The following is a 144,179-nucleotide window of genomic DNA, read 5'->3' as shown; positions in this document are numbered from 1 at the left end:
ACTTCCGAGTTTGAAATCCTCCAGAGATTCCTGATTCCAAGTAAGTAATTTTGTTATCACTTATTTCTCATGCAAATTTTTTATTGAATATTTTCTGACAGGCATGATTTTAGGCACTTTAGAAAAAGAACATTAATGCAAAACCTTACGCTGCTATCAAATATCTAATAAGCCTAATGGAAAGTCTGAATTTTAGTGACCTTGATATTTTTTCTTCCATCCATCTAGTTGAACTTACTCCAAACCTCCTATTTCAATCCTATTTGGTCTTATCTCAATGATTCTTAGATACTCAGTATTCTATTGTTGAGGCTTTAGCCCATGTTATTCTGTCACCTTAAATAACCTCACACTCTGTGGTCACCTCTTAGGTTTATCCCACTCCCACCTGTTTTTTGAAGTCCCTACATTTCAGAAGACATTCCAAGAATGTGGGATCCCTAGTAAGTATCTCTTGTTTATAGTGCTGACTATACAAGTTATCCCTTTTTGCATAAGAAATTACATGAACTTAATCACTTAAAACAAAATACATTTATTATATCACAATCTCTGTGGATCAGAAATGCAGGCACAGTTTGTAATCAAAGCGTCAGCTAAGCTTGCATTCTCTTCTAATGGTTTGACTGGGGAGGACCAGCTTCCAAGCTCACTGTCATAGTTACTGGTAGAATTTGCTTCCTTATAGGCTTTTGGTCACCTTGCCACCTAGGTCTCTTTACAGGGCATCTTAAAGCATGGTAACATTTTTCTTCAGAGCAAGTAAGTGGGAGGGAAGAAAGTAGCAGCAACACAGAGAGAATGTTAGCAAGATAGAAGTCATGGTCTTGTGTATCCCATCATATTCCATCATTTTTTCTGTTTTCTATTCATTAGAAGCAAGCCACTAGATAGAGTCAATACTCAAGAGGAGGAAATTATACAAAGACATGAATACCAAGACATGGGAATCATTAGAAGCCATGTCACAAGCTGCCTACCACAGGGATAATGATAATAATGACAAAACAGCTGCAACAACAATTACAATTGTATTTCTATCCTTATTGAGCACTAATTATTTGCCAGCATGGTGTCATATGCTTTATATATTATTCAGTTAACCCTTGAGCAATTTTATAAGATAGATGTTCTCTTGTTTCTCATTTCATTGATGGGAAAACTGAAAAACAGAAGATTATGTAACATATCAAAGTCACTACTTATAAGAACATGTAAGAGCTTGTTTCTAATGGATTATTAAATGTATTAGTAGTTATAGAAAACATGTTATAAGCCACCAGTTCGGTCATTAATTATATACGACACCATCATATTTTTATTTTTCATGCAAACTAGTTATGTTTTCCTGAATGTACTGTAATCTTTTGGAAAGAAACAAATTGTATATATTTATTCTATATCAATTGCATATAGGCACTGTCCTGAGTTAATGAGGTCGCTTTTGTTTGCCAGTAACAAAAATTCAATTCAAAATGGCTGAAGTAACAAGGAACTTAATGACTCATATAACATACTCTTTTCTTCAATATTTGCCTTATTCTTAGACACAATCTCTCTCCACATTGGGCCCTTTGGAATTTTTAAACTTTTGTTTTCCTAATTCAGAACTCTAGAGGAAAGAGAGCTCAGTTCAAAAAACCATCTTGGAATTGAGTCATCTTTGAATGTCTTGGATACTGTGCCAATCTCTGATACAATCACTGTCATTTGGAGGGCAGGATAATCTGATTGATCATATATCCATCCGTACCATGTCCACCTCTGTGGCCAGGAGATGGAAATGAATTTTGTTTTGTACTTACTCAAATCAGATATACTTGGGATGATTTGTTTTTTCCTTTTTTCCTAAATACCAACAAGATGCCATTGCTGAAATTTGGAGGAAGATTTTTCTAGGCATGCAAAAAATAAATGTCCATTGAGGAATGATTATGGTCTTTGACCAAAAAGGTAGTTTTTCAATTTGAAGTAAAATATATCTCTCAGGTGCACTTACAAACTCTGAAACCCATACAGAGTTCTGGAGATCTCACCAATATTTAAAAACTATTTAATATTTGTTAATGCCTCATATTCTCCTGGCTAAAGAGTTAGATTTCCTTTAATGGGTCCTCTAACGGTGGATTTTAGCTTCCATGGCATTCTACTTGTTCTTTTCTGAATGTTCTCTCATGTATCTGTATCCCAATAAAAACAAATTCTACAGTATCAGGAATGGAATCTGTGATGAGATGTGAGACAGATGAAGAATATAACAGAATTATCACCTCTGTGAGTCTGGGTGTGCTACTTCTCATTTTGGTGGAAGGACATTACATAAATAGATGTGGCATGTCAGGAGTTCTTCTTTTGGGGTACTAAGAATGCAGAAAAATCTGGGATTATTGGTGACACATTCATGTACTGACTCAACTGAAGATTTTTCAGAATAACTTGTGACTGTAAATTCAATTTTATGTTGTCCAATAGACAAGAATCTATGTGACATTTTTCCAGTTTATGTTGGTGGGGGAATAGTGTAGTAGAGTCATAACAATTTCCATTCTTAAATCTAGGCAAGATGTTGGTTTCTGATGGACCTTGAAGTTTAGATAAGAATCCCAAACATTGGCTGATAGAAGGCTGGGGGCATGTGGGTGGCTTAGTTTGTTAAACATTCAACTCTTGGTTTTAGCTCAAGTCATGATCTCATGGGTCATGAGATTAAGCTCCCTGTCCAGCTCCATGTTCAGCAGGGAGTCTGCTTGAGTTTCCCTCTGCCCTTCCCCCCCCACTAGTGCCGTCACTGTCTGTGTCTCTCTCTTTCTCTCAAATAAGCAAATAAATCTGAAGGAGGAGGAGGGGTGGGGGAGAGGAAACAGGAGGCTGGAATCAGCACCGTAGGGGCTACAGAGAGTTAATAGTAACTAAGTAGTTTGAAGGTTCTCATTACTGACAAATCTTAATTCTACCATTTTTATCTGCATTACTACAACATTTCTCCACTAGTTATCTTGCTTTTATTTCTGTCCGTTTGTCCTAGAATTCATTCTCTACAATGCAAGCCAAATCATCTTTTAAAATGTAAATAAGATCATGCAAGTATCATGCAAATGTTTAAAATTCCATAGCACTTATTTATTGTAGTTAGAAATCTTAATCTTGGCTCTAAGGCCCTCCAGAACCTGGCCCCCATCTAGTTTTCCAATCTCATCCCCTCTTTTGTCCATTTCAGGCTCTTTGACTTCCTTTTGTTCTTTGATCATGACAAACTCATGTCCAAATAAGAAAATTTTCACTTATCATACACTCTATTTAAAATGTTCTTCCTTTGTATTTTGGTATGACTGGGTGTTTACCACCTTGAAGTATCAACTAAAATGTTGCTTCATCAGAGAACTGGACCACTTTCTTACAACATACACAAAAATAAATTCAAATTGGATGAAAGTCCTAAACATGAGACAGTAAACCATCCAAATACTAGAGGAAAACACAAGCAATAACCTCTCTGACATTGGCTGTAACAACTTCTTTCTAGATATGACTCTTGAGTCAAGGGAAACAATAAAAAATAAACTATTGGAACTACATCAAGATGAAAAGCTCTGCACAGTGATGGAAACAATCAACAAAAGTAGAAGGCAAACTATATAATGGGAGAAGATATTTGCAAATGACATAACCAATAAAGGGTTAGTATATAAAATATATAAAGAACTTATACAACTCAACACCTAAAAAACATATAATCCAATAAAAGTAAATGGGCAGAAGACATGAGCAGACATTTCTCCAAAAAAACACATACAGTTGGTCAACAGACACATGAAGATACTCAACATCACTTATCATCAGGGAAATACAAATCAAAACTACAATGAGATATCATCTTATACCTATCAAAAGGGAAAATCAACAATACAGGAAACAACAAGTATTGGCATGGATGTGAAGAAAAAAGAACACTTGTGCATTATTGGTGGGAATATAAACTGTTGCAGCCCCTCTGGAAAACAGTATGGAATTTCCTCAGAAAGTTAAGAATAGAACTACCTTATGATCCAGGATTCACACTACTGGGTATTTACCCAAAGAGTACAAGAACACTAATTCAAAGGGACACATGTACCCATAGGTTTATAGCTGCATTATCTATGATAGCCAAAATATGGAAGCAGCCTAAGAGTCCATCAATTGATACATATTTGATATATATATCATTTTTATATATAATTCCATTATATATAATGGAATACTATTCAGCCATAAAAAAGAATGAAATCTTGCCATTTGCAATGACATGGATAGAGCTTGAGAGTATAATGTTCAATGAAATAAGAGAAAGAAAGATACATACCATATAATTTCATATGTGAAGTTTAAGAAACAAAACATAAAAGAGAGAGATGGAGAGGAAGAGGGAGAGAGAGAAAAATCAAGAAGCAGACTCTTAACTATAGAGAACGAACTGTTGATTACAGGATGAAGGGGGAATGGATTAAATATATGTGGGGATAAAGAAATGCACTTCTCTGATTGAGCTCAGGGCAATGTATGGAACTGCTGAATTACTATATTGTACATTTGAAACTAATATAACACCTCATGTTAGCTTACTGGAATGAAAGTAAAAACTTAGAAAATTAAAAAAAAATAATTCTAAAAAGAACTTCAAGACCAAAAACATTTTTTATTTTTTAATTGTCTTCCTGCCCTTGGTAATAAGACTGTGAGTGTTTGAATCATATCTCTGTATTTTGTTGTTGTTTATACCTGCATATTTGTCCCACAGCAGTATCTGGAATAGCAGAGGGTTAACATGTATTTTGTAAATGAATAAGCAATAATTTTAAGTGCAAATAGTAAATTCTAATCATACTAAAACTTAGTAAATCTATAGTAATTCTTAGGAGTTCAGTGAATAACAAACGAACTATTTTTCTTTACTTCAGTTGACATAACTGTGAAACAGAGGTAATTATTGGATCTGCCTCATAGAGCTTTTGTGAGAGTTAACTAACTTAATATATTTAAGATTTAACAATAGCTATTATGTAACCTCCCTAAGAATATTAGAACCTATAAAGATGCTATAACTATTCATAACTATTCGTGAATTCATATAATACATGGAACACTCTCTTTTTTTTTTTTGGTATCTTTCTAAATCATTATTTGTAAATGAATTAGTTGAGATGATAGTTTGTGCTCTAATTTTATGAATGCTGGGTTAGTAATTAACAGCTTGTGTTTATAAGTACCGTTTTGGACCTGTGATATAATCATGCAACAGAAAGATCACATAAATAGACACTAAGGGGAGAAGCTAGGTCACATTTTAAACTTTGAACCAAATTAACAAAGATGAGTAAGTCAAGCCTTAACTCTATTATGATTGAACACTATTATTGTCACTTAGGTCAATGTCTTAACAGTAGTCATACAACTGATTTCCTGGTATTAATCTTAACCTTTCACATTGGGTATTTGTATTCACTTTTATTAGGTTGTGTTGATTGGATATAGTTGGAGACACTGCACTTGTTGCATCATTTGGAATGTGAGACAATATAAATTTAAGGGCTGCACCTGCTATGAAATATTTAGTCATCACTGACTGCTAATTTGGTTTCTGTTTCACAGCTAAATTTCTATTTGTGAGTATGCAAATACTAAAATTCATTTTGGCTCTTGAGAAGGCTTACATAAGATGAACCATGTAAGACTTTTAATTTACTACCTGGAATATTAGATTTCTCTGATCTTAGTGTCCTAATCTGTAAAATAATTAGGTATGACTTGACTCTTAGATCTTTCCCATCTGAAATTCTCTGATCTATTAAGAGATGGGTGAAGGCATTAGTTATAGGCATAAATGACAGATTGGTGACAGTATATAAAGTTTATATTCAAATTTTCTTTTCTTTTTTAAACTAGATAAATTTATATATTGCAAAATTATTACCACAGTAGGCTTAGTTAACACCTTCATCACCTCACATAATTGTCATTTCCTTTTGTGGTGAAACAGTTCAGTTTACTCTCTTAACAACTTTTAAGTATTAAGAGTATTGTTAACTTAGACACATAGATCAATGGAACAGAATAGAGAGCCCAGAAATAGACCCTCAACTCTATGGTCAACTAATCTTCAACAAAGCAGGAAAGAATGTCCAATGGAAAAAAGACAGCCTCTTCAACAAATGGTGCTGGGGAAATTGGACAGCCACATGTAGAAAAATGAAATTGGACCATTTCCTTACACCACACATGAAAATATACTCAAAATGGATGAAGGACCTCAATGTGAGAAAGGAATCCATCAAAATCCTTGAGGAGAACACAGGCAGTAACCTCTTCGACCTCAGCCGCATCAACTTCTTCCTAGGAACATCGCCAAAGGCAAGGGAAGCAAGGGCAAAAATGAACTATTGAGAATTCATCAAGATCAAAAGCTTTTGCACAGCAAAGGAAACAGTCAACAAAACCAAAAGACAACTGACAGAATGGGAGAAGATATTTGCAAATGACATATCAGATAAAGGGCTAGTGTCCAAAATCTATAAAGAGCTTATTGAACTCAACACCCAAAGAACAAATAATCCAATCAAGAAATGGGCAGAGGACATGAACAGATATTTCTGCAAAGAAGACATCCAGATGGCCAGCAGACACATGAAAAAATGCTCCACATCACTCAGCATCAGGGAAATACAAATCAAAACCACAATGAGATACCACCTCACACCAGTCAGAATGGCTAAAATTTATAAGTCAGGAAATGACAGATGCTGGAGAGGATGAGGAGAAAGGGGAACCCTCCTACGCTGTTGGTGGGAATGCAAGCTGGTGCAGCCACTCTGGAAAATAGCATGGAGGTTCCTCAAAAAGTTGAAAATAGAGCTACCCTATGACCCAGCAATTGCACTACTGGGTATTTACCCTAAAGATACAAACGTAGTGATCCGAAGGGGCATGTGCACCCGAATGTTTATAGCAGCAGTGTCCACAATAGCCAAACTACGGAAAGAACCTAGATGTCCATCAACAGATGAATGGATAAAGAAGATGTGGTATATATACAATGGAATACTATGCAGTCATCAAAAGAAATGAAATCTTGCCATTTGCAATGACGTGGATAGAACTAGAAGGTATTATGCTTAGCAAAATAAGTCAATTGGAGAAAGATAACTATCATATGATCTCCCTGATATGAGGAAGTGGAGATGCAACGTGGGGGATTTGGGGGTTAAGGAAAGAATAAATGAAACAAGATGGGATCGGAAGGGAGAAAAACCATAAAAGACTCTCAATCTCACAGAACAAACTAAGGGTTGCTGGGAGGAGGGGGTTTGGGAGAGGGTGGTAGGGTTATGGACATTGGGGAGGGTGTGTGCTGTGGTGAGTGCTGTGAAGTGTGTAAACCCGGCGATTCAGAGACCTGTACCCCTGGGGCTAAAAATACATTATATGTTTATAAAATAATTTAAAAAAAAAGAGTATTGTGAACTCTAATTATCATGCTGTACATTAGAATCCCAAAACTTACTCATCTTATAACTGGAAATTTGTACCCTTGAATAACATCTCCGTGTATTCCCACACTTCCAGTACCTGGTAATCACCAATCTATCCCATTTCTATAAATTTTTCTAGATCCCATTTATAAACTGTGTCATACAGTATTTGCTTTTCTCCATTGACTTATCATTTACCAGAATGCCCTCAAGTTTCATTTATGTTGTTGTAAAAGATAGGATTCCTTCTTTCTCATGGCTGAATAATAATATTCCATTGTCTGTATATACCACATCTTCTTTATCCATTCACCTTGTCACCATGAAACTAAGGTTGTTTCTACGTTTTGGCTATAATGAATAATGCTGCAATGAACATGGGAGAGCAGATATCTCTTTGAGATCCTGATTTCATTGCCTTTGGCTAGGTACCCAGAAGCTGGATCATAAGATAGTTCTATTTTTAATTTTTTGAGAGACTTCCGTACTGTTTCCCACAATAACTTCACCAACTGACATTCCTATCAACAGTGTGCAATATTTCCCTTTTCTCCACATCCAGGCCAGTTTTTAATCTCTTGTTTATGTGATGGTAGACATTCTAGCAGGTGTGAGGTGATATATCATTTTGGTTTTTATATGCATTTGTCTGATGATTAGTGATATTGAATACCTTTTCATGTCTCAGTTGGTGATTTGTAAATCTTGGGGGAAATGTCCAATTGGTTCCTCTATTCTTCTATTTTATAGTCAGTTTTTGTTTTTGTTTTGCAAGTGACTTGTATAAGCTCCTTATATATTTTGGATATTAACCTCTTATCAGATATCCGGTTTGCAAATATTTCCTCCCATTCTACAGTTGCCTTTTTATTTTGTTGATTGTTTCTTTTCCTGTGCAGAAGCTTTTAGCTTAATGCAATCTCACTTACTAATTTTTACTTTTGTTGCCTGTGCTTATGTTATAGCCAAAACACTGTTGCTAAGGCAAGGTCAAGGAGCTTTTTCCTTGCTTTCTTTTAGTTTTATAGTTTCAGGTCTTAAGATTAAGTATTTAAACCATTTCAAGATAACTTTTGTGGTGGTATAATATAAGGGTCCAATTTCATTCTTCTGCAAATGATTGTCCATTTTTCCCAGACCCATTTATTGAGGAAATTATTTTTTCCACACTGGATATTCTTAACTCCTTTGTTAAATATTAGTTGACCATATATATGAGAGTTTATTTCTGGGCTCTTGATATTAGTATATGTATGTATGTATATCTATATTTAAATGCCAGTGCCATAATGTTTTGGTTATTATAGCTTTGTAATATAGTTTGAAGAGTGATGCTTTTATACTTTGTTCTTTTTAAGGATTACCTTGGATATTCAGAGTTTTTTTTTTTCAGTTTCATACAAATTTTAGGATTGTTTGTTCCTATTTCTGTGAAAAATGCTATTGGAATTTTGATGGGGATTACATTAAATCTATAGATGGCTTTGGGTAGTGTGGACATTTTAACAATATTAATTTTCCAGTCCATGAGCACAGGATATCTTTCCATTCACTGTGTCTTCAATTTCTTTTATCAAAATCTGTGAATTTTCAGTGTTCAAATCTTTCACTGCTTTGGTTTAATTTATTCCTGTGCATTTTATTACTTTTGATGCTGTTGTGAATGGGATTTTCCTTATCTATTTTTCTGATATTTTGCTGTTAGTGCATAGAAATGCAGCTCTATTCTGTATGTTGACTTTGTATCCTGCAACTTTGTTTAATTTGTTGATGAGTTCTATCTAACAGTTTTTTTGGAGAAATTGTTAAGATTTTCTACATATAAGACCATATCATCTCTAAACACAGTTTTACTTCTTCCTTTGTGATTGAGATGCTCTTTCTTTCTTTCTTTTTTTTTTTTCCTCCTTTCTTTTTATTTCTCCTTCTCCTTTTCTCCCCCCCTCCCCTTCTCCTGGGCATGATTTTCCTGACTGGGACTTCCCGTACTGTGTTGAATAGGAGTGATGAGAGTGGACACCACTCTCTGCTTCCTAATCTTCAAGGAAAAGTTTCAACCTTTCACTGTTGAGTATGATGTTAGCTGTGGGGATTGTCTTATTTGGCCTTTATTATGTGGAGGTATGGCCCTTCTATACCCAATTTGTTTAGAGTTTTTATGATAGATATAAATAGATACAGATATATTTAATTTTATCAAATGCCATTTCTGCACCTATTGAGATGGTCATATAATTTTTATCTTTCATTCTATTAATGTGGTATATAACATTTATTTGTGTTTGTTGAACCATTTCTGCATCCTGGGAATAAATCTTACTTGATTTGGTATATGATCCTTTAAGGGTACCGTTGAACTTAGCTTGCTAATATATATGGTTTAATAATTTTTGCATTTCTATTTATCAGGAATATTGACCTATAGTTTGCTTTGCTTATAGTGTCATTATCTGTCTTTAGTATCAGGGTAATGTTGACCTTATAAAATGAGTTAAGAAATGTTTTCTCCCTCCTAATTTTTTTTTTTTTTTTGAAACTTTAAAAAAGATTAGTATTAGTTCTTCTTTAAAAGTTTGGTAGAATTCACCAGTGAAACCATCTGGCTTCTCTATGTTGGGAGGTTTTTTGGTTACTAATGCATTTTGTTAACTGTTTTGGTCTTTTTATATTTTCTAATTCTTCATAATTCAGTCTTAGTGGGTTGTGTTTTACAGGAATTTATCCATTTCTTCTAGGTTTCTCCATTTCTTGGTGTATAATTGTTCATAATAGACTCATGATCCTTTGTATTTCTGTGGTATCAGTTGTAGTATTTCCTTTTCCATTCCTGATTTTATTTAATTGAATCATCTTTTTTATACTTAGTCTAGCTAAAGGTTTGTCAATTTTGTTTATCTTAAAAAAAAAAACAACAGCTCTTAGTTTTGTTGATTTGTTCTCTACTTTTTCCCAGTCTCTATTTCATTTATTTCTGCTTTGTTCTTTGTTATTTCCTGACTTCTATTAATGTAGGGCTGAGTTTGTTCTTTTTCTAGTTTCTTGAGGTGTAGAATTAGGTTGTTTGTTTCAGATATTTTTTTTTTCTTATTCTGTTTGTCTTTATAAACTTCCCTCTTACATCTGCTCTTGTTGCATCTCCTAAATTTTGATATGTTCTGTTCCCATTTTCATTGGTTTCATTATGTTATTTTAAACTTTTTTTGTTTGTTTGTTTCTTCTTTGACCCACTAGTTGTTCAGGAGTATGTTGATTAATTTCCATGAAATTGTCAATTGTCCAATATTCCTCCTGTTATTAATTTCTAGTTTCATACCATTATTGTTTGGATATATCTTTTGTTTGGATATATCTTTTATTGTAAAAGGGGTATTGAAATCCCCTTCTATTATTGGAAAAAATACTTACTGTGATCTCAATCTTCTTAAATTTGCTAAAATTTGTTTTATGACTTAACATATGATCTGTTCTGGAGAATATTCCATGTAGGCTTGAGAAGAATGTGTGTTCTGCTGCTAATGGTTGGAATGTGTCCGTTAGATCCATTTGGTCTAAAGCTATTAAAAGTCTATTAAAAGAATGTATGTGTCCGTTAGATCCATTTGGTCTAAAGCTATTAAAAGTCTAACACTTTCTTCTTGATTTTCTGTTTGGATATATCTTTTATTGTAAAAGGGGTATTGAAATCCCCTTCTATTATTGTACTGCTGTCTATTTCTCACTTTAGATCTGTATTTGCTTAATATATTTAGATGTACCAAAGTTGGGTGTATATATATTTACTATTGTTTCTGTTGCTCGTGAACTGGTCCCTTTATCATCAGATAGTGACCTCGGCAAGGTCACTTTTGGGTTAAAGTATATTTTGTTTGAAAGAAGTACAGCTATTCCTGCTCTCTTTTGATTTGTACTTTTCACCCCCCCACCATCCCTTCACATTAAGCCTATGTATGTCCTTAGAGCTGAAAGGAATCACTGTAGGCAGCTTAGAGTTGGGTCTTGTTTTTCTTTATCCATCTAGTCATTCTATGCCTTTTGATTGGAGAATTCAATTCATTTGTGTTCAGAGTAATTATTGATAGGTAAGAATTTACCAATGCCATCTTATTAATCCCTTTCTGGTTGTTTTGTAGTTCCCTTCTTCCTTTCTTCCTCTCTTGTTGCATTCTTTTGTAAAGTAATGGTTTTCCATAAGGCAATGCTTTGATTACCTTCTGTCTTTTTGTGTATCTACTATAAGTTTTTGCTTTGTAGTTACTATGAGGCTTACATCAAACATCTTATAAATATTACAATCTATTTTATGCTAATAAACTAATTTTTATTACGTACAAAAACTACTCTTTTATTTCCTCTCCTTTAAAGTTTTTGATGTCACAATATGCCTATTTTAATTTTGGGTATTTGTTAACAAATTTTTGTTTTTATAGTTATTTTAATAGTTTGATTTTTAATCTTTATACTAGAGTTAAATGTTTCATATCCCACTATAGTGCAATATTATAGTATTCTGAATTTGACTTTATGCTTATGTTCACTAATGTGCTGTATATTTTAATGTTACTAATTAGTGTTTTTCTCCTTTCAGCTTGAAGAACTCATTTCACTGAACCAGGAATGATGAATTCCCTCAGGTTTTCTTTGTCTAGGGAAGACTTTCTCTCTCCTTCATTTCTAAAGGACAACATTTCTGGATAGAGTATTCTTGTTTGGCATATGTTTTATTTTGTTTTGTTTTCCTTTCAGTACTTGGAATATATCACCTCTCACCTGGGCTGTCAGGTTTCTGCTGAGGAATCTGTTTGAGCTTTTATTGGGGTTCCCTTGTAAGTTACGAACTTATTTTCTCTTGTTGCTTTTAAGATTCCCTCTTTGTCTTGATCTGCAACAATATTATTATAATGTATCTTGGAGAGGATCTCTTTAAATTGAGTTTGGTGACTTGTAAGCTTCATGAATTTGAATATTTAAATTCTTCCCCAGATTTAGGAACTTACTGGTCATTTCTTTTTAAGATATTACTTATTTATTTGAGATAAAGAGAGAGAGTGAGATAAAGAGAGAGAGCATGAGCAGGGGAGGGGGCAGAGGGTGAGGGATAAGCAGGTTTTCCACTGAGAAGGAAGTTTGATATGGGGTTTGTTCCTAGTGATGAAGTTCTAGAACCTAGGTGAGGTTTGGTGGGCTGAGGTCCGGAGCCGATGACCAAGAAAGAATTTTTGAGACATCTTTGGTGCAAAATGGTGGTTTATTAAAGCACGGGGAGAGGACCCGTGGGCAGAAAGAGCTGCTGCCTGGGGTTGTGTGGGATGGCAGGTTATGTACCCTTGGAGGAAGGTGAGGGAAAAGGGAGGTTTCAATGGAGCTTTCATATGCTAAAGAGGGCCTACAAGGTGCAGGGATACTGGAGGTCCTGCGGCTTGATCAATGTTGTCTTTTGGCAAGCCTGCTATCAAGCGTCTTTGTTAGTGAGATTTAGGTTCAGAAGAGTTTTAACTTTATTTACATTTCCTTCTACCTCAGCCTCCTTCAGTTTTATGGAGGGGAGGGTGATGTTAGGGCTTGAGGAACTGAGTTGTTTGCCTCTGGAAATTGTGCTATTGATAAGGTAACTTCTTTGTTTGTAGATCTCTAGGACATTTGTAAACCAAGGGAGACTCGTGTCTTGCAGGATTATGATTTCTGCAAGTTAACTATTTGCTTTTCCTTTAGGGCAGCCAGGGGTGGCTGAGGAATGTCACACATTACAGAGGGAAGCGGGTGGAGACGGGGTGTAAGGTGCCAGCTTTTGCTTTGTCCTCAGCCAGCCTCCTGCTCCCTCATCACTAGGACCCCAGAATCATGACCTGGGCTGGGGACAGACGCTTACCCAATTGAGCCACCTGGTTGTCCTGGTCATATGTTTTTTAAAGGAGATTTCTTCCTTCTTTCCCTCTCTTCTTCTGGGACCTCAATAATTTGCAGGTTAGTTTCTTTTGATGATATTCCATAGATCATTTAGTGTGCCTTTGCTCTTTTCTTTTCTTTCTTTTTTTTTTTCCCCCTGAGTGGGTAATTTCAAAGGTCCTGTCTTCTGATTCACAGATTCTTTCTTCTGCTTGATCCATTCTATTACTCATACTGTCTATTGAATTTTCACTTCGTTTATTTTCTGCTTCAGCTCCATAATTAGCATTTGATTCTCTTTTATGATTTTTACCTCCTTTAAAACTCATTTGTGTGTGTGTGTGTGTGTGTGTGTGTGAGTGTGTGTGTGTGTGTAAGTATTGTTTTTCTGGTTTCAATGAATTGTCTTTCTGCATTTTCTTGTAGTTCATAGAAATTCCTTAAAATCACTATTTTGAATTTTTATTGGATAAATCACAGATCTCCATGTCTTTGGGGTTGATTACTGAATAATTATTGTAATCCCATAGTGGTGGTGTTTTTTTCTAGATTTTTTCATGTTTCTTCAAGTCTTGCATTGCTGTCTTCACAGCTCAAGTAGCAGTCACCTCTTCCAGTCTTCACTGGCTTTGGGAGAGATATGCCTTCCATCAGCCCTGTCAAGGGTTCTGAGGCTTTCTCAGACTGCCTATGATTATTCCTGCTCCATGCTGCTTGCTCCCTCTTGTGGTCAAAGTCCTAAGCTTGTATGCCTTTTTTCAATCCTGCAACATATCAGTGAGGGTGCTGACAGCCTCCTTTATGTTTTCCAAAGGTGCAGTAGGGGCCTCTGGGTGACTCAGTCAGTTAAGCATCCAATTCTTGATTTGGGCTCAGGTCATGACCTCAGGGCCTTAAAATCAAGCCCTGTAATTGGGCATTGTGCTCAGCAGGGGGGTCAGCTTGAGATTCTCTCTTCCTCTCCCTTTGCCCATTCCTCCACTCTCACTCTCACTCCTTCTCTCAAATGAATAAATATATCTTAAAACACACACACACACACACACACACACACACACACACACAAAACAGTGGGGTAATGTTCAAGTGTGGTCTTTCACTGACCCACAGATTCAGGCTAGCTCTCTATGTGTTCTTACTAGTTGTCTGTCAAAACTCACCCTAACCACCATTGGGAAGGCACAAAGAGAGTCAGTCACAACATGGACAGGGTGTATGGGTCAGTTGTGCAAAGCACTGGGAGTGCCTGTGGGCCAGTTGGTGAATCTGTATGCAGTACATTCCTAGTGGTTCCTGAGTGGGCTTTTTTAAATTATTAAAGTGTAGGTGACATACAATGTTACATTAATTTCAGGTCTACAATATAGTAGTTGAATAAGTCTATTTGTTATGCTATGCTCACCACAAGTGTAGCTACCATCTGTCACCATATAATCTTCTTATAAGATCATTGACTATATTTTTATCTCTATGACTTATTTACTTAATAACTAAAGAAGTATATCTGCCACTGCCCTTCACCCATTTTGCCTAGCCCTCCATTCTGTTCCCCTCTGACAATCATCAGATTGTTATCTGTTTTTATGGATCTGTTTCTGCTTTTTGTTTATTTGTTTTGTTTATTAGATTTCACACATAAATGAAATCATTTGGTATTTTTTTCTTTCTGTCTGACTTACTTATTTCAAGGACAGGCCTCTTGAATGTGTCTGCAACATAGTTAGTAGGATCCTTTTCTCTTTCACCCTCCATGAGTCCTATCTGCCACTCATTTAGCCTCTCTCTTCTGCTCGTCATACACACAGCTCATGACTCAGTAGTCTGGAGAGGGTGAGATAAAAATGGACCTCTTTGACAATATCCCAAATAGCAGGGGAAGCCAGGCACTCACTCACACACTCTTACTTTCCCCCTTGGGAGAAATCATGGGCTGAGACGTTCTCATGACCCTGAGCTCATGGGAGGGGTGATATGAATAAAGCCAAACTATTCCTCTTCCCTCTTCAGTGCATCCAAATTCATCTTTTATCCCTCTAACATTGTGTCAGAACCTCTCTACTAGAAATCTGGATTACCGCAATGGCTTTCTCATATGTGGCTGATTGTCTAAGATTGTATTTTCCAAGGGCTCTCATATTGTGGCCAGGAGGGGATGGACCTGGTTCATAGGCTACTGCAGCAGTAGTCAAGATTGAGATCTGTATGCATATTACCTGATGTGTGAGTAGGAGAGGCTCCTCCCAAGTCTGTAGGCATGCAGTGCTGGCGCCCACAACTCCCACATAGTCACTTTTGTCTATGGATGGATGCCAAATTGCTGTCGTTGCAAGGCGGATACAAGCAAGAACATCTTATTTGGTCACATTGTGATGTCACCTCAAATTTTCAACACATTACTAATGACTTAGTTGATCCATCACTAAATGACATAAATTAACTCACACAAGGGGTTGCCTGGGTGGCTCAGTCAGTTAAGCCTTTGATTCTTGATTTCAGCTCAGGTCATGATCTCAGGGTTGTGAGATCAAGCCCCACCTTAGGCTCCACACTCAATAAGGAGACTGCTTGATATTCTCTTTCCCTCTCCCTCTGTCTCTCCCCCCTGCTCTCTCTTTCCTTCTCTAAATTAAGTAAATAAATCTTAAAAAAAAAAACTAAGCCATGGAAAATAACTAGAATTCACATACACTAAAAACAGTAATATGGTATCATTTTCTAAATTGGCAAAATTTATAAAATTAATAACAAATTATAGTATCAAAAATTAGCATACTTATCAATTTCTGAGTGAAGTGTAGGAACTAGATCTCTGTTGGAAAAAAATATCAGGGATTTCAGAATTCTTTCAATTTTAGGAAAAAAGAAAACCAGCTCCAGCCAGGATAAGGAAAAAAGAGGAAAGGTTACTAGAGTCATCATGCTGCTCATCATATTTATGTTGGATTATTGCTCAAGTTGACCTCTTCATGGATCTCATTGTTTTGATTGTATTATTTTTCCTGTAGTGTCACAGATTTACTCTGAAATGTATCACTCATTCGGTATAGGTCTCATGGCCATTCCTGAAGAATTCACTCTAGCCAGGAGATACAATATTCTGATCAGATAAACCTGGGTCATGAACCTACATTTGTATCTGGCTGATGGGACCATTTATTCATTCTTTCTCCCTTTAGGAATTTATTTAGTAAATATTTATTGTACAACAACAATGTGTCAGATTCTGTCCTGCTGCTGAAATATAGCAATGCACAAATCAATCTTTCTTGTCAAGTAACTCACACATCCCAGATAGATTAAGTGAATTATGCAATCTATACTTACTTTTGCTATTTGTTGAAATTTAACTGGTTTTCTGTAATCTTCTGATACCTACATAGCTTACTTGTTCCAGAGTTTATGAGGTTATTCCCCAGAGCTATATTATTTTGGAGGAGTCCATGCAGATTGGACTGCACTAAATACATTTTGTCTGTTTAAAGTCATTTCCTATCTTCCTTTGGGAGTGCTTCCTCCACTTTCATATAGTTTTAGTTGTGATTTTAATCAAAGCACTATAGCATAATCTTCCAACCCCCTCACTTCTTCCACTGAATGGATATTTATATTATTTGAACTGGGTCACACAGAATACCTGGATTTTTTAAGAGATTTGCATATGCCCAAGGGAGGCTTTCTGTCCTCCAACTACTTTTGGAACTGGAAAAGATCAACTTCTGGAGTTAAAGTTTATAAAATAATGCCTTGGAATTATTACTGTGCAGAAGTCCATTTTTTGTAGCAGGGGATCAGATAATTGGGCCAACATGTAAAGGATGCAGAACTGAGAAATTATGGAGAAAAAGAGAGAGTAGGCAACATGATTATATCACTGATGCTTTAGTTAACCTTGAATCTGAAGATGATATTTCCTTCAGCTGTTGGTAATTTGAGGCAACACATTTCCTTTCTTAAGGTTTAACTTGTCTGAGATTTGGATTTTTCACTTTTAATGGAAAAAAGTCTTGACTAAAACAGGACAACAGAAAACAAACTGAATAATTTATTGGAGATAATTTCCAAAGCTGGAGAGGAATATATCAGTTTTTACTAAAAGAAGGAAGCAATGAGTAAAGGTGTATTTCTCAACCAGGGTCTGTGTTTATCAGTTGTTGGAAAATAGTCAAAACTACACTCAGGCCACTTTAGAGGTTAACAAGCAAGACCCAGCAGATTCTTAGGAGTTGGGACAATACTCTTTGGGGATGTGATATGGGACTGATGGATTATTCCATTCAAGAGTGAGTGATCAAGGTCTGATGATGGCACTGAAGCAAGAAAATCAATAGTGACAATTGAAGGTGAAAGGAAAGTGACTGGCAATTGAACCATTGAGAAGAGAGTGGGAGGACCCATGAGCATCTCATCAATATTCTTCCAAACTTTACCAAGGAGTAATAGAATAGGACAGTCTCTTCTGTAGTTGAGTGTTTATAGGGTCTCAGACCAGAAATATGATTAATAACTAAAAGGAAAATGGGAGTGTAGTTTGATGGGAGAGAGAATGAGTGAGAGAAGGAGGCATACAAAAGAAAAGAGGATTTGAAGGGAGATTGTGTGATGGAAAATAATAATACCTATACACAAAAGAGTAATGAAACAACTAAAAGAAGAGAAGTGGTGGGGTACAAGGAGAAGAGAGAGAGAATGAGAATAAAACAAAAGTTGTTCTGACAAAGTCGCATTTGCACATCTTAAACAAATACTTGCACTCTGAACATTTGTGGAACTTGTAAAACTATTCTCTCTTCTTAGCTGTCATCTAGGTGTAATTATGTCTTGCTGTATACCAGCACTTAGAAAAAAGAAAATAACAACAAAAGATTTCAGATCAATAAACACTTTTTAAAATGAGTTTCCTTTTGCTTTAAACCTTGTCTCATAAACTAGAGGTTCCATGCAAATGTCTAGAGTCCTCTGCAAGTAGGAGTCTGGTATTAATTTAATAAATAAATTTTACATAATTATTTTTTCAATTCTGGATGTCTTATGATTTATTTTTTATTTATTTTTAAATTTTTAAAATTGGAGCATAGTTCACAAACAATGTTTTATTAGTTTCATGTGTTGATCTACCAAAGAGTATTTTCATATTAAAATTGCTTCTTAGAAATTTCAATTAGCTGTATATTGTTTCAAAAACAAGTTCTGACTTTTTATCATGGGAACTTCAACTCTGAAATCCTCAAAACCCTATACTTGTAGGAACAGGACCTATAATTGCCAATATTAAATTGCTTTAACATTCTATTGTAATGATTTATACCTGGTAGATTAATACAATTAATGCAGGAAGGGAAATCAGATTATAAATTCTGTGCATTTACTGTTTATGCATGTATCCCAGTTTCCTATACAAAAGGCTATAGAAGAGTTTCAAATTATTTTTCTTTTATAACTGGATGAATTTTGTCCCATATTTTATTATATATTTGTGGAAACTGAGGACCAGGAAGTAATTAACCTTACATAAGGTAACACTCCTTAGTGACAACGTAGTAATGATGTTTTAGATGTTTTGATTGTCAACCCAGTTCTCCCTTCAAAGCTGCCTCTTTTCACCTGGGTTAAGATTTGACTTGATTTTTAAAGATTTTATTTATTTATTAGATAAAGAGATCAGGAGCAGAGGGGAGGGGTAGAGGGAGAAGCAGACCCCCTGCTGAGTAGGGGACCCCCCCCCCCCCCCGCCACCAATGCAGGACTTGATCCCAGGACCCCGGGATAATAACCTGAGTTGAAAGCAGAGGCTTAGCTGACTGAGCCACCGAGACATCCCAATTCTCTTTTCTGATAAGATTTTGAGACTGAAGTAGTGGATACTTTGCCACAATTAATTTTTTTTTTCCCACCAGTCTTTTAAGTGACTTAGAAAGGGTCTGTCTTCATTGTCCATCCTAAACATTTAGAATCACTGCAGTGACCTTTGTACTGAATAAAAAGTCCCCATCATCATTTACACAACTCCACAAAATAAATTTTTAAATGGTCACATCCTTTTCATGACTGCTTTTCATACTTGGAAATGTTGAAGGCCCCATAAGCCTTGGTGACCAAGGCTGTTATTCTTAACACAGAGTTAGAATGTTGTAAACATGAAATTTTATACAATAATGGCGTTGACATTGGAACCAAGTGAAGGTGGAAGCTTACAGATTGGCTAGAAGTAAAACCTTACTTAAGCATGATGCAGAAGAAACAATCTCAAGAATTTATTAAGTAGGAAGCCAGGAAAATATATGTGAGAATAAAATAAACTGCCATAAAATAGAACCTACAAGGCAAGAAGTATCACATCAGAGTAGAGTCTGATTGGATTGGCAAGCTTACTATCTGCTTCAGTATTAAATGACATTCTTAGCTTGTGACCCAGTCCAACTCAGTGGCAAACTTTAGCTTGAACTTTCAAGATACTGGCTTGCTATGATTTATTCTTGAATCATAGACTTGTAGGCATAGAAGGACTTCACAAGAGAATCCAGTTCATTTCTCAGTTTCCCTGGAATACTGCATCTGAGGAAGCCCAGGAACAGAGGACATTGAGGCTGTTCTTCTTTTAGGAATTAAATATTTTTTCCCCAAATGCTCACATTCTAGAGAATGAGAATCATTTTCAAAAAAACTCCCATGTGCTTTTATCTAGATTTGTTTATAGACTTTGTTTCCTTGTTTTTGGTAGTTGGTTGAAACTAAAAACAGTTGATTACAGTGTTTCTCATAAGTGCTTTCTCAAAGGTAAAAAAAAAAAAAAACAAAAAAAAACAGTGGTTTTCAGAGTTTTTAATTCTAATACATCATTACAGACATATTAATTAGTTTTGATTGTGGCTGTAGCAAATGACCACAAACATAGTAGCTTAAAACACAAATTTATTATCTTAGAATCTTTAAGTGAGAAGTGACTTGGGTATTACCCTACTAAAATCTTGGTGTCAACAGGACTGCAGGACTCTCTGGAGCCTCAAACAGTAAATCCATTTCCTTGCCTTTTTCAGATTCTAAACACCATTCATATCCCTTGTCTTATGGTTCCCATCTTCTATCTTCAAAGTCATTACAGTCCAGTCTCACATTGTAGCATTCTGACACCATCTCCTGGACGTCTTCTCCACATTTAAGGACTTTTGTGAATATCTTGGGACCATCTGGAAAATCCAGGATGATCTTGCCCTTTGTAAGGTCATATGATTAACAACCTCAAATCCATAGACAAATTTCATTCCCCTTTACATAATGTATTCAGTTTCTAAGGTTTAGGATGTGGACCCCTTTTAGAGGAGCATTATTCTGCCTACCACAACAAATGACTTTGAAAATGTTTGTTCCTCTTTGATGATTTGCAACCTCCCTGGGAGTTTCCCTGGTATAATCTGGTAACTGGCCTCTATACACAAAGGGCTGGGAGGGACTGAAGAAAGAGGAAGACCATTCCAAATCAGTAGGTGTCAGGTTTAATGAGCAACAAAACTTATGTACAAGGCTTGTCTTGTATGGTCACAAATGAGTAGATCTCTGCACTCATCCCTAGAACCTTAGAAGTTTATATAAACACCTTAACTGGGCACACATACCATCCAGATGGTCTCAATACTGTATCACCATCCTAAGGCTATGTCCTTGCAGCAGCCTCTCCAAGGATCAGGGAAGACAAGTGGAAAACATATTCCAAGGTTGGGGGAGGGTAGTGAGGAACCTCTAATTGCTGGAGTCCAGTTCATGGGTGACCCAGTGATCATGTCCTCTCAATGACCTCCCCAACACTCTTTTTTATCTTTGAAGTTCTTCACGTAAACACACACATGTACACACTCACACAACCATAAGTGTAAGAAAAAATAAAAAGATAAAACAAGGACCCAGATATTCCCCCATGCTTTTATTTAGTTAATTTTAGGATGTCAGTGTTCCCACTTTAACAAGAGTTGATGAAGGTGAGGGACACAAGACCAAGAAGAGAAGGCAGTGAGAATACAGATGTGATGCTATACAGAGGTTCTCAATTAATGTCATCATCTCAAAACTTTTCAACAAGCAAGTTTTCACAAGATACTATGAGAATCAACCAAATATGTTTCCTCCTTCAGGCAAAATAATCCAAAGTAACAAGCAAGTTTAGTATTTAAAATTTATATCTCTTATGGCTTTTGTAACTTCCAAAACTCCCTATAGTTCTCATAAGTGTAGATGCTCCCAAATCAAGAAAAACAAACAAACAAAAAGAAACAAAAAGCAAAAAAAAAAAAAAAACAACCACACAAACTCTTGTTTGAAAAGCTTATCATTCTCTGGACAGAAAAATTATTTTTCAAAATTTGCTATTTTAAATGCACTAAAAAGTAACATTAACTTTAATAAAATGAATTCCACTAAAGTGCCCAAGAATTGCTGGCATGAGGTGGGTTTCCCTTGGCTGTATTTGTCACTTCCTGCCCTCCAGAAATAAGATACTCAAACATTACCCTCTGGGTTTCTCTTCATATCCCTCTGCCAACTGTAGTACCCTGTAAATCAGAAATGTTGGCTGCTATAGAATATTGACATAGTAAAGTGTAATGCTCACAAAAGTTCTGTTTATATGGGTAGCAGATTATTTTCTAAGAGAAAGATAGCTGCCAACACAATATTTGATGTATTAGCTCCCTGGTACCATCTTTTTATAGTCTAAATTATGGCATCGAGATGAGATCCCTATATTTGACTAGCTTGGTCATACTGTTCACCTTTGTTATTTAGTTTCGTCTCAGCTTCTAATAAGCTTTGGTGAATTAAATTTAAAAGCATGTCACAACACAAATACTTTTATGTTAGAATCTCCATGGAAAGAGCATGAAGCAAAAAGTGCTGTGTAAAGCTATATTTGCTGCAGTTTGTACTCCTATGCATCTGGGTAACTCTCTTAAGTAACTATCCTCTAACTAGAAATATACTGTTCCATGATCCTTCAAATCATGGTTCTACTATTGGAGTGTGAGTCTTCCTCCATGATTGTCATAGGAGAGGGATAGTGTGCTGGGGAATTCATGCCAGTAATTAAAAGCTTTAGTCCAGAGGTGACCCAGGTTACTTCTGCTCACCACTCCCGGGCTAGAACCAGTTGGACAGTGAAGCTTAGTGCAAAGACAACAAACACAAATCCTTCCAGAGACCTGAAAAAGGGAGAAATGCACATATGTGAACACTAGACATCTCTACCACAGCTATCAGAGGACAAATAAAAATAACTCATCTCTGTTTTAGTTTCTTTAAATTTTATCTTTTTTCACATATAATAGAATTGTGATGTTGAAGACAAACTTTCAGGAAGCCCGTTGAATATAATATTTTTCCTGGAATAGTCGTAAACCACTCTTATGCTTTGCAGAAGTGTAGCTCAATGTGATTTATAACCAATAAAAAATGCTTTTGATTTAGTGAGACAAAAATTGTCTAGTCAATTCCCATTTAATAGGTCAAAATAACAACTGGCAGTGATAAGGATATATATAAAATGATTCCTCCAAATTCATGAGTCTAGTAGCCAGTGGAGGCAACAAGCCTAACCTTTTGCTGAATACTGTCTTTGATAAGGACTATAAAGATTTTAAACTTCGCAGAGAAGGTTCATGTTAAAATCCAAACCTTTGTATGTGTCATGAAAATAATCCGCACGAAACATTTTGAATGAACATCTCTTATATTTAGGTTTAAAATTGCTCCTATAAAGAAAAGGAAACTGAGTGGAGGACCTCAAACTTCATCATTATTTTAAAATGTGAATAAATTATTTTCTACTATTAAACTTGGATATCTCATACAAGATTCATTTATTTAGCTTCCTTTCCAATTTTAGCATATGTGCTGCTGAAGCCAGCACATTTAGCTTCCTTTCAAGGGACAGTTGCAACCCATTGCTTTCAAGGGACAGTTGCAACCCATTGCTCTAAACTGCCACTCACAGAGGGAATATCCTGAAGGAGGTATTGCTCAGGTGCATGGGTCATCTACATCCTGAGTTCTGAGTTTAAAATATCCTAGGCAATTTCTTCTTCTTTATACTGAGATGTTTCCCCCAAAACTTTTTATTTTTAAGTTTATTTCCTGGATTCTTTGTGTGTGTGTTGGGGGGGGGTGCCATTATTCAGTTTCTAGAATATTGACTTCCATCCCTCTGTCTCTGCTTTAACCAACTGGAGGGGAGTTGATGGGCATCTGGGAGCATCTTCCTAGAGAACAGGAAGGGAAACCCCAGCTGTGTTCTAGAATTGTTTCAGTGTCCCTCCTTCCTGTGTCTATCCTAGCTCACCCTAGGCTCCATGTCTGTTGAGTAATAGGATTATACTCACACTCTCTAGGTAGTCTTCACTACTTTTCTCATCTCACTGATTATTAACTCTCTTGAGTTCTATTATATCACATTTTTCCTGACACCAGATAGAGATAGGAGCTTAGAATAACACTGTGAGTTCTGCCCTTACCTTGATTGTACTTTCCTATCTAGTTAAAACAGCCACAAAAACTAAGGTATACTTATTAGGGGACCCCTCCACAGAAGCCTTGGTCATGGTACCATGCGTGTCCTGTAAACATTTTCAGTCCTCACCATAAAAAAAAGAGGACTTATGGCAATGAAATACTTTTTCGTCTCCTGAAGTGCTTGTCTGTAATTTAGTTTAATGATGCTACACTTTCTTGTGGTCTCACTGGGCCTGGAGGTCCCTTTGTATTGATTTAGCCATTCTGTTTGTCTCAGTAACAAACAGCCACATAAAAAATACAGACTGGCGAAAGGAACTTTCTTGAAGTGAAAAATCACATATATCAGTGTAATAGAACTTTTGATTCTGAGGTACATCTAGGAAAGCATTTTGATTCTTTAAATACAAATCTTGAACATGTTAAAGAAAGGCAAGCAACTTTTAGGATTGTTAATTTTCCATGCTTTAAATCAATAAATAATAATAGTAAATTGATAACAAAGCCTGTTGAGTTATTTTCTGCTAAGAATCCAGATTTTTCCAAAGTATTATATTTATTTTGGGTGATAGGTAAAAAAGTAGATGAAAAGCTGAATCACGACCAAATAAAGCAAAGAAACGGACAAAAGGAAATGGGAAGTCCGCTGAAGGACTCATGGTTTCTGGCATAATAGTCTTGAAAAATAATTATTTTCAAAGTTTAAGTGAAACCACAGTGATGATTTTAGTTGGTGAGGCTGATTGTGAACTTTATTAAAATTTTATATTTTTCTTAATACACACCACCCCTAGCTTTGTTAACTATATAACTCAACTCCAGGACAGCTAGAGTCTGAAATCACAGAGAGCCTGTCACTTAAGGTGCTTAGACACTTCATTGCAACTTATTACCCGTGACAGGTTTTTCATTACATTTTTAAGGGGTTGAAATATTAAAGCATTCATTTGGATCCAGGTATCTAGTTGGAAAATGAATCCGACTATCAATCATGAATAATCCCTGTAAGACTATTACACGGCAAGGAGAGGATGGGGTCAGAGGATAGCATTCTGTCAAAATTTATAGTACATTATGCATATATATTATATATGGAAATAGCATGCACGTATGAGAAAAAAAAAAATCACCTCATGCTTATTTGCAAATGGCCAGAGAACCATTTTGGGTCACTTCAAATCATTAGGACCATTAACCATGATTTTAATTAAAAACATTGAGTTGAACAATCACTCATGGTATGCCTGCTATGTACCAAGAATGGTGCCAGGAACGCTGAAATTAATAAAATATGGTACCTTCACTTCATGAGCCAGAGTCCATGGAGAGAGACAGACACATAATGAGCACTCAATACTCTTGCCCGTGTGGTAATTGCCAGAGTTCACCTTTAATTTACCAAATCAGAGCTCTGTGTGTATCACCAATGCAGACAGCTGCTTTCACTTGCCATCATCAAGGCTCCTCAAAAGAGCATGTTGCAGATTCTGGACACCATCCCAAAAATATGTTCCGAAAGGTTTTTCACATTAGCAGCAAACTTGGATACACAGATAAGCAAGATTGCTTAAAACAAATATAGTTCATTTTGATGTATACATTCTATTAAGGTTTTTGTTTGTTTCTTGTTTTTTGTTTTTGAATTATCAGTCCTATTGCTAGAAGCAGTGTGCTTCCAAAAAAAAAAAAAGATTAATAATTCAGTAAGTAGATCTGGGTCATATCTTTAATAATGGCGTTCTATGTAATACTGAGAATACTTAATATTTTCCCTTTTTATAGCCAAGAAATAGTGCTTTATCTCTTTCTTATTTACATTAAGGTTAATGTAAATGTAATTAGTTCATTAAAATAAATTTTCTAAAAAATTAGCAATATTCTTCAAGTCAGACACCATAAAGAAATGCAGTGGAGTCTCATGTAACCCAAAGTTAGGTTTTAAAGACAGAGTATAAGGCAAACATGGAGTGTGGTCAAATCACTATTGAAAATTATTCAGGACTACTCTTTCTTTCAGACTGTCTTAAGATCTCTATAAGTTTGTAGTTCTTTTCTTTTCTTTTTTAATTTATTTAATGTATTTTTTAAAAGATTGTTTCAAATTTATTTTATTTGAAAAAGAGAGAGAAGAGAGAGTGCATGAGCAGAGGGTGTGGGCTGGTAGAGGCAAAAGTAGAAGCAGACTCCCTGCTGAGCAGGGAGCCCAAAATGGGGCTCAATCCCAAGACCCCGAAATCATTACCGGAGCGGAAGGCAGACGCTTAACCGACTGAGGTGCCCAGTTGCCCCCATTTCTTTCTTTCTTTCTTTTGTTTTTTTTTTCCTTAAATCCGGGAGTTTGGATAGATATATTAGATGAGAAGAGATTAAGTTGTTGGCTTGCAGTTCTGTATGTTGATTGTATAAAAATAGGTATCTTTAAGTATTCATATTGCACTCACAGTGGCAACTTTAATAATATCTTGTGCAAAACAAAACAAAACATTTCCACTAATTTGTATTTTCCCATGTTACTCTACTCTTCCCTGCCTACACACACGTAGGTTGTGCACCAGGCTAAATTTAGTGAGATTGAGCTGTTAATGTTAAATGTCTTTGTATTTTGCCTGGTTTATATTGAGCCAGGAAAACAATTCTGAAGGCATTCACAACACTACAAGTGTTGACCAGCTACTCTCCTCTTGCCTTTTCTTTTCCATACATTGGTTTCACACTGTCTTCCTTTAAATTCAAAGCTGCATGATAGAGGGCATTGTATTTTCTCTCATTCCCTGCCACATTTTCAATATTTTGCAATAGTTGGTGAAAAATAAATGTATGTCTTTTGAAACTGTTATCAATAAGTCTTCAGTATGAAATATAGTCTTTTGGAGGTTGAGACAGTGGTTAGAGAAAGCCCAACTTTAATTATTTTTAAGATACTGACCATGTATTACTGAACCTATTTTTTGTCCATGAACTCAGAAATTGTAGACCATTTTCAGGAGTTTAGCTCATATCTTGGGAGAAAACAAATACAGTGATACCAAACTAATCTGATTAAAGTAATGGGTTCAAGTTCATAGCTGACTGTGTTGGACATCATTTAGTTTACCAGTTTTCCAGACTCTGGCCACATAATGATTATAGTCTGTGTTTTGTAGGTTTTTATACCTGATGATTTATCTGACTATGCACTTAATAACAGATAGCTTGACAAGAACAAGAGCAAGGGAGAAAGCATCTTCTACCCAAAGAGACATAATATTGGAGGAATGTAAAAGCAAGTTGCCTTGGATATGTTATTGTTTTTTCTTAAAAAGTGCAACTAGGTACCTAAATAAGCCAAATGTGCACACACACATAAACCAAAACAGTAGAAAACAAAACCCAAAAAAGTAAGGATGAAATAACCTTATACTAACACACTGAAGTCATAGTTTGCAAATGATTTATTGCACCTGAGATCTCTATTTCAGAGATAAAACCCCACATTCTGTATAAAGTACCCATTCTTTGCAGACATACACTTCATTCTGTACCATGTAACATCTCTTACACCAAATATCTCTTACATCAAGTCAAAGGCAACCTACTTTTAAAAAATGTGGACAAAATATTTGATAGCACTATAACATACTTACAGAAAATATGATTGTTTATGAGGATTACCGTATTGTTTCCAGAAATTTAACATCATTGAATAAGGCATTCTACCAGACAGAAAATTATTCATAGAGAATAGAACTGCTCAAATTTTACCATAATCAAAAGTAAGAAAACCCAAATAAGAAAATATTACTTAAGAATAAAATATAGGGGTGTCTGGGTGACTCAGTCAGTTAAGTGCCTGACTCTGGATTTTGGCTCAGGTCATGACCTCAAGGTCATGGGATCCAAAACTGCATGGACCCCGATGCTCAGCACAGAGTCTAGTTGAAATTCTCTCCCCCTCTTTCTACCCCTCCCCATGTTCTCTTTCCAAAGTAAATAAATAAAATATTTTTAAAGAAGAATAAACTATTAGAATATAATTAAAATAACTAATATAAGTAAAATATTAAATTTCACTTTCTTGACACTGAAAGTGAACCACTTCTTTGCCACTTTTTCTCTTTCACATTATCAAACAAGCTGTGAAAGATGTGTGAAACAATGTTCAAATCCTATAAACCACAGGTAAATTCCTATACCTGGAAAATAAAGTAGATCATGTTAGGAAAAAATAAACAAACAAAACAAAACAAAACAAAAAAAACTATTGTGGGTCTTAATTTAACACAAAAAACAAATTTTTTAAGTTAAATAAATGATATTAGAATTCTGTTGTTAGAAATAGGTAAGTTTTGGGGTGTCTGAGTGGTTCAGTCAATTGAGCACTCAACTCTTGGTTTTGACTCAGGTCATGATCTCAGGGTATGTAATCAAGTCCTGCATTGAGGTCTGTGCTCAGTGTGGAGTCTTTTTGAGATTCTCTTTCTCCCTCTCCTTCTGTTCCTCCTCTCCCCCGCCCCAAATACAATAAATAAATAAAATCTTAAAAAAAAAAAAAAAAACAGAAAGAAATAGGTAAGTTTTTAGGGCTACTGAAAAATAGAAATGCCTTTTGTTCACATTCAAATCTCTCAAAAGCAAATCTTTTGTTTGGTCAACTGGACCTAAACTGGGAAAGTTACCTTCCTAGGACTTTATCATTAGATTTCAATGACCTTAGAAAGAGAGACAGGATCTTAGTTTTATTGTTGTTAAATTTTTCAAAATGTTTTTTGATAAAAATAAATATTCAGTATGCATTTATAGATTGAATTGAATTTTAAATACATTTTCTTCACTCATATGATTAATAGGAATTTTATTTGCATGACCTTGTAGGTTATTATATTTATGACTAACACAAGTATTAGTAGTAACTCTATGTTATATGGTAGTCCTCTCCAGTCTTTAACAAGTTACATAATAAGGGTGTTTATTTTTTTAAATGGGGTCATCAGCTTTCCTAAGAACATTCTCAGAATGGCACCAATAATTTAGAACCTCAGTGCTGGATTTCTTTCTCTTGACCTCATGGGCTGCAAAGACAGCAGATAATACCTTCCCATGAGATTAACAAATGACAATTTATGGAAGAATTTTATGAATGAATTTTATGGAGTATGTAATTAAAAATGCCAAAATCTGTACAATCAAGATGTTGTGATCTAATTTCAAGGTAATTTTGACTTTTGCTTCATGAATAGTTCATGTTCTCATATATAAACAATTCAACTACTTTAACTCACTTCACTGACAACAATTCCTTCTCCTGGAATTTTGCTTTGACTAGTTCAACTATTGAACTGAACAAACCTCTTCAGTCACTCCAACTGGTTGAACCATCTATGCATGTTAATCTAGACACGATTCTACAATTCTCTACTAAAACTTCCATCCATGATGATATAGCTTCTATGAAGGGTATAACTTAAAATGTGGAAGAACTATGCATTTAGTTTTTGTAAGTATCCACAATCATTTATTTGAAAACACAATCTCCATACATGATGGACCTTAGTAAGAATAGACATCAACTATGTTTTTTTTTCCCCCAAATAAAATTATACAGTAAATACCTCTTTCAGAATTATATGTAGAAATGTTGTGCCTAGTCATGTAGGTGAACTCCACCCAGAGATTGTGGCCTTGCTTGGAATCAGAGGTGGGGTTAGAAGCCTGCTGGAAGAAAAAAGGATCATTTGTTTGCCTGCATAAACATATATTCAGTTGGTGTATTTGTGTGTAGACTACCTCTGCTACCCCTACCCCCAAAGAGGAGATCAAACACAACAGATTGCATGTTATGCAAAAACCACACACATCCAAATCCATTTTTACTAGCGGGAGGTTAAATTTACTTTGCCTTAATGTGTAACGCATTATCTGATTCATTTCAGTGACTGATCCATTCAAACAGTCTCCGTATCAGATTTATAGGAATACAGAGGAAATACTTAGAATGAATCGATTTAAATGCAATGGTTAAGAAAAAGCAACCTTTGTGCAAAATCCAGGCTTTATGAATGTGCTTTGTTTTGTGGGAGCAGAAATACCAGTGATAAATATAACATTAGCATAAGGAGTCACACTGAACATTAAAAGCTTTAACAGGAAGAGCACTTGAAATAATTTAGTGCTGATAAACAGTACTGCAGGCAAGTTTTTGGCAATTTGTGATAAACCACAAATTTTCAAAGACCCACAGAAATCCTTCTAAGTGTGCATTATGCTGGAGTTGTGGTGAGTTCATGGGGGTTCTCAGAAGAATATTTTCAGAGCTGGACATTTTTCCATGGTTAACAAGAAAGTTGTTTCAGTAAACAGTGGGAAGTCTACACACTTTCGCAGTGTTCTGATTCTGGATGGTGGCAAACCAAGACAGGTATTGATGGCTTAGCCAAACAGTGTTCTGATTCTTGATCTCATGGCAAACTATCACAAGTAGCAATGCCATTTCAAAACAAAAAAGGGGAAGGTAAATTTTAGTTATAAATGAATAAATAAATAGATAGATAGATAAAGAATCTTAAATGCCAGATATAATTAATTGATTATTTTTTTCTTCACCATTCTTGTTCTCTTATCCTCTTTCTGTGCTCACCTTAAGACACATAAGACACATCTTGATTACATGTTAGTTGAGATGAAAAATCATTCTTTAAATAACTTAGTTCTCTAGAGAAATGAAAGGTATAGATAAATACCTTCAGATGCATTTATCTACTGGTGAAAACTTACATTTTTGTATAAGGAAGCTCCCATACAAAGTTGAATGTAATATCTCAGCCCATGGTTATTAGGTAAGTGGTCAAGAATAGCTTATTTACAATTCAATGATGTTGCAAAGCTTCCTAAGATATACAGACATTTAATTTTATCCAAGATAATACAGAAGAGAACCATTTGTGGCTCCTAGAAAGAATTAGTATAGGTATAATAATTTCAGATCTCTCTCTCTTTTTCTGCCTTTTTTTTTTCTTTTCATCTTTTCTTGTGGGGAAAATAAGATGAAATTAATTGCACTAGGATTTTAGTGCATTTGGAGCAGTGACTAAACTGACATTTTCTCTAGATACACATTGAACAATATAGAAAATATAAAATTTAGTGGAAATTCTAGAAAGGTTGGGGAAAGAGTCAGCCAGTTGGCACTGATCCCCAAAGGGGAGAAGAAGGCAGATCAAAGAGTCCAAATGACCACTGTATCTAGGGCAAAAGGATGAGGACCGCCCACTTCAAGTACAGATGTGAGTAGGGAGCTGAACATGAGCACAGACCTACAAAGCTAGCAAAAGCGTTCCAAAGAGACCTCTAGTTGTCAGAAGGACAAAGGTAAATCAAAATGTCCAATAGAGTTGTTGTTCAGTGCTTTGCTGATTTGGCTGCATATTCTTTGAGCATCTCTTCATATGACAGATTTGAAATATTTTCTATTAAAAATAGAAAAAATACAGTAATTCTTATGGATAGTCAACTTCTTTTTATATTTAATTGTTAAGGTCATGCAAGTATTTTTTCCTTAAGATTTTTTAAAAATGTATTTATTTGACAGAGACAGACAGACAGACGGGGAGCACAAGCAGGAGGAGCAGCAGAGGGAGAGGGAGAAGGAGGCTCTCCCTGAGCAAGGAGCCCCATGCATGGCTCGATGAGGGGCTCTAGCCCAGGATGCATGACCTGAGCCAAAGGCAGACATTTAACTACTGAGCCACCCAAGTGCCTGAGGTCATGCAAATTTTAAAATTGTTATCAGATTTAGGTGACCTCTTTCAAGTTCTTGTCCTAGCCGTAAAATTTCATGGATTTTCAAGTTTCCCTCTGTAGTGTCCCAAGTTAATTAGTCTTGTGCTTGTTACATTTTTGTTTATCCATACCAGCAATTTGTGTACAATCAACAAGAAGTTCAAGTCTTCTCTCAGTATTTATATATGACTCACCCTTCTTCATTAGTTAGGTTATCAAAAATTCCAAGAAACTGTTAACTAAGTCCATTAAATTTTATCTCTTCCTTTTAGTGAATTACTATTTTTTGAATAAGCTGTATATGTTTTGGCTATAATTTGATTCTCAATTTGTGAAATCGTTTCTATTGTATTGCTCATCTTTATCACTTTTAGTTCATATTTCCTTATTTCAACTCTTAATCGATAAATTTAAATTTGATAAAGAAGATACACATCATACATATTCAAGCTCTCTGTCTCTAATTTCTCCATAAAATTCTCTTAAACATCTTTTCAAGTTAGAAGTAAAGTGGTGTATTCAATTTTTATTAAATATTACATTTCCAAAATATATTATGAATTTATAACTCAATATGCTCCCTTACTAAGGATATTCCTGAAAGTAGAAAACTTTGCTCTCATCTAGACTTTGATGAGAAACAAAATCTCTACTTGGAATTTTACATTTCCAATTTTTGAATTATTTTCTGTGGATTAGCTTCCAGCTCCACCCATTCTAAAGCTATTTTTCCTCTTTCTCTTTTCACATATTTCCCGTGAGTTTCATTTATATTGCAGTGCAGCCTGGGATATACAGCTTTGTGTTACGTCAAATGTCGTGGGTGAACCTTTTCTGAACAGCAAGAGCATTCCTGGAAGCTGTTCCCAGCTAGTGCAGAAAAGTAACTGGGCACCTCACAAAAATGTCCCACTACACAGAAATTGAAAGTATCCCCAACTTCTTCTTAGATAGATCCCCAAAATACCATGATGAAATCAAAAACAGAGGGACTTTAGAGTGGATTAGACTTGCATCAATTTAATATGGGTAAAATATATTACCTTCACAAATAAAGAAAGAAAGAAACATACGACCATGTGAACACCCCGCTAGGACCTCCCCAAGAGACCTGGCAAAAACTTTTCGAATGAAGGACCCCTAAATTTATTCATTATTCATTTCACTATAAACTGATTGGTAGCAGAATTCTAAGATAGAACCTCCAAGAGTCCCAGATGCATCATGTACACACTTTTTACAGTTTATTAGTACACTCATCCAGGCACTACAGTTAAGGGATTTTACAAATCAGTAGAGCTTGAGACAGAGAGATTATTTGGGTGGGCCTGATCTCATTACATGCTTCCTTTAAAAGCAGAGAATTTTCTCTGGCATGTTGTAGAAGAGTAAGTCAGAGAGACATGTACTAGTTAGCCTGAAAGCAAGTGACATAAGTTGTAAACTATGGGAGTCATGCGGCAAGGAACTTTAGGCAGCCTCCAGTTGCTGAGAGCTATCTCTAGCCATCAGCTGGAAGGAAAATGGGACCTCCAACCTGCCACTTCAGTGAAATAAATTCTGTTTTGATCAATGTCAGTGATCCTGGAGTAGGACCATGAGCCCAGATGAGACTGTAGCCTCAAGTAACACCTTAATTTCATCCCAGTCAGACTCTGATTGAGGAATCCGGCCATGCCATGCTCACATTTACAGAAACAGTGAGATAACAAATTTGTGTTATTTTACAGTGCCAGATATGTGACTATTTATCATGCAGTAATAGAAAACGATTAAAATGCCTTTCTTGGCAGGAGTTGTATAGAAGGTAGATTATAAATTAGAAGTACCCATAGTCATACAAGTAAAACTAGGGAGTGAGAGAGAGAACACATAGCAATACAAGAGAGAGAGGGTTTTATTCACCACAAGGATATTTAATCTAGGGAACACAGACCTGATGGGTCTGAAGGGTGAACAGAAGACTGGACTCACCTTTCTGGGGATGTGGAAGCTGTCGAAGTGGGAGTTTGAGGATTGCATAAATAATGAACAAGTCAAAAGGTTCTATATGGTTTACACATAGACTCTCCAGCTGTTCCCCACAAAATCTTTGCTGCAATTTGTATTGCTTGTAGGTGAGTTTGCTGAAAGGGATGGTTCATGGTGACAGGGAAGAGGACTGAATCTGGTCGCCATGGTTGAGATGGGGCTAGTATAGAGAGAGGTAAGGAGCCAGCTTCACTGTCTTAGACAGGGATGCTCTAGGAGTCTGCTAACTTTAATCATGACCTCAAATTGAGAACTGTGTGTAAAATATTAATGCTAATCACATGTAACTGTAAATGTCTGAGAAAGGACATGCTGTGGGATCAGAAATGTCATCAGAGGAACAAAGTGCCATTGGCTTTGATGATTTCTCCAAGTTTCAGGGTCTGAAACTCTTTCATCTTGGAAGCTTAATTTGTTTAGCAAGTGAAGAGGGAATACATCTCTAGCAAGAAGCCAGGGAGGAATATGCCAGTAATTAAACTCTCCGGAAATGTATTTACACAGGAATACAAATTTTACAATGAGAAGAATAATGTCAAGAGCACTGGAGTATGTATGTCTGTTGACATGGCCAGCACACTTCTCCTGTAAGCATATCTACACTGCAAGTTGAATTGCAAAGTTGCCTTGATAAGCTTGGAATTAGTGCAAAGAAGGTCAAAGCTTAATAGCATCAAGCTCTGATGGCTATGTAGGACTATCTCACATCTGGGTTACACTTGGCCCTCCACCCAAAGTTACACATTTCTGTTTCATATAGTATTCATGCTATATTATATTTCCTGGTGAAACAGATAATGCACTGGCATTGATTGTCTAATATGGTATATTTCCTCATATGGGACCGTAGAAGCTCCACTCTAGCTTTCTTGAGGTCGTATTGAAGGGCTAGACATGTAATAGGTCTTGTTGTGTTGGCTTTATCGAAATGCCCCTGAATGCTTTGCTTTTGGCCCTGTGACCAAGTCACAGTAAAAAGTAGCCAGCTGAGCAAAATCCATGTTTGGATTTGTTGTAGAAATATTACTGAGAATGTCATCCATTATATCAGTCTGGTCTATGTAAAACTGCTCCCTAGTTATTTATTTCAGATTTAGAAAAGTTCTCTCCATCGAAGAACTGGCAGGTTTCATTGTTTCTAATAATGAGAACTTTGCCATTTATTATGTTCTTTTTTTTTTTAACCTGGATGCCAGGTTAAATTAATTAATTAAAAGAAAAATTAACGCACAACAATGTGGATAAATCTGAAGGGCATTATGTTGAGTCATAGAAACTGGTCTCAAAAGGTCACATTCTGTATGATTCCATTTATAGGACATTCTGGAAATGACAAAACTACAGAGACAAACAACGGATTTGTGATTATCAGGGATTAGGGTGGTTAAAGGAAATTAATGATTTTAACTAAAAAAGGGTAGCATGAGCTAAATCTTTGTGGTGATAGGATGAATCTGCATATGATAAAATGACAGAATTGTACACACACTTTATGCTGACATCACTTTCTTGGTCTTAGAATTAGGCTGTAATTCTGTAAGATGTAACTATTGAGGGACTCTGGGTGGAGAGTATATGGGACTCTGTACTCTTTTTGCAACTTCCTGTGTATCTATAATTATTTCAAAGTAAAAAAGTTCCAAAAGTCACCAACTTTCACATTTTACATGGGAATTTCATTGTACATAAACTATACCTCAAATACTGTTGACTACAAAAAGTAAGCACCATTGCCTTTAACTCCTAGGTAATGAATTGATTATGCTAATAAGCCTATTGGAGTGATCCCGGGTTTGAGTTCCTTAAGAAAATAACAGGCTCCTGGAGATAATGTGTAATTTGGTCTGTCAGAGAACCTCAGGAAAAGACCTAGGGATAGTTATACTCACTCAGCCCACTTCTATCAATGAATATAGTGCTGACAGTGGAGAGTGTAAGCAGCCAGCCTGAATCAGATGGGGTTTATCACTAGGGTGCAGATGATAGAAATGCAAATAAAGCAGAAAAGAAAGCTCTCAAAGGGAAAACAAATGTTTTATCTGCCCAGCCAGCAACACCATGGCCAAGAGCCAAGTAGAAATGTGGGTGGGTATAGGTCATGGGAGACCCACAGACCATAGACGTATGCACAGACACCTCTGAAATAAGAGAGGGACTATGGAAAATGCTGCCCCAGCTTTCACCTCTCCACATACTTACTGCTGTTCCAAAGGCATGAGATCATATCATGAGGTTTATGAGTTACCCAGGTCCCAGCGTGGGGGTGAGGGATGCTCATTATGAGCATTTCATCTACAGGGGAGCCATTAAACCAGCTGAATGAGGAGACAATGCTATCTGTAAACTATCTCTAACCACCGTCTTCAGATCACTACTTGTTAATTGGCTTTTAGGGAAATTGCCTGGAGTTTCTGAGGGCCAGGGTTATCCTAGGTGCTTGGATGGGATTGAACCACTCACTTCTGAGCAGCAGTGAAATGACTCTTGGAGAAAGAATTCCATTAGCATAGATGGAAATCTATTGGCTTGATTTGATTTTAAAAAGTCAGTCTTCCAACACAAAAACATGGAGTGCCATGTTTCTCAAAGTATAGCCCTCAGGGCCTAGGGATTCCCAACAAAAAATATGGATGGATCCCAGTCCTACCACTGCTGGACCTCAGGCACCAGGGTGCCGTTTATGCTATTGTCACCCACAGTGTGTAGCTGAAAGCAGTGGATTGGTCAAAAACCTTCATTTCACCATGAGGGTTTTATCACTCTCTGCATAAAGCTGTAGAGGTCTGGTGGAACAAATCAGAGATGTGCTCTTCCCCCACACCCACATGGCAGAATCCAGAACTCATGAACTAACCAGGAGGTCCATAGATGAGAAGAGGACTAGCAAAGATCTGATGCTTCCACCCACAGAGTGTAACATGGTATTACTAGTTTCTGAAAAATCTTTGAAGTGCACAGGGCTCAAAAGAAACTAATAATGTAATTCTAGAAGTCCACATTTGTTTCCTTAGATACATAACACCGCACAAACAATTTGGTTGCAATTTCCATGCAGTGGTTTCATAGTTACTTGATTAAACTATGGTGGCTTTTCATAAGAAGGAGATGGACTGATAGCCCTTCAAGGTTTTTGCAAGTGTGACAATTTAAAATTATAACAGCCTGCTTGTAATGATATTTTTAGCTGATTCCTTCTGCTTTTAAATACATTTCTTTATATTAGTCCTATTATATTTCCCTCATGAACACAGAGGCTACTTTTTCAACCGAGACAATACACAGCTCTTCTGAGACAAATAAATAAATAAAATAAACAAGTCTAATATTTAACTCTTGAGAGAAGACTGTTCTCCCTAAAGAGTGTGTCTCTAAATTATTGACAGGAAATCTATTTCCATAAACCAAGGGCTTTCCGAAAATTTAACCCTCCTTCTCAAACTCCTAGCAGCTACAATGAAGTTATCTAACCTTGGGGGCAAAAGGGAAGGGGGCAGACCTGTGAAAGTCACAGCAAGCAGGCAAGAAAGCTGGCAAATGCTGATGAATCACAGTGTATTCTGAAAGGGTGAGGTCATGCATTTTTTCCCATGAATAGTTAACTCCCTTTTTACTATGGGCTACATCATCCATTTTATTTGGGATTATTTTGTTTGGGTGTCAGGGATATTTGCTCCTATGACCACCCTCCCCCCCTTAGAAACCAACATTTAATCTATAAACACACGACACTGTATCCTTTGAAGCAGGTAGCCCCGGCACTGCTCAGCTGTTGCCCTTGACCTTAAGAGAACTGTATTTTTCTCTCCATGTCTCAGCCCAGATTCTATTTTCATGCCAACGTGACATTGTGGCCCTTCTTATAAAGAGTTTGCTAGTGGTGCTGAACTGGCCAAGTCATATCAAAATATTTGATACATATTTAATACATGTTATGTGGAACTGCAAGGAATTGTTTTGCCAAATACATTGCCCTCGATAGAGCCTGCAGTTTGATCCAAGCCAGATCATGTATAAACGGTGTGTGTTGATTAAGAAATGTTAACAGGAGCAAAGCAAAACAAAGCAATTTATTCATTAAAAATGAGCAGTTATTTGTATCATCACCAAGCGTATTACTTTCAAAATTTACAGAACACAGAGTTTTTCTTCATTTTAATTTGGGGATAAGCAAGGTACAAAGAAGAACAAAATAAGGAAAATAAACATAATCATAATGATCTGTTTTTGAAAAGAAATTAAGGCCATGTTTTCTGCTAATATTCATGAGATGTTAGTACTACTGAGGCTAATAATATCCCATGTACTACGGTTTGATTTGCTTTGGTCTTTTTTGGTATTACTTTATTATTATTGTGTAATACATTTAATATTATAGAAAGCAAACCACCTGTTTATTTCTATGATTTAAAATGAACCACCCTGGAAAACTTGTGATGACCCCTGTATGCGAATATACACTTTTTCTCCTTTCATGCTTTCTACTCAGTTTTAAAGTGCTTACTGTATGTCATGCTGCAGTGCCAAGACCAAGAAACACTTCCATAATTATTAAATAATTACAAAGGTGACATTTTTCACTAATATTTGAGAAAACACTATCTTCCCTGTGATATATAAATAACATCTGGAAAGATGAGTTCAGATATTTTCACAGTCTACTGAAATGAATGATTACAATAACAATTGGAATTTTGAAGAGTGCCTTCAAAATAAAATAGAAATTCATAAACTTATGTTATGGAAGTCATTTTTCAATGTTAAACTAAAAAGAGTACCAAGACATCATTTTAATAACTTCTAATGACCATATTGCTCTGGATGTCCTCCATATTCTTGTCCAGATCCCTACACCAGCTTGCTCCACATCACTCTATGGTGCAGAAGCTGGAGCTCTATGGCAAACATCAGTGAACCATCTTGCTCTCTGGCTTTCTGTGGGTTGGGCCAATGGGAAGCACTGGTAGTAGACTGAGTCGAAGGAGGAGAATATGGCTAGGGTGTCTCTTTTTGGCTGTTTCCCTTCCCAAGTGGCCACAGGTTGGCCGCATCACTCTCCTAAAGGCCCTAGTGTTCCCAGGCAGTCCTATCCATACACATTCTCCGTGTTCAAGGAACCTATCTCTCTACTCAGGAGAAGGGGTTGTAACAGCTCCTCAGAGCTATTTATCCCTTGTGTCATGACCCATCCTTTCTTTGTCCACACCACTTGTAAAGAAAAGAATATATTTCTTGAAAAGTCTTCAATTATATCATTTGAAAGAAGCATCTGCTTCTGTCAAAACCCTAACATGACACATGTATGGCCCATTAGAATTAAGTCCAAGAAGGCTTCTTACAGAGTTCTAAAAATAAATCATAAATGTTGTATCAGCTCCAATTTACTTTTTCTGTATTCTCAACAAGCTACCTGTATTTCTCAAACCTTAGCTGCATTTATAAGTGAACCATTTAATGTTTTAATGAAAATGTATTTCCTATTGTAAGCATCCTTGTAATGGTTTTAAAAAGCAGATTTTATTGCTTCGATGAAAGAAAAAAAGTTAAATGACTATGGATTAATGTTGTAGAAGCACTGGTGTCCAATTACTTCCAAAATACATGATTGGATTAGACCTGCTAGCCTTTAAGTCAGTCCAAGCAACTGCTTGAGGTGGTGGGCAGAGTGTTTCCTTCATCACTACATTCTAAGTACCTAGTGGGGGTTGGCTCATGGTAGATTTTCAATAAATTTTTATGAGTTGAATTTATGAAGAAATCAAAGCTTATTTCATTTTCTGATATTACAGAAAAGAAGCTAAAAGTTTAAAGTCTGACAACTACTTCAAATTCTTTAGTGTTTCTTTTAAAATTAAATTATATCTGAGATATAAATATGTATCTATAATTATTATTACATTAGTAACAGAGAAAAAATTTAATTGAGCTGTTATGATTAAGAGATTAGATTTCATACCCCTACTTTAATTTCCAGAATAGAATATAGAAGCTTACACCTGGAAGAGTTCTATGAGAATTCTAGCCTAATAGACATCATTAGAATTTGAAAACTGAGACCAAGGCAAATCTGAGTGAATCATTTACAACTGTTTTGAAATTTAAATACTTACCAGTTTTATAAGTAAAGGTATACTCCTGGATTTCAATATGAATCTCCCAGGAAATTCCAGCTGCCCCACAGACCAAGAACTCAGAATACACCCTGAAAAGTAGGTTCCACTTGGGTCAGAATAACTGAAACTACTAGCTTATCATCTTCTGCAGGGAAAGGGACAAGGGAGCGGGAGTTGGCTTGACATCCTCACCTCTAAGGACCTGCAGAGCACTGACTGATTGTTGGCTGGTCCCTAGCTGGATTCTCAACTTTAAAGGCTGGTCAAAACCAGGTGAACAGCTGTCAACTAAGTTGGGGTTTGAAGAAAAGATGGAGCTAAGACAGAAGATCCCAGAAATAATATTATTCAGGGGTTAAAGAAAGGCTTATCTTTATTGCTGCTCATTCTATTTGACCTTTTCTTGTTCCTCCTTTTTATTTATATTCCCTAATCTGTCTTTTCTACTAACTTCTCCTAGTCCCTCTCTTTCTTTCTTCTTACTGGTGTCTTACTTCCTTCTAGTAACTTATCAGAACTATCCCATTCTTCCTCCCAACAACAATGTTGACTGCATCAGTTTCTTTACTTGGTAAATTGACAAATATAATTCAATTTTTTCAACCAGCTTTTGTTGAAGATCAAGCAATTTTCTGAGGAGTAAGTTAGTTATTGACGTCAATGACCTTAAAATCTAGACAAAGGTTTGTGTTGGAGGAGATCATCAGGAGGACGTGAGTGCCAGTTGACTTGAGAGGTAGACTCTGGTCATGGAAGGCTCCTCACCACCGTCCCTGTCTTTGAAATGAACATCCCACCATCTATTCCCACACTAGGAACCATTTCAAGGATGTAGCCTTGAGAGAGAAAAGTGCTATTAGGGCCATCTGGACAGTACACGTGACTGAACCTTGTTAAGGCCTCTGTATAAACTTTTCAGATTCTGATGGGCAGATGCAGAGATTTCCCTGTCTTACAGCTGCCCAAGTCAAGCCTCAGATGTCAATTGCCTTGCCTATTGAAACTACCACCTACCAACCTGGAAGGGTCTGCTTGTTTCTTCCGTCTCTCCCCACCCTCACTGTCCAGGAGCAGGTTTCAGATTTCACCAGGAATTCTTGAGGTGATGAGCTAACAACTTAAGACAAGTAAGCAAACAATTATTCTTCAATTCAAGTGGGGATGGATTTGATCATGTCTACCTGAGTAAGCCAGAATAGGAATCATGAAGTAAGCAGTATTTGAGTTAAATAACAATTCACCACAATAGGTAAAGACAGGAAAAGATCTTGACTGTTTTGTAATTATTAGAGGAATAAAAGGCTGAAAAGGGTGATGGGACTAGCTTGGGGAGAGCCCAGCAAAAATTTATAGATAATCATGTAGTTTGTAATGATTTTGAAAATACTTTTAAATATGGAAGTGACGTATTGTATCTATAACTTAAATGATCCAAGCAGAGCAGAATCAACTGGAAAAAAATGTTAATTTTTATCAAAATGGAAAAGAAGCATATGGAACATGAAGCATGCTGGGATTATTATTATTTTTGGTTCTGCCAAAATGAGTAGTTATGCCAAATAATTTGAGAACCATACATTTTGCTAGCTTTATTGATGTCTGATTTGAACCCAAATCAAAATGATTGGCAAAAGTCATTCTAAACTCTTCTTTAGCTCTGCAAGGCCCAAAATAAAACAAACAAAACAAATTTAAGACTAGAAATTTAAGCCAAGTACGATGAAAATACACAAAGAAAGAAAACATTTCTTGGCAAGTAGTCAAGAAAATAATCAGATTGTGCTCACCTTTCATTAATTACTTTTTTTTTTCAATAAACAAATATTGATTGTCTGCTTTTCCCAGCCTATTTCAGGAACAGGAAGACTATACACTTCTCTCACATTAGAGATATCGAGCTTTTCTCGTAGAGGCTGAGCATATATAAATATACCCATGTGACTATGTTCTATTGCTACTTTGCTAAACTACTTTGAAATAGTTTGAATATCATCTGAAATGTAATATTATTTCTAAACCATTTTAGGTCATCTGTCTTTTCACATTTCCCTTATATACTAAATATTTTCATAGGATTTGAAAATATAATATATATTAATCTGTATAACATATGGTACTGAGAAAGCATTTTTACTAATAGGAATATTTGCAGGAGACATATTTCTGATTACCTATGTTCAAAAATCCTAATAAATAAACTCTATTGGCCTATTGCAAAAGTGTTTCCTATCTTCTCAAATTAAACTATTACTCTTGCTTCTGGTTGAACTTGTATAATCAGTGCTCCTAAACTAACATCACCATTATTTTTCGATAAGCCATATCCTAAAGACATATATTAATATGTTGTATTCCATGCCTTACGACTGGGATGTAGGTGGTATGAATTAGTTTTGAAGTAGGGAAAAAAAAAAAAAAAAAAAAACAAGCTGCTAAGATGGGCTGATGACCATCGTCTTAAATATCACTTTCCCAACATCAAGGGTTACACCTGGAAACTGTTCATCATAGCCAAAAAGGCAAGGCCTCCTTGGGATGTGGCTCATCAGAATGACTAATACAAAGTCATTTTTCTCATAAATCTGCCTATTCTCCCACCATCTGTTATTTGCATTTTTCCAGAAAATTAAAAAAAAAAAAAAGTACTGATGGAATGTTTTGACCCAACCGCAGTTAAATTCACATGGTTTACTGTTTTAGTTCCCAAGTGACATTTCCGCAAAGCCTACATTGGGATAGTGCATCAGAAGATCTACCATGAGAATTCTAGGTGGGACATCTAGAGGCAAAAGGGGGAATTGCTTAAGAATGCTACCATTATTAGTATTTGCTTCTTATCAATGTTGAGTTTTTAAAAAAATGGGTGAGTTAAAAACAAAACAAAACAAAACAAAAAAAAAACAAAAAATAAAACCCTAGCAGTCTGTGTGCCTACCATTGAATATTAACTCATAAACATTCACATACATTAATTTACAGCAAGCTAGATCTGTGAGGTTAACTGTTTTCTTTGATTTGCAATGATTTGTACAGTTGTGGTTTTTGTTGTTGTTGTTTTGTTTTGTTTTTTTCACTATCAACATCAAAGGAGATGTATATTTCTGATTTTGTAAAAATATATGTTTATATAAGACATGCTATGTATTATATCTGGACATGACACATTGATGACATTTAGCATAGACAAATATAAAATAATGCCTGTTCAAAGCTATTAATCTAAATAATGTTTTATTTAAGCCAAAAGATCCACATAACATTTATAAGAAAACAAATAATTACATGATTCCTTCTATGTATGAGGCACTCTTCTAGGCATGGGGTGTGCAGTGGTAAGAAGGCCAGAAATAGTCCCTGACCTCAACAACAAAAGGATGCATAATAACTACAAATTATAGTACATCCTATAAAGGAATAAAAAGTATGAACTCATTGCACCATAGAAACTCATTGGTGGAGGTAACTTTGGACATCATCTACTGATCAAACACAATATTTCAGAGTTAAAGAATAAAATGTCTAATGGATAAAGAAGTTTGTCCAAGGTCTTACAGCTAGTATGTGGGATATTTCATATTAGACATGGAGAAAATGTAAATTGGTTAATTTTACTAACCAAAATAACATGACAGCAAACGAAAATGATTTCCTTAGCTTTGTTGGAAGTCATGAAATTTTTAAAAAGCAGTAGAGAAGATTCTTGGTTTATAAAAACCGAAGGAGAAATGAAGTTGGTGATTGTTTTTAGGATGTTGTTTCAGTCAGGCTAAGTTATATGATGATGACAAGCAATCTTCAGTTTTAGTGTGTTACAGCAAGAAAGATGTATTTCTTTCTCATGTTCTGTGTACTTTGTGTTTGCCTGTGGCTCTGCTCCAATTCATCTTCACTTCTGGGAATGAGGCTAATGGAGAAGACTTTTTCTTTAAGGTTTTATTTATTCATTTGAGAGAAATATTCACAGAGGGAGAGAAAGAGAGAAAGAAAGAATGATCAGGAGTGTGGTGAGGGAGAAGGGAAAGCAGGCTACCTGCCGAGCAGAGAGCCAGACGTGGGGCTGGATCCCAGAACCCTGGGATCATGACCTGAGCTGAAGGCAGACACTTAACTGACTGAGCCACCCAGGTACCCCACGGAGAAGACTTCTAGCTGATTGGGATGGCAGAAGGAAGAGCAAATTTGTTGAAACATGTCCTGGCTCTTGAAGCTCCCACTCAGAAGTGTTGCATATTGTCTCTGCTCACAAGAAGAGTCCAGGTTTCTTCCGAGTACAGTCCTCCCATTAGGAGGAGCACCAAATGCAGGTTAGTAATAAATATAGCCTACCATGATTATGTATGTTTTTCATATAAAGACTCTAAGATATGAAATATTTTAGTGACAATCCTGACAATTTATCTGGATTAAGTTTTGATTTAACAGTTGCTTACTCCCTCAGCTTGTATCTACTTTCTCCTGGAAATATTTTCTTTTTTAGTGGGGCACCTTCCTCCTCTGCTCTCAGTCTGTGGCATCTGAGGCTCACCTCCATCTTTTTTTTTTTTTTTTTTTTTTTTTTTTTTTTTAAATTCAGTTTAGTTACTATATAATGTATTACTAGTTTCAGAGGTGGAATTTAGTGATTCATCAGTTGCATGTAACACCCAGTGCTCATTATATCACATACCCTCTTTAATGCCCATCACCCAGTTACCTGTTCCTTCCACCTTGTCCCCTCCAGCAACCCTGTTAATTATCTAGAGCTAAGAGTCTGTTATGGTTTGCCTCCCTCTCTGTTTTCATTTTATTTTATTTTTCCTTTCCATCCCCTATGTTCATCTGTTTTGTTTCTTAAATTCCACATAGGAGTGAAATCATATGATATTTGTCTTTCTCTGACTGACTTATTTCACTTAGCTTAATACCATCTAGTTCCATCCACATCATAGTGAATGGCAAGAATTCATTCTTTTTGATAGCTGAGTAACATTCCATTGCATATACACGCCTTCTTTATCCATTCTGTCAGTGGATATCTGGGCTCTTTCCGTATTTCGGCTACTGTGGATAATGTTGCTATAAACTTTGAGGGCATATGCTCCTTTGAATCACTATGTTTGTATCTTTTAGATAAATACCTAGTAGTGTAATTGCTGGGTCGTAGGTAGTTCTATTTTTATCTTTTCAGAGAACCTCCATACTGTTTTCCAGAGTAGTTACACCAGTTTGCTTTAAACACCACTCCATGTCAGATCTAAGCCAATTATTGCTTTATATCTTCCTGCCCACAAAGATTAGGTTACAAGTAAGGACTAATTCTCTAGATGGCCTAATTAAAGCAAAGCACCATGCTTTTGCGGAGGTCACAGGTTGGGGGTCATGTGGAAGGTAAGTTTATTTCCTGCTAAACTCAAACCTAAAAGGAGTGAAGCAGAACCTGCCATATCACTTTGTTCACACTTCAAGCTTGGAGTAAAGCCCACTTGGGGAGGAGACAATTGATCTGAGATTTGTTAGATGGTCAAATTCCTTGTGACAGTGTTTGAGCTCCTGAACAAAAGCTATTCATGAAGATGGCCCTCAGTTATTGAGATAGTTTTCTGTTATTGAGATCATCTTAATTGTCTTACAACTAATTTGTTCTGGGCTTTCAATACTTGGAAATATAGTAATAAATATTTCAAGTACCTTATTCCATCTGAATCAATGCTTCCTCCTCTTAAAAAGAAAGAAAGAAGGAAAGAAAGGAAGAAAGAAAGAAAGAAAGAAAAAGAAAGAAAGAAAGAAAGAAAGCAAAAAAGAAAGAAAGAAAAGGAGAGGGTTGATTAGATGGTATCCAGATTCACATTCTATGATTCATAATCTACCACACTGGGTGCCATATTTGAGTCCTTAGCAGAAGAGCAGTAAATTTGTATCTAATTGAGATTGTATATTCAGCACTTGTCTTAGTGTTTTAATCAGAACTGCTCTCATTTCATGGCACTGCAATTTTATTCTTTGGCATAGACAATCTACAGATACCCCTTTAGGACTCACAAAATACGTCTGCTGATGTAGCTTCCATATTCGAAGCACGATTCTAAAAGTTCCCCAGATCCAGGCCCTTCAAAGCTTGCCTCTTCTCCTAGTAGGGTCCATGCAGTTTTTGTCCCCCATCAAGACTGTTTCAGCTGTCCTTGGCTTATTCTTTAGTTTCTTACTTTGTGGTTTCAAGCAGCAAATGCTCAAAACTCTTTCTGATATTCTTAACATTGCCATTTTGCTTTGGGTACCTCAGGAGTGATCTCCTGGAATCTTCTACTTTCCAAAAAGTTCATTTTTGTTTTGTTTTTTTTTCAACTGTTTGGCCTAATTCTGGAAAACTTGATAACATGTGGTAAAAATAAAGAATCACTTACCAATTTTTCACTCCAAATTGGAAATCAGAATTGTTCCAGATACGTCGCACAGGTCAAGCTCAACCTTGTGAGTTGTTTTATTCTTTGTGAAGTCATGTCAAGACCCTCCAAATCCTTGAAAACAGTATCATGAACAGAGAAACAAAGCTTTTAGAGCCTTCACCATTCTAAGTATCAAATATATTACTGTGTTATCAGAGATTGGCCAAATAAAAGCATTTATGTTTGCTCAATAGAATGCCTAAAAAAATTACCCTGTGATGTCTCTCCAAGCATATTTTATCAAGAACTTATTTTCAACTTCATAACACAATCTGTAATTCATAGAAGAATGTTTTCAGTTTTCTAGGGGAAAAATTAGAGTTAGGCATTCTGAGATTCCTAAGGGGAAGCTTGGTCATCTTGATTCCAAAACAAAATCTAAGTCATAATGACACACTGATAGGTCCATAAACAATGTTATAAAGTGGTAATGAAAGACTTCAAATTTCAAGTAGTGGTTTTGCAACTACATGAGGAACCACTAAAGTTCCATAACAGATTATACACAAATCTGGTACCAGTTCAAATCCACAAACAATACTGAGCTCTTAATACATATAAAGTACCCTGCTAATATGATAGGGACACATAAATCGATGAAATCAAATCTTTATACTCGATGAGTTGGTGCTGTCTAGGATAAGGCAAACATAAGTACATATGGAAGGGCTTTTGGGTAGAATAGGTCTCACATGAAAAAGGGAAGAGATGAAAAAATATTTCCTGGAGGAAATAAAAATTGAAGCAGATTTTGTGTATTTTGAAGCCATAAAATTAAAATGATAACGATGAAGGTGATAAATAGAACAAAAGCAGAAACAAACCAAACAATACAAATGTTTAGTAAGGCATTACAGATTCCGTTAACAACCTTATAAAGGTCTTGCAGCTTCAACCTCAGTTGCATTAAAAGAAGGTATGCTCTCCTCAGTTTAAGGACAAACACAGCGACAGCTTCAACGATGTGTCTATGGCCATACAGCCGGTAGCAGAGGAGTCAGGATTCAGACCCAGATTTATCTTACTCCAGAACTTGAGCATTCACCGGTGTCCTGTCTCCATGTCTTGGTTTGATGCTTCTTCCTTCTCTCTGTGTCCCCCACTCACCCTGGTCTGCGTTTAGGATTGCCAAAGGAAGGAGCCCAGCCTGGCTTACGCTGCTCTAAGGATACCACTCCAACAGTCAAAAAAAGAGCTGTATTGTGCTGACCGTGCTGCTGATGAAGTGGTGGTGACCCAACAAGGACTAAGGTGTTACAGGGCCTAGAGTGGTCCCAGAGCCCCTGGAAGACCATTGCAGATAAGAAGTTTATTCCATGCATGACAGGTAACCTCTGCTTGTTGACCCTCTCACCTATAGCTGCTAAGCATATCTTTCACTCAAAACTGGTGAATTAAGAGTCAACTAGTGGTGAACATCCCACTGAATGATGCTGATTCCATCAGTTTCAATGCTTAAGTTAAAGGCAGGAATTAGAAAAAAAAGTCACCATATTCTCTGAGGTGATAAGACTTGGGTTAGAACATGACTTCCATTGAAAGTATGATGTCTTAAAGTTCTGCCCAGGGTTTTCATGTGCTAACAATAAAATCCTTAAAGAATAGAGATTACATATTGTGGCTATAATTTAGATTTTTTCTTTGGGGAAATTTTATTTTAAGGAATATCCTTGCAATAGTCTTGTTGCATTATAGCAGTCTGATTGGAATTTTAAGAAAACAATCGATTTTTTAGCTGAAGGATTTTGTCAAAATAAAATCTAGAGGATGCAATGAAGAATCACAGCATTTGATTTTGTTCCTTGAAGATATTAAAGGTAAATAAATCTCCATTTCTCCCTTGGTGGACACTTCCCCATGGGGACTCACCTTGTTTATTGATTGCTGAAACTTGAAGGTCTTTTGGTATTTGGTGTTATTTTTATGTGATTCTATTTCTTTATCATTTAATTGTTTCAGCTTAGAATTTGCCTGTGGGCCCTTTGAGTTGTGACAAAACAGCTGGTACATGACAAGTTGCCAGAGTTAACAGCCACCTGTCACACTTCTTTTCCAACTGCGACACCAATGATGAACACAACTCCAATTGTAAATGGACCCATTTCTTTTAGCCTCAGAAAATTGTCTTCATGCCTTTGAGCTGTTAAGAGCTGTTAAGAGGCAAGGAACATATCCACACTAAACTATACCTAATTCGTCATCTTGTTAATGCTTGTCTTGTGTTATCTATTTGCAATTACCAAAAGGTAATATAAATTAGCAATACAGGTCTGAGAAGTGTATGAAGAATAAAACATATTTGTGAGGAAGTGCATGAAAAATAAGACAGATTTTAAGGGTAAAAAGACAGACACCGCATCTAATAATTCCCAGGACAATGAAAGATTATAATAAATTGAGAAAAATATGTGTGCATTATAAAGGAGACAGTGTCTAAGAAGCTCTAGAAGAAGGTGGTAAAATGTGAATTTATATTATCATGCTCATTTTCATATTTATCAAAGATTGCCACACATGACTTCTTAAAAACAAACAAATGTAAAATGTACCTCATTCATCTTTAAATATTTAAGTTCAAAATTTCCAATACTACATTTTGTTTTTCTGGGAATGAAACAACATCTAAAGATATCCTTTTTTCTTTTTTTAAATATGAAGTAAAACTTCTCTAAGAATGCAAATTAGAAATAATGCATTTCATATAAAAATCATACTATTCACACTACATAAGGATAAAAAGATAGATTATATTTGAGCCAGCATGGTAATAAAGCAAAAGTTAGAAATTGAGTGATGCATGGGGCGCCTGGGTAGCTCAGTGGGTTAAGCCTCTGCCTTTGGCTCAGGTCATGATCCCAGGGTCTTGGGATCAAGCCCCATGTCAGGCTCTGCTCAGTGGGGAGCCTGCTTCCCTTCCTCTCTCTGCCTGCCTCTCTGCCTACTTGTGATCTCTGCCTGTCAAATGAATAAATAAAATCTTAAAAAAAAAAAAAAAGAAATTGAGTGATGCAGAAACAGAAAGAGAGGAAAGGATGATAAGTAAGTTACAAGAAAACAAAAGAAAAATTGAATGAGAAAAACAGATGATTAAGCTTATCAGTGATTTTAAAATATTGTAACTATTTGGCTTAAACATCATGTTAAAAATTTAGAACACACAAATTCAATCACAAAGCAAAACCCTCAATTACTATCTATTAAAAATATGGCTAGTCCAAAGTGGCCCCCCAAAAAACAAAGATAAAGTAAATAAGACACAACAGGATCAGAAAGGTAGGAAAAAATAAAAGGACCATGAGAGAAATTAGACAGAGAAAATGTTCAATCCTCAACTGTGTTTGCTATTACTCACAAAAAGCACATAGCCATGACCATTTATTGTCTGGTAATATAAAATCAAATAACAGGTTTATGTGACCTGTCCTAGATCACAGAATGTATAAATTATGGGACAAGAAATCAAACCACATTTCCTGTAGTTAAAACCTAGTGTTCTTGGGGCAGCTGGGTGGCTCAGTCAGTTGGGCATCTGCCTTCGGCTCAGGTCATGATCCCAGACTCCTGGGATCAAGCCCCATGTCAGGCTACCTGCTCAGTGGGAAGCCTGCTTCTCCCTCTCCTCCTCTTCTGCTCGTTCTCTCTCTCTCTCTCAAATTAATAAATAAAAATCTTAAAACCTAATATTCTTTCCATGCTAATCAGGTTTTCAAAATATGGCGAGTGTGACACTGGAAATGATATACATGCCATTCACGTCAATGCACGGATGCACCATCTTAAGGCTTTGTATGTAGTGAATCTGGTGACCTATGATAACTTTCAGATATTAAAAAGACTATCATCACTAGTAGGCTCCAGTGCAAGGTAGGAAAAATTATTCTTTGCGGTCCTTTCAGATTTCTTCCCCTGAGTCCTCCAGTGACCCCTCCAAATGGCCTCCCCTCCTCTCCCTGTCACCAGGCACTCCTTGGCTGTCTCAAGGTGCACCTTTAGCAACATCATTCTCCCCTTCGCCCTCACTCCATGAAGAAACTTTCTAATGTTTTGCTGTCTTCAGCACATGCAGTCCTGGTGAGACTGGTAGAGCTATGTTGGCCGATGGTACTGTACTGCTTTTGGATCTCTGGAGCTTCAAGGCTCCTTACCCACAAGAGAAGGTACAAAGGAAAACCTGAAGAGCTGAGAAGAGAGAAGACAACATCCGTGGTATAGCCCAGAGAGGGACCTCACCCTTCCTAGCTCAGTGTATTAGAAAACAAAAGAAAACAGAAACAAAATGCCCTTCCCTTCATCCACCAAATGTTCCAACAGGTAATGCTTTCAGTGTCTAAAATAGCAACCCCCACCATCCCAACCCCGCTAACTGTTTAAGTTCACATTACTTATTTCCAGTGTTATATATTTACTGTTTTCAATTGTCTTTCTCCTATCAAATACATACTATGTAAGGGCAGGGATTGTGTCTGTTTTGTTCACTATTCCCCCAGCACACTAGCACAGAGTAGAAGCTCAATAATTACTTGGAAAGAAGGAAGAGAGGGAGGGAGGGAGGAAGGAAAAGGAAATGAAACAAAATGAATGAATATGATAATTCTTATTTTTACATGTCTCCTTGGAACAAGAGAAAATGTCATGCTTCCACATAAAACAATCCCTATATTTCTATAGTATTTTATCATGCTTTTTTAAACAATTAAATTTGTTTTACAGTTGAATATCTTTCTGAATACTCACCTAAAAAGAAATCAAAACTAAATTACTTCTTTAGTTCAGGTATAGCTACCCTTACTAAGTAATCAGTTTCTTTTTATGTATTTCATATATAATGTCAAAGAACATTTCCAAAAGTAAATTAACTTGGAACACTATAATCACCTGTTTTTTCTGCCAGATGTTTAAGAAGGGGCTAAGACATCCTTTTTTAATGGATTCTCTTATCCTCATATATTCCAGGTTAGTTGTGTTCATGGCATATAAGTTTATATAAAAACACATTGCCTCCATATAAAGGATCAATGAAGCATGATATTAGGCAGGTAGCCTCCAATTTAGTTTTTTAGCTATCTATAAATTATGGTAAACATGAATTTTTATGTAGGGAGAGTTAAATTGTTGAGATTTATGCATCAGAATGTCTTCCAGATAATACTAAATATATTTAGCTAGTTCTTTTACCAAGAGAAATTCAAATACTTTATGAAATGACCCAGTTCATTGTTTCAATATCTTTATTGAATGCCTGATGTCAGTAAATAACAAATAATTCATTTCTACTGGAGTATGTCTTCATTAATGGATGCTATTTACTTTGCCTATGTAGGCTAAATAATATATCATCTATTATAATCAGATAAAGTCCTCCTAACTCATGCATCTGTCTAAACTGGCTCCTCAAAGTAATTTATAATGAAGAAAATAATATGTTAGAAATCTCTGGGGTAGTAATCATATATAAATTCAGGGGAGTTGGAGGAGAGCCCTGAGCTCCAGATCAGGAACTGAGGCCCCTTAATATATGGACGTCAGCCTGTGAGACTCTGAGCAGAGAACCCAGCTAGGTTGTTCCTTGATTTCTGACCTACAGAAATCCTGAGATCGTAAATGGGTGCCTAAGCCACTAATTGGTTGTAATTAATTATGCAACAACAAATAACTAATGTAGATGACCAATCATATTATTTAAAATACATTGTGTATATAGGTTGAACAATGTGAAATTTCTGGGATTTGACCATTTTTGATACATGAAATAAGGGCCATATCATGGAGTTCAATGAATCCTTATTTAGATTACTTAATTTTTTGTGGTTATAGGACTGAGACTCTCAGCCAGTAGGGGTCATCTGCAGTTGCCCGCCACATGATCTCTCACAGGTAGTTCATGTGGTAGTTTTGTTTCTAACAGGAGAATCTCTGACTTCTTCTATATCCAACCTCAAAATTCTTTTTTAAAGAATTGCCTGACTAGGTCAGGGATACCTAAGGTAATTTCCCTTTTGGTAAACTAAAAGTTAACTAACTAGGGGCCTTAATTAAATCTGCAAAATCTCTTCACTTTTGCCATGTTATGTTGGTTAAAAGCAAGTTACAGATCGACACTCAAGGAAAGGGAATTAAACAAGAGTGTGTATCGTAATTTTAAATTACTCTCATCTCACATATGAATTTGTGAATTTGTTAATAAGATGTGGCTAAGAAAATGGTTTGTAATTTATTATCTAGAAAGTCATAGTCTCTCTATCACTCTGTTTCTTTCTCTGTATCTTTTTTTTTTTTTTTCACTGTCTAGGTACTATTTATCTTATTTTGTAAATTCTGAGCAGCAGATTTTACCTTACACAATTTTATTAATTGTAGATCATTCTCATTCATTATTCATTATTGTAAAGTCTGTATCAATTTTATTGTTGAGATATGTTACTTTTGCCAGTATACTTCTGTTAAATACCTGGGACTACTTTCTTACATTCAGAGATATTTTGTATTACATGATTATGGGGCTTTGTATTTTATCCAAATTGCCTTGGTATTCTGGATTTCTTAATTCATTTATTTATTAAAAAATATTTCTTTCTTTCTTTCTTTCTTTCTTTTTTCTTTTCTTTTTTTTTTTTTTTTTAAGGAATCTCTATGTCCAACATGAAGCTCAAACTCATGACCCTGAGATTAAGGGTCACATACTCCACCAACTGAGCCAGTCAGGTGCCTCATATTTTAAGATCCTACTATGTGTCAAGGGAGGAGATGAATGAAGTATACAGATCCAACAGTGGTGCATACAGACCAGTAGGGAAGACAGATATTTGTCAAATAATTGCATGCAAATAAATAAGCTGTGTCTGTGACAATGGTTATCAGAAAAGAAAAAAGAACATCGTTTCACATGCGAATGAGCTGACCAACTCATGCAAGTCTGCCATGTTTCCCTGAGTTAGGGATGCTTGAAGTAGGTTTGGAAGATGAGAAGGAGGGATGAGGCTAAGCAGAGGGAAAAGAACAGTCTACATGAAGGGCACTGCATGTACTAAAGCTCTATGGTAGAAGGGAGCATGACAAAGATTAGGGCCTGAGAAAACCCCTATTTAGTGGAGTTGAAAGATCAGTATAGAATGAGACTGGCAGAGAAGTTAGGGACTGGATCATGCAAGGCATATTATATTCCACTATCTTTCTGGGAGCATTAGGAGACATTGAAGAATTATAAGCAGGAGAAGTAGTATGACTGGAAATAGTTTTGTGCTGGGCAGTGGACAAGCAGAGGACATTCAGGGTGACTCTACTTAGAACAGTTAGGAGGCAAGTGAGACATAGTAGAACATAGGTATAACTAGCATAGAAACAAAGAGATGGACAAAGGGGTATAGATTCAAGGGGCATTTACTGGGCAGTATTTATACATTTGGTGTTGAGTTGGATGTCTGATAACCAACCATCCCAGTTTGCCTAGAACTAATAGAGTCTGTTGATGCTAGATTAGATGAAGTGCTTTTGGTGCTAAAACCAAGAAAGTCCCTGCCAACCTGGGATGAGATGGTCACCATAAGAAGGAAAGTGAAGGATGATTATAGCAGGCTTCATACCAAGTCTATCCATTTTGGTAGAGGGAATAATCTCCAGGATCTGTCTCCCACTAGGGGAAATAATGGGCAGTTGGGTGATTTCCTGAGTTAAACTGATAAGTATCTTCCAAGACTATAACTTCTCAAGATTTTACTTTTAAACCATTTAGTATTCTCATATATGTGAAAAATCATTCATCCATTTATTCCATCAGTATTTTTCAGTTCATCTACTGAACCCATGGAGACGACATTCTAGTTTGGGTTGAGAGGATGGAGTAGGCATATAGATAAGTAGAGTCAGATTGCAGTAAGAATTATGGGAAACTATTTCCCATGATGAGGATTTCCAAGAGTGATAATGGTTGGAAGGTGCCTCGTAATTTCCATGTGTTCAAGAAGAGCCTAACTAGGAAGAGAACATTTGAGCAAAGATCTGAAACAGTTGAGGAATTATATTAGTCTACTCCATGGGGAAGGGAATTCAGTTAGAAAGAAGAAAACAATGCAAATTCCTGAAGAAAGAATCTACCTGGAAAGTTTGAAGGGCTGTGAGGAAGACCAAAAGTGTGGCCAGAGCAAGAGAGCAGAGAAAGATTCCCAGGACCTAGAAGGAGTGATGGAGGTGATGTGTGTTGAGACTGTATGTAATTCCTGATGAACTGTCTTGGTGGAGGGTAACAGCAGTACAAGTTAATCTAGGTAATTTTCTTTTAAGTAGTGCCATCACTGCTTCTCTAAATTTCTTCTACACCTGTTTCTTGAGGATATGGTGATTTATTTCTGCTTTTGCAGTTTTGTTCCAAAAACATATTTAACTTGTAAGATCATTCTTTTCTCCTCCCTCCCTCCCCTACCTCTTACTTCTCTCTCCTTCTGGGGTGGGTGAGTGTGTGTGTGTGTGTGTGTGTGTATGTGTATGTGTTTAAGATGACAGGAAGGGGACAAATATTTGCTGAGGACTTCTACATGCAAAACACTATACTAGGTATTTTTCACAAATTAGAATAGTTATTAGATCATCACAATGTTAGAGATTCATAACCTGAGAGAAAGACACATGAGCAGCATACAGATGTAAAGCAGAGTTGCAAATTCAGATCTGTTTCACTTTGAAATCCATGATGCTAAAATGCTTGAAGGAGGAATAACTGAATAAGGAAAGCTAACTTTATACATATAACTATATATTTACATTAGTACATATTTATGCCATATATAGACGTAACTATACATGCATTCATACAATGTCTGTAATGTAAGGTATAAACTAAAGACATTGTGAGATTAAAATGAGATTTGGTAGAAAAGTCTGGTGACTCTAGAACAATTAATAAGACAAATAATAAAGTTGATTACATAAAAAATAAACAAAAACTAGAAAGGATTCTTTTTTACATCAGCAGTTTGAAGTAAAGGAAGCTCCATAGATGAGAGAGACTCCGAGAATGGGAGTGGAGGATTTCTTAACTAGATTACCTCTGAAAGACAGAGTGTAGTTTCAGGAATCAGAGTAGTGGAGGGGCTTAAGGTGGGTGTGAAGGGAGGGCTGTGGGAAGGAAAGGGGAAAGAAAGAACAGAGATGTTAAATGCCACAAAACAAGTCACTGAAACGGACTACACACAGCTTCTAGAGGGTCTTGACCACAGAGTGAAAGCACGGAAGTCCGCTTGATCTGTGTTTGCTGGAATACTCTGCACATGATGACCTTTCCAAGTGAATGTCAGGTGCCAGTGGCATTTCTTCCAGCTGAGCACCGCATCTGGATTTGATCATTAACGTGCCCTTCTTTATCTGTCACCATTCTCAGGCAATGAGTCCTACCTGGTCTTTGTTACTTGTGAGGCTTTCGCTGGGATTCTAAAATACCAAAGGGGAAATGTTCCTCAGCTCTACATGTAGCATATCAGGACGTAGGGAACTTATTTATCATCTGTCTAGTCACGAAGAATCTGACAAGAAGCTTTTCAGAAAAACCAAAATGGAGAGCGCACAATATTGTGGTGGCAGGGAATGCATTCCCAGAGTGTAGTTTCCTGGTTTGTTTAAAGAAAATGAAACTGTCAGCCTCCAGTGAGCCTAAGATTGTGGTGATGATTGTGGCTTTGGAGAACAATGATCAGGGTGCCACGATTAACACAATGCAGGAACCAGCAAGCCTGAGAAGAAAGCACTACCTTTCTAGGAAGAAAAGAGGGGAAAAAAAAAAAAAAAAGGATCCTGGCAAGGAAGGTTGTTAACACTGGATACCAGATTTTAAATGATTATAATCTGTTCCAGTGGAGGTCTTTATAAACAAAAATGAAACAGAGCTTAATATACCCAGAAGACTAGAGGTGTGGCTCTGCATAAGTTAAACTATAAATTAGTTGACTATTATGGGTTTTTCCCATGGTCAATTTATATTTAATTATTGATAATGTAAAAACACAAATTAATGAGACACTTTGGCTCATTGTATTGATCTTGCTTATGGCTCTCAGTTGCTTACAATTTACCCTTACATTTCCTTAGCATGGACTCACATCCTAACCCATTTTTCCCAAGACCTGGCTATCCCTGTTCACTCTACACTAACATTCCTAGTTACCTACCATTAGTTCCTCATATTTATATACTCATATGTGAATCTTGGTGGCATTAGCTATTCACTTACACCTTCACAGTATTTTTTAAAAGATAGATTTATTTGTTTATTTAATGAGAAGGGGGAGAGAGAGAATGGGCAGGGGAAGGGGCAGTTGGAGAGGGAGAAAAGCAGATTCCCTGCTGAGTGGAGTGCTCGATGTGCAGCTGGATCCCAGAACCCTGAGATCATGACTCAAGCCAAAACTGAGAATCCAATGCTTAACCAACTGCCACCTACTACTTCACAATATTGTTTCATCTTCTATCCTCTCCTCTTTATACTTCAGATCCCAAATGCCAAATTACTTCCTTAGAGTAATTCCTAATTCCTAATTCCTAATTCCCCACTGTTTGTAGGTTTGTATAATCCTTCTTGACATCATTTATTTTCATTTCCTATTGTAGGTATCCATATACCACTCTTGACAGTGAATTGTACAAAAGCAAAGATTATATTTTACTCATCTTAAATCACTATATAATAACCACAATGCATATACAAAAGCATGTAAATAATGAGTATTTTAAAATTAGTAACTAATTATATATGTGTATTTAATACACTTCCTGTAGAATGCTTTCAAACCTACCCTGCATGGCCCACATCAATTGGCTAGTGAGTCATGGATTCCACTGTGTGTCTCATGACTCTAGTTTTTCTAATTTCTTTGTCTAAGCCAAGACTCCCATAATTTTTACCTACATTTTTGGAAGAGCCTTCTAACTAGTTTCCATGTCTTCAGAGCATTGCCTTTCCAACACATCCCTTGCAAAGTAACCACAAGTGTTTTTAATGATCTAGACATATCACATTCTTTCTCAATGACAACAAACAAGAGCAGCAACAGACAATTTTGATGTGCCCTAAGCAGTTATTCAATCAAGAATGAAGATGGTGAGAAGCTGGGGACACAATGAACTGAAAGTGAAAACCAGCCCTGCTGATAATCAGCAAGAATAAGGATAGGCCTCCCAAAGATCTGACTGCAACATTCTCATGAGAGCACAAACAATGCTCCAACTAAGACCAGACCATGCCAGTACTATAAACATGACCATACGTTCCCCTCCTCTGACCAGTGGTAGGGATCACTGCTTCTCTTTCATTAAAACTCTAACCCAGGTTCCATCTTCCCACCTCAGGGATCCTAAGTCACAAACTAGCCCCTGGTACTTACAGCATCCTGTTCAGAACAGACTATGGCTACCCTAACTCCTCCCTAAATTCACGAGACATAAGTCCAAGTGCCATAAAAAGTCTATCCTTAACCCCTTTCATGGTGACCCCCAAATTTGCTCTGAACATGCTCCCTGCTGTTGCAACACAATAAATCTGACCTTCTTGGGCTCCAGGAATGCTCCTAGGGGACTTTGTTCATTGAACCATGATACAACACACTTTGCAATTATGGGTTATAGTCCCCCACCCCCATCCCAGTAACTTCTCTTTTCCACAATGAAGATCAGTGTCAATAATGAGAGGCAAATAACACTGATGAGAGAATGTTACTCATGGGTTTTGTTTGGAGGAAAAAAGGTGGTAGATCAGTAGATCTACAGAAATAGTAAGCAAGCTGTTAAAAGACACTGCTTCTTCTACATAAAAGTCACCTTTCTATCCTCTGATCATAGTTCTTAATAGATCCTCACACCAAAGGCATGCCCTCCTCCAAACACATCATCTACTATGTTGTTATGTGCTACTGCTATGTCCATTTTCTAATTTACCAATTCCATTAGCCATTCTCTACATGATAAATCTCTATGAGCGTAAAGTCTAGCCCAACTCTCATTTTTTCTGGGAAATTGTCTCCAGGTCCAACATTCAGAATTAATCACCTTCTCTTCCAAACTCCCATAATTCTTGAACTTGTATTAAACGTATTTGCTTACATATTTATCTCTCTCTGTATCATGAGCCCTTTGGGTTTTATGAGTCCACATTTTTTTATTCGTCATGCCCTACACAGTTTCTTGAAAACAGGGCAGCTCAATATGCATATAATTGATTAGTTTTAGAAGTACTGACCCATGTAAACAAATTCTCAAGGAACTTGTAAATAATCCAGGATCCCAAGTTAACATTTCAACATAACAGTCACATCTGGTTTAAAAACCAGAGGTGGTAACTTCTCAAGCCATTTTTAAAGGGCAAGTCTCCTGAGGAGGCCAAATTATAGATCCAAATATTACCACTGAGCACCAAATTACAAAGAAGATGGAATTTTCTAGAACAGTTCCAAGAAGTTGTGTGGTATTCTAATGCATAGTCTTCTCCCATTTAGGAATATTGCTATAGAAATAACTGCTATAGTCAGCAAAACCCAGAGTATCAGCTTTCCTAAGAAAATTAGTTATAATGTTCTTATTCTTTGGTCCCCCACCACTCTTGAAGTTTGACTACATTAGATTGAACTACCCAAATTTTCCCTTTTTTCCATCAAAATTGTCAAATACTATCAATGCTACATGGTCCAAAAACAATTCGTACCTCCTAACTCCAAACTGGGCTGTGATGGGTGAATGGATTAGGTTGTACCTTCCTTTAGTTTCATTTTACTTTATATCACAGGCTGTCATCATAAAGATTGGACTTGGTTGTCCCCCATCTCCTTAACAACAGATATACACATCACTGTTTAAGGAGAATTCTTCCTGCAGATGGTGAATCCTAACCATTTGCTATTTATTTTTACTGGTTTCAAACTGAGAGCAATGTTTTCTTGACCTTGGCCTTCACCACATTAAGACTAAAACCATCAGACTGACTACTAGAGACTTATCATACAGCTTCTGATCTATGAATACATTGTTAAAGCTTAGAAATTGGATCTAACTATGGTGCACAATGCACTTTGTTGCAGTGAATCCATCTTCAATTACTGACAGCATAAAATAGTCTTCTAAAATATCACATCAGGGTTGTTCTGATTAACAATCATTTCACAAATATGGTGATCTCACAGCATGTATACTGAGAACAGAGTTGAAGATAGCTTTCATCGTACTTACTTATCTAACATGGTTGAAAATGCCAATATTTTAAAAATCTTTTTTTCTAATATATATTTAACAATAATCTGTAAAATTTTACTATTGTTGATTTTATCTTCAAATTTTAACACTTGGGAAATACTACTACCTTGGAAGTTGATTACCATCTAAAGAAACTGGTTACATTTTGATATCCTAAAATTTATAGATTTTTTTCTATTTCTCTTTATATTCCTCCTAGAAATTTTTGGCTCAGACATTTCAATTTACTTTTCCATTAGTTATAAATACAAGTTGAAGGTGACAACGTGGTTTGCATAAGCAAATGAGTTGGCTGAAAGGACAGGGAGCTCTAAGTCGCATGTTGATGGAAAAAATATGAATATACAATTCAAAGATAAAAAGTTCAATTCTTAATTATTGTACTGCCTACAAGAAAGCCTCATTTATTTAAGGTTTTTGGAAGAGAATTTTTTAAATACAATTTTTAAGCATTGTTTTAGATTTCTGTAAAACTTGCAAAGAGAATATAAAGTTTCCACATATTTACATCCAGTTTTCCCTCTTATTAACACATTACATTAGTGTTAGATGTTGGTCACAAATTATGAACCAATACTGATGCATTTTTACTCACTAAAGTCTACTCTTTATTCATATTTCCTTAGTATTTTACTTTATATCCTCTTCTGTTATATAATGTTCATCATGTTTGCTCATCATATGCTTTCCTTGTTTTTTAAATTTGACTTATTTTATTTTTAATATTTTTAACTTTAGGTATAGTTGATATACAATGTAACATTAATTTCAGGGACACAAATAGTGATTCAACTTCTCTATATGTCATGCTATGCTCCCCACAGGTGTAGCTACCATCGGTCCTCACACAATTCTAGGATTTTCCTTATTTTTTATGGCCTCGACAGTTTTGAGAAATACTGATTGGATATTTTGCAGAATGTCCCTCAATTAAGATTAGTCTGTTGTGTTCTCATGATTAGGCTGCAGTATTTGGGGGAATAAGACCACAAAGATAAAATGTCATCCGCATTATGAAATATCAAGGGTATGTAATATCGACTTGACTTACCCTTGTTGAGTTTATCTTGATCTCCTGACTGATGTATAGTTTATCAGATCTCTCTGTAGTAAAGTTACTCTTTTATTCCTTTCTATATTGTACTCTTTAGAAAAATAGTCACTATGTGAGGCCTACACTTAAGCTGTAGGGAGTAAGTGAGGGGGTCTCCTTGAGGGCAGAGTATCCACATAAATTATTCAGAATTCTTCTGCATAAGAGATTTATTTTCTCCCTTTATTTATTTTTCCAAATAATTAAATAATTGGTCTAAACTCACGGCTATTTATTTTTACATTGGCTATAATCCAACACTACATTATTTATTTTGTTTCTAAAATTGTTCTAGTTTTGGCCATTGGAAACTCTTTCCTTTAGCTCCTACATCCCTTTCACATATCGCCATTCAATTATTTTTTAAGCACCTCATTTTTGGGCACTGCAATATGAACAGGCTCACCCTGTAGATTCTCTGACTTAGCCCTAGAACCAGCTATTTCTCCAAATTCCCAGTTTGTTTTGTTGAGAATGGCATTAGAAACAACGATGCGGGCACCAGGTATGTTCATTGCTCCTGAGTTATAATTGCTATTAGGCCCTTTCAGCTGGAAGAGCAAGGGAATATATGTCTTCATACTACTTCATGTAATTTGCAAATCTATAAATATTTCTATATGTATATATCTTTATTTATATTAAGGTAAACTTTTTTTTTAAATTTCATTCCTTATTTGACAGACAGAGATCACAATTAGGCAGAGAGGCAGGCAGAGAGAGAGGAGGAAGCAGGCTCCCTGCTGAACGGAGAGCCCGATGTGAGGCTCGATCCCAGGACCCTGAGATCATGACCTGAGCCAAAGGCAGAGGCTTTAACCCACTGAACCACCCAGGCTCCCCTAAGCTAAACATATTAATGCTTTCTATCTCCAACTCTAACTCATTAACACATGGCTCATTCTAGCTTCCTCCCCCACGTCATCTGTAACTTCTACTCTAGTATGAGAAAATTGATTCCCACCATTCGACTTCCATTAAGTTAATTGTTCATTTCCAGTATATATATATATACACATATATATACACATACACACACACACACAATGTTTTCAAAAATGTTAACTGATAACCCCATGGGAAACACCTTTACGAAATTAAGTTCAGTGCTATATATATGTTTTCTTCAGTCTTTGTTTTAGTCTCCATTCATCTCCAAAATCACTTAGTATCTTTCCCCCTAACCTCTTCAGGGAAGTTATTTGATGCTTTTGTAATATAATTCCATATTTTTGTCACGTGACTTTCATTCTGGAATCTCCGGCTAAGTGGCATTTTAAATATGCATATATTAAAGTTCATTATTTTTGCTGTGAAGTTCTATAAGTTCTGACAAATGCCTAGGGTTGTGTGTCCTGTGGTATGTTACAATACAAAATAGCATTGCTAACTTAGAAAATTTCTTATGTCTCATCTCTTCAGCTCTCCTTCCTCCCCAAAGCCCTGGCAACCACCGATATGTTTATTGTTTCTATAGTTTTATTTCTCCCAGAATGTTACATAAATGAAATCATACAGTATACACAAGGTATTACATACTGTATATCCTATATTATATAAAGTATGTATTATAAGGCTTTCTGATTTCTTTAGTTTAGCAATATGCTTTCAGGTTTCATCTGTGTTTTTGAATGGCTTGGTAGCTTATTTCTTTTTATTACTAAAATGTATTCTAATACATCAATAAAATGTATTCTATCCTAGGTTGTCTACCCATTTAGTCACTGAAAACCATTTCGATTTTGTTTTGTTTTGTATTCTGAAAACCATGTTGAATAAAACTACTGTAAACAGTTATCTATAAGATTTTGGTATGAGCATAAATTTTCAGACCAATTAGGTAGAAACATAAGAGCACAACTTCTGATTTATAACCATGTTTCATCATGTAAGAAACTGTCAAACTGTTTTCCAAAGTGGTTGTCCTATTTTGCATTTTACCAGAAATGAGAGTTCCACCAGGAATGAAAATTCTCCTTGTTCTAGATCTTTGCCAGCAACTATTATTGCCAAGTGTGAGATTTAAGCCATTCCAATAAGCGTATTATGGTATCTCATTGTTCTTTCAAGTGTATTTCCCTAATGACAAATGATATTGAGCATTATTTTCAAATGCTTGGCATCTGCATATCATCTTTGGTGAAGTGTCTGTTCAGATATTTTGCCCATTTATTTATGTATAAATAATTTATTGAACTGGATTGCATGTTTTCTTCCTGTTGGGTTTAAGAGGTTGTTCTATATTTCAGTTACTGTTCTAAGTGTATATTTTGCTAATATTTTCTCCTAGGCTGTGACTTATCTTCTTATTCTAACAGTGTCTTAGAGGATATGAATTTTTAAATCCAATAAAGTCTAAATTAGCAATTCCTTATTTAATGAATAGTGATTTTTTATTCTAACAACTCACTACCACATCCAAATTCATCTAGATTTCAAGTTTTTTCTAAAATATTTAATTTTACATATTTTACATTTACATCTGTAATCCATTTTCAGTTAATTTTTGTAGAATGTGCCAAAGCTGTGTCTAAGTTCTTTTTCTTTTTCTTCTTGTTCTTTTTTCTTTTCTTTTCCTTTTTATTTTTTCTTTTTCTTTCTTTTTTTTTTTTTTTTGCTTGTGGTTTCTTGTTGTTTCCAGCACCATTTGAAAATGACTATCTTTTCTCCCCTGAATTGCCTTTGCTACCTGTGTAAAAAATCATTTGAATATATTTGTTTGGGTCTGTTTGATAGATTCCATTAATTTAAGTGTGTATTATTTCAACAGTACCACTCTATCTCGATTACTGTAGTGTTATAGTATGTCTTGACATTGGTTACTGTGAGTCCTCCAACTGTCGTCTTCTTTTCCAGCATTGTGCTTGCTATTCTGGGTTCTTTGCCTTTCCATATAAATTTCAGATTCAGTTTGTTTATATATAGAAAATATCTTGTAGGGATTTTTTTGAGATTTCACCTATTCTATGGACCAAAGTGGAAGAATTTTATCAATATTAACTCCTCCAATCCATGAATATGGAATATTTCTCCATTTACAGACATCATCTATGATAGCTTTATCAGTTTTGTAGTTTTATGCAAATGTAGCATATATAAATTTTGATATATTTATACCTAAGTATTTCAATTTTGACATTATTCTAAATGTTTTTTATTTCAAATTTCATTTGTTCAACACCTGTGTACAGGAAAACAATGGAATTTTGTATAATGTCCTTTATCCTGCAACTTTGTTATACTCACTGATTAATTCAAAGAGTACTTACATGAATTCATTGGAGTTTTCTACATACACATTTGTTTTCTTTGGCGAATAAAAGCAGTTTTATTTCTTCCCTTCAAATCTGTTTGTTTTCCTTTCAAATCAGTATAGATTTTTAGCCCATGGCTTCTGGTATGATATTGACTAGAATATTTCCTCAACTTGATGAATACTTCTCAAAAAATAGCTACAGGTCATACCATACTTAATTTCCAATTACTGAATGTTCTCCCCATGAAATCAGGAACCAGACAAGTATATCTGCTCTCACCACTTCTATTCACTATTGTACCAGTTCTGGCCAACAAATTAAAAGGCCAAAACAACAACAACAGAGCATGCAAAGCATGCAGTTAGGAAATTTATTGATTAATTATTAATTCTCTCTGTATATACAGATGATTTGATAGTTTATGTAGAACATCCTAAAGAATCTATAAATAATTCCAGGACTCAATGAGTTCAGAAAGTTCACAAGAAACAATATAAACAACAACAACAACAAATCAGCTACATTTCTATATCACAGCAACAAATATATAGAAACCCAAATTTAAAAAATACTACCATTTACAATAGTTCAAAAACGGAAATGCCCAGGTGTAAATCTAATAAAACATGTACAGGATTCTTATGCAGCAAGACAAAAACATACTGATGTAAAAAATCAATATAAAATCCAAATAAATGAGGGACATTTGATTTCCACAGCTTGGAAGGCTGACGATAGCCAATTCTCTCCAAATTGATACGCATGTTTGATGCAGTGCCTATCAAATCTCCATAAGGGTTTTTGTAAATATAAATGAGATTATTTTAAAATTGTATGGAAAGGCAATAACATGGAGGACAAGGGGAGATGGAGAGGAGAAGGGAGTTGAGGGAAATTCGAAGGGGAGGTGAACCATGAGAGACTATGGACTCTGAAAAACAATCTGAGGGTTTTGAAGGGGTGGGGGGGGTGGGAGGTTGGGGGAACCAGGCGGTGGGTATTAGGGAGGGCATGGATCGCATGGAGTACTGGGTGTGGTGCAAAAAACAATGAATACGGTTATGTTGAAAAGAAATAAAAAATTAAAAAAAATTGTATGGAAAGGCAAAATAACTAGAACAATTAAAATAATTCTGAAAAAGAAGAATAAAGTGGGAGGAATTATTCTAACTGAATTCAAGACTTACTGTATAGCTATAATTTCCAAACTATGTGCCATTTTTGAAGGGATGGACATATAGAATAATACAACAGAAGAGAGAATCCAGAAACAGATTCATACAAAAGTGCCCAATAAATTTTTCATGGTGGAACAAAGACAATTCATCAGAAAAGATGGATAGCCTTTCTAAGAAGTAGTGCTGGAAAAACTGAGCTTCTATAAATAAGCAAACAAAAAAGTGGACCTCACACCTATACAATGCCTAAATTCATATCTTATATAAAATTAATTTAAAATGTATTAACTTAAATGTAAAATATAAAATTATAAAACTTTAAGAACTTAAATAGGGAATTTTCAGGCCTTAAGGCATGATACAATGTTCTTAGACCTGTCACCAAAAGCTAAATCTGTAAAAGAAAAAAAAATCAATTAATTAGCTTATCATAACTGTGAAAAAGTCCTGTTATGTGAATTAATAGACAAACTGGGAAGAAAATATTTGTCAACCACATAGATGGGAAAGGACTCATATCTAAAATATGTAAGGATCTCCCCAAATCCAACAATTAGAAAGAAAACAAAAACCACCCAATTAGAAAATAGATAATTAACAAAATGACAAATAATTATATGAAAATATGTTCAACATCATTAATCATTAGGGAAAAGAGATATTATCACACAACTATTAAAAATATATAGATTCTGGTGGCAATGAACAATTTTCACCAAATACTGAGGACAATACAGGAAAACTGAATCTATATTCATTCATTGCCAGTAAGAATGAAAATAAAATAAACTCAGTCATTGGACTTCTGGACTTTTATCCAAAACCCAAAAACTTATGCCCACACAAAACTCTGTATTCTCACTTTCAAAATGACCTTTCTTTATTAATAGCTAAAACCAGAAACATCCAAAACATCCCCCAGTAGGCAAATGGTTAAACTATGGTACATCTGTATCCATGGATTATTACTTAGCAATAAAAAATAAATGAAATATTGATACACACAACAACTTGGATGACTCTTATGGACATTATGCTCAGTGAAAAAGACTAGTCTCAAAGGGTCACATGATTTATGATTTAATTTCCATAATATTCTCTATATTATAAAAGTTATGCAGATGCAAAGCAGATTACTGTTTGCTGGGGGTTAGGAACAAAGAGAGGTGGAGGGATGTGTGGAATTATTAAGGGTAACATAAAGAAAGTCTTTGTGGTGATGCAATAATCCCATATGTTGACTGGGATGATTGCAGTAAATATATACATTTGATAAAATGATACAGAACTATACATACATATTATATCAATGTCAATACCCTGCTTTTGATCTTGTATTACAATTATTTAAGATGCAATATTTAATTTTTATTACATTAATAAAATTTATAATTAATTAAAATTAAAAATTAAAAATTAATTAAAATAAAAAATTTTGAAATTTTTAAAATGAAAAATTTAATTAAAATTAAAATTTAAAATTAAAATTAAATAAAATTTATAATTATAATAAAATTATAATTAAATATAAACATATTTATTTTTTTTAAGATTTTATTTATTTGAGAAAGAGAGAGAGCAAGAGTAGGGGGAATGGTTAGAGAGAGAGGGAGAAGCAGACTTCCCACTGAGCAGGGAGCCTGAAGCAGGACTTGAACCCAGGACCCTGGGATCATGCCCTGAGCCAAAGGCGGATGTTCAACTGACTGAACCACCCAGATTCCCCTGGAGCATATTTTATTTTGTAGAAACTGGTATTTGTTCAGTAAATACAGATGAATGAATAAGTTAGACATCAGAGGACTCCTGGGTGGCTCAGTCAGTTAAGTCTCTGCCTTTGGCTCAGGTCATGATCTCAGCGTCCTGGGACCGAGCCCTACTCGGTGGGGAGTCTGCTTCTCCCTTTCCCTCTGTCCCTATTCCCCTACTCATGCTTTCTCTCTCTCTCAAATATGTAAAATAAATCTAAAAAAAAAAAAAAGATAAGATTTCAGTCTTCCATTGTCTCACATGTTGTATAGGTGACTGATGTATAAAGTATCACAGTGAAAGCATGTTGGAGGAGACTCTATAATAGAAAGAGGTATAAGTTATGGAGAAAGGAAAAAAAAAATCATATCCTTCATGAGCTCAGATGTGGGACCTGATGCATGCTGAAGGGTAGGTAGGTATCTGCCCCGTGGCCAAAGGAGAATATTCTAGGGGCACACCTAAGTAACAGCCAGTACCCAGACAAAAAAGTGTGAAAGATGATAAGTGGTTACAGTATCGGGTTCCTAATTTGCATGATGCATAGTTGTGCAAATACAAGCTCTGAACTATAGTTCCAGGTTACACTTCTTATGGGCATTTTAACCTCAACATGTCCATATTGTTAGAACTAAAAGTGGCTGAGTATGGCTCAGGGTCAGGACATTGAAAAGGAATCTCCAAATGAGGTTTCAGAGATGGACATAAAAAGCAAGAACTTCATTTGTAAGAGATGGGAATTATGATGATTTTAGTACAAATTATCACGATCATATTTACCTCGGAAGTTCTGTTCTGAGAGCAGAATGGAAAACCATTAGGAGAAGTATGAAGTCTAAGACCAAGAAAACCACTTTGCAATCTATTTCAATACTCTTGTCTAGAAATGGTAATTGCTGGAACCAATGGATTATTAGGGAAGGAAGGGGATACATGGGGAATGGATAAAGAACACAACAGGATAGAGATTGAGGGGAGAGAAGCAGAAGATTCAGAACTATTTAGATGTAGCAGGAGGATGTGGGAACAGAAGAGTCTAGGCAGCTGCGAGGGTGTTAAGTAAAAATGGTAGAAATGATGTTATCATTGACAAAGGAAAGGGAAGAAAACTTGGAGAGCAGGCAGTGATTGTGGGAAAAGCCTAGTGCAAACTCAGTTTGAGCACACTGGGTATGAAGTACACATATGTGAGTTTAGGACTGGAAATACAGAAATGAAAACATCACCTCTATGTAACAAAAGAAAGATTAGCAGATGCCAACACCACTTTTTCCAGTAACTGTTGGTATTTAGGATCCTGGGTTAGGTTAAGTTGTAACAGAGTCCACTCTGGCTCTAACCAAGTTAGCGGTTTTGTTTTGTTTTGTTTTTATTTTGCCCAGCTGGGCCACATGGAAGGTAGGCTCTAGAAATAGCTTTTTGTAATTACTTAGAAGAAAATGGAGGAGAAAGAAAAAGAAAAATAGAAGGACAGGAAAAGGGAGGAGGAGGAGGAGAAAGATGAGGTGGAAGAGAAAGAGGGAAGTAGCAACGGCAGCTTACATATAAAGAAATCAAATTCCTTCTCCATCCCAACATTTTTAGGTGCCTTCCCACATCCTCAGGGAAAAAGAGCTTTGTCCTTTATTAGTCTCTTTGAGATATCTTCATATCATAACTAGATTTTGACATCTAGGTGCAGGAGTCCCAACCCTACATCTTTTCTCAATAGAGAAGCTGATAATGATCACGGATCAGAATGATAGGGATGACGGCATGTGCAAAGCAAAAATAGCACATATTGTCACTGGCTAGCTCTATGGAGATGACATGGGAACGTGGGATAGGACCTGTAGTGTAGTGTTGTTAAATTATGGATTAGCACCAATCTCATTCTTGAACTGATGTCAAGTCCTGAACAGGTTCCATTTCTAGTTACAGGCTCCCTTAAAAGGCACTCTTTAATTCTTTATTAAGTGAGCAAACTCATGTACTTGATTTGACTTCAACATGTAGATGATGTCTGGTGATCTCTAGGTGAGATCCAGTCTATGTATCAGAATGAAGTATATAGATGTGCTGAAACATGGCTTAAATGTGTTAGTGGCACAACTGATGATGGCAAAGAGTTAATGGTAATGATCTATCCCAAAAAGTGAAACCTTAAAGGTTATATCATCGGTGACAACATTAGGGCTTGCTTCACAAACATGTCATCAGCACCCTCAAGAGAACATGGTAATATGCTAGGACTTCTCGGTGCCATATGGCAGGCAATATACATGTTCTACGGCAGAAACATTGTCCAAAGTCATGTAGAAGTTGTAAGAACAATAAACAACAAACATGGCCATTTTGTAGGGATGAATACAAAAATCTATATTGATTATAAAATTAGAATACAAGGCCCAGAGGTTTTATATTAACAAAAATCTCCTTAGAGTCTGTCCCCAAGACCTCATAAAAATGTGTTTTTCTTGCTTTCCTTAGGTCAGAATATTTATATTCTGAACAAGATTGAATAAGATTGTCCTGTGAAGTTTCAGGCTCTAGAAGCTCAATGAAATTTAGAATGAATTTTGCTACCAGAAAAAGTTCGGTTCATTAGATAGATGACAGACAGAGAGCACATGATGGCCAGTAAATCATTGGCTCCATGTGTTTCTTCTCATTGGCTACTGGGTCATTGGGGCTGATAAAATAATCACTTTGAACAACAGCCAGATTTTATACTTACTGGATATACTTTTAAAAAATCATGCTGTATTATCTTTAATTAAATACAAAGACCTTTCCAATCATTTCACTCACTCTTATCTCTCTCTCCAATAATGGTGAGGTGGATAGATTTTCCTTGGGGAAAAGAAATCCATGATTTGTTGCATTCATTCACCAATAATGAAAATGTTGGAGAGCATTGGTGTCTTTCACATGAAACACATCCAGAGAATAGAATGTCTGTCTATTGGAGATCATACAAGTTCTTCCTAGGTTAGCACCTCTAGTCACCATACCCAGGTTCCCAATGTCAAACTTGATGAAACTGGTCATTTTGCCAGTCTCAAAATCAATATGAATAGTCAATCAATCACCAGATGAGGGACTCCTTTTGTACCTTTCACAAGTTGTACTTAGCCTTCTCAAATATAATATGATGCACAACAAAGTAACACTTGGCATCACAGTTCAGTGGAATTTTTCTATAGTCTTGTCAATCCTGATGGCATCCATAAAACCATCATGGTGGGTTATATCAGTTCAAAACTTGCAATCAGTCTTAGTAAACTGTTGCACATAGATCTTCTTTACTTCATCTGTCAGGGCATGCTCAAGTCTGTTCTCTAGAAGAATGATGAAGGGGAGACATTCTTTCAACTTAAGGGGACTAGCAGATGGATAAGGAGCAAACACACTGGTTATTTTATCCATCATCTAGTGCTTTGGAGCTGCTACACACTTCAGATGTTTCTTGGGCCCACAAACCATGGCTGTGCTAGGCATGGAAAAAGCCACGTGTGATTGTTTTTTGGGAAAAGGACAATTTTAGCTCTCTTACACTTTATTCCCAGGATGACCAGTTTGACTTAAAATTCTTAACATCTTACTCTCCAATTGTCATTCAGGCTAAAGGTACTATTAAAAAAATACCCTGGTGATACATATGATATTTATTGCTACTGTTTTAAATTGAACAAAACAGAAATGCTAGTGAAATTATTTAAAAGAGAAACTTGTTGAAAATATGGTCCACAGAGTCTAAAGAATAGCTAAAAAGCAATTTGGCCTCAGAGAGGACAATATCTTGGATCTTGCCCAAGATCTAGGTAGTACAGATTAATGGACAATCTCTTAAGGGGCCCAATTTTTAGAAGAATCCATTTTATCTATTTTTTTTTCCTTCAACCCTGAGTTGCTTAGGTAATAATTTCAGATGCCCAGGAAAGAGTATGGTGACCTGGTTTATTCACAGCCTGTTGGCTCTTTGGCACATTTACCAGTGGTCCTTTGAACCTGCATGCAATGGCAGGAAGGCAGTATGTGGGGCTCTGGACAGACGCTGCACTTTTTTTTTTTTAAGATTTTATTTATGTATTTGACAGACAGAGATCACAAGTAGGCAGAGAGGCAGGCAGAGACAGAGCAGGAAGCAGGCTCCCTGCTGAGCAGAGAGCCCAATGAGGGGCTCGATCCCAGGACCCTGGGATAATATGACCTGAGCCGAAGGCAGAGGCTTTAACCCACTGATCAACCAAGGTACCCCGCATGCTGCACTTCTTTTAACTACACGAAGTTGCCATTTCATTGATTTCTTATTGTCAGTCAGCTTAAACTTGCCAAATAAAGCCATTATTCAATCAAGATTGTTTTGACTAGTTTTATCACACACTTAATGTTTTACATATCTGGCTACTGAAAACCTACAGGGATTTAAATCACTGCCAAATAAAATTCAAGTTTACTTGGAAAATTTTTAATCAATCTGTTAATTGAACATCTATTATACGTAAACCAGGTGTTATATCAAGAAGCATAGATTTTTTTAAAATTCAGCATATAAACACAGAATGTAAATGTTTATTCAGGTAATAAATTGAGCTATTCACAAATAAAGAAAATTAAATACATACGCCTTATAATCCATCATATGCTAGAGCTGAAACTTAATAGAGCCTTGCCTTCTTTAGCAGTACAGTAGAAAATACATTTGCACTGTGGTTGCGACTGACTAGCTACTCACAAAATCCACTAGCTTCCCATTCCTCTTGGGCACAGAGCTAGACAACACTTCCCAGCCTTCTTCATGGTAACATGTGATCAGATGACTGAGTTCTATTATGTGTCCCACTCTCAAGCCTTCCCAATAAAATCATCTCATGTGATCTTCCAAACATCTTTTCCTCCATTTGATTGGTGGGTTGTATTGACCACGGTGATTATCAGAAGTCACTTATTTTGTATGTGGTATTGCATCCTTCAGCCTGAAGGATGTCCATGAATGACTCTGTGGAAAAGATACCTTCTCATTCTCCAAACTATGATTAATTGGATTTTATGAGTGAGAAAAAAATGGTTTTTTAATAAAGAAACTGAAATTATACAATTTAATTATTATAGCACTCACCTTTCTTATAATACAAATGCATACTATATAGGGTGGTTGAGGGGCTTAAATGAAATAAAACATATACAGAGCTCAATAGAGTTCCCACCATAAACTAAGACATGAAGTAGAAGTTCATTGTTAGGAGTAGGTAAACTGTATTTAGCTGAGTAGGAAGGGAAAAACTATATTCAATTATTTTCCAAAAGATTATTAGTATTTGTTCATCTAAATAAATTTGTATCTGACTAATTTTTTTTTTTTAAATTTTGCATTTAGGGTCAGTGCTCAAGTTTTCAGTTATCTTTTATAAGTCAAAAAGTTGTGGTAACAAACTGAAGAGAAGTACTCTTTTTTCTTTAAACATATCCCAGTTTTACATTCCATCTCTAAAAATTAGTGTTTCCAAAAGCTCTTTTAGACCTATCTTATTTTTCCTATATCCATATCTAATGTAAAAATCTCAGGGGCATCTAGGTGGCTCGGTTAGTTGAGCGACCGACTCCTGGTTTTGGCTTAGGTCATGATCTCAAGGTCCTGGGATCAAGTAGGGTTCCACACTCAATGGGGAGTCTACTTTAAATTCTCTCTCTCCTCCCCCTCTGCCCCATCCCAAGCTTGCTCACACATGCATGCTTTCTCTCTAAAATAGGTAAATAAATCCTTAAAAAACTCAGATAGAGATTAATAATGTAACTATTAAGGGAAATAGATGTGAGAGTTAAAAATAAGTCATGTTGAACTTTTGTTCCTTAAACTCAGGCCACGAGTACTGAATTAAAAAAAAAAAAAAAAAAAAAAGATGAGACAAAAATAAACTAAGTTGATACCAAGTCAAAGACTTTAATATTTTCTTGAGCAGCTTGGTAAGAAGAACTACAAGCCAAAATTCTTTGTCAAGTAGTCATTGCAAATTTCAGGCTATTTGCTTATAATCTGAGGAAATATTTAATTGCTTTATTTCTTGCCATCTAATTTAAGAGTGTTGGAGAGATGGGTGCCTGATCAGAATGTTGGCTTGGGTTGAATGATCCATTTTCCTATATATATAAGAAATTAGACTCCAAAGTGACAGGTACTGTGTGCCAAGGTGGACAGATCCAAATTCTTAATCAAACTTCCATGTCTGTGCAGTATAGGTTTAATTTTTTCTAAAAATAATATAGACCTTGATATAATTCTATTTAAGATGTAGAAATTGGAATACAACCATGATGGGCACCTTGGTGGTTCAATTGGTTGAATGTCCAACTCTTGATTTCAGCTCAGGTCATGATCTCAGGGTAGTGGGATCAAGCCTCGCATGGGGTTCCATGCTTAGCGTGGAGTCTGCTTATCCCTCTCTCTCTGTTTCTCCCCTGGCACTCTCTCTCAAGTAAGTAAAAAAAAAAAAAAAAGTTAAAAAAATGATCCAATCTTGCTGCAGTCATATGAGTTTGGCAGCTTGATAATCTCAGAAACCTTGGAAGTAGTCTCATGACATGCTTAAGTATTTAATTGAAGCAATGTGTGGCCATAAGCCTATTGCAGATGGAAAATGAATCCACTTTAAAAAAAAAAAAAAAGGTATTTGTTTTTCTTTGTTAGAAAGAATTCAACACTACCTATTCACTAAGGTAGTCATGGAAATGAAAGGTTGTACTTGCCAACATCCTGTTTAAGTCTCCATGTTGTCTTTCTGCCTATAATTAAAAGAATTATTTCAAAAATACTGAACTCTTCCTGTGTGTTTGCAGTAAGTTGTTGATGCTATGAATCCAGTGACTTTGATGCAAACAGTAAAACTCCCAAATCCTCATATGCCCCCTAATCCAGATAACAAAACAAAATAAGACTTTTTTTTTTTTTTAATCTTTCGGTAAATTCACAGTCTTTTACATGGGGTAAAATTATAGCCTTAATATACTTTATGAGGTTCACCTAGAACATGATTTTAAAGTCTCTAAGGATACTGTGTTCTCTGCAAGGTCACAGTGACACGAACAAAGCAGCCTGAATGACTAATGGAGAAATCTTTTGTGCCTCTGTGCAGATTCCTCAATGCGGACTATTGGATTTGACGTTGGAATTCAAAACAAAATCTGTTTCTGATTAGATATAATTAAAATGTTTTCTTGTGTCAGGTACAAACTATCACCCCAACCTTACCCCAGCTCTGCTTTCTTAGAACTTGTAGAGGCTTAGCTCTTGCGTTTAATAAGCTTACAGTAAAAATTTAAGTCGTGTGTCACAGTTTTCTGGAATACCAAACAAATAAGCAAACAAGCCAGAAAATTAGGAAGTCAATGTGCTAGGAACGCTCTGTTAACCATTTGATTATGTTCATTCTGAACAAAATGATGTTGAAAAGTTTGTCTTCATTCTGAATACTAATTTGCACTGGTGGGTGAGTATCCTGGGTATGCATTCATGCTGCACGAACGGGTTTGGTTCTCTCATCGTGCAAGGTAAACAAATAGTGGGATCTCCTGATGAAGTGAACCTTGGATTTTAGGGATGTACGTGAGTTCATTAACTCCCTTCCTCGCCTGGTCTATCAGCACAGATTTTCACACAGGATTTCAGATCCTTATATGTTCATAGGATATAGAGTTCCAAAATCTGGATCCCAAAGTTTCAGCTTAAAAAGTATGAAAACTTTTTTTTTGCTTGCTTCTGAAACTATTGAAAATTATTTCACATTTCCATCCTCATATGTGTGTGAATGTACAGATATGATCAAATCATACATACACTTTTAATGCAATAGTTTAAAAAATATTTTTCTTATCCTGTTCCCTTTTCTTTCTTCTCCACTACCCTCTCCCAGTTCCTCAGAGCCCATCTTCACAGTCTAGTAGGTGGTCTTCCATCTTTCTTCTCACGCTCAGATAATAATTTTAATCATGTAGGAATGTTTATACAGATGCATTATGTATGTGATGTATATTCACATAAATATGCATATAGATAGAAGATTTTTGACCTTTATTTTAAAGAAGATAGAATACATGATATACATATTTTGTATTTTTCTTTTGCTACTCAACATAGTACTTGGAACTCTCCCCAGGTTACACAATGGGAGAGCAAGAGCAGGGGAGTGGAGAGAGGGATCTTGGCTGGTGGGGGTGAGTATATTAGTAACGTTATTAGAATTACCAGGATAGAGCAGTGCTATAAGGCAGAGTTACTTCCAGTTGGGTGTATTGATTACAATGAACAACCTACTGCTTTCATCCAGATAAGTTGTTTCTGCCGCATCTACCGCAACTATTTAGTATACCACAGTGGGCATGTGGCTCTAATTCATTATATTCAATAGCTGTAAAATAGTCCAGGATATGCATATGTGTCTCATAACCCACAATTGATCAAATTATTTTCTTATTGAAGGACATTCACTTTTTGTTTTGTTTCATTTTGTTTTGTTTTGCTTTCCATAGTTACTTTATTATTTTGAGTTCATATGTTCCAAGGTTCTTATACTTTTTATCTGTCAAGAAAAGTTTCAAGATAAAATTTCTTGTTGCAAAAGAATATGTATTTTAATTCTATAGATATTTCAAGGATATTCTTGGAAAAGCTCTAACAGTTCCAAGTTTTCACCGGCAAAGATCTTCTCTCTCTCTCTCTCTTTTGTTTAAATTACTGTGATGGATATAAAGACTTTGTTTCATTAGGATTTACATTTCCTTGAATTTTATTGAGCTTTAGCATTTTTTTTTCACTGCCTGTGACATGCTTGTTTGCTTCTTTGCTCTTCTGCATTTACACATTTCTATTGTACTATTTATTTTTAATAAAAAATTAGGAGCTTTTGGATATTATAAATTAAGTACTGTGAATCAAAAATGCTTTTTTTTCCAAAAACAAATGTTTATCTCTAGAATTTATTTGGCTCCTTTTTCCATTTACTGACTCATTAATTAAACACATATTTATCAAGTACTTAGTATGTGATGTGATAACATCCCACTTGGAAAAGATTTTAAAAAGAATGAAAGGAAAAAAAGAGTAAATAAAAATGGTTTTTATACAGAAGGATTTTAACCATATTAATACAGGTCTGTCTGTTTTTTTTTAATCCCTTGAATTTCTAGTCTTGATTAAGAAAGTTTCTCTTAGGGGTACCTGGGTGGCTAGTGGGTTAAACCTCTGCTTTCAGCTCAGGTCGTTATCCAGGACTCTGGGATCAAGCCCTCCATTGGCCTCTCTGCTCAGCAGGGAATCTACTTCCCCCTGGGGGAATATCCAGTTCTCACTGGACATTTCTAAATATAAACTTGTAAAAACAATAACAGGCATAGTTATTTTGATCTGCTTTGTGATTTCAGATAATGCAATATTGAATAGACTACAAAAATGTGATTTTAGATAATACAATATTGAATAGACTATATAAATTCTCAAAGGCTTAGTTTCTCCATATTTGTAATTGGATACATATAAATAAAAACTTTAACCTGAGGTTCATGGAGTCATTTTAGAGAATTTGGATACAAAGTTTGTATTTTTCTAGGGAAGGAAGATTGATAATTTCCAACAAATGTTCTCATATACCCATGGCTCAAATATATTTTGGAAATACTCTTCAGGATATTTGAAACAGTATGTTAGATTGTTGTACCCCTGGGCTTGGTATATCTCCACTACTTTAATGGAGAAAACATCTTTAATCTGTGCTGCTGTCTTCTAAGAGTTAATATTTGTTGGGAGTGTATCATGTTCTGAGAATTCTATGGAACATTCTACATGAGTTATCACATTCAGTCTTTGTAGTAAGAAAAAGTAGGAGTTAATACCACCCTCATTTAATGAATGAAGAATTTGAGGGTCAGAGAATTCATATTACTCTCTATAGCCTTACAGTTTGTATGTTGTGACATCAGAATCTGAGCCTAGGTCTTAGGCCTGTTATGCACTCGTAGAATCCTTGTGCTTTAATGCATTTGAAGGGAAAATGCTGCAATGATAATGCTTTCCTGAACTGGACGGTCTGGACAAAATCATAAGTAATCACGGATTTATAAATAATTTATTGAAAAGATAAAATATTGAGATTGGATTCTAGCATCCTTGGGAGGCCAAGAAAGCCTAGTTAGTTCAACAAATACTCAGTGTCACTGATTCTGCCTTAATCCATTATTCTTCCCTCTGCAAAGTCTTTTCAAAAATACCTCTCAATGAGGCAAAAGTCTCAATTATCCTCTGTTTGCTGTAAGGAAAATCCTAGATGTTAGTGATTCTGCAGGGTGCTATAGGTGGGCACAGGAGTTTCTTCATGGTATTAAAGCAACAAAAGAAGACATGATTATCTCTGGGAGAAAAGAGATGAAATAAGAATAATCCACATGATCCATAGCTTGGATACTCATAGACAATCCTGTAATGGATAGCATGAGATAGTAAGTGAGTGGAAATACATGCGTTATTATCAGGAGAGGCACCTGGGGTATTATAAATTGATGCAGTAAAATCCTTTTGGAAAGCAATTTGGCAACCTGTCTGAAAAGCTATAAAAACCTTTATACCTTTGACCCAGTAATAGCTCTCCTGAGAATTTATCCTAAAGAAATAATTCAAAAAAGGAAGACAACTATATGCATACAATTATTAATTACAGCATTAACTCTACCAGCGAAAAGAAAAAAAAAGAAACAACCTAAGGACCCAACAATAGAAAGATAGTAAATTATAGGTCATTAAGACAAAAAATATGAGGTAACTATTATAATTGTAATTATGAATACTGTAGCAATGTGGAAAACCTATACAATGGAGTTCCTGAAAATAAAGACTACAAAATGAAGAAGATTTTAAAAAGAGATTTCCACAGGATAAAGACCAAGTGAGATGGAAGAAAGCAAAAACAGTCGAATATTATAATCGTGAGAATTGGGGTAAAATCAGTACCTGAGGGATATATTATAATAACGCTATTAGCAAACTATATGTAGATAGTTGGAACCTAAGGCCCTGTGGTCCTAGGTCTTATGTGATGATCCTGCTTGCACAGTACTTGTCTAAGATCTGAGACAAAGGACCAATGGTTACCTCTATTCATTGTGCTGATATTTTGAAACCAATCCTCTGTAATTTTGCTATTTTGCATTTATTGGTTATTAGAATAAAGCTATTGAGCCTGACTTTTTCAACTCCATATACATTAAGTACTTTTAGTTCTTCCTTATTGCATTATTAGCTAAATTCCTAACTGGGTCTTTAATTTATTTACCTCCTGTTTTCAAAATGCAATTTGTGGAAGCAGGAGTACAAGCAAGTACACATTCCTTTATTTTGAATTATTCATTGATTACCCAATATGTAGCAGGGTACTCTAAGTCTTTCCTATGCTTACAGGAGATACTTGTCTTACATTATAATCAAGAAACCTCAAAATCCATATGCTGTCTCTTGAATCTCCTGTAAAACTTCCCTTTGTGTAGCCAAAAAGCAGCACCTACCATCCAAGTACTCTCCATGTGCACTTTCTCATATCTGTACCCTCACAAACCTAAAAACGTTACACCTAGAAAACCTCCCACATATAGCCTGTATTTAACTCCTGCCCATGGGTCAAAAAACAGTTAAAGCTCTTTTTTTCCACCAAAAGTCCTTTCCAGAAAATACCCACTCTAACTGACATCTCCTCCTTTGAAATTGCATGCCACTGCTATTTAACATAACTTATACTACTAATCGGTGTTATTACTGCACTCGCAATATGATATACTTCTACTGTTTGTGAGCCTTTCTTTTAACAATCAGATTGTTAGGACTACAAGAAACCAACTCCCTCCCCTCAGTCCTTAAATAAATGGATGTAAGTAAGCAGCCAATACACAGATATTAATTAAATGATATTGGTAATGTGCTTAAGAAACATTTGTCATTGGTTTTAGAACTCGCTGAGTTCTGAGTTCTACCCAATTTATCTAATACTCCCATTATAACACTTCATCCATGAATGGCAAAGTTGTAATATCATTTTGCACACTATTTCCCTTTAAGACATGAGGTTCTTAGACTACGAGGTATAGTGCATGCATTATCCCTTTTTGTATGTTCTGAACATGAGCATAGTCTTTGTCACAGAGAGATTCACTAGTATTTTTGCTGAATGTATGCATCAATTAATCAACTCCATTTCCTAAGGGTCTTACATTTATGTATTGAATTTTTTTAAAACATAATACCCTCTTGGAATAGAGTTTACAAATAAAAACTTACTTTACTTTACCAGTAAGTAAATAAATATTTAAAAAAGGAAAGGAAGAAAGAAACATTTCTCAAGGGCTACCTTTGTGCCTAGACAGGTGCTTTATTTATTTATTTATTTTTTAAAGATTTTATTTATTTATTTGACAGAGAGAGATCACAAGTAGATGGAGAGGCAGGCAGAGAGAGAGAGAGAGGGGGGGAAGCAGGTTCCCTGCAGAGCAGAGAACCCGATGCGGGACTCGATCCCAGGACCCTGAGATCATGACCTGAGCCGAAGGCAGCGGCTTAACCCACTGAGCCACCCAGGCGTCCCTAGATAGGTGCTTTAATATACTTTTTTTAAACTTTAATTTTAACAGTAATGCCCATTTCTTTGAGTGTTTAATATTTGCCAAATACTTTTTCAAGAGCTTTCCACGTAGAATTTTATTTAGTTCTAACAACACCATATAATATATGCAGTTATTCTCCATTGCAAGAGAAGTTTAAATTACCATTCAAAGACTCATAATTGTAGGATCTGGTATTCCCAGCCAAGGAGTTAGATAGTGTAAGGGCTAGAGAAATTAAGCTTTTCCAGAAGATGACAAATAACAGAGATGATGAAATTTAAAATTGATTTAATTCATTTATAAAGGTGACACCAGACACTAGGGTTGTTCTCTGAAAAGCGCAAGCTCATATACCTTTTAAAATTTTTCATTAAACTTGTTAATGGTTTTATTGAAGTCAGCACATAAATAGATTTTAGAAAACAATTTACTATAAAATTCAAATGATTGGATTTAGAGGGATAACTCTTATCTTAATGATGCGTTACATCCTTAAAAGGGCTAAAATAAAATATATGCAGTCTGTTACTTTTCCAATTCTTAAATATTTAGCATCATTTGATAAAACACCAACCTGTTTATTGAAAACCAGACATTTTTACAGCTTGATTTACTTTGTGCCCAGGGAATGTTATGAATCAGACTATTTATGAAGAATTAATCATAAGATTTATTTGTTCTCTGGAGTGTTGATAAGCAAACTTTTTTTTTAATCTAGAAAACAGCATTTCTGGACTTCAAGGATATACTGGTTAAGCTGATTTATTTATTTTATTAGAGGTTATAAATAACTGAGCAGATCAAACTGATATTTATTGGAAGTTCCCTTGTCTAGTTGATAAAATGAGACTATTTTCCATCAGAATTTTCATAAACCGAATATATAATTGTGCCCTATGTTGTAACATAGTTCTAGGTATATCCAAAGCCGTCACAACATTTGCTTTGCCCCAACGGTTAGACATTTTGTACTGATTAAAAGAAGATAAATATTTTTATTTTAAATTTAATAGATATTGTAAAATAAAATAAATAACCATGGATTTATTCAATTCCTGTCTGAAATTTGCTAAATGATTCAACTTCTACCCAGTCATGATACCTTGATTAATACACCCTCTGGGAAGGAGGCTTAAGATTGTTTATAAGAACTCAACTGTTTTGTCTAAAAACATCATTTGGAGGATGAAGAAATCTTTTCTCCAAATGAAATGTCATGCATTAAACCAAAGGAGAGTTTTTTTTTTTTCTTTTTTTCTTTTTTCCCCCTTTCCAGGAAGGTCCTGGAGCCGCAGTAAGTTTGTCTGAACTGCTCTGCAAATAAACCCAAATAAGTCCTTTTTTTTTTTTTTTTAAAACAAGTAAGTATAGTGACCATAATGCCAGAATGGAGAATTCATGTTTTCTTACTTCCACCCTACCTCTGGCTTTCTTCTTTTGACCTCAAAGGGCTGCAGCTAGTGAGAAAGAGAAGAAAAGAGGGATAAACATAGCACTCATAGCAGTAATCCTAGAGTCAGCACAAGGCAGTATAAAAACAACAGGTTCTGGAGTCAGACAGTCCTGATACTCATATTTTAAATTAATTTTGTTAGGCAAGCACTTAATGTGGATCTAGTTGTATTCCAACCACATTCTAAGCTTTTGGTTAATATTGTCTAGTCTTATCTTTATAGTAATTCAAATGAGGGAGGAGCTTCCTATACTCATTTTGTAGAAAAAGAAACTGAGTCACAGAGGTTAAGCAACATTCCAGGGGTGCGTAGGGGGCTTGGTAGGTTAAGCATCTGCCTGCAGCTCAGGTCATGAATGCAGGGTCCTGGGATTGAGCCCTGAGTCGGGCTCCCTGCTCAGCAGGGAGTCTGCTTCTCCCTCTCCCTCTGCCCCTGCCTCTGCTCATGCTCTCTCTCTCCCATATAATTAAAATCTTAAAAAAGAAGAAGAAGAAGAAGAAGAAGAAGAAGAAGAAGAAGAAGTAACATGCCAAAATCACAAAGCCAGCAAGTAACAGAGGCTAGATCTAAATGCTATGAAATAAATGTGTGCTCGTCACCACCATATATAATGAAGCTGTCTCTCCAAATCTTGGCCTAACCACCTAGTGCCAGACCTTCTTGGGCACTTAACATCTCTAAGCTTCAATTTCTTCAGTTGAAAAACTGGAATCCTATCCACATTCAGTGACTGCTATGAGTAGTCATATAACATTTTCTGATGGTCCTATTTCTTAGGAATATCTTCTCAGCACAGACAGACCCAGCAACTTTTCCTTTTCCAGGTAATGCCACACTCAATCACATATATATTTGGGGAGGGTAGCCCAGTTAACATTATTAAAGTTGCTATTTAATAACATTTTCATATACCACATTATATTCCAAAACATATCTTTATATTTCTTACTTATTTTGTACTTCTTTTATTAGATTGGTAGCTGGATCAGTGTGAGCAAATGTGTCTGACCTATTTTAAATTGTAAACTCAGCATCCACAGAAAGTTTAACATGTGGGAGAAATTCAGTAAGTATAATGTCATAAAAGGATGAGGGAATGGTTTTCTTACTATCTGTAACATTTCCAACAGTAAATGCATCTTCTTTAATAGGTATGCTATTAATGATGCATTTCCTAGGAATAATAGCAATATAAGTGGTCCAAAAGTAAGACATCAAGTGAAATCACAATTTTGCCAAAAGAAGAAAATAAAATAAAGGTTCAAAGGCATTTGACAAGTTCTTAAGTTGTTGAGGTACCAAATCCGTGTCTTTTTCCTTTGAATTACATGGTGTTATGAAATGAGAATCACCAATCAATAAAACAAAAATAAACTAAAAACTAACAATGATAGGGGCACCTGGGTGGCGCAGTTGATTAAGCCTCCAACTCTTGGTTTCAGGATCTCATCAGGCTCTACACTCAGCTGGAAGTCTGCTGGCGATTCTCTCCCTGTTCCCCCTCCCAATGCATGCCTCATTCTTTCTCTCTCAAATAAATAAATAAATAAATCTTTAAAACAAAATAACAATGATAGTAATAGCAAACAGAAGCCAACATCATAAACCAAGTTATTTAAATAACATTCTTCCAACAATATTGAACCTGTCCAGATGGACATGAGAACTAACTCCTTGAGCCACATGATTTAGATGCTCACTTCACTCTGGAGAGATGAAAGTGAACGAAATTTCCATATGTGATTACCAAGTATTTTAAGTACCTAAACTTCACCTCAAATTGCATTCAAGAGACAAAGGCTTGCTAAGCACAGCTGCAGCTCACAAATACAGTGGGTTCATACAACTCAAATTTAGAACTGAACTGCAATGAAATAGTAAAGGCAAAAATGTGTGTACCTTATACTTTAATGAAAGATTTTTAAAAAGGCAGACTTTTTTTTCGTAGTTTGGAGATTTGCATTTCTATTTATTCATATATTTGGATATAACTGGATGTGCAAACCAGCTCACTAAGCTGGATGTTTGACAATATATTGACTTATCATGTTAAAAAAAAAAAAGAAAAATAAATGAAACTTTTCTCAAATGAAGAGTGAATCTGCAGAAGGAAACTGAAGTGCTTTTACAAAAATGGATTTAAGGTCAAAACCAAAAGATAAATGTGTGTGTTTAAAATTTTGTGGGCAAGCCTCTCATCTTAAATATTTGAAGTATTCAGGCCTCCAGGCACCTGTTCAAATTTGTACTGATTCTCCCCCCAGGCAGCTGCCTCACTTGCCTCTGCCTCAGGCTGGTCCTGAACTTGGTCCAGGATGAATCGTTGACAAGCAAGTCCAGCTGGTCCTAAGTGACAGGTGTCGGTTCCTGATTGTCTTTGTTGGTGTGGGATAATTCTTAAAGAAGGGAGAAAAGGAGCTACCAACACTTGTCCTAAAATCTACCTTTAATGTTTGTGTTCAAAACAAAAGCATACACTAGAAAAATTAAAAGGCCAATATCAGGCTAAAGAATACCTTTTCAAAAATTCTTTATTTAAATTCAGTTTAATTAGCATATACTGTATTATTAGTTTCAGAGACAGAATTCAGTGATTCATCGTTTGCATATAACACCCAGTGCTCATTACATCAAGTGACCTCCTTAATGCCCATCACCCAATTATCCATTACCCCACCCAACTCCCGTCAAGCAACCCTCAGTTTGTTTCCTAGATTTAAGAATCTCTTATGGTTTGCCTCTGTCTGTTTTCATCTTATTTTATTTTTCCTTCCCTTCCCCTACGTTCCTCTGTTTTGTTTAATTCCACATATGAGCTAAATCATATGGTATTTGTCTTTTTTTGACTGATTTATTTTGCTTAACATTATCCGCTCTAACTCCATCCATGTCATTGCAAGGCAAGATTTAATTCTTTTTGATGGATGTGTAATATGGAAAAATCTATAAAGAATATAATTTCTCAATGAATGCAAAGTTATAGACAATAGTAGCATGTCAAAGAGGTGACAGACAACATTGGTGGGATTTGAGGCATATATAATATTCTCAGAGAACATGCCCTTATGACCCTGAATCCTTGAATCTATGTAAATGAACTGACCCAGTGGTTCAGAGTCATGAAGAACTACACAAGTTAGGAACATCCAGACTGGGGGTCCCTGACAATGCAGGCCCGGAACACTTTCTATAAGGGTAGGAAGCTAAGAGCAGTGCCTCCACAACCAGATGGCCACAGAAATGCCCCGAATTCCATCCTAGAATCCAGTGAGACTTTTCTGGATGACAACATGGTGTACCTCAGGAATCAGCAAAATACGACCCACAGGCTAAATCCAGCCTGTCTTGATATACTCATGATCTAAGAATGGTTTTTCTATTTTTATAAAGTTAAAAAGAATCAAAAGGAGAAGGATATTTAATAATGCAAAAGTTATATGAAATTCAAATGGTAATGGCTATAAATAGTTTCATTGGAACAAAGCACATGACCATTTGTTTACATATAGTTCATGGCTACTTTCAGGACAGAGTAGTTGTGACAGAGACTATCGTCCATAGAACCTAAAATAGTAACTATCTGTCCCTTTATAAAAAAACAATTTGCTGACTCCTGTCAGAGCCTCCTACCAGCTGCAGTAATAGGAAATGTACTAACACACTCTGAGCCTCAGTTTCCTTATCTGACTAGAGTTGCTAGGAATATTACATGAGACAAAGGATCATGAAGTACCTAACATAGGGTGGGTTAAACAACATACTTTTATTTCTCACAGTTCTGGAGGCTGGGAATGCCATGGTTTGAGCATATGGTCAGATTCTGGCTTGCAGATGTCCTCCTTTTTGTTGTATTCTCACATGGTGTGGGGAGAGGGAGAGAGGGAGAGAAAGAATGCACTCTGGTGTTCCTTCTTCTGTGAGTCCTTAACCCATCATGGGGTCCACCCTCATTACTTCACCTAACCCTAATCACCTGCCAAAATTCTCACCTCCAAACACCAGTACTCTGGAGATTAGGACTTCAGCACATGAACTGGGCAGAGGTGGGGGAAGGGGACATTCAATCCGTGACAGATGTTGTAGCTGAATCCCAGCAGCTAAGCTACCATTTCTTCAATGTATAACAACATTTAATTTCACACAAGCTTTAGGAAAGAACCCTCATTAGGGGAACCCTAACCAGTGAGGCACCCCCACTGAAGTCAACAAAAGGGAGACATTTTTAATTATCTTGGAGCCTAAAATGACCCACTGCACTGAGTGACAGCAAACAAACAAAAATACACGTTTCTATTCAACAAAGAAATGTTACACTCAGAAAGTCAATAGCACCCCTGGTAAGTATCATCCAGGATTATGTAGGCCATCTTGCCTTATTTCCAGGTAACCCATTCCTTAGCCAAACCCTATTTGTCCAGTGAACGAGGATGCCAGGACACTTGCTGGGAATTTGGGGCATAAATGTTTTCTCTTCTATACAGTGCTGTCAGCAGATATGAGACCTAAAACTGGTACAGCATGTCATTTCATGACTGGGGAATCCAGCATATAGTGAAAGAAGCAATACAGGGCAGAACCAAGCCATATGAATTAGAAAAGAGCAAATAGTAGCCTAACCAAGACACATCTAGACCATTTCCTACCTGTGAGCTTCTCAGTACCTCAGAGCTTAAGTCACTTTGAGTTAGAGCTCTTGAAATTTGCCAAGATCAATTAATTACTACAGTCTATACCTGCCTGTACATTCAGGTTGATGGTGGACCCACCTGTACTGCTGGTGATCCTATTACAGGCCAGAATCAGTCGAGAATCAGGAAATTAATTTGGCAGTGTGCTAGACTTTTATATATTGGGATCCATTCACAGTTTAAAAAATCCCTCATATACATTGCTTAACATTTTACCTAGTGCTCAACCATGGGAGATGCAAAGATGAATCAGACATGTGACTGGTCCTCAAGGACTTAGTGACCTCGTGGTGAAGAACAACATACAAACTACACAAGAAATTAAAATAGAAGGCAGAATAAAGTGAGAGGCAGGCTCTGCACAGTATTAAAGCTAGAGAAGGAGAGTTATTTCCCCCATTAGATCCTCACAACAGCTCTGTGAGGAGATGGAGCAGATGTTTTTATCCTCATTGTTACAGATTAGAAGATTCTGAAAGGTCCAGTGTAACTGGAGTAATTAGTGACACATTAATTGTGCTCAGAGATTCTGGCTCAAAGCCCAATATTCTTTTATTCTTACAGGAAACTTCTTAACAATAATAACAGCATCATGGGGGAAAAAAGGCTATTGTTTATTAAACACTGCATAAAAGGCTGACATACAGGAACCAGACCTATACTGTCAAGGAATAAAATGATAAATGTATAATATAATAAGGACCAATGGAAACAGTGAAAAACCAGAGGCCACCTGTTCCAATTACAGGGAAGCAACCACTCAATTCATTATTAGCCAATATTGTCAGAGCTTTACATTTTTTGAGAGATTCCAAAATCTGAAAATGGATATTTATAAAGTATTTTAACATTTTATCAAGGCCTAGCAATTCTTTTTATGTATCCTCTGAACAGCAGAGTCATCATTTAAAAATAAAGGTTATCATTCCTCCATCCACCTTACATATTTATCAGTCAGAATTCAGTCACCAAGCCCAGCCATCCTGGGTATCATAAGAATCATTAACTTATTATAAGGATTAAATCTTACATAATGTGGGAAGAAGTAGGGATATGAAGGAATCTAAAAGCTGAAGTCAAAAGACCTGGGACAGAGCCACTGACCCATCACCTATTGCAGTGGGGTGAGTGAACACCTAAGTCCCAGTGTGTGTGTTTGTGCATGTGTATGTGTGTGTGTAAATGTGCTTGTATGTGCCTTTACACACACACTCACATGTATATACATATATTTTTTCAATAAGCACATTTTATATGAAGTCCCAAGTTTATAATTCATCCTATTGCCAATATGTGTACAGTTACTAAAACTGAGAAGTATGTAGGCATACCTATAGCTAATGGATATATCAGTAATAGTGCAAGAATATTTCACCCTGAATATCAGATGAAATTCGGAGTCTGGCACACTAGATAAGCAGCATCTCCTATAGAGTTCAGTCTCTACACAGATCATTTCTAGGTAAAGATACTACATGTTTTACACTTAAAAACAAGTGACCAAATCTCCCATTATTTCCCCAGGCATCATCACAGAGATCACTCCTTATACCATTAATTTCCAACTAGGGAATTCATATCCAACAGTTAATACGTCAAATTTGCCCAACAAACCAAAGCACCTTGCCAACAATGCCTAAGCTTTCCCATTTATCTGGTATCCAAAGTTCTCTTGTTCACAAACTAGAGAGTCACACCCTCTAACTGCAGGTGTTCAGGCTTCGTAGACGATTCGGTCTCATGAGTTTTTGTACATTTTATTTCCTGATATTAGGAGAGATGAGAAATCCCACTCAACCCTCTCATGAGATCCCTAGGATATGATACTATTAAAGATCTGAAATATCACAGGGGCAGCCTTTGGAACAGGCTGATTTGACGGAGCACCACACTCTTCAGAGGGGATCTTAGGGAATTCCACTTTGCCTGCAACCTTCTCACACCACCAAATGCAAAACATGTGCCTAATAAACATGCACTGAGTAAACGGTTGAATAGAACAAATGAGAAAGAAATACATGCTAATGTGGACATGGGGTTCTCGAGAATTTGCAGCTTTACTTTCTGGTGTAGCTAAGCAACAACAGAACTTAACACTAACACATTTTCTGTTTTTGAGCAGACATGCAGTGCTCCTTCAGAAAGAAGAGTCTGATCTCTAACAGCAACCATGCGAGAGCACCAAGTATCTAGAAGGCACAGGGACCCATGAGCCACTCTGTCCACACAAATGGCATCCATGGGGATAAGCAGCCCTCTCCTAATTCTTTACATACTAGACACTTGATCTGAGACATTAAATGCTCTTTAAGCAGCCCGGCCACTGTCAAGCCCAGTGATTCTGGGCTGGATCTGCTTTCGACTGTTGAGTTTTTATGCACACTGTGCTAGGCACTGCCTACATCTGGTATTCTGTCCACTGAGTCAAACATAAGACACACCATGAGGTAACAGACCAAACTTTGTCATATCTCTCCACAGAGAAACTTAAGAAAGAAGAACAAAGTTTGCACCTCTCAGATGGGTAAGAAGTAGCAAATTAAATTCTCATCTTGTCCCTATCACCACTACAAATAGAAAACTTATCCAAGAGCTCTAATGTCTTTGGACATCACATTACATGCATGTCAAATTTTATAACTGATTATAACTCATTTCAAAACAACTCAGGAATTTTTCTACAACTAAATAATTGGTACTGTACACTGTGAATGCCAAGTGGAAAGACAAAAAGAATGACAATCTTACAGAATATGTGGGTAGCAGAGCAAAACCTGTTTATGCCTGTCAAGTATAACTGCTTCAGTTTTTTCTTTCCGACACATTTGAAATTAAGTCAACATAAGAACATGCTGGGAAAATCTGTCTCCTGGGATTACTGAAGCATAAATAAAATATAACACAGGAGATTTGGATTTTTTTTTTTTAACAGATCTTGTAAGACTGTCTGTCCATACTTGTCTCCATAAGGATGACTGAATGAGCATGGTTTTAAAATCTCAGTGAGGTAGATTAAGCATTTCCTATCTCTTCATCAGTTTTCCCTTCCAAATTATACTTCTTTACACATCTGAAAGTACAGTTACTACACTTCTGATGATTTTACAGTGTTCTCTTATCTAAGATACTAACAAGTTCTACCATGTTTGTTTTCCGTGTCTTCATAATTTCTTCTAAATCACTAGGCTCCTCAATTTTGTCCCTTAGTGGGATTACCAGTTTTTAGTTCTGTATATTGTTTTTACTTGTTTGATTTTCTCCCACTTTTGTATTTCCTCCTCTACCTCCCTCTTCACCTCCTTTTCTTTTCCTTCTTTTCCTCTTTTCTGAACTTCATCATACCTCTTTCTCATTGTCTATAAGTTTCTGCATGATTGGCTCTTGTCTATTTCTTTTAACCACTGTCTCCCCATTTTTTTCATACACACATTAGTCTCCAGAATTGAGTTAATAAATGTCCAACTTAGAACATTTATGTTTGCTATTTGTTTGACCTAGAATGCTCCTTTCCAAATCTTCTTTTGCATCAATTCTATCACATATGGTTACATACTGCATACAGCAAAACTACAGGGACAGCCCTAATTTAGACTGTGATGTGACTGGTTTTCCTGGAGTTTTCAAACATAGCAGGCTGTTTTTCCATGCTAGGGAACTTGGCGTCTATATCATATTGTCAAAGAGGTCTTTTCTCTCAACCATATCTAAAGTCCTTCTACTCATCCTGTCCTATCCAATAACTCTTTAATTCATCATTGTATTGGTTTCTTTGTAATAGTTACTAGAATAAATAATTGTCCCATTAATTGATTTGTTACATGTTCATCATATCTCTTCTCAAAGGCCCTGTGACTTTTTCCACCTTGTTCTAAGCTGTATTTTGTAATTTCTGTATTATTCTAAATCATGCCTCATACATACAGGGCCCTTTATAAATAAGTATTGAATAAATAAAAACACAAATGAGGAAATTGGTGAACATATTTTCCCTGAACATATTTATTTTTCTTTTTCATTGTCAGGGTCCCCATTACAATTAGGTAGAATAAAAAACAGCCTCAAAATAATGTTCTCACTATCCAGCTGCTGTAATATATTTCCTCAGTCCAATGAATCTTTCTCTTCTTTGAAGACATGTGATTAAAATTTAATTGTGCCTGTGAAATATAGCTTATTAGTTAATAGCACTTTAACATTTTTGTTGATGCACATAATATGTTTAATGATGGCAAGATACAAGTAGGGCTTGTTTGAAGTTAGTGTAGGATAGTGGATGGGAGAGAAGGCAGAAGAGAGTTTATCAATGAAGAAAAGGGATAAACCCCCAGAGATTTTTCCATCTGGTTTATAATTCTAACGAAAGCCTGAATGTTCACTGTTTAATAGGTGTTAAAACTGAAGCTGATGCTTGTGATGTCCTAAACTATACTCCTTCTGTCTACTTGATTTCAGCACAGTGGTGGTGGATAGTTCCCTGCACTTTATAGCTTTCTGCTAAGGCAGTCTCTCTTTTGCTTTCTGCCTTGAAAGGCCATTCAGCCAAACACAGCATAACCTAGAACTGAAGGACTAGAGAGAGGAATTAATGCCCCTGTGAACAACTTCAGCTGTAGACATAGAGGATTTTGTAGCAAAATGTTTTAGACTATCTCTATCTTTGTTCGACGCTAGTTCCACACTTGTGAAGCTGTTTCTACATTACTACCCAAAGGGTCAACTGAAGGGTTGAGCTGCAGTTTCCCAGAAACCACTGATGCACTGGATATTGGGTTCTTTATTTTCCTGGTTTCACCTTCCACACTTTCTTACTAGTGCCTTTTGGAATCTCTTCCCAAGTCCATGACCTAGATGTGATTATTTGCTTTAGTACCTATTTCTGGGGGAAACCCAAAAGGTAAGGACTCTAATTTTGTCTCCTCTTGTTTCATTTGTACCCATCCATCTTCTTCACAACAACTTCTGTCACAGTTCTTTATTGTTCAATAATAAATTCAGAATTTTTTAAGTAAAAAAATACATAAAATAAACACATTGTCAAAATAAGGCTGTTTAAAAGATATACATTCCAAATTTGAGCATTATTATTTAAGCAATTTTATTTCTTTTGGGTAAGCCCACCTCAGCTTAAACACACAAATTATATTTATCTCCAACCTTACAAATGAGATACTGAATAAAATTCTAGAAGCTAACAAACTAAATAAAGCAAGACACAAAAAGACTTGAGTTTATATACAGACCCAGGATTTACTACTTTCAGAAATGAGGAAATTGTTCTTCATCTCTCTAGCTTTATTTCCTCTTTTATAAATTGGTGAGTAGGACATCCATCTTATAGGTTAATGTTAAGGATTAGCTTTAAAGCACACCTCCTTACACAAGTCTTCCATGTTTTAATTAAGAGAAGAAAATGTATTAAAAAATACAGTTGATTCCAGAACAATTCCAGAACAATTGAATGGGTCCACTTATGCAGAGTTTGATTTTTTTGATACATAGAGTGCAGTACTGTGAATGAAATTTACTTCTCTTCTGAGTATTATGTTAAAATCAGACAGAGAAAGACAAATACCATAGGATTTAACTCATATGTGCAATCTGAAAAACAAAAGGGATGAATAAATAAATAAAATAAGAATTTTTAAAATGATTTTCTTAATATTTTCTTTACTTATTTCTTTATTGTAAGAATATAATTTATAATACATATGACATACAAAATGTGTGCTAATCAGCTACTTATCTTATTGAGTTGGTTTATGATCAATGGCAAGCTATGGGTAGTTAACTTTTAAGGGAGTTAAAAGTTATGGACATGGAATAGAGACACCAGAAATAAACCATGATTGTACAGTCAAATTATTTTATGACAAAGAAGGTAAGAATATTCAACATGTAATGATAGCCTGTTCAAAAAATGGTGATGGGAAAACAGGACAGCTACATGCAAAATAATGAAACTGGATCACTTTCTCACTCCATACACAAAAATAAATTCAAGTGGATTAAAGACCTAAATGTAAGATCTAGAATCATAAAAGTCCTAGAAGAGAGCACAGGCCATAATTTCTCCGACATTAGCCATAACAACCTTTTTCTAGATAGGTCTTCTAAGGCAAAGAAACAAAAGCATACAAACTACTGGGACTACGTCAGAATAAAAAGCTTCTGCAGAGCAAAAGAAACAGTCATCAAAACTAAAAGACAACCTACTGAATGGGAAAAGATATTTGTAAATGACATATCTGATAAAGGGTTAGTATCCAAAATATATAAAGAGCTTATATAACTCAACACCAAAAATCCTATTTAAAAATCGACAGGGTGTTGCCTGAGTGGCTCAGTCAGTTAAGAGTCTGCCTTCAGCTCAGGTCATAATCCCAGAGTTCTGGGATTGAGTCCCACATCGGGCTCCCTGCTCAGTGGGAAGTCTGCTTCTCCCTCTACCTCTGCCTGCTGCTTTGCCTACTTGTGTTCTTTCTTTATCTCTCTCAAACAAATAAATAAAATCTTTAAAAAAATTGGACAGAGGAACTGAATAGACATTTTCCCAAAAAAGACATACAGATGGGCAACAAACATATGAAATGATTCTCAACATCACTCATCATCAAGGAAATGCAAATCAAAACCACAATGAGATATCAGCTCATGCCTGTTCGAATGGCTAAAATTGAGAAGATAAGAAACAACAAGTATTGTCAAGGATGTGGAGAAAGAGGAACTGTTGGTGGGAATGAAAATAGACATTCTCTGTGGAAAATAGTAGGGAGTTTCCTTAAAAAATTGAAAATTGAACTATTTGTATAATTCCACTATTGGGTATTTACCCAGGGTAAATGAAAAAACTAACATGAAAAGATATATGCATCCCTATGTTTATTGCAATATTAGTTACAATAACCAAGACATGGAAGCAGATTGAGTGTCCATAAATGCATGAATGAATAAAGAAAATGTTACACACACACACACACACACACACACACAGGAACATTACACAGCCATAAAAAAGGATGACATCATTCCATTTGAGACAATATGGATGGACTGAGAGGGTTTTATATTAAGTGAAATCAGTCAAACTGAGAAAGACAAATACCATATGATTCCACTCATAAGTGGAATCTAAAAAAAATGAGTAAATAAAGAAAAAGCAGAATCAGAATTATAAATACAGAAAACAAACTGATGGTGGTCAGAGGAGAAGGGGGTTGGGTTTGGGCAAAATAGGTGAAGAGGAGAAGGAGATATAGGCTTTGAATTGTGGAATCAGTAAGACACGAGAATAAAAAGCTGAGCATGAAGAATATAATCAATGATATTGTGATAGCAGTGTAAGAGGAGAGATGGTAGCTGCAGTTGTGGTGAACATAGCATAATGTACAAGCTTGTCAAATCACTAATTTGTACACCTGAAACTAATGTAAGATTTTGTGTCAACTATACCGAAAAATAAAAAAAAAATTATAAAAGCTGTACACAGGTTTCCACAGCATGGGGGCTGGAACCCCTAACCCCCACCATTGTTTGAGAGTCAACTGTACAGCTAAATATACCAACACGGGAAAAATCTCCAAAATATAGATATGAATAAAACAAATTTTGGAATTATAACACAAACTGATTTATGTTTAAAACAAACCTATAATCCCTTAAAATTATGTATATCCCAAAAAATCTTGATCATAAAAAAAAATCTCAATTCACAAAAAAATCTCAGGTAGGTATGTGATTCTTAGATAGAACATTGTAAGTGTAGTTAAAGAGGGTTCACTTTTTATTCTATATTCTTCCCCAAATTTTGTATTTTATGGTACTAAGAGCGTCTGTTCATGTATTCCTCATACAAATATTCCCCAACCCTTTTTATGCATAGAATTCATCTTATGTGAAATTTACCAGTCTAGCCTGGAAGCTCTGCTCATAAAAGCTTTATTTTACTGTGGGACCAAGAAGAAGAAGGAGAAGGAGAAGAAGAATTTGTCTGTCTCTTAGCTATCACAGAGATAGGGTGGACAGTGTGGTGCCTTGGCCATACTAACCATTCAATAAATTATAAGCGATTACATAAATTATTAAATAAGTGATTGATCAAGTACAGATAGGAAAGCTCCAATCTCTGTAAGATGGTCCTATACCTACAGCTTCCAGAAGCATGAAATCCAGTATAAACTAAAAGCTGCAGGTAAGTGGCTTGAATGAGGTGCCTAGAACCTCACTTTTGCCTTCTATTTAGTGTCTGACAGTACTTTTCTAGGACTGTTGCTATGGCAGGAGATGGGGGTGGTATGGTATGTACTCACGAGAGATAAGTTGGTTTTCCAGAAACATCTTAAAGAAAAGTTAAATGTCAATATCATTTTCATCAATATGCTCATGAAAACATTTGGAATAACAAATCTATTTTAGGTTTATGAAATGCCTTGAAATATGTATTACTCTAAGGTGATGGTGGTGATTGGAAACTGCTCAGGCATGCAACCCCCCACATTTAGTCTGATAAGACTTGGCTTTTTAGATCGAAGTGTTCAGAGTCCTTGCTCAGTGTTAGATAAACAATGCTGTTTGTCTATCATTATTTCTCTTTTCCTTTTAACATACTTAATCTCCAGTCTCTGGGAAAGAGAAATAGCAAATTTTAGTGTATATTAACATCAAAGCCGGTAATTCTTTTCAGAAACTCCTGAGAAAAATCCATCATCAGATACCATTCTGGAATCATCTATCTTTTTTTTTTTAATTTTATTTTTTATAAACATATAATATATTTTTATCCCCAGGGGTACAGGTGTGTGAATCGCCAGGTTTACACACTTCACAGCACTCACCATAGCACATACCCTCCCCAATGTCCATAACCCCACCACCCTCTCCCAACCCCCCTCCTCCCAGCAACCCTTAGTTTGTTCTGTGAGATTGAGAGTCTTTTATGGTTTGTTTCCCTCCCAATCCCATCTTGTTTCATTTACTCTTCTCCTACCCCCTTGGAATCATCTATCTTTTGACTAAAACTCTCAGAATTAGAGTCAAGATTTGAATTCAGGTTACCTGACTGCAGAGTCAGTGAATATCAAGTGAATATCAATCTCAATAAATATTATGCAAATCAGATAAAGTTTAAAATATTCAGTGAGAATCTGTTCCAATCAAATCTCTGTTCCAGAAGTAACAAGTCAGGGTATATCTTTGCTGTACAATGGACAGTGCGGATAATGGTGGTGCTATCACCACTGGTACCACGGGATGTTACAGAAAGCTGAAAAAGCTGGTCTCAAATCAAAAGGTACTACTCTTTGAAATATTATGCTTAACAGCTCTTTTCCACATGATAAATCTAAGATTTGGGGAAGTGGAATAAATTGCCCAAATTCACATACCATAATTTTAATGTAGGCAGCCTATCCACTCTTCCAATCATATTGATTGTATTTCTACCACATTCAAATTATGGGCTAGAAATAACTGATATGGGTTAATTTTATCCTCTTTTATTAACCACTTACTAACTCTCTCATTAGACTAAACACGAAATTTCATTTGCCCAAATAAGCCTTTAATAGAGGGCCAGAACTATGCTTTGTAGGAATTATAAAATTGGATTTAAACAGGGTGTAAGAAGGGAGTGGACCTGAGGAAATGGAAAATCATTGGGGATTTTTATAGGCAAAAGGAACTATACACCTGGCCTTAAATATGGTGGAGTCTTGTGTGACTGTTAAGTAACAATGATGCTATTATCATGATAGTGGGTAAACATTATTGGATGCTTACTCTGTGCCAGAAATTTGCCTATCATATGCTATCTAATGTTCATTTTATGATTGAATAATCGATAGTGTAATTGAGTAAAGTAAGTTACTCAAGTCACGCAGTTAGTAAATTTCAGAGTAAGGGCCACAATTAAGAACGTCTTATTCCAACCTCATCTTCTCAAGCTTTTGTAATATTATCAACAATTAGGAACAAAAGATTTTATTATTTTTTATATAAATCATCTTTTTATTGACATAAATTTATATTAGTTTTAGATATGCTACATAATGATTTGATATACAGATACATTGTGAAATGAAATAACTTAATGTGGTAATCATTTCAGAAGATTTTATTATTAAGAGCTTTTTCTCCTGATTCTGAAAAGTTGGCAGTCAGTTGAAGTTGCTGACTGCAGACATATGGGCTCAGAAAACACAAGAGAGCTCACCTTTCAGGACTTCCCTTGAACTGACCTCACCAAAAGGAGTTTGTAACTGGACCAGACTGCTTGGTACCTGATAACCTTGTAATGGTGTTCAAATGATTCCTGATGGCATCCTCATTGAAGCAACCTGTTCAAATTAAAAACCTGGGGACTCTTTTGGAAAGAACTTAGCACAGTATATTCCCAATGTTTCTGAAGAAGATGGAACTAGGCATATTTCCTTGACAGTCTGACCTTGCCGTTTGGATGAACTTAGTGAAACTCACCCTGAAGCCCTAAACTCAGGTGACATTTCCATACTCCCTATTTTTCTTAGATTTCTTGGTACATCTGCTACAATTCATACATTAAACCTTATGCTATTAATATCTATTCACCTGATATCTCTCTTTTCCTGAACTATCAATACTTACAGGTAGAAACTTAATCTTGATTATCTATCATTCTACTCTTCACGTGCAGCACCTTGCATCATCACGTCTTACAGATAGAAGTCCAGTACTAGGGTTATTTGTTGAATGAATCAGTGACTGCAGCCATGACCAGTGCCTTCATTTGTCTCAAAACTCTCATAACTTTTATCTATTTTCAAAGTGTCCAGAAATGGCATCAATATATGACTTGGCCAGGCTTATCTTTGTGAATCTTCATGGTAACAAGACCCAACATATGACATGAACTGTCTTTTTATGATTTCTTTACTATTCATGTTGCTTGGCCTCTCACACTGTAGCATTCAGGACAAATATGCTTAAATATCTGAAAATATTCATAACAGAAAAAGTTGATTAATAAGCATTAGGATTTCCCTTTGAAAGTTTGTCATTTCCATGTACAATATCCATGTACATTTCCATATTCAATGTATAACTATACAAAGTTGTACAATGTATATTGTACATGTTCGATGTACAACTGTACTAAGTTATACATTTCCATCCATGTACAAGCAGACTTTTGCATGTGGTTCACGCATGACTAAGCTATCAGACTGAAACAAGAGAAACAGCCATGCTCATATCTCGCCAAACTTGAGTCTTTGGATCCTTTATTTGGTTGAATGTATTTTCCCCTAAGATATTAAAGTAAAAAAATTACATCTAATGAAAACCACTTTCTTTTAAAATGAATAAATAAAATTAATGGCACAACAACCTTAAGAAAAATTATCATATATCATATATATATTGTGTGTGCATATTAATGTGTATGCTGTGTAGACATAGCATGTTAGATGTACACACAGAAGCAGAAGAGTTATTAATGCATTAAAAGTAATATTATCATTAAAATTATTCATATTTTAAAAAGAATTCAGAGTATCTATACTTTTTCTAAAAGCCCTCTAGACCTTTATACCTCTATTATATTATTAAATTCTACTTTAAAATTAACTAACTTGAATAAATGATAGATATACAGAATTTTTTAAAAAAACTAAAAGGTATAAAAGATTAAAAATGAAAAGAACTGTTATCAAAATTAACTCTCCAACCCCTTCTCCACTTCATACGTCTCCATCCTTGGATGGAAACCATTGCCACCAACTCTGGACTTTGACCTGCAGAGATTTTCCATCCTTTCACAATTAGTTTCTATCAGTACAATATAGACCCATCTCTTCAATATATTTAAGAGGTTCATAATACCCCATGGTATTGGTGTTATATTTTGCTTTAAATATCTGTTTATTTGATGGATTCTCTACTGGAATAATATTCGGAACATTTTTATTACTGGTGTATGTCTCTCTCAGCAGAGCAGTTGCTTCCAGTGTGGACTGAAGTCTTTGACTCACTATGAACTTTTTAATTACTGATCTGTAACAAAAATATAGAAATTGAGTATCAGTGTTTACAAAACTTAATAGAAAATTGACAACGTTAGACATCTGGGTGGCTCAGTCAGTTAAGTGTCTGTCTGTGGGCATTAGGCTGCATTAGGCTCCCTGCTCAGGGGGGGGAGTCTGCTTCTCCCTTTCCCTCTGCCCTTCCCCCCTGCTTGGGCATGTACTCTCTCTCTTTCTCAAAAAAATAAATAAGTAAATAAATAAAATCTTTTAAAAATAAAATTCATAATGTTGAAATAATTAAGCACATATTCAGTGTATTTTACAAAAGTATCAGTCTACAAAAGATTGTAGGGAAAAATATTCCACTGGTTACAGTTTGAGAAATAAAACACTTGGTTATGACCCATGAACAATGATATTACAGTGTAGGAAGTAAATAAATACCCATGGAAAGAATAAATAATGAGTATGTATTCTTTTTTTCAACTTTATTAAAGTACGATAGACAAATAAAAACATATGGCTATGGTCAACTAATCTTCGACAAAGCAGGAAAGAATGTCCAATGGAAAGAAGACAGCCTCTTCAATAAGTGGTATTGGGAAAATTGGATAGCCACATGCGGAAAAATGAAATTGGATCATTTCCTTACACCACACACGAAAATAGACTCAAAATGGATGAAGGACCTCAATGTGAGAAAGGAATCCATCAAAATCCTTGAGGAGAACACAGGCAGCAACTTCTTCGAGCTCAGCCGCAGCAACATCTTCCTAGGAACATCACCAAAGGCAAGGGAAGCAAGGGCAAAAATGAACTATTGGGATTTTATCAAGATCAAAAGCTTTTGCACAGCAAAGGAAACAGTTAACAAAACCAAAAGACAACTGACAGAATGGGAGAAGATATTTACAAACGACATATCAGATAAAGGGCTAGTGTCCAGAATCTATAAAGAACTTAGCAAACTCAACACCCAAAGAACAAATAATCCAATCAAGAAATGGGCAGAAGACATGAACAGACATTTCTGCAAAGAAGACATCCAGATGGCCAACAGGCACATGAAAAAGTGCTCCATATCCCTCGGCATCAGGGAAATACAAATCAAAACCACAATGAGATACCACCTCACACCAGTCAGAATGGCTAAAATTAGCAAGTCAGGAAATGACAGATGCTGGTGAGGATGTGGAGAAAGGGGAACCCTCCTACACTGTTGGTGGGAATGCAAGCTGGTGCAACCACTCTGGAAAACAGCATGGAGGTTCCTCAAAATGTTGAAAATAGAACTACCCTATGACCCAGCAATTGCACTACTGGGTATTTACCCTAAAGATACAAATGTAGTGATCCGAAGGGGCACATGTACCCGAATGTTTATAGCAGCAATGTCTACAATAGCCAAACTATGGAAAGAACCTAGATGTCCATCAACAGACGAATGGATAAAGAAGATGTGGTATATATATACACAATGGAATACTATGCAGCCATCAAAAGAAATGAAATCTTGCCATTTGCGACGACGTGGATGGAACTAGAGGGTATCATGCTTAGCGAAATAAGTCAATCGGAGAAAGACAACTATCATATGATCTCCCTGATATGAGGGAGAGGAGATGCAATGTGGGTTAAGGGGGTAGGAGAAGAGTAAATGAAGCAAGATGGGATTGGGAGGGAGATAAACCGTAAGTGACTCTTAATCTCACAGAACAAACTGAGGGTTGCTGGGGGAGGGGGGTTGGGGGGGTGGGGTTATTATGGACATTGGGGAGGGTATGTGCTATGGTGAGTGCTGTGAAGTGTGTAAACCTGGCGATTCACAGACCTGTACCCCTGGGGAAAAAATATATTATATGTTTATAAAAAATAAAATTAAAAAAAAATATGGCTATGTGTGTGTGTTTGTGTTTGTGTGGTGAGAGTACTTGAGGCCGACTCTCTTAACAAATTTAAAGTTACCATACATTGCAATTGATTATATTCATCATGATTTACCTCAGATGTCCAGAAATTATCCTTCTTATAACTGAAAGTTTGTATACTTTAATACAAAACTGAATAAAACTGAAAGTTTGTGTACTTATTCACCACCTCCCCCACCTCTAGTAACCACCATTATACTCTCTGTTACCCTAAGTTTGAGTTTTTCTTTCGAATTCCACATATAACTGAGATCAGGTGATATTTGCCTCTCGGTGTCTGGCTTATTTTATTTAGCATAATGCCCTCTGAGTTCGCCCATGTGGTCTCAAAAATCAGGATTAATTTTTTAAGGCAAGTAATATTCCATTGCATACATATAGCACTTTTTCTTTATTCATCTGCTGACTGATACTTAGCTTGCTTCTATATCTTGGGTATTGTGAATACTGTGGCAATGAACATGCAAGTACAGATAGCCCTTTGAGATCCTGTTTCCATTTTGTTTGGATATATACCTACAAGTGAGATTGCTAGAACACATGGTAGTTTTGTTTTTAGTTTTTTTGAGGAAAGTTCATGAAGTTTTCCATAATATCTGTACCAATCTATTCACTAACTGTGTTCAGAGGCTTCTTTTCTTCACATCCTTGCCAACACTTATTATCTCTTTGTTGTTTTGATGACAGTCATTCCAACAGGTGTGAAGTGATATTTCATTGTGGTTTTGATTTGCATTTCCCTGACGATCAGTAATGTGGAGCATCTTTTCTTAGATCTGTAGAACCTCAAACAATCCCAAATAGCTTGTAATTTGTATATCCTTTTAAACTGTTTTTTTAGGAACTCACATTTTTATTATATATTTTGTGTTTTTACTTGGCAATAAATTTAGAATTTTAATAAAAAAACAAACTAATCTTTCCTTAGGTAGTTTCAGAATTACTGTCCTAGAATATTGGCTGATTGAATCAATGTTTTAGGTGTCATGAGACTACATATGGTTTCTTTCTTTTTTTTTTTTTTTAAAGATTTTATTTATCTATTTGACAGACATAGATCACAAGCAGGCAGAGAGGCGGAAGCAGGCTCCCTGCTGAGCAGAGAGCCAGATGCCGGGCTCGATCCCATGACTCTGAGATCATGACCATCCCATGACTCTGAGATCATGACCTGAGCTGAAGGCAGAAGCTTAACCCACTGAGCCACCCAGGCGCCCCCTACATAAGGTTTCTAAGACAACACATTTAGCAAAAATGAGAACAATAAAATGCTCAAAAGAGATAAAATGTTTTTATTATTTTTGGATATGTTATATTATGATCAATAGGCTAAAGTAATATAGTATCCAATAAATATCAGATATTAAGAAATGTAAGTTTGTAGAAACTAACCAATGGAAATAATTATACTTTTCTAACACCCACTCACATCTATTATTTACAAACTCATTTCTTTCATCAACATTTTCATATTCAGTTTAAAGGTACATAAAAACTAATTTTCTAAAATTCCATTATAATTGCATTTGCTTGCTTATTTGTATTTAAAAGTTAACTGATTCATGTTTCTTTCTGTTATATATTTATTAAAACAAATGAATTTTCCTGAAAGTTAGTGCATGTATGGGGGAATAGACTGTGGCAAAGTCATATGTTCCATTTTCAATGTTTTTTTTATTTTTTAAATTTCTTATGTGCCTGAGCATTGTCTTTTTTTTTTTTAATGGACTGTGTCTTACATATAGTGATTTATTGGTAAATATTTAATGAAGATTTGTTAACTGAATGAATGGATAAACCAATAAATGAACTGTTATTTCTCACAGAATGTTAGTGAACTTTACATTCAGGTAGTAGGAGAATCACATTTCGACCTGTAGGAGTTAAAGAGACATTTAAGACATACTTTCCTGAGGACTTTTGTTATTCCATTCTACTATGTTATTAAGGTATTTTACAGAAATATGAAATTTAATGAGGATAACAAATTTGAAAATCTCAACAAAACCCCAAATTATATTTTTACCAGTAGCTTAGAAAAATTGTGTATTAATCTGAAAATGTGAATAATCATTGATGTGATTACGAGAACAGATCTGAAGGAATCAGTCTGTTTCAATATTGTAGAACATTATTAAATCTATCATTAGAAGGGATTCAGCCTCTACTTAATAAATTGATCTGTTAATTATCATTCCTGTTTAGCTGTAATAATTTTGATTAGTTTGGAATGCACAGGTATGGGAATCTTCTGTCAATTAAAGCTTTGATTTGTTAACAATGAAAATAATGGCTAGGGATGCCTGGGCGGCTCAGTCGTTAAGTGTCTGCCTTCAGCTCAGATTATGATCCCAAGGTCCTGCGATGGAGTTCTGCATGGGGCTCCCTGCTCAGCGGGGAGTCTGCTTCCACCTCTCTCACTCCCCCTGCTTGTGTTCCTTCTCTCACTGTCTCTCTGTGTCAACTAAATAAATAACTGGAAAAAAAAAAAAAAAGAATGGCTAATCTAGAGACAGGAAGACTATAGTACTGACATGTGTAAATTTGTTACCTCACTTTAAAAATTTGAATACTGTTTCTCATTAATGAAAAAATATCTAGATCAATAACACCTTAGATGAGTAATGTGTTTTATCTTTTTGATGCTCACAACCTGATAGTGAAAGGTGTAAATCTCTAAAATATACAAGGTCGTTCCAATCATTAAGTTTGTTTTTGTTTTTATTTTTGAATAATTATGGGTTTAGCCTTTTTCTATACAACAGAGACATAGAAAATCTTATAACACAAGTCTCTAATAACTTATGGGAAAAATTTCTCATAAAATATTTAGATTTATTTTCAACATATGTAATACTGGTTTTGGCTTTACATGTATTAAATACATTTAATATATTACATGTATTAAAGTCTATTGAAGAAAGAATCTAGTGCATCATGGGAGAATCTACAGATTAAATTGTGTCCCCCACTCCCAAATTCATATGCTGAAGCTCTAACCCTCCATTGTGAATATATTTGGATGTAAGTCCTTTAAGGAGGTACATGCAATTAAATGAGAGCATGAGATTAAGGACCTTAATCCAATAGGATTTGTTTCCTCATTAAGAAGAAAGAGATACTAGGAATGCATGTACACAGAGAAGAGGTCATATGAGGACACAACAAGAAGACAGCCATCTACGAGCCAAGGAGAGAGGCCTCAGGAGAAACCCAACTAGACAACGCCCTGATTTTGGATTTCCAGCCTCCAGAACTGTGAGAAAATAATCTTATATTATTTAAGCCTCACAGTCTGTGGTATTCTGTTATGGCAGCCCTAGGAGACCAACACACAGAGATAGGACTTTAATAGAGGCTTGGAGTTTGGTAAACTAGATACGCAGGGTGAAACCTTCTTCATTGCAGAAATGATGGCCATCCATTATTTCTTATTTTAGGAAATGATAGCCTCTTTCACTGAGGAGCTCAGCCAGAAATCTAGGATTTGTCTCCATGTCCTCCATTTTTCTTACTCTGGCATGAAATCTATCTCTTAAATACCTTTAGAATTACTTTACTTCTCCCCATTCTTACCATCACAGACCAGTTCACAGTGCTGTGTCCTCCAGCCTAGGCCACTGCCTTCATTCTGACTCTCTCCTATCCATTTTGCACTCTGTCTCCTGAGGGAACCTTTCTTAAAAGTAGGTGGGGTTCCTGTGTGCAACCTATCTAAAATAAAATTTAAAATCTTCAATTTTCCTGATGAAAATCTGACCCTCACTTCTCTCTTAAAGATTCATCTTTACCAGCCTTACCCTTGTCCATTTCAACAATAATGAGATTTTTCTGTCCTGTGGAGATACCACAATCTATCCCCTTCAGATCCATAAACTATTTGTTCTCTCTGCCCCTCTAAAGTTCTCATGAGTGTCCTTTCACTTATATGTCTGTCATACATCCCTTTACTGTTGAAACACAATACCCTTGACCTGCCCCTCGTTTCTTACCCAGAGCAAATTGAGCTTCCACTCTTGTTTTCATTTCTCTTCCTTAGCACTTATTGCATGTAAAAAATTAACTTTAAGATGACATTCCCTAACCCGCTGAAAATTTCAAAGAGTGTACAACTACTCTGTATGCTCACAGCTTCACACTCCTGGTTATCTGGTAAAGTACATAACACAATATATATTGACTAAGTAAATGAACTTTAAAAAAAATGGATTTCCTTCCTAAAGAATTACAGAGTGAGTTCTAATAATTTAATTCTACTCAAAAGAATAATACATCAATTCATGTAAACTATAACATTGAGAAAAAGTTTAGATACAGATACAGATATGGACACAGATTATAGATAGATACAGATATAGATACAGATACAGATATAGATATGGATACAGACATGGACATGGATATAGATAGATACAGATACAGATAGGGACACAGATATAGATGTGGATTTGGATACAGACACGGATATGGATACAGATATGGATATAGATAGATATAGATACAAATAAGGATACAGATAACAAACACAAATAAGGACTCTCATGACCATGACTGCTCCTGCCTGAAGTCTGATTTTGACATATGACCACAGGAACTCCTGATTTCCTGCACAGACACCTGGCACAGAGTCATGTTCATTGTGTTAGCCTGTCACTGTTCTTCCCATATCACCAAAAATTTGATGCTACCTTCATTCAGTCTACTTCTACTTTTTAGGTGTTAGCCAGTTTAACCAGTTTTAATTCAGTTTACTGATTTCTGCTCTTGGTGTTAAAAGTGGGTCCTGACTTCCAGATCCAGCTTAAAAGCTTGCTTTAAAAAACGTATTCAATTTATTATTCTCATATTCTGACTTTCTTTTTCCCCTCTGTATTTCTCATCCTCCCTTCACTTGGTCTCATTTTATTTCCACTTTACTTCACTTCCTGAAAGATCTCTCTATACTCTATCTCTACTGAATCATGATACATGAAAAGGTAAAAATCATGTTTCATGAGATGAAAAGAAATATAAGACCCATTTTTCAGAGTATCATGACATGTCAAAGGAAGGTCTAATTTATCATCTTCTCTATCATCATTTCAATCAATCAATGGTAGATATATGGGAAGATGACATTCCCTAACCCGCTGAAAATTTCAAAGAGTGTACAACTACTCTGTATGCTCACAGCTTCACACTCCTGGTTATCTGGTAAAGTACATAACACAATATATATTGAAGGAAGCATAACTTTCTCACTAGCATCCTGGAATTCAGTAACTGAAAAATATATGAATTGTGATATATTGGGTGGGTTTGGGTGACATTTTGGTGTGAGATTAAATTGAAGCTTTCTATTACTTCTCAAAGAGTTCTAGACATTGGGATATACCTATGTTCCAAACACCTTGTCAACCGCAAGAGGAATTACAATCTGGTGCACAAACCCAGCTGTGAACAGATAAAGAGCATCTTAGAGCATGACTTCCCTGCCTGCTGTTGAAAAGCAGGTTCTCAGCTTTGACTCATGTAGGTCATTGGAGATGAGTCAACCAATGGCCCTTCCAACCTGATCATGAGATAAGGAGCTTCAGAGAAAGGAATAGAGGTTTACCCAGTGTTGTCTAGGAGGTGGTCATGAATAAGCCAATCTACATCCTCTGAGTAAGTAAGGAGGAAAGGCCTCCAGAATTTCTGTAAAAGTTGAGGTATGTAAAAGAAGATTATACAATCTTTGTATACAGATTATACAATGAAGATATTGATAAGAATGGCATTGATAAAAATTACTACTTAAGAAAAGGAAATTTAGACAAAACAATGTTTTTTGGAGTGTGTAAAAATATGTTTACTGAGAGAGCCTGGGTGAGAGCTACTGATCTTGCTAAGTGCTATACATGATGTTATTTAACAAAGCAAACAAGTGTTAAATACACAGTTGTCCCTGCTGCCTCAGGAAATCTCACACCCACCATTGAAGATGTCAAACTCAATTTTGAGCCTTTAATTCATATCTGCAAAATTATTATTTGAACTTCCTTAGCCTTCTGTTAGCATTGCTTAAGAAAAATAATTACTAGGTATCTGAATAAATACAAAGATATTAAATAATCATTAAATAATATGCTGGAAAATAATGAGGCAAATATTTTTTTTTAAACAGACAATTATGCAAGTAAATCAAATCTTTTGGTGTGAATGGAATCCCAAGTAATGTTATTGTCTTCAAATACCATTTGCCAGACAGTTGACACTTTTTCCAAATGCGGAACACCTGGAGATTCTTTGGTTGTTATTTTGTTTAGGGTATAGTTGTAGCTACCATAATTGAGATCCCAAATAACAATAGCTTAAAGAAAATAGTTTATTTCTCTCCTACAGGAATCTGGACCACACATGGGAGGCACCATGACATCGAGAAACAACCCTCTTCCATCTAGTTGCTTCGCAGTCCTTGGGTATTGTCCACATCCTCATGCTCCAAAGTAACTCACAAGCATTCCAGCCAGTGTAGAGGAGGATAAGTAAGAGGAGGTCATGCACCTCTTTTTCAAGACATGACTTTTGTCTCATATTCTATGTAGCAGAGTTGACTAACATGGACATACCAGACTATGAGGAAGTTTGTCAAGTGCACTCTTGTCTGGGAGGTCATCAGCACGACAATGCAGGGGTTTTATTAGCAAGAGAAAGAAGCACAGCAAGGATATTAAAGCTAGTAGTACCGTCCACAACTGCTTTAGGAAATTGAGGGATCAGCTGCTCCTGGGGAAAGTATGTCTACCAAAACTGGCAACCCAGAACATATAAAAGAAAAGATAGCTTATACCTGACTATATAAAATTATGAAATTTTGTGTAGCAAATCAATTAACAAATGACAGATTTTGAGAAAAATCCTTGTGATGAAGATGTTCCTAAAAGTTAAATATGTTTACTATCCAAAAATTTCATGTGATTTGCTTGGGAAAAGACATATACCACAATAGAAAACAAATCCAAATGTCTCCAAAAGGTAAAAATATGGTCAAACCCACTAGCAAGGAAATGTAAATTAAAGCAATAAGATATTATTTTACATCCATCATACTAAAAAAAAGTTTAAGATTCAATATAGATTGTAATATAAGTGTAAAAAAGGGGGGTATGCTCGCTTACTGTGGGGAAAAATTTTTATAGCTTTTTGGGAACCAATTTGGTAATACTAGGAAGTTTTAAAACAGCTTCATTTTGAACCCACATAGGGATCTATCATATACAGAAGGACCAACTGGTTAAACCATAGATAGTAAGGTACTTAATGAAAGCTTAGTTTGCAATGACAAGAACCTGGGGGAAAAAAAAGTGAATGCCTAGCAGTTGTGAATAGGTGAATAAATTATCCAGATCTCATACTTCGGACTGTTATCCAAACATTTAAAAATGTATTAGAGATAACAGTTGCCTTTGAAATATTTCCAAGAGGTGTTATTGTATGAAGAAAGGAAGATGAGGAAACTATATGTGTATGGATGTATACATGTCCTGTAAACACCTATTGTGGGTTGAAGTATCTCCCACAAAAAAATATATTGAAGTCCTAACCCCCAGGACCCTTACATATGATATTCTCTGAAAATAAGGTCTTTAATGTAATCAAGTTAAGAGGAGGTCATACTGGATTAGGGTGAGGTTTGAATCCAGTATGATTCATGTCCTTGTAAGAAGATAAGAGACACAGATACAGGGAAGAATGTTATGTGAAGACGGAGGCTGAGATTCAAGCTATGTGTCTACATGCCAACCAAGCCAAGGATTGCTAGGAATCACCACAAGGTAGGTGAGATGCAAGGAACAAATGCTTCAAAAGGAAACAACCCTGCCAATACCTAGGATTTGGGATTTCTATAGCTATGAGAGAAAAAAATTTCTTAGATCATATTATTATGGCCACCCTAAGAAACTAATACATAACTAAACACTGTCCTTTTATTTCTTGATATGAACACGGGAGAGAGCACACAGAGAAGAACAAAAGACAAATATGGTGAAAAATGAAATTAGAGAGAATTTTGGAAAATAAATACCAAGTCCTTTTAGATAAATGTATATAGATACAAACATTTGAAATTAGTAACTTAAAAACACGAACACATACAAACACACACTTTACCTCGGCTACCAAATTTTAATTATGATGACACTGTCTTTGAGTGGGTAAGCTTATCTTCTTTTTCTCTCCTTCCATTTTAAATAATATATAAATAAATTTTCTTTCTCAGAGAAACAAGATACAAAGCCAGTTCATCTGTTGTGTCTTCATATTAACCTCACCTTTTTATTGTAGAATACACCTAGGAACTAAAACATTTTTGGATGAGATTTTGGTCTAATATTTTTAAAGATTTTATTTATTTATTGACAGACAGAGATCACAAGTAGTCAGAGAAGCAGGCAGAAAGAGAGAGAGGGAAACAGGCTCCCCGCCAGGCAGAGCATGATTCGGGGCTCGATCCCAGGACCCTGAGATCATGACTTGAGCCGAGGCAGAAGCTTAACCTACAGAGCCACCCAGGCATCCCTGGAGATTTTGGTCTAACTTGAAATAATATTGACTTAGGAAAGATCCAAGGCTCTCCATAAACATTTAGCCTTTTATTAATTTTGTGCAATGTTGGTTAAAAAGCTTCACAAAGTGTTTAAATTAAATGATCATACAATAACATATATCAAGTTCAAGGTATACAGAAGAAAAAATTGTTATGAATGTCAATACTAAGTTTTTATTTAAAGCATGATGATATTTGTATATCAAACTGAATGATTCTTCAAGCATTATTCAGTCTTCTTAGTAATTAGTAATTAGTAATTAGTAATGGTAGTTAGTTTGGGTTGAAAACTTCTCTTTCCCTTCTTTTGATTTTTCAAATTTTTCAAAATATTTTCAAAATACCCTAAGAATATTTATGAATATTTAATCTCTTGCCATTACCATTCTCCTCAACTATGTAACATTTTTATGTTTTTTAACTTTCTGTTGATTGTATTTGATGCTATTAAAAACAATGGAATACAAGTATACAAAAAATTGGACTTCTGTGACTGATTAATCTAACCCTATGCCAGCTAACTGTACATTGATTGATGCATGAATTTTTCTCCAAGACTATGATGTTTGTATGCTGCTAACTTGAAAGGCAAATATATTGCCCTGATCTTCTTTATATATTAGAGTATAATTCACTAATGTGGCTTCTGAACAAATGAATAAAAATTGACAGGAATCCAAAGTTGTTTCAAGAACTGAGTATTAAAGCCTATATAGAAATGTTACTACAAATTTTTAAAAAGAGCTGGAAATAAGAAATAAAGGTGAATACACCTAGTAGCAATAAGGACATTCACTTAAAAATCACTAAAGGTAGTATTATTAATAAGTAATATATATGTATGTAATAGTAAGAGTATAGTAATACTACATACATATGCATATATATATCAGGTTTTAGGAGATCAAAATACTTTAAAAATTTCTAATTAATTCATAACATCCCTTTAATGCAGAGAAGGAGTAACCATTCACTTCATTGTATGATGTGCCTTTTTAATAACTGGTCCAGGAAATACTCAAAGAACAGCTATTTGCCATCTATAGTTAATTTTTTTTTTTGGTGGCAGTTATTAGCCATTTTCCAAGCAGACCATTCACTTCAAAATAGAAATGCAAAGAAAGACTACAAAGTCGCGATATACTATTAAAACATGTATCAAGCACACCCCTATTTTGGAAAGGTTTTCAACATGGCCAAGCCATCAAGGCTACTACTTATGTTGCTCTTTTAGTCAACTTGTTAAGAGGATTTCCCATGAATTTCACTGGGATGTTTTATGATAAAACATCTTTCACTGCTAGGCAAAGTCAATGCCTAGTTCAGCAGGGAAGATTTGTGTCAGCTCAGTTTTGGACTCCTTAAACATCAGACACATTAGTAGAGAGGAGTGATAACCTTTAAAACTAAAAGACTTAGATGATCTGACAGCTATAGCAAGATGCAGAGTGATCAAGATGCCCCCACAGTGAAGTTAAAATTTTTAATGGAAGTACAATAATTGATCAAAGAGACACTCAAGCCTCCTGGGCCCAGAGCGAGGCTATTCCAAGTCCTTAAATCTGCCATAAAGCTCTAATGGACACCCAAGAGGACACTTCTAACAATTTATTTTAGTTCAAGTGAATTCCAGGACATTAAATTACCAAAGAGAACCTAGTCACTTGCTGCATTTGCTTGCATTCTCTGTTTCTGATTTCTTTCTGGATTAAATTAAAATATCTCATCATTACTAATTTCATGATAAGCAACAAAGGGCTAAAATGATATCATTAAATAGCTCCACCTATATGTAAAGTTCATTTGCTGGAAGGATCTGAATTTTATCATCTGCACACATTTATAATCCTCCGTTCAAATTCTTAAAATATTCTCTCATTGCTTGCTCAAATATCCTTTATGCATGTACAGCTTTCATAACCAACCACAGATGTATGCTAACTTACCAGCATCAGAATAGAATCTGATGATTATGACAAATCTTTGTGAAATTTCTCAAGCAATAGCCAAACTGTTGTGGGAAGAAATATGTTTTTTGCCTTGTGTAATATAGATGGTCCTCTTCCAAATAGGCTGTTCAAGTAAGCAATGGTTTTGAATCTCACTGTGACCAACATCTGGAATGGAATTGTCATTGGTTTTACTATGACAGCTACACAGGAGGGAACATAATTTTGAAAAAATAAAATAGAGTCATAAAGGCCAAATGTAGCATTTTAGGTTTAAAAATACACTTGGTCTAATACTGAATAACCACTCACTTCAAATTTGCCTTTTTTTTGAGTGCCCAATTTATTAAGAATAATTTATTGAATGTCTGCACAAGGTAGATAATTGATAATTCCTTCTTCCTGTGCAAAACCTATGACTCAATATAAAAATCTGAAAACCAAAAAAACTAACAGAAATTAAGTTTCCCGAAAACCATTCCTGATTTCCAAATATGAATGCCCATAAACTTTTTAAAATTAATTTTTATTTAATTATAAATTTTATATACTAAAATTTGCCTATTTTAAGTTCTCAGTTTGTAAATTTTAACAAGTGCAAATAGTTTTGTAATCACTCCCACAATCAAGATTTACATTAACTCAAAATTTCCCCCAAACCCACTGGAAATCAATTTTCTCCCTTCAGTCCCAGCCCCTGGCAAATATTACTGTGTTTTCTGTCACTAAAACTTTGCCATTTTATAACTTCATATAAACTACATCATAGGTTTTATAGTATTTTGTGTCTGACTTCTTTCACTTAGCATGAAATTGTACCCTGCTACTTTATGTGAACAACCTCTGTTTTTTTCACTGCAGTATTTAAACTATTTACATTTATTGTAATTACCAATATGATATCTATATTTTCTATTTGTTCCATTCATTGCTTGTTATTTTTTCCTCTACCTCTGCCTTTTACATGAATTGATTATCTGTGATTTTATCTCTGCTTTAGCATTATCATCAGTACTTGCTTGTTTTATTATTTTGTAATTGCTTTAGGATTACTATATACATGCTTAATTTACAAGCCTATACTTAAATAATAGAATGTCATTTAATGTATAACACCTTACAATAGTAAACTTCCAATTCCTCCTTCCTCTTCAAAATGTTATAAATCCATAACACATTTTTATTATATTTCCTTTAAATAATTATCTTTTGAGAGATGAAATAATGAAAAGCAAACATGAATAGATCCAGAGGGTATTATGCTAAATGAAATAAACCAAATTAAGAAAAACAAATATGTTATTTCACTCATTTGAGGAATCTAAAAAAATAAATAAATAAAAAATAAATGAATAAACAAAACAAAAAGCAGATTCAGACCTATCATTATAGAGAACAAACTGGTGTTTGCCAGAGTAGAGGGGAATCAGAGGGATGGGCAAAATAAGTGAGGAGAAATGGGAGCTACAGGCTTCCAGTTATGGAATGAATAAGTCATGGGAATAAAAGACATAGTACAGAGAATATAGTCCAGTTATAGTAGTGTGGTATGGTGAGAGATGGTAGCTACACTTGTGGTGAGTATAACATAATGTGCAAAGGTGTTGAATCACTATGTAGCACACCTAAAACTAATGTAGTATGGTATGTCAACTATACTGAAATGGAAAAATAATAATAATTTAAAAAATAAGACTACAATAAATACAAGGAAAAATACAACAGCGGTGCACTCACTGCCCCAAATTGGCTATATCTTACTTCATATTTTTCTCTAAAACATTTTCAATTAAAAAAAATTAGAAATAAATTCTATTATATTTATCCACATATTTACTGTTACTGCCATTCTTTATTCTCTTTGTAGATCTAAACAACCTAGGGAACCTTAAATATTTCCTTAGTAACAGGTCAGCTGGCAAGGAATTATCTCAGTTATTTGTGTTCCGAGATAATTTTTTCCATTATTTTTAGAATATATCTTATTCTAGATATAGATTCTGGTGAATAGATTTTTTTATGTCCTTTATAAATCACTTAATATTCCCCAGCCTCATAGTTTCTGATGAAAGATCAGCCATACTTCTTATCTTTGTTATTCTTAATATAATGTGTTTTATTTCTCTGACAGCTTTTAAGATTTTCTTTTTGTCACTGGTTTTCAACAATTTAATTATTATAGATCTTGTTGTGATTTTGTGTTTATTCTGCTTGGTGTTTATCAAGCTTACTATTATTACAGATGTTTTAAATTTTCATAAATTTAGAAAACTTTCAGCCATTATATTTTCAATTTTTTTTTTCTGACAAATCTTTCTTAACCCCTTTTTTTGGGAATTCATATTACATGTGTTTTAACCATTTGATATTTCCTTATAGATTTTTGAGGCTCTATTCTTTTTGTTGCTATTGTTGTTTCTCCGTGTTTTTTAAGTCCTTTTTTCTTTTTGTGCTTCATTTGGAAAGTTTTGATTTCTGCATTTTTTAGACTCACTACTTTTTTTTTGTTGTTGTTCTGCAATGACCCATCTTCAATTAATAATATTCAGTGTATTTTTAACTTCAGATATCATGTCATTCATCTTTAGGTGTTAAATATGGATCTTTTGAAAATGTAATCCATTTTCTCTTCATCAAATTAATTTTTCTTTATACCCTTAAGTATACTTGCAACATTCATAATAACTTTTAAAAGTTCTTATCTACTAACTCAGTTTTTTGGGTTTCTGTTTCTTCTTATTCAATTTCCCCTAGCTATGGACCATATTTTCTTTCTTCTTGATTGTCTTTTAATTACATGGTTGGTTGCAGAGGGGTTTTTTTACTTGTTATTATTTTGAAGAATGTTGGATTTTCTTCTGATGTTTCATTTAATAACTATGAATCAGTTTGATCCGTTTGAGACTAGTTCTTATTAGAGAAAACTTTATTTTGGGACTAACACTACCAGGGCAAGATGCTTCTGAGTATTCTGCTTAATGTCCTGTGTATTATGAGTAGTTTCCACTATATCTGAAAAAAGCACCAGATATTCCCAGGCCTGTGTGAGCTGTGGGAGAGTTTTAGGGTTACTTCTCTTTGGTGGTTCTTACCCTAGACAGTTGCAATTTTCCTCCCATCTGTGTACAGATTACTTCTCAGACAAAGAGCCAGAGCTCTTTCTTTTTCTGTGAGTAGCTCTTCTTACATATTCTGCCTCATAAAAACTAGCCACCTTTTCCCTTGAAAACTCAGCTGTCTGTCTTCTCAGCACATTAAGACCAACAGGCTGTATTTGGTTAAGCCAACCTACACTGTGGCCTGGAAACTATCTTCAGGTTATACACTGAAACAATTACAGGCTATTCTTACCCATTTTCCTTCTCTTAGTTATCACAATTCTGTACTATCCTTTTTGTAGTGTCTGAAAACTGTCATTTCTTGTATTTCATTTAGTTTATATTTGCTTATGGTGGAAGGATAATTCCCATAGCAGTTATTCCTTCATGAGCAGAAGTGGAAGTACTATATAACTCTCTAAAATATAGATTCCTGGGACACCTGGGTGGCTCAATTGTTTGAGCATCTGCCTTTGGCTCAGGTCATGATCCCAGAGTCCTGGAATCAAGTCCCACATTGGGCTCCTTGCTCAGCAGAGAGCCTGCTTCTCCCTCTGCCTGCCACCCACCCCCTTGCTTGCCCTCACTCTCTCTCTTTCTGACAAATGAATAAATAAAATCTTAAATAAAATAAAATAAAATACAGACTCCTGAGATCCCAAGATGGAGAGTATAATAAATGAAAGCAAACAAAAACATAATTTGACATAGACACAGAGACAGGAAAGTTAGCAGGGCAGGCTTGGAAGTCACATCTTCATGCCATTTTCCATCACTGCAGGTGCTTAGTTCCATCTCACCATTTACTAGAATAGTCCAGCTACAGGAAAGTTAGATCTTTGACAAATCGTTTTATATATAACATGGTCAAGAAGTGAAATGTGTTTACAGGTCTCTACATAGCAGATCGTACATTGCAAGAGTCACACAATTCCCATGTGACTGTACATGTACTCAGCTTAATAAGAGTTTTTCAGTTTCCCATTCAGAAAGTCTTTTGTCTTCTTTACTAATTTATAATATACTTAGATTTTATTAAGGTATACTTGACACACAATATTATATTATTAGTTTCAAGTCTAAATCATAATGATTCAGCAATTATGTACGAGATATTACCTCGATAAATGTAGTCACCATCAGTCACCACACAAAGTTATTACAGTACTATTGACTATTCCCTATGCTTTCCTTTTCATCTCCATGACATATATTTTATAACTTGAAATTTCTGCCTCTTAATCCCTTTTACCTACTTCACCCATCCCTCCACTCGCCTTCCCTCTGGCAACCACCAGTTTTCTCTCTGCATTTACGAGTCTCTCTCTGTTTTGTTGTTGTTCATTTGTTCTATTTTAGATCCTACATATAGGTGAAATCATATGGCATTTGTCTTGCTGTTCAACTTATTTCACTTAGCATAATACTCTCCAAGTCCATTGATGTCACAAATTGGAAGATTTCATTGTTTATGATTGAGTAATATTCTCTCTCTTTCTCTTTCTCTGTCTCTCTCATATATATATATATATATATATATATATATATATATATATTCATTTATCTATCAATGAACACCTATATTTCATTTTCTAGTTCATAGCAAGTCAAAGAACAGGATTTCCAATGAAATGTTAGTGGATGAAATCTTAACTGTAAAGAAAGACACAGAAAACTACAAAAGACTGAGAAAGGGGCACCTGGGTGGCTCAATGGGTTAAAGCCTCTGCCTTTGGCTCAGGTCATGATGCCAGGGTCCTGGGATCAAACCCCACATCGGGCTCTCTGCTCAGCAGGGAGCCTGCCTCCCCCTCTCTCTCTGCCTGCCTCTCTGCCTACTTGTGATTTCTGTCTGTCAAATAAATAAATAAAATCTTAAAAAAAAAAACTGAGAAAATTCAAAAACATACCAAACTTGATTTTTAATTCCAGAATTAAGAATATTTTATGACTTATTTAGGAATTATAATGTGTTAAGCACAATGTAGTTGTTAACACCTTTTAGACTTCTAATTTGAATTTTATTGATAAATGTAATATAAAGTTTGTTTAATTTTCAAAAAACATCATTGTAACTAAATTATACTACCTCATTTAATAGATGAGAAAATAGACTCAATGAAATTAAGTTACTGAATCTACTTTACATAGTTAATAAATGGCAAAGTATGGTCAAGAAAACATGTCCCTTAGAGTCCATAGTTTATGCTTTTGAATCTTATATTTGTTGATATTTACAATTTGGAAAGTTTACATAACATATCCATAGTCCTGTATCTGGTATTTGGATTAGTAACAATTTGAAACTTTGCCTACTCGATTGCACACCTGTTGCTAGTACCTATTAAATTATACCAACATCTTGGGGCACCTGGGTGGCTCAGTGGGTTAAAGCCTCTGCCTTTGGCTCAGGTCATGATCTCAGGGTCCTGGGATCGAGCCCCACATCGGGCTCTCTGCTTGGCCAGGAGCCTGCTTCCCTTCCTCTCTCTCTGCCTGTCTCTCTGCCTACTTGTGATCTCTGTCAAATAAATAAATAAAATTAAAAAAAAAATTATACCAACATCTGATCAGCTATAAAGACATTTGATCATCTGCAGTAGAAAAGAGTTAATTAAATTATGCTCTATATTTCCAGTTACATTTCTAATATAGCCTCAGAAGAAGCATTTCAATAAATTCTTTTAATTTGATGTCAGTCAGAAGCAATTATAATTCTGATTTTACCCCTAAATATCCATGGAAGTATATTAAACACTAATTATAAAAAATTGAATACCATGTGAGGAATTAAAGTAAACATTGGACAATATATATTTTAATTACAAAAGATTAAAGGAGTCTCTCTGCACTTCTAAACATATTCTAATAACCAAAGTAAATCTTACCTGATTTTTGGCTGCAACTACATTCCATTAAGCATTATCTTAGTAGGTGAAAAATCTATTAGTTCAAATATTGTTAAATTGTTTTAAATTTAAAAAAAAATCTCTGAAAATTAATTAACAAGATACAATTATGTTATCTATGAGAAACCCACTCTAATTATAAAGATACAGATGGGTTATTTGTAAAAGAATATAGCTATAGCATGATAAAACTAATGAAACAAAACTGGAATTTCTATATTAACTTTAAACAAAGGAAACTTCTAAATAAGAAAAATTATCAGGGATAAAGAGATACATAACATAGTAATAAGGTTTTCAATTCTCCAATAAGACATATAATCCTAAATGTGTATGTATTTAACAAAAAGAGTCAAAACACATGGGGTAAAAACTGACAAAACCTATAATATCAAAACCAAAGAAATTACCAAAAAAAAACCCAAAAAACAGAAAACAAAAAACTACAGGCCAATATCTCTTATGAATGAAGATGCAAAATCCTCAACAGAATATTAGCAAGTAAAGCAAAAACAATTATACACCAAATAAGTGGTGCACAGGTATGCAAGACAGATTCAATATTCAACAACCTATCAATGTAATCTATTACATCAACATGTTAAGAAATAAAAATCATATGATCATATTAGTAGATGCAGAAAAAGAATTCAACAAAATATAATATCCATTCATGACAAAAAACAACAATAAAAAGAAACCATCTTTGTAAACTAGGAATAGAGAACTTTCTCAGATGATAAAGAACATCTACAAAAATCCTATAGCTGATATCATACTTAATAATATGACTGTCCACTTTCTCCCTATAAGGAGGAAAAAGGCAAAGATGCCCTCTCTCACATGCATTCATCACTGTACTGGGAATTCCTGATAGTGCAATAAGACAAGAAAATGAAATAAATGTGTGATGGCTAATTTCATGTGTTAACTAATGAGACATGCAAAGTCCAGATATTTGATCAAACACTATTTTGCTTGTTTCTTTGTGTGTTTTGATTAGGTTAAAATTTAAATTAGTAGACTAAGTTAAACAGATTACTTTCTATGATGTGAGTGAGCTTTATCCAAAGAGTTAAAGGCTTGAGTAGAAGAAAAATGCTGGCCGTCCCCTCAGTGTATTCTCCTTGCCAGATAGCTTTCAAATTGGGACACTGGTTTTTTCCTGCCTTCCAATCTGAACTAAAACATTGGGTCTTCTTGGGTTTTGATCCTACCAGATTTCAAACGAGAACTACATCTTTGGTTCTTTTGATTCACAAGTCTTCAGACTCAAATTGGAACTAGAACATTGGTTCAAACCTTCCTACTTACCCTGTAGATCTTGGGACTTGCCAACCTCCTCTCTCTCTTTCTCTCTCAACTATTAAGCTACAGCAAGAAGAATAACTGGTGATAAAATAGAAGCAAAGATCAATGAAACAGAATAGAAAGTCCAGAAATAGACTTACACTTACATAGCTAACTGATCCTGAAAAAGATGCAAATGCAATTTAGTTGAGAAAGTATGCTCTTTTCAACAAATTGTGACGAAACTTTTGGACATCCATAGGGATAAAAAAAGAGAAGAAAGGGGAGAGGCAAACCTAAACAGAGTCCTTACATAAAAATTAATTCAAAATCGATCATAGATCTGAATGTAAAATGCAAAAATATAAAACATCTAAAAAATGTATGTGAAAAATATACATGACCTTGATTTTGGTAATTAAAACAAGAAAAATCTTAAAAATGCTCACAGTTAAAAAGGGCCTAAGGAACCATGAGTATTATAAGTAATGTGGTATCCTACATAGTATCCTGGAACAGAAAAAAACATTAAATGAAAACTAAGGAGATTTGAATAAACTGGATTCTAATTAATAATAATATGTTAATAATGGTTCCTTAGTTGTGATGAATGTACTGTGATAATGTAAGATGTTGACAGGAAGTCAACTATATGGAAACTATCTCAGTCTTCATGATTTTCCTATAAATCTAAAACTAATCTAAAATTAAAAGTTTATTAAAAAAAATCAAAAATGGAACTTTAAAGGAAGTGATTACCTCTACTAGATATTATAATAGTACTAAAGGGTTTCTGTCCCCTTGTAAGGAAGAGAAAGCCCTGATGAGCGGCTACTCAAGTGGACAAATCAAGTTTGTTTTCTATTCAATCTGATGTTGATGCGTAGTTATGCTTCTCCTCACAATACTTTCATTTATGAATCCTTCAGAAGAAAGACATAATTGCATGTTACTTTGTCTTTAACTGGATGTTTTAACATCTAGTAATCTCTATTTAAGGAAAGGTGCTAAGTTCAAGGACAAAAGGAGAAAATGGGGTGGTTTTCAAGTTATTCTGATGAACAAAGGGGCAAAGTCTTAATAGGCTGTCTAGATAAAAAATTCAATATTTAAACACAAAATTCTATGTTTACAAACTCAAGGGATGTCTACAATCCATACAAAGCTTATGCCTATTTCATTTACAATTTCACTTATTTATTTGTTTTTTATTTATTTAATTGACAGAAAGATCACAAGTAGGCAGAGAAGTAGGCAGAGAGAGAGGTGGAAGCAGTATCCCTGCTGAGCAGAGAGCCCAATGTGGGGCTCAATCCCAGCACCCTGAGATCGTGACCCGAGCTGAAGGCAGAGGCTTAACCCACTGAGCCACCCAGGTGCCCCCAATTTCACTTATTCAAAGTTTAGTGATTTTAGGGGGAAAATTGTAAATTGCTTCTTAAAACAATAAGTTTCTGTGTACTTCTTTTTTGTTAAGGTGTATTTCTTTATGGATGAATGAGTCATGGGAATTAAAGGTACAGCACTGAAACCTAGTCAATGATATTGTAATAGTGTTGTATGGTGACAGATGGTTGCTACACCTGAGTGAGAATAGCATAACTATAGAATTGTTCAATCACTATGTTGTAGACCTGAAATTAATGTAACAGTGTGTGTAAATCATATCCAAATAAAACTAATTGACTAAGAAAGAAAGAAAGCTGTTTAAAAAAAAATGGATCTTAGATATACATATGAAAAGAATTTATATCTTAAAAATGTATTATTTTTTTGAAACACATCCAATTGCTAAAAAAGACTCACACCTTTAATTACTAACATAATAGATATCACTATTAGACTCTTTCACCTAAAAACAGAATTTATTTCTACTAAACTTCCATAAGTTATATTACTATGGGCCACAGAGATTTATGGCCAAGCCCAAAGTTTCAGACCACACATATGTGCATCTGTCTAGTTTCGCTTCCTCCATCCCTTTTTAAAGAGAGAGAAAAAGAGAAAGAAATCATAACAAAGCTAAATATTTGCATATTGTAGAATATATGTAGTGTCTTTTGTCTCAAAGTGCTAGCCTGTATTATGCTAATAAGAAAGTATGTGCCTCAGAATAGCTACTCAAAATGAATCATTGTAAACTGTTCACATTGGGGACATTTAAAGTACTTTTTCAACTGCCAGTAAAAACAAAAAAAAAATCATTTTATATTTTTTGGCAAACAGATAAGGAGGTACTAAAATAGCCCCAGGAGCAAAAAGAAAAAAAAAAAAAATATATATATATATATATATATATATATATATATAGTGAAAGATTCAAATAACACTTTCTTTACCATTTTTTAGTGAAAATAATTTTTTTTCTGCAAATCTTTAATAGTGGGAAGAGATAGTCCCATCATTTTGAAGGATATCTCTGAAGAAACTACTCATCTTATTTAAGTGAGTAAGTTTTGGAATTCAGCTCTCCTATAAGGAAATTTGGTTTCTGTCATAAGAAGAGATGAGTAAAATAAATATGAGAAATTACAAGTGGGAGAAAGTGCTCTTTTTAGATCATAATGGATGAATTATAAACATTAATTTGATACATCTCTGTTTTTTTCCCAGCCGACTTTCCTTTCTGCATTAACTGGTATCTTTTTCCTTTGCAAACCCAAGAAATCCTCAGTATTTTCCCTGTCTTTTATATCAAAAGTATCTCTGTTTACTTTCTATGCACTTTCATGTTCCACCTAAGCAGAGTACTTATGGTTCTTTGTGGCTTTGATGAAAATCTGTGTGTCTTTGGTAAAAGAGTTAGAAAAGTAGTTTCATAAGTATATTTCATAAGCATATAAATTTCCCAGTCAAACTTAACTGAGTATATTACCTACATATCATAATCAATATAAATATATCTTTTTAATGCTGCTTTAGGCAACATTGCTTTGTAATGTCTTTGAAAGCTTTTTCTTAATAACATTTATATTCCATCATATTCATTTTAATACATACATGCATATGTGTTTGTGTGTGTCTGTCCTTATGTATGGATATATAAGTATATAGAGGTAGATGTGGGGACTGTCTTAAGCTTTAAGCCACTGAAAGCTCTCAGGGCCATGCATATTATATATTCTTATGCATCTTCTAACATTTTTATGTAGGATTTTAATCTTTGTATTATACTTTTTGTGCTATGGATATTACAATATCACATGTGTTCTCAGCTAATTCATCCTCTACTACTGTCTCATCTGAATTATGGTGATCATTTATTTTTAACCTGTATATCAAACTTAACAAATTCAACACTTTCAGTATATATAGCTTAGTGTATCTCAACTAAATCTTGGTAAGTTTAACAAATTATTTTGAGTGGATTTAAACAGAAGGCTAGTAAGACAAGGAAAAACAGCATGCAATTCTGCTTTGAGTAATAGTTACAAACCTCATTCCACAAGACACTTAAGATCTGAGTATTAAATGAAATAAATGACAAATGAAAACACAAGAATGTAGAGATCATTAGGAAATTCAAGATTGATGGAATTAGGCATTATTAAGTGTTCTCTAAGCATCATGGTAGACTGGGACTATTAAGGAAATATTGCAGGAAAATTAACTAGAAGAAACTATGGATGAGGTATTTTAAAACCACTGAGAATCAAAAGAGAACAACAACAACAAAAAGACTGATATAAAATGACTGAGAATGCACTTATATAAAGAATATAAAATATGCCTACATGGTTAGAAGCTCACCCATCCAATCATCTAAAGACACTATGGTTTCCTGGAGTTTGATTTGGCAGCCAGCGTATATATCCTAGTAATAAATTACTTGGTAATTTCAAGTTAAGGCTTTAGATACTCTTTGAGGTTTCACAATGAACATTCACTAGTATTAGAGTCAGTGAACTTACAAAGGAACACTTCCACTAGATGTAAGGGATAAACTACCAGAAAATGAAGACCACAGTTTAAGTTATAAATTATGCTCTAAGCTCTGCTAAAGAAAATGAGAGAAGACCACTGATTATGAGAGCAGTTTTGGTTTTCAACAATCCAACAACCCTGCTCAGTTAATGATGATGGTAAGCTGGTTAATTGTATTAAGTACTGGGAAAGGAAATTTCTGTCTTATGCTTTCTTATAGCTAAATACAAGACGCATTTATAATGGGAACAGAGTCTCCTTTCTTTAGGCATTGTGTTACCTATGATCCCATGTTCTCAGTGCCCTACAGAAGACCACCAGCAATGAAAACATACATCATTGCATGGATCATTGATTAACAAAGTGACCATGACTAAGATCTTATGCCTACGTGTCATGAGTATCACAGACTATAGTCAAATTTGGAAAGGAGAAATAATTTTAGCCATGCCAGAATGTAGGTTGAGTACTACTTTCTCTAAAATTTTCATAAGAAGCTGAAATATTTGATCTGAACATTTAATCTCTAAATTTCAAAGTTCTAGTTCAAATTTATAAAACTCCATAAAGCTCAAATAAAAAATGTCTTCAGCTCAGATTTGCTCCTGAATCTGTAATTTTTCAAACTCCCCTGTAATATTGGCATTGACTGAATTCACCAAGTGTTTACCATGTTGTTTTCATCGTGCACTATCCATCCCCCCCAGAAAAATTATTCTGTTGTCATATAAGTAAAACTGCTTCCTTGCGTATGAATTTATTTCTGTCCTGTCAGAAAATTAAGAATATAAGGTCTGGTTATCCTAAATAGAGTAGAAACACTAAATAGTGAATATAGTGTGTGTCACTTATTTATTCTTCTGGAAAGAAGGAAATAAGGAGAGAAGGAGGGAAGGAAGGATGGAGAGAAGGAAGGAAAGAAGAGAGAAGGAGGGAAGGAAGAAGAGTCTGTATGATAGAGAATGTTAATTTTCTGAAAACTCTTAAAGATACTCAAAAGCAAGAGGATCTTTGATGTGACCGTATGTAACAAACTTCTCTGAAAGAATGAGCAGTGGGATGGTCCTGGAATTGGAGATTAGCCCTGAGACACAGGCTGGCTCCCGCCTTTCCCAGTAAGGGTGACCTTTGTGATTGTTAACTACCACCACCCATGAGCAGGTAATCACATTCACAAGATTACTTTTCTTTCTTTTTATTTTTTTAATCTGGCCTTAAATTTAAAAAGCCTCAGGGTATAAAACACAATAAAGTCATTCATTAAAATATTTAGTCAAACTGATGGCAACATAATACAGTATATTTCATACTGCCTCTTCCTCTTGTCAGGGCAATTAATAAGGCAGGTTTTGTTTTATGTCCTGAAGATTAATAAGTTGGGCCTATAATAGCATCATACTCAGATGTGGTTCCCATTAGAAATTGTTTTGTTTCTGTTCCCCTGAAAGTATATATAGGTTATCTCAAAATCTATTTCATAAAGTAGGTAGACATAAAAAAAAAAAACACAGGTAGAGTAGATGTGAACCAATATATAAATAAACAGCAGAAATTTATAAACAGCATAAACTAGGGGATGATTGTTAGGACACAAGTCAGTCAACTGTCTTAGAAAAGCAAAGGGTGATTTAATGCATATGTGGAATTTAAGAAATAAAAGTGATGAACATAGAGGAAAGGAAGGAAAAAATAAAATAAGATAAAAACAGAGGGAAGCAAACCATAAGAGACTATTAACTATATGGAACAAACTGGGGGTTGCTGGAAGGGAGGTGGGTGGGGGGGATGGGGTAACCGGGTGATAGGTATTAAGGAGGGCACATGAGGTAATGAGCACTGGGTGTTATATGTAACATATGAATCACTTAATTCTACACCAAGATCAATAATACACTGTATGTTAACTAACTTGAATTTAAATAAAACTAATAAAAAAAGAAAAAGCAAAGGGAGTGGATGTCTCTTCTGGAAGCCCAGAAAAGTAAACCATATCAAAGCCTGAGTGAGATCTTCTCTTCGAAAACAACTGTGGCTATGCAGGAACTAAGCAATTAAAGGTAGAAAGAACAGGCACAGAATGATACAGAGGCCAGTACCACATTTTGGTATGTTAATCTGGTTTAGATTCTTGTACCATGGCTAATGGAAGTCTGCATTACCTGGAGATAATACAGGTCATCATCATGTACAGATGGCTTGTCAGCCTGTCAAAGCAGACTCTGCTACAAGACAAAATTATGATCAGAGACAGGATTTATTAACCCAAGGTGGTGCTTGGAATATATAGAGAAATGGCTGACATGCCTTTGCAATCTTATATTTTTCACTTACATCATCTCAAAAACAGCATGTGTTGATAGTATTATCATTCTATAAATGAGAGTTTGAGGCTCTCAAAGTCAAAGGGTCTTGTCTACAAAAACAGAGACAGCAGTTGAGAGAGTTCGATCTGGAATCTGAGCTTTATGACTTTAAATTCTATGTGCTTACAACTCCCCAAATATATCTGTCCCCAAACTGAGATAATACAAATAATATTGTTTCTGGAACCATGGTTCATCAGCTCTTCAGGGACTCCAATTCCCTGTCCGTCCTTTGTCACCTCAGTGTCATTTCCCCACAATATATAGGAGCATGCTGCTGTGTCAACCTACAAGCTGCCTTGATCAGAAAGAAAGGTGGATGCTTCTGAGAAGAGGGAATGTGAATTGTCCAAAGTAAAAAGAAATGAAGGGGAGCTGCAAGAGAGAGGAACACGGAAATGGGTGGGGTAGTAGATGACCAGAGAACAAGACTATATTTGGGGTCAGAGGGGGAGCAAAGCCATCTCAGTGCCTGCAGTAATGGAAGAAGGAAAATGCTGGGTAGACAGCAGGGATGAAGTGGAGGATCGAAATACAGTGAGTATAGGAAGGATGAGTACTAGAAGGGTGGGTGTTGCATCACACCCCCGAGTTAGAATCCATCTCAACCATTCCCCAGTTGTGTGACCTCAGGCAAATCACTTACCTTCCCTGCCACTCAGCTTCCTTATCTGTACAATAGAGGCGATCACACCTGATTCACTTAAGACATGATTCCTGTGAGAATCAAATGTGAAATGATTTCATAAAGTACAGTAGGTTTGATAATTGTGAGCTGCCATTACTGATGGATATCTATGACACTGGGTCCTCACATTCTTTTCAGATGAAAAACAATATATTTGTGTTACCAGTGGTCTTCAAGAATGCACTTTTCAGGGTCCATCTGCCAAACCTTAATAGGAGTTTATTAAGTAATCAGACACACAGATAAATAGATAAAACTTGTTATACAAATGTGGCAGTTGTGAAGAAACCAAATCTTCAGCAAACATTATGCAGAGTATATATTCTCATTCTAATCATTTTCTATAAAGCTTATATCTATTATTTTGTATTATTCTTCATGTGTCCATTTCTAAGTTGCTTTCTTAAACGTAAATCAGAATTACTAGAATTACATGCAGACATGGGATAAGGAGGTTATGAGAATTCTAGAATACTCCTAGAATAACTAGAAGACATACAAATGGTTGTCAAGTACATGCAAAAATGCTCAACATCGCTAATCATCAGGATAAAGCAATCAAAACCACAATGAGATACAATCAGACCTTCAGGAATGGTTGTTAGCAACAAGACAATGAATAGCAAGTAATCTTGAGGGTGTGAGGAAAAGGGAACTTTTGTGCACTGTTGGCAGAAATGTGAATTGGTACAGGCATTATGGAAAAGAGTAGGTGGTTCCTCAAAAAATTAAAGAGAATTACCATAGCTATTACCAGCAATATAACTTCTAGGCACATAGCCAAAGGAAATGAAAATGGATATCAAAGAGATATCTGCACTCTCATGTTCACTGCAGCATTATTTATTATAACCAAGATATGAAAACAATTCAAATGTCCATCAACAAATTAATGGATAAAGAAGATGTGATAGATTATGGGTATGTATGATGTATTCAATACATATGAGATATATGTGAAATGTGGTCTATAAGGACTATTACTCAGCTTTGAGAAAGAAAGGAATCCTGCTGTTGGTGGTGACATGGATGGACACCGAAGGTATTACACTAAGTGAAATAAGTTAGAAAAAGACACATCCTGCATGGTACCACTTACATGTGAAGTCTTAAAAAAAAAAAAAAAGTCAAATTCATAAAACAGAAAGCAGAAAAGTGGTTACCACAGTCTGGGTGGGGTGGGGGGTGGTGGGGAATGCAGGGAGTTGTTAAAATGGTACAAATTTTAGCTGTAAGGTAAGTAAGGTCTGAGGCTCTAATGTATAATATGGTGACTGTAGTTGGTAATACTGTATTGTATAATTGATATTTGCTAAGAAGCAAGACTTAAATGTCAATTTCTCTCGCTACACACACACACACGGTGATGGATTTACAACTTGACAATTATAACTCAGTGAGGTTGGAAAAATAATTTCCTATTTAACCTGAAAATTAAAAAAAAAAAAGACTAGAAATTAATAGAATTTGGGGACAAGGAACTCATAAGCTGAAGAACAAGAAATACTTTAACAGATAGGAGTATTAAATGTGAAATGTCAAACCTTCAGTGCATTCACCCTGAGTTAATCTAACACCACATTCCCCTTTAACATGTTAATCAGGGACAGCAACCATATTTAGTTTTTCTTCATTTACCAACACTTTGCATGGGTTTATTGTAAGACTAACCATGGAAAGTTGGTCTAACTGTAATTCAGATAATGTTGCAATTTAAGGACTTACTGGTACCAGCAAACCGGGTATACCATTTTAATGCTATGTGCTTGCATTCTTAATCTAACAAACAGTCCTTCACAGTTAACACTTTTTCTGAATTTGTGGTTAAGGGGAAGGAGAGGTTTGTAATGCCAGGAGCTTCACCAGAAGAATTTCCCCAGAGACCATCCCCTTTGGCTGATCTCGTTTTTACTTAGTGTAGTAGGTTGAATGGTGCCCTCCCCCACCCCCCAAGAAAAGAAGTGCCCACATCCTAATTCTAGGAACCTGTGAATGTGAACTTATGTGGAAAAATGTTTTTGTAGGTGTAATCAAGTTAGGGATCTTGAGATGAGGATAGCATTCTGGATTACCTGGGTAGTCTTAAAACAAATTACCACCAGACAAGGATCCCATCAAAAAAGAGAACTACAGACCAATATCCTTGATGAACACAGATGCAAAAATTCTCACCAAAATACTAGCCAATAGGATTCAACAGTACATTAAAAGGATTATTCACCACCACCAAGTGGGATTTATTCCAGGGCTGCAAGGTTGGTTCAACATCCGCAAATCAATCAATGTGATACAACACATTAACAAAAGGAAGAACAAGAACCATATGATACTCTCAATAGATGCTGAAAAAGCATTTGACAAAGTACAGCATCCCTTCCTGATCAAAACTCTTCAAAGTGTAGGGATAGAGGGCACATACCTCAATATTATCAAAGCCATCTATGAAAAACCCACCGCAAATATCATTCTCAATTGAGAAAAACTGGAAGCTTTTCCGCTGAAGTCAGGAACACGGCAGGGATGTCCATTATCACCACTGCTATTCAACATAGTACTAGAAGTCCTAGCCTCAGCAATCAGACAACAAAAGGAAATTAAAGGCATCCAAATCGGCAAAGAAGAAGTCAAACTATTACTCTTCGCAGATGATATGATACTATATGTGGAAAACCCAAAGACTCCACTCTAAAACTGCTAGAACTTGTACAGGAATTCAGTAAATTGTCAGGATATAAAATCAATGCACAGAAATCAGTTGCATTTCTCTACACCAACAATAAGACAGAAGAAAGAGAAATTAAGGACTCAATCCCATTTACAATTGCACCCCAAACTATAAGATACCTAGGAATAAACCTAACCAAAGAGACTAAGAATCTATACACAGAAAACTATAAAGTACTCATGAAAGAAATTGAGGAAGACACAAAGAAATGGAAAAATGTTCCATGCTCCTGGATTGGAAGAATAAATATTGTGAAAATGTCTATGCTACCTAGAGCAATCTACACATTTAATGCAATTCCTATCAAAGTACCATCGAGGGCGCCTGGGTGGCTCAGTGGGTTAAAGCCTCTTCCTTCAGCTCAGGTCATGATCCCAGGGTCCTGGGATCGAGCCCCACATCGGGCTCTCTGCTCAGCGGAGAGCCTGCTTCCTCCTCTCTCTCTCTCTCTCTCTCTCTCTCTCTCTCTGCTTACTTGTGATCTCTGTCTGTCAAATAAATAAATAAAATCCTTAAAAAAAAAATCTTAAAAAAAAAAAAAAAGTACCATCGATTTTTTTCAAAGAAATGGAACAAATAATCCTAAAATTTATATGGAACCAGAAAAGACCTGGAATAGCCAAAGGAATATTGAAAAAGAAAGCCAAAGTTGGTGGCATCACAATTCCGGACTTCAAGCTCTATTACAAAGCTGTCATCATCCAGACAGCATGGTACTGGCACAAGAACAGACACATAGATCAATGGAACAGAATAGAGAGCCCAGAAATAGACCCTCAACTCTATGGTCAACTAATCTTTGACAAAGCAGGAAAGAATGTCCAATGGAAAAAAGACAGCCTCTTTAATAAATGGTGTTGGGAAAATTGGACAGCCACATGCAGAAAAATGAAATTGGATCATTTCCTTACACCACACACAAAAATAGACTCAAAATGGATGAAGGTCCTCAATGTGAGAAAGGAATCCATCAAAATCCTTGAGGAGAACACAGGCAGCAACCTCTTCGACCTCAGCCGCAGCAACATCTTCCTAGGAACATCGCCAAAGGCAAGGGAAGCAAGGGCAAAAATGAACTATTGGGATTTTATCAAGATCAAAAGCTTTTGCACAGCAAAGGAAACAGTTAACAAAACCAAAAGACAACTGACAGAATGGGAGAAGATATTTGCAAATGACATATCAGATAAAGGGCTAGTGTCCAAAATCTATAAGGAACTTAGCAAACTCAACACCCAAAGAACAAATAATCCAATCAAGAAATGGGCAGAAGACATGAACAGACATTTCTGCAAAGAAGACATCCAGATGGCCAACAGACACATGAAAAAGTGCTCCATATCACTCAGCATCAGGGAAATACAAATCAAAACCACAATGAGATATCACCTCACACCAGTCAGAATGGCTAAAATTAGCAAGTCAGGAAATGACAGATGCTGGCGAGGATGCGGAGAAAGGGGAACCCTCCTACACTGTTGGTGGGAATGCAAGCTGGTGCAACCACTCTGGAAAACAGCATGGAGGTTCCTCAAAACGTTGAAAATAGAGCTACCCTATGACCCAGCAATTGCACTACTGGGTATTTACCCTAAAGATACAAACGTAGTGATCGAAAGGGGCACGTGCACCCGAATGTTTATAGCAGCAATGTCTACAATAGCCAAACTAATAGGAAATAGGAAATAACCTATAGGAATGTTTATAGCAGCAATGTCTACAATAGCCAAACTAATAGGAAATAGGAAATAACTAATAGGAAATAGGAAAGAACCTAGATGTCCATCAACAGACGAATGGATAAAGAAGATGTGGTATATATACACAATGGAATACTATGCAGTCATCAAAAGAAATGAAATCTTGCCATTTACGACGACGTGGATGGAACTAGAGGGTATCACGCTTAGTGAAATAAGTCAATTGGAGAAAGACAGCTATCATATGATCTCCCTGATATGAGGGAGAGGAGATGCAACAAGGGGGGTTAAGGGGGTAGGAGAAGAGTAAATGAAACAAGATGGGATTGGGAGGGAGACAAACCATAAGTAACTCTTAATCTCACAAAACAAACTGAGGGTTGATGGGGGGAGGGGGTGGGAGAGGGGGGGTGGGGTTATGGACATCGGGGAAGGTATGTGCTATGGTGAGTGCTGTGAAGTGTGTAAACCGGGCGATTCACAGACCTGTACCCCTGGGGATAAAAATATATGTTTATTAAAAAACAAAAAAAAAAAAACAGATTACCAGTGTCCTTAAAAGAAAGGGAGAGAGTTGAGTCAGACACAAAGGAGAAGACATAGACAGAGGGAAGGAGGCAATGTGACCACAGACAGAGATCAGAGTGATTCAGCTGCAAGTCATGGAGTGCCAACAACCACCAAAAACTGGAAGAGGCAAAGGATAGATTCTCCCCTAGAGACTCCAGAGGGAGTGCAGCCCTGCAACACTGGGAATGTGGACTTCTGGCCTCCAGAACTGTGAGAACAAATTTCTTTTGTTCTCAGCCACCCAGTTTGTGGTCATCTGTTAGGGCAACCGCAAGAAACTAATACACTTGGTTTTGTGCTCTGATTTCACCTCGTGATGATGCCAATGCATTTCTGTCCTTGCAGAATAGTGACTCTCTCGGGTCCATGAGTTGCATCTAAGTCTGCTTGGGCTGCCATAACAGAACACCATAAACTGAGTGACTTAAACAACAGACATTTGTTTTTCACAGTTTTGGAGGCTTGGAAGTCTAAGATCTAAATGCGGATCAATTAGGTTCCCAATGAAGGTCCTCTTCTTGGCTTGGGGACAGCCAAGATACAGCCACCTTGTAAGTATCCTCACATAGCAGAGAGCAAAAGCTCTGTCTTCTCTTTCTCTTTTTATAAAGGCACTAATGACATAGAGACCATTCCCCTTACCTCATCAAACCGAATTGCTTTTCAATGGCCATATCCTACTACCACCACATTGGGAGTTAGGGCTTCAACATATGCAACTGGGGTGGTGGGTAGGAAAGGCACATCATTCAGTCTATAACAGGTCTTCTATTCCAGCTCAATGTACATGTGAACTACATTCACCAGGGCCTTTCATTGTTAGAACATTCCAAATTGGCATTGTTTCTTTCTTTAGGAAATGTGTATGTAGCTTACAGGAACCTTGCAAAATGCTTAGGAGATAGTCATGCTGGGGAAAGCAGTCATTGCTTTTTGCTGATTTGGAGCTTACTCTAGTAATTCCTATTTGGCATCCACATCCATATAGAAAATTATGAGCAATCATTTTATGTTTTCACTTGAGAATGCATCTTTGCCATATCTTTTGTTTCTTTCCTTTAATCAAAGGGTGTACATTATAGAAGTCTCCATAGAAAGATTAGGTATTCAGTTCATCATTGACAGAATAAATGACATGATATAATAAATGAATGAATATTTATACAAATAGTGTCTAGTCCAGAGAGAGCATCCTTTTTCAACACTTCCTATGAAAGTCAGCTTTGCTGAGATGCTAAGAGCACGATCTCCAAAGCCCAAGTAAGCAGGATTGAAGCCCTACTCCACCACCTACTCACTATGTAATCTTGCATGAATCACTTACACTCTCTTTGCCTCAGTTTTCCCTTCAAGAAAGTGGGAAGGAGGATTAAATGTGTTAGCATATATGAAGAACTTAGAAAAGTATCTGGCACAAAAATACCATATATCAGAACTGGTTGCTACTATCATTATGGACATTTTATTTCACATAATCTGTGATTTTAGAAGACTTCCTCTATGGGCTCAGTATAGTAGATGTGGAATCAAATGGTGTTGTATGCCCCCAAGAATGGAACCGTTTCATTTTGCCATCAGTATCTACTAAGAGTTTTCATTCTTAGACTCTGATCTCTTGGCTCTCACACTACTTTGAGAAGTTGAAGATTCTTTGAGAAGAAAGATCACCTCTTCTTCATTTGCATCTCTCTTTCAAGTATAGGACCCTGTCCCCAGCTGCTTTTAAGGATAGATAGATATCAGGGGCATCTGTGTGGCTCAGTGAGTTAAGCTTCTGCCTCTGGCTCTGATCATGATTCCAGAGTCCCTGGATCCAGCCCTGCATCGGGCTCCCTGCTCACTGGGGAGTCTGCCTCTCCTTCTCCCTCAGCTCCTCTCCCCACTTGAGCTTGCTCACTCAATTGCTCTCTCATTCACTCTCTCTCTCAAATAAATAAATAAAATCTTTAAAAAAATCTTAAAAAAATAAAGGTAGATATCAAAATAAATGGACTGATTAGATTCATTCTTAGAAGATGTTTTTAGGCATTGTTCAGAGAACTTGCTGGAGTGTCCTTGGCTTTTTAAAAAGAGTAACCAAGGTGGTGAGTGGTAATGATGGCTGCTTTTGACAGGCACATTCCTTGTCTGTGCACCAAAAATGTGACTTGGGGCTAGCATAGAAGTACTTTGAAGTGAGACAGAATAGCTTGGAAGTTATGATTAAAGAGGACTTGTTTACAAAATAAACTTCAAGATTATAGGAAAACTTCCTCAGTAACTTTTTTAGGTCTTTGATTCAATGAACCAGATCCTGCTTTTCTCCCATGGGGTGAAGCTGATCTAGACCACAATAGAGAAAGTCTCTCGCAGATAATCTTGCCAACTCTCTGCCAGAGACAATTAGTGGGAAACAAACTGTAGCCTTTAAATAGCAGGTGGAGGAATGATAAACTAAAACATCAGTCTCTGGCCCTATCTCCTTTCTCACTGACCATTCACAATTTTTGCAAACATCTAATTAAAGAGAAGACTGCTTGTTTTTCATCCTGGAGCTATAAATACAACACTATCAATCATAGAGATGGTTGGGGCAGGTGATGAAACAGAAATTTCTAACCAAAGGGGAAGGTCTTGAGTGTCATGTAATTTTAAGACTCTTCTCTCTCACTTTTGTTATTTTTGTGTTTGTTTTTAACATCTGACTTTTTTTTTTTTTCCCCCCAAAGATGGTACTCATCACTGAACCATGCTCTCCATTCTGGAGGGTCAGTAATCTCCAAAGGCTGGTCTGAGGTAACACTGAAGGCTGTTTTGGTTAGAATTATGTTTCCAGCCACTAGCCTACAGCAGGAAACATTATAAGCATTTGACAAATAGTTACTGAATAAATAAAAAAAATGCCATTAGGATTTTTTCTTTGGTTGTGAACTATTTTTTAATTGTTTTCTTTTCAACTGCCAGATATAATGACATTTGGATAAAGCTGGGAACAGATATACTTTAGAGTCAGCACAAGTAAAATTCTTTCTAAAGGGGTCTCATACTAGATTTCTCCATCTGAAATATCGTCAATCAGCAGAAAGATTTCTCTGAATACTCTGTGCACTGCTGTCTATATCTATTCCATGTATTTTCTATTATATTATTTTCTTGTCTTCATACCACTTATTATTATTGAATTTACATGTTTATTGCCTGTTTTCATCTCAAGGGTACAAGACACAAGGTCTAGATGGGCAGGGACCTGGCCTTTCTCATTCACAGTTCCACTCCTGAAACCTAATATAGCACTAAGACCAAGACCATAACCTAATATATGTGTTTTAAATGAATTATTAAATTAAAAAACAACATAAATGCTTATATTCAATAGAATTCATAACTCATTTTTGTTAAAATTTGACAAATTTTTTGAAAAGAATGTTTAGTCATCTTATATCTGCATGATATCAATCATGATATTTAAGCAATAGGGTTGGGGTGTCTGGATGGCTCTGTCGCCTGAGTATCTGACTCTTGATTTTGGCTCAGGTTAAAATCTTCAAGTCATGAGATTGAGGCCTGTGTCAGGCTCTGTGCTGGGTGTGAAGCCTGCTTAAGATTCTCTCTCTCCCTCTGTTTTCACCCCATCTGTTCATACTCTCTCTCTAAATTAATATTAATTAATTAGTTAATTAATATAAGGTATAAGGTTATTACAGAACATGAATGAAACATTCTGATTTCACTGCAATGGACTTATTTGATTTTGAATTTAGGTTTGCTTCACTTAATAAAACTTTGCACTGGGGGTGCCTGGGTGGTTCAATGGGTTAAGCATCTGCCTTTGACTCAGGTCATGATCCCCAGATCCTGGGATCAAGCCCATCTTCCTGCTCAGCAGGAAGCCTGCTTCTCCCTCTCCCTCTGCCTGATGCTCCCTCTGCTTGTGCTCTCTCTCTCTTTCTCAAATAAATAAATAAAATCTTTAAAAAAAAGAAAACTTTGTTCTTTTACATGCACTATGTTCATATTATTACCTAAATTAGTACCATATAAATTTACATTCACATTAGTTCCATATGAATGTGAATATTGGGACAAATGCCAGTCATCTTTGCCTTAATATTTATTCTCACAAAATTCTTCTAATAAATGTTATTAGAAATTTTGGTGTAGTGAAAATGAACTGAAGAAAGATAAATTGCTAGAAGCTACACATAAAATCAGGAAGGGAGATAGGAATCACACCTATGTACTTTTAACTTTTTTGGAAGTTTTGTGCTTTTTGGTGTATTAATAGAGACTATTATCCTTAACTATTATATTTTATTTAAATGTAATAATGTTTATATAAATGAAAGGTTTCCTAAGTCATCCAGATCTAGCATTTTATAATTTTAAATTTTTCTGGAATTGAATTGAAAATGTATGATTTTTCATTAATCTTGGGGCAAAATGTTTGTAAAATTCATAGCAAGAAGTAAGTTAAAGTCTTCTTAGTATAAACCAAGGTGGTAGTAGTAACAAAACTTTCTCTCCTTGCCATATGGTTCTACTTTTCTTTTTCCAGCCAAAAAGTTTCCTTTTCCCAAATTACTGCCCTATTAGCCACAGTCCTTCATGGTATCCTCTTTGCTAAATGAAGATGTTATAGTCACTCTGAATATAATGTAAACTTTACTACACATTTTAATTGGAGATTGTAAAGGTCAGTGTTATCTTAAGAATACTCTGTAGTAATAAAAATGTTTTAGTTCAAATTCTTTTTTGCCCAGTGTGGTAGTCAATACCCATGTGTGGCTATTGAGCACTTGAAATGTGGCTGGTTTGATTTCATGTTATTGGTTTATATTTAAATAGACACATGTGGGTAGTGGTGGCTGTATTGGACATCACCGTTACAGATCATGCATTTGAAAGACTCTTCCTGCTTTCCTTTCTCAGACACAGAGAAGTGTAAGTTTCAGAAGGGCCAAATACAGTGGCAGTTCTCAATATTTCTGCAGTTCGTCTGGCTTAAGGAATGAATGATCTACCAACAAGTTAGAAACCAAACAATATTTCCCACCTAAGGTCATCCAAGCTTTTCTCTTTACTTTTTACTTGAAAGTTCTGGCTGAGTTTAGAACCCAGAGGGTCAAAGGAAGCCTGTTTTCTCAGGATTCCCAGCTGGGAGTGGAAATGATGATGTGAGTGCCAGATAGCTCATGAAGTAGCCAGCACTCATGAGATCCACAGCCAAGTTCACCAGATGAGAAAGGAGAGAGGGACAGAAAGGCTCAGACAGAATAATATTAAAAAATGTCTTGTTTAGCTAGCTCTAATTTTTTTTTTCTATATTGATCTGAGGTTCAAACTGGGTGGTAATCTTACTGTATAGCAAAAAGATATTTTTGGAATTTGGGAGTGGGGAATAGACATGCATAAAAAATAAGATGAGAAATTCAAAGATTTTCAAAGAAATTCAAAGATTTTCAAAGATCTGGAAAAAATATTTTTTCCTTCCAGAAGACATAACTGTTATTTTAGTTTCCTGTAAGTCATGAGGCTTGGAATATAACACATCACATTCCACATAATTTTTAAATTGCTTATTTTCTTAAGTATCATTACCTACTTATTGTGCCCCTGAAACAAAAACAGAGATTAAAGTTGTAGATTTCCTATAACTATAAAAACCACATATTTCTAAAAAGATTTAACTCCCCAAAGGGGTATGAAATACCTACCCTTCTGGATCATTAATATTTATTAATCCCTATCACGGTTTAGCAGATACACAGATATACAGCTGTGAGGAAAGCTTAACAGGTTTGTTGTGCAACAAAGAAATTTATTTTTGATGGTGGCTGGAGGGGAGGCAGGTGGGAGGGAAGGCATAATTGGGTGATGGGCATTAAGGAAGGCACTTGATGTAATGAGCACTGGGTGTTACATGCACTTGATGAAACACTAAATTCTACCTCTGAAACTAATAAAAAAAGAAGGAAGGAAGGAAGGAAGGAAGAAAGAGAGAAAGAAAGAAACCTATTTTTTTAAGAAAGGAACATCTGAAGCCACTTTCACTTTTTTCCAAACGAACACCTTTTTTCTTCAAGCATATTTTGGAATGTGGAACTCCACTTAATGGAAATGGAGCTTTCTGCTATCATGTAATATAATGAATCCATAGAGGGAAAGAGAGTGAAATCAGAACCACAGAAACCAGCTTTTGCTGCTCTATCACCCTCCAAAGGAAACCAGTTATATACAATGCATGTAATGGAGTCTTGTGGGCCAGAGACAAATAGCATGTGCTATTTGATTTTCACTCAAAAAGTTATATTAGAAATGCCACAAAATGAGCCAACTTTTAAAATCCCTACAACAGAAACCCAGAAAAGATAAGCATCTTCATATAGAGATGTATTAATAGAGCTCTCTAGTAGATGCATTAATGAAACGTTCATTGAAAAGAGTTATAGAGAAGTCCCTCAAAAGTCAGTGACCACCTAATTTATCATCCAAATGGAGACATATTGGAGAGTAAAATTTGGTGCTATTAATAATGAAGTTACAACCTCCGGACCAGCCAAGGCAGGTGGTTGCTGGGGTGTGAGCTTTTCTTTCTTAGCCTATTACTCACCCCTCCAGACACCCCTCTGCTACTCAAATACCACCCATAGTTTAAGACATTGCTTCATTCCCACTGTCTCAATAATACTTTCAGGACCTCTCTAGCCCCCTTCTATTTCCCTATCCCTCCACATCTGCAGTATTTGTATCTGTGCCACACATTTACCTTACATTTATCATCGGCTAGTATTACACGTGTTAGTTCTAGTTCTATAATTACATTGTAAGTTCCGGAAACCAAGAACTTGGTTCTATTTTCCCAATCTCTCCAAAGCCCAAAACTAGCCCCTGGAAACTGTCACTCAAAAATAGCCTCGTAGCATAGAGCTCACTGTTGGTTTCCTATACTTTCAAAGCCAAATTCAGGGCTTTCCTCTACCATGCTGCCTTCCCAAATTAAAGCAGAGGTAACATGCACACTTCCTCTGACTATAGATATTATTGACCCCAGTACTCAGCCTCATAGCAGTGCTTTATTTTATCAGCACAGATCACTCTATATAATGTACTGTCTTTCCAGCTATATCAAAGGCTATGGAGGCTGGGCATTGTCTCATTCCTCTTTGTATATCCAGGGTACTTCGGGGTCCTTACATGTAGCCGTGCTAGTAAAATGTCTAGTACTGGCTCCCCTACCAGTACCTGAGTGATTTACCACTTTCCACCATCATGATGGATTAAGACCAGATTAAGTAAAAATGACCCAAACGTCAGTGAAATGACTCCTTCTTGAATTGTCCATCTAGCTCCCACTGTAAGTGGCGGGGGGGAAGCTCTGGTCTGAGGCATGCTGAGACAGGCATAAAGTAGAGCAAAAAGGGATCAACGGAAGCTGGAAGTAGTTCTAGCTAAAGGTACAGCTCCTTTTTAATTCTCTGATCTTGCTTCAGCAGAGGCTACTAGAAATCCATATAGTCATCCAGGGTTGTCTAGCCACTCTTAAAGAGGGGATATAGGTGGTCCACCATAAGTCAAACACAGCTCAGGCAAGTGCATTACAAGAAGATCCTAGATGGTGATCTAAGTGAGACTCCTGGAGGGACCAAAAGGAAGGACCATGTGGGACTCGATCCCAAGACCCTGGAATCATGACTTAAGCTGAAAGCAGATGCTTAAATGACTGAGAAACCCAGGCGTCCCAGACACAACTCTTATGCGGGGAAATGCTCATAAAAGGTTGATTCCCCTAGAGCCTGTGCAGAAGTACATCCTCAGGCACAGCAGTGCGGTAGGGATGACAGAAGACAGTGTGGTGACACACATAGCAGGCTTCTTGTCCCCAGATACCACCTCCACAGCTGACTTGGTGACATCTTAGACAATACTATATGCAAACACTAGTGGTTTATTTGCCTTAGACTCAACCAGGTAATGGAGAGCTGGGTTGGAAAAGAAAAAAATGTGAAACATCTGCCGGGAGTTACACAATTAATTAATTAATTTCCCCATTCACTTTGGTGGCTTACAGTTCTTCCTTTATTCCTCGGGCATCTCTAGGGAATGCAGCCTAAGATTGAGGCTCCGTCAGAAACGAGGAGGAAAAAGTTAAATAATGTCAACGATGACCTAAGTTCTACCAATTTTTTCTGCTAGTTAGTTACATTCGGCGGGGGTGGGGAGGGGCTGTTTCATGTGGGTTCCCTCCAATGTTGTTCTGTGGTTCCTTCTTAACATATGTTGTTCTTCCATAAGTTGTAGGAGAGAGATTGTAACACAGCCCAAAGAGGCAGCGGGCAGGCTGTATGGATGTGGTTTTGTATACAGCTCTATCACTTACGACTTTGGGGTTTTTTTGTGCTGCTCAGATGCAACCCCCAGGATGATGCATGACTAATGTGGGCTCCTGGAAGCTGTCTGATGAGGGCTTCCTGGAAATCACTCTCCCGCAAAGGGTGCTGCCTTGCCCTGTATGATGCCTGGTGACTGGAGTCTATCCCATCCAGACTAGTCCAAGAGCAGGTACAAAGCCTAGATCCATCTTAGAGGGAGACAGCTCTAAAGGTCCAGCCCTGCCCAGAGTTTCCTGTGACATCAGCAAGGGATAATGCAATGGTATAACTGTATTTGCATCACAGATTAACATCCCCCCCATACCTGTGATCCTCACCCTCCCCCACCCCCAGTTGTTAGTTCTGAAAGAGCTCTCCAATATACTTCCTCCAACCAACCAACCTCTGTCTCAGAGTCTGTTTCCAAGAGAAATATACATAGAGTTGGTTCATCATCTTCTCTGGGTCCCAGGTCCCTCATCTGTAATAGAAGAGGGGTATTAATAGCTCAATTGCATGAGGGATTACTAGGTGTCAAGCTCTTTTCTAAGCAGTTTTCAGGAATTATTTTAATTCCTAAAACCTTCTGATGCACTATTATCCTCCCCCTTTACACAGGAGAGGAACCTGAGGCACAGAAATTATCTAATTTGAAAAATGTCACATACCTACTAAGTAGGAGTCCTGTGGTTAGTCACTATGTCTCCAAAAATTATACTCTTAACTCTTACACTTCATTGTGTTTCCCCATAGAACAATGGTTAAAATTAAATGAGAATATAGAACATATATCTATCACAGTACTGGACACAGTAGTTAATCAATAAATGTTTATTTCTTCGGTCTGCATATATACCTAAGTGTCACAGGTATCATGAGGATGGCAGGAGGCCATGGGATGAGGCGATGTGTGTGGGAAGTCTGAACGGCTGACTACCAAGTGACCAGCGCTGACTTTTTTTGTGGGGGGGGGGGTGCGAATGGCCCAGTGGTAGGAACCAATACCTGAGAATCAGATTATCTACTTTGAGCTTGGACTCTGTCTTCTACTCTAATCTTCTGACCTTCAGTTTCTCATCTATTAAAAAGGAAATAATAATATTATCTATCTTCTAAGGTTGTTGTGAAGATCAAATTAACTAATATAAACTGTTTAGCCCATTGTCTGGCATAGTAAACACTGAATAAATGTTAGTTATTATTATAACTGTCATTATAACTAACATTACTTATTACAGATTTTTTTTTTCAGTTGGGATTAGGCTTGTGTTCATACAACTTTAAAACATGAAATGAGGGGCGCTTGGGTGGCTCAGTGGGTTGGGGCCTCTGCCTTCAGCTCAGGTCATGACATTGGGATCCTGAGATCGAGCCCCCACATTGGGCTCTCTGCTCAGCGGGGAGCCTGCTTCCTCCTCTCTCTCTCTCTGCCTGCCTCTCTGCCTGCTTGTGATCTCTGCTTGTCAAATAAACAAGCAAAATCTTTTTTAAAAATGAAATAACTGTCTTAATTAAGAGGAACTTTATGACCCTCTCTTCTAAAAGAAGTCTGGAGGTGAGTTACCTGATGTCAGTAAAGCCTGGATACGTTCCAACACTATGGACAACCAGCTTGTGTTTGCTTCATGGTCCAAAATGCCTGTCAGAGCTCCAGCTATCACATTTGTATTCCAAACCAAAGGGCAGAAAAAGGAACAAAGAAGGGGATTGTTCCTCCGTTTGAAAAATGCCCCACCAAAATTATGACAGCTCTATCTCATGGCTGTAAATTGCTCACATGCCACATCAAGCATGTGCGGAATGTTGAGGTATGTGGATTTGTATTTCAGGCAGTGACAGTTCAACCAATGTCAGGACTGATACAGAGGAAATAAAATAGGGTTAGACGTCAGAAGCCACTGAACAGTTTCCACCACAGCAGGTGACCTTTCTGGGCACCTGTTTAACAATAGTTAGTAGCAAACATAGAAAAAGACAAAACGTTACTTTAAGTATTGCAAATATCCAATGTCAGTTAACTTAAAGGTGGATAGTTTTAATTCTAAACTTAAACATTTTAACCCATTTTTATAATTACTTCTATTTTTGACAATCTAATTTGTACAGCAAAGCCTGCAGAAAGAAATATCTTACAGGATCATGAAGTAATAATAATAAATAAATAATAAATAAATAAATAATAAATAAAACAATAACGCATGCTAATTCTTGCAAGTGTTTTGTAAACAAAACATGAAGCAAAAGGAAATTAAATAATGATTAAAGAAATCCAAAGCTTAGGACGTTTTAGTTTGTTATATATATTGTCATGAAGTTCATCAGATGCCAATGGTTTGGGAAGTAGATAAATAGGACCTTTGAATATCAGGACTAGCTCTTAAGGCATCCAATAATAGGAGACCAAAGGATTAGCGATTGCCAGGAATATTTTCATTACATACAGTGAATAAGAAAGAATGACCTTGAAATCATTTAGAAAATTTACAATTAAAAAAAAAACTCTACTTACTCAGTTTACTCTCTTTCTCCTAAATACACATATTCAGAACAAAAAAAGATTTTAACCAAAAGAAAAACAATGTGCAGAGACTTTCATATCAAACTCTGGATTTATACTAGGAAGAAATCACCACATGAAAAGAAACATGTCACTGTCATGGGAAGAATTGAATAGTTGACCATTCTAAGAATGCGTTAGAGAGAAACCACCCACAGTTTTCCATCGTTTTTTAACCTGACTTCACCATGAAGCCAGCCAGTCAAAATATAAAATTATATGGGAACGTGATTTTCAGCTCCGCCACAAACCTGGAGAAATCCATGTTATTCTAAAAGTATTGTCTCATTACAGGCAAGGATTAGCTCACAGAAAACAGCCAGATTATCTGGTCTGTTATTGAAGAGGCTCTCGTGTTAACAGGGATGCCATTTACTAACTTCGAATTCAGGGAAGGATCCAAATGTCTTCTGGGTCACTCCGTTGGGATCCAAAGAAAACAGTGTTAGCAGAGAAATCACCCTGAACCACAGTTGCAAACTTTTCAAATTACAAAAAATAAAAATTCGGAGGAAGACAGATGAGCGTTTGATGCACAAAGAACTGTAGGTCTTCACTCTATAGTAAAATGAAAATGACAAGAGCAGGTCATCTGAACTTTGGGTTTAGGGACCAAAGGATTCGACCTAGTGCAGTGTCCCTGATTCGTTCATGTATTTTTGCAATTGGATTGGAAAGAGTGTTTGGCCGTGAGTCTACAACCCTTACAGTGGTTCTTAAGGCAATCAGCTGAAGGAAAGGCAACTTGTTTTTCTGACATTGTAATGTATGGATAGCTTTTACTCATTTTCACTTCAGTTAAAACTTAATGTGTAGGAAAGCAGAATAATATTCTAGTAACTCTTCCAACTAAAAAAAAAAAAATGTTATAAAAAATTCCAAACCCCAAAGATGCCAAGATGCAAATGTTTCCTTTTTTTTTCTCTTCTCTCTGTTTCTGTCTCTTTCTCACACACATACACATAGCTCAGACTGAAGTAAAAGGGAATATAGAATAAAGACCAGTTTTTGGAATATTGGAACAGAAAAAGAAAACTCCAGGTTGAGATTCAAGAGCTCACCAATGTTATCGAAGCTCCCTGCCTGTTAGCTTCTTCAATGAATAACTGAGCATAATCACACCTATTTCCAAACAATCTTAGAAAGTAAAGAACATGAGTTTTGTGGTCAGAAAGCCTCCACTGAACCCTGGTTTTGGCCTCTCTTGGCCTCATTCTCATATCTACTTCCTGCGGCGGTGATGAGACAAGTCTCTAACACAAGGTCTGGCACACAAATTCAAGCCCACCCCTCTGCTTGTCTATTGCAGCAACGTTGACATTTCTAATGCTATGTCGATACTAACAGCCTTCTTGAAAGGATATTCTTCTCTTTTTTTTTTCTTTTAAGATTTTTTATTTATTTGTTGGAGAGAGAGAGGGAGAGCGAGAACTGGAGCAGGGGGAGGAGCAAGAAGCACCTCACTGAGCACGGAGTCCACCAAGGCCTTGATCCCACGACCCTGAGATTGTGACCTGAGCTGAGCTAAAGGCAGATGCTTAACCTACTGAGCCAGCCAAGCACCCCTGAAAAGATATTCTTTGTTTGTTTTTTTAAGATTTTATTTATTTATTTATTTGACAGACAAGCAGGCAGAGAGGCAGGCAGAGACAGAGAAAGGAGGAAGCAGGCTCCCCACTGAGCAGAGAGCCTGATGCGGGGCTTGATCCCAGGACCCTGGGATCATGACCTGAGCGGAAGGCAGAGGCTTTAACCCACTTTAACCCACCCAAGTGCTCCTGAAAAGACATTATTATTGAAATCCAGTACTAGCAGATTTAACTGCTGAGCACCCCCACAATCCTCATGACCTTTTCTCAGTCTGCTCCGTCATAGAACTCTCCACCCGTGTGCTGCTGCCAGAGCTCCCAATCCCCTGCCCTGGTTTGCCTTCTCCCAGCCCTGGATTTCAGACTGAATACCCAGGCACTCTACTATGAGTAGTGGTCCCACATTTCTATATAAGAAGATGCTCAGCGATGGCAAGCTCATTCAAAGGAAGGATTTGTTTTGAAGCTGGAGTTGTTAGTTAGCTGTACCAGACTTTCATTTTTGTTCTGCACTGTCCCATACCTTGCACTTAGCACTCCTGGTGCCTGTTTACTAAACGCTGGGGGCTGCACTCACCCCAAATCTAGGGACTACAGAAAATGCTTGCCCACCCCCATTTCCAAATGTCTACAGAGCATGGAGTAAACCCCACCCCAAATTAAGACTGTAACTCAAACTCCTAGTCCCCGAGAAACAGTGCTATTTGGGAATCTCCTCTACAAAGCAACCCTGGGACCCATGATCACCAGAAGTTGAAGCTTGCCAAATTTTTTTAAGCTACCCCTTCCCTAGTTAGTCCTCAATACTGCCCTCTAGGTTAATAAAAATATTTCATAAGTACTGTCAGAACACATATAAAGCATGTGGACATTTTTTTCTGTATTATTTGTACATTCGGAGGCTTACTTAGTAAGTCTTTTTATACATTGTGTTGAAAGGTAAAGTGAGGCACTTTACAATTTTCAAGAGTTTCTTTGACTATACATCAATCTGAACAGGGTAGTGCCAAACCAAAGGTGGTTAGAAATGATCCACCAACAGGAGATCTAGAGAGGTTTTCGTAGAGAAGACAGGAATGCAAAATAGGAAATCATTTGATTGGCTAAAGCTTAAACAGTTGCCTTATTTGGGAAAAACTAATTGGTGGCTGTGATTAGTGGTTCTTAGGTACTTAGGTTTCCTTTTCTCTGATCGAGTGTATTTTGGTGGTTTCGGTCTACCTGTGTTGATTCCCAAGGATTTAGAGCCCCTCAGTCTAATATTTCAACAGTTGTTATCATAAAAAATTATCTCTATTTTCTTCTATTACTTAAAAATTCTGCTTTTCATACTTAAACCATTAATTCAACTGTCTTGAATTTACATGCCTGCAATGGGGTGGGAATCATATTTTGCTTCCAATGGAAACAGAGTTGATCTGTGCTATACACTGAAAGTTTGTGTTTGCACAAAATTCAGGGGTCAAAACTTATTCTCCAAGATGATGGTATTTAGAGGTGGAACATCTGGTTGGCGATTAGGTGAGGGTGGAGTCCTCAGGAATGAGATTAGTGCCCTCATAAAAGAGACCCATGTGAGGAGGACTTAATTGCCTATGGTACTGAACCAATATGGGCAAAGGACTGCCTATTTGATTAGTCTCTAATATTTTGGGAGATTTTTTTGTTTAATATTCCATCGTTGAGGTATTTTTCTTATTCATTCTTTTCTCCCACTTTCTTTGGGTTTAGCCTGTGTTCTTTTTCTAACTTCTTAAAGATAATTTTCAGTCTTTTTTCGGTCATACAGATTTAATTGGTATTATTTTTCTGTATGCACTGGTCTTTGCTATGTCTTATTGAAAAGGTAGTTCAATGTCACTCAGCTCTTATTACTTTATACTTATTATGATTTCTGATTCACATTAATTATTTTAGATTGCTTAAAAAGTTTTATTTTAATTTTAAAATGTATTTTTAGGTTATTCTCTTACTGGTGTCTAATGTTGTTACATTTTTTTACAGAGGTTGTGGTCATCTTATTTAGTACTTCTTTTGAAGTATAGGATAATACAATTAATTTTTAGAAATGTGCCATGTTTCTTTGAAAATAATATGTATTATCTAATTCTCCCTTTCTTTTTTTTTAAAGATTTTATTTATTTATTTGACAGACAGAGATCACAAGTACACAGAGAGGCAGGCAGAGAGAGAGGGGGAAGCAGACTCCCTGCTGAGCAGAGAGCCTGATGCGGGGCTCGATCCCAGGACCCTGAGATATGACCTGAGCCAAAGGCAAAGACTTAACCCACTGAGCCACCCAGGTACCCCTCTCTCTAACTTTCTAATGAGCTTATTGTGTGTCTGTGTGTGTGTGTGTATATGTGTGTATGTGTACTAAGTCTAGCTTATTAAGATTTTTGTTCAAGCCTTCTTTATCTTCCTTAACTCCTTGTCTAATATGTCTGTTTCTGAAATAAATATATTTAAATCCTCTAATATTTTCTAATACAATTATGAATTTGCCAATTTCATCTTCCAG

At 35.9% G+C, this 144,179-nt stretch overlaps 1 pseudogene; it reads right to left on the bottom strand.

Moving 5' to 3' along the window:
• Positions 1-69,480: 69,480 nt before the first annotated feature.
• Positions 69,481-70,163, bottom strand: LOC116867919 (annotated as a pseudogene).
• Between the last annotated feature and the right edge of the window lie 74,016 nt (positions 70,164-144,179).

The sequence above is a fragment of the Lontra canadensis genome, unplaced genomic scaffold (assembly GCF_010015895.1).
Source record: "Lontra canadensis isolate GAN:19392208 unplaced genomic scaffold, GSC_riverotter_1.0 scaffold13, whole genome shotgun sequence".
Classification (NCBI taxonomy): domain Eukaryota; kingdom Metazoa; phylum Chordata; class Mammalia; order Carnivora; family Mustelidae; genus Lontra; species Lontra canadensis.
This window is presented reverse-complemented; position numbering and strand designations above follow the sequence as displayed.